We start from the raw sequence: 144,179 nt of genomic DNA on the forward strand, positions 1-144,179 counted from the left end.
GGAAACCTATGTGGTACGCTAATTCCAGTTGTATACCTTTACCGGACAATAGCAGCGGATATTGGGTGGAGAAGCAACGTGATGACATGGACAAAGAGTTTATCTCCGTGGCAGCGCCCTTGAATCACACCTGTGAGGAGATGCGCCCTGGCTGGGAACCATGTTGGAGCTGTTTGACCTTCAATTGCACGGAGGTTATAGACACGGCGAAGTATTATCGATCTGCCACATTTACAGCTGATTTGAGGACTTCACCCCCCGCTAAGGCCATCGAGGTAATGACTATGCCTCCCATTATTCGTCCCGCTAACCCCAGGACACCAAAGTCAGTAATAAATAAACGGGAAATACGCTCCTTACCTGTCAGAAACAGAACTAAAGACTGTACAAGAACCATAAACGTCCATCCTTGCTATTGGAATGTTGAAAAAACTTACCAAGAACATTACCATGTATTGGTTCATAGAGGACCCGTGACCCGCCAAGACCTGCACTCCAGGGTCCACTGGAGTGCGGCCGACCATTTTTGAGAATCAGACTGGACAATGAACATTGGCTAAATGAATCCTTTCCCTGGATATGGGAGAAGGAACTGAAAGTCTACGTCCCAGAAGAAGTTTCAAAGAACTTACATCAATTAAAACCAGCAAGAATAAGAATGTGGACACAACGGCTCCCAAATCCTGATGATCTAAAGAATGTACCACAAAGAGATTTTGGATTGATTGACCATTGTGTAATGTTAATGATATATTCTAGACTCCATTTACAAGACTGGCATGTGGGCAAGGTGCCCTTTGGAAGAAATCCAAGGTACAATCCTTACTCGGTGGATATATAATTGTTCAAGTTTGGTTGCTAACAGAACTGTTAAAGGAACACTTCAGGCCAGGAAGGAGTTTCATACAAGGGATGAAATTCGCACATGGTGGGCGTTCAACAAGGAAGAGATGAAAGAATTTATAATACCTTGTTTGAATATGACTAAAAGTTACTGGGTTAAATATCAATACATGGCAACTGTATACTCTTAAGAACAAGACACGTGGCCGTCGGGACCACCTGATATTTACGCCAACCCTAGACTGTGGGCCATGATTTGTAAAAATATGCATTCATGTCAACTCGCGAGACGGCCATGTGGAGGTGTACCTAGCTGAATAAGGATTACGCCAGTATTGAAGGGGCTGTATGGAATAGGAATGTAAACGGTAAATGGATTCAAACTTCTCCCCCTGATAGATTAGATTGTATAAAGTGGGATAGGGATTATGGGATGCAGACAACCCCTAGAGATAGCCAATATATTCCGCATAGACCCGACCCTCTAGTACAAATAATTGAGGGACACGCTTTCAGAAAAAGCTTATGTGAAGGCCGTGAAATTATAGGTTTTGATTGGGTCGGTCCAAACAGAATCTATAATAACGGAACTTGCTACTCCCCTTATGAACATTGGATGACATGTGACCATGGAATTAACCTCCATGAATGTGTGTGGTACGGGAGAGTTGGAAAAGTGATTGTCCAGACGGCGAAAATGGCTGTTTCCGCCCTGGCAGAAGTGGCAGAAGTGGCGGCTGAAGGACTTGCTGATATTGGATCCTGGCTGCTCGACCTTGTCAAGGAGGCAGGAGTATGGCTGCTCTTAGGACTTGGACTCATAATCACTGCCATGATTGCCTTTGCAGCAATCAAGAGAGGTGTGCATGGACGACCAATGCCGTGGAAATACAAGATAATGGTCTCACCCCCGAAAGCTGCAGGTGTCAGGAAACAGTCCAAAGAAAGGGCGGTGTCGAAAGAAAAGGAGGTGCCAGACCTGGAGGAGGAGCCGGGGAGTGGGGCGGGGCCAGAGCGCCTATAAGATACAGTGCCCTGGCAGCAGATGTCTCAGGCAGACTCCGGCTCACACACCATACACTCCTTGGTGGGAAGGTAACCTTTTCGAACCATGGCTTGCGAAGGTAACTCTAACGGCACTTTTGGAAGACCAGGCGCCTTAAGGAACGTGAGTAGTGAATTAGAATTTTGGATGATTTTTATCATATGGTTATGTCATTGCTGTACTGGTCAGTGGTATTTGTCGCAGTTTACACGACCTATCCTTTTGCTTGCATCCGTGACAAAGGTCCTGGTCCTCCGGTTTGTGTTTTCTACTTATACCCTTGGTCTAGGACTCTTCATGGTTTACATGCATGGCTGTATTATGATAGTCTATAAATTACCCACAGGGATTGAGGAATCGTTTTTACTTCTATGTTGGATGGTTTTGGACTTAACCTCGATGTTCGTCTTTGACATTATTTACGGAGCGGTCGTATTGGAAGGCGTTCTGGCTATTGCCCTGGACTTGTATATTATGAGTTTGGTCTTCCGCCTCCAAAAGTGCCCCGGTAGTACTGGAAAAATAATTTGGAAAATACGAACAGCCAAGCTGGTCCTATGGGGGGTTGTTTGGGGTGTCATCTCCATATTTCTCTGGACTGGCATGGTTGACCAATTGGTTTTGATGGCCTGGTTCTTCACATATTCAGCCTTTTTTACCCTCCCACCACGGAATGCTAACACTACTGACATGGGGTGGATGACGACATCCTCGAGCCCGCATTTTAAGGGTACCCCTTCGCCCGACAATTTGGATTCCGGACATAATCCCGCCGTCACCGCCGCTGTTGATCGAGAATTGATACGAATGGCTCCAGTGGAGAGTCGAGTCTAAAACTGATTATATAAATATATTGCATTGACTTTGTGTATGTTACAGGATATGTTCCAGCTGCAGTGCGTCCTCTGTGGGTCAATCTTTGTCCGATCCGCTTGGGTCGCAGGTCGAACCTTCATGGGGCACTGCTGCGTCCCGTCACCGCGTAGCTGGGTGAACGAGTCATGGCTATATCCTGAAGGTGTTTATGTGAACAATTCTGAGTACCCCTTGTTTAGGCAGGAATGGCTATGGCAGGGTTTCACCGAACTGGCAAGTACTAGGACATTAACGCAAGCAACAGTATGTATACCTCAAGTACCCCTAAGGGTCCATGATGTTGCTGGCTGGTTTTTGGGCCCAGTTCACCCATTGCTTTGCATGACCTGGCGCTTACCTGACGGCTCCTACCGGATGACTGCCCATTTGAGATGTGGCTCATGCATTTTTGTGAGCCCTAAGACGGAGCCATCACCCTTGGGACCTTCTGAACGGCTTTCACTTCCGGAGGCTGTGGGGACTGCTGTGCCGAACCGGGCTCCTGGGCCAGGGGCCTCCGCTCCCACTGCTGCCCAACGAACTCCCGTCGTCAGCATTGTTTCCCCGTCGAGGAGGCCGCTGTCTCCTGATGTCACTGTGGAAGTGGGGAGTGTGACTCCTGATACTTGGGAGACGATGTACTTGTTCTTCCTTAGATAATGAGGGGTTTGCTAAAGTTAGTCTATAATTAAGTGAGCCAAAAAGAGCCCTGTTTACAAAGAATGATCAAACCAACACAGACTTTCGGGAAGATGGTGGAAAAACACTGGTTGATTACCTCATCAAACCACTGAGAAAAACAACCTTGACGCATGCGTGGTTAACTAAAGAGACAGCGCCAAAAACATGTTTTTCTCAGTAGAAAAGCTTTAACACATGCACAGTTAATGTAAGAGCCTCCCAAAAACCAGACTATAAAAAGGGAAGTCATCAAGGCTCCATGCCCTTTTTCTTCCCTCCTGCCGCGGTTACAAGAAGATGCTTCGACCAGGAGATCATTTTGCATTTTTCTTGGGACACTTTTCTAACTCCCAAGCAAGAAGGATTATTTCTCCTTCTTTTTGGACATATCCAAATCACTGCTTCAATAAGGTAACTGAATAGAATTCACTTTATATCGCGCGCATAAGAAATTGGCCAGTCGAGCATTTGAGTTTCTTACTTCCCAATAGTTCCTTATTTTAATCAGGTTTGGGGCGATTAAGACTTGATCACTCTTGAGAGCTCACTTAAATTAAGACTACTATTTAATCATTTCTATTCCCTTTGCCTATTATCACTATTATTTCTTGTTTTATTATTTTATCCAATGTTATACTTGCCTTTAACATTAATTTTACATTTTATCCTATACTATTAAGAAAACCATTATTATTAATTTTATGACTAAATTAAATTCATATCATGTAATAAAATTTACAATCATCCAATTTTCTTGCTTATTGACTGTATCCTGCCCTTAGGGAATTGATGGTTGATAAACAATTATTGTTTGATTACTTACATTACTAAATAAAATTTTATGAATTTATTTTAACACTATTAATGCCATTCTACTGATTAATACATTCACATCACGTAACCTTTGCTGAACAAACGGCTAAGACCTTAATGATAAAAGGTCTCGTTATCATCCTATGAAATAAATTAAATAGCTTCCTCCGGCTAGATTTAAAACAAATCCATATGGTTTTAACAAAGACTGTTAAACCTCCTAGGTTAATAATAAGTGCGACAATTCAAAATGAGTAGGAAGCCGCTGTAAAAGTATAGTGGCCCAACACCTCACCACATGGATCCAGGACTACCTCACAAACCGGCCACAGTATGTGAGGACACAGGACTGTGTGTCTTACGTGCTCCTCTGTAGCACGGAGGCCCCGCAGGGAACTGTCTTGGCTCCCTTCCTGTTCACCCTCTACACCTCGGACTTTAACTACAGCACCCCTACCTGTCACCTGCAGAAGTTCTCTGATGACTCTGCGATTGTCGGCCTCATCACAGGCGGAGATGATCGGGAGTACAGAGAACCTACTCAGGGTTTTGTGGACTGGTGCCAGCAGAGAACCGCCTACTGATCAATGCGGGGAAATCCAAAGAAATGGTGGTGGATTTCGGTAGGTGGCATCACTCTTCACCTGCACCAGTGAATATCCAGGGAACAGATGCTGAGAGAATCTCAATTTACAAGTGCCTGGGTGTTCATCTGAACAATAAACTGGACTGGAGCGACAACACAGGTCTGTCAGGTTCACACCAAGTGAGACATTAGTAAACAATGCACACAATGAGGAGAGAAGACACTCGACAACAAAAATGTCTTTTTACTTGCAAGGAGAGCACAGGGAAGTGTACGATTACAGTTCCTAAAACCCTCTGCCCGGCTCCCGCGCCTCCTCTCTTTTTATTTTCTTCGGAGTCCCTGATTACAAAGGTGTTCCAGCTCTAAGGGAAAGGGGAGCGAAAGCAGCTGGAACACTATGAACTTGTTTTGTCTATGTGTGTGTGTGTGTGGGGGGTGGGGGGGGGGGTGTTTGTGTGTGTGTGTGGGGGTGTGAACAATAAACTGGACTGGAGCGACAACACAGACGCCCTCTATAGGAAGAGTCAGAGCAGACTCTTCCTACTCAGGAGACTGAGGTCTTTTGGGGTTCAGGGGACACTCCTCAGGAACTTTTATGACTCGGTGGTTGCATCGGTCATCTTCCAGGGAGTGGTCACATGGGCAGGCGGCGTCTCGGCCCAGGACAGGAAGCGGCTGGACAAACTGGTCAGGAGGGCCGGCTCTGTCCTGGGCTGCTCCCTGGACTCGGTGGGGGACAGGAGGATGTTGGCCAAGCTGTCATCAATGCTGGACAACCCGTACCACCCCCTCCAGGGCACCCTAACAGCACTCCACAGCTCCTTCAGTGACAGACTGTTACACCCTCGCTGTGCAAAGGAGAGATTCCGCCGCTCCTTCTTGCCTGCTGCTGTCAGACTCTTTAACAAGAACATTGTGTAGTCTCTACAAACTGGCGGACATTAGTGCAATTGTGCAGTCCTGCACCTGAGCTCATACCGTGCAATACTCAACATTCCCCACTACTGTTAGTCTAGTTTTATTTTTACCCAATGCTGTTCCTTACATTTCACTACAGCACTGCAGCACTGCAGCACTGTCACTTAGAGTATTTTTCCTCTGTACTATGTACAGGCTAAAATGAGTGTTCCTCATACTTTTTATGTAGATGTAAGTTGGTGTGTATATACATGTGTATATACACATGTTACTGCGTACATTTACATAGGTTTGATCCTGAATGTTTGCCGTTAATGTTATACATTAATGGCTAGATTATGCCGCCGTCCCTGTCTGACCTATATCTTTGCTGCTGTAACACTGAAAATGTCCCCACTCTGGGATCAATAAAGGCCTTCTTACCTTATCTTATCCAATTCTCAGTCATTTAATCATTCTTAATGAGTAACAGAGTTAAGAATTATTAATATGACTACTATACTTTTACAGCGGCTTCCTACTCATTTTGAATCGTCACACTTGTTACTGACTTAGGAAGTTTAACAGTCTTTGTTAAAACCGTATGGATTTGTTTTAAATCTAGCCGGAGTAAGCTATTTAATTAATTACATAGGATGGTAACGAGACCTTTTATCATTAAGGTCTTAGCCGTTTGTTCAGCAAAAGTTACTTGATGTATTTGTATTAATCAGTAGAATGACATTAGTAGTGTTAAAATAAATTCATAACATTTAATTTAATAATGTAAGTAATCAAACAATAATTTATTATCAACCATAAATTCCTTAAAGGCAGGATACAGTCAATAAGCAAGAAAATTGGATGATTGTAAGTTTTATTACATGATGGGTTTCAGTCATAAAAATAATAATAAGGATTTCCTTAATAGTATAGGATATAATGTAAAATTTAAAATTAATGTTAAAGGCAAGTATAACATTGGATAAAATAATAAAAACAAGAAATAATAGTGATAACAGGCAAAGGGAATAAAAATGATTAAATAGTAGTTTTGATTTAAGTGAGCTCTCAAGAGTGATCAAATCTTAATCGCCCCAAACCTGATAAAAATAAGGAACTATTGGGAAGTAAGAAACTCAAATGCTCGACTGGCCAATTTCTTAAGCGTGCGATATAAAGTGAATTCTATTCAGTTACCTTATTGAAGCAGTGATTTGGATATGTCCAAAAAGGAGGAGAAATAATCCTTCTTGCTTGGGAGTTAGAAAAGTGTCCCAAGAAAAATGCAAAATGATCTCCTTGTCAAAGCATCTTCTTGTAACTGCGGCAGGAGTGAAGAAAAAGGGCGTAGAGCCTTGATGACTTCCCCTACCCAGGGCTCTTTTTGGCTCACTTAATTATAGACTAACTTTAGCAAACCCCTCATTATCTAAGGATCAACAAGTACATTGTCTCCCAAGTGAATAACATGTTTGTGACAAATGGATCAACATTGTGACCGTTCAAGACAATTATTCTAAGACATACATGATAAAATAATCTGAGCACTTAACATTGTATATCCAAGCAAGCAAAATAATGGATAACATATAAATGCAATTCTTATTGCCACATTCTCTCCTATGTAGACAACAGGCTGGTTCTTGTTCCCTTTTACATCGCATGTAACATTCTTTGAGAGCCAATGCACATGGGCTATTTAATACACAAAGCACTTTCTGAGCTAGCAACATATACTGCTTCTATAAACTTGTAGCACATCTGTGCTTAGGTTATTGTGGACCAATTATATGAGCATTGACTTTGGTATGTTCATTCTTACTAGAATCTGTGCTTTTAAACCTTTTAGACCTTATATAGGGTTGTCTGAACTGGCAAGTTTATCGTAGTCAATTGAGTAATGTCGACATCTAGTATTCAAAATACGAAATTGCACATTAGGCGTTTCCCTCTTGATGGTACTAGGGCTTTAACCAACATAGATTTACATCACACATCACCCTGACGAGACGCACCACATGACAGTGTGTGTAAGCTATGCGTGTGGTTTAGGGTTGCCAACTGTGCCATATTAGCCGGGATGTCACGTATTTTGGGCTAATTTTGTTTGTCCCATACGGGACCTTAAATGTCCCGCATATTGGCTATCAACTCTTGCAAATACAGAAAAGTGCAATCTACCGATCCTGTGATATAAGATACTTTTAGTGACGCTATGGATGGCGATCGATTGTCAATAACGACGGACACAGACGGGTTGGCAGCTCAATGTCTTTTACTTGTATGATGTATACATGCTCGAACATACATTGCTGGTTCTTAAACAGTGATAGCACATGATGGCGCTCGTAATGGAGACCCTCGGTACTACACATGACAGATCCTAGATCAGATAAAGCGTCAATCTCAGAACAAGCGGCAATCACTCCACCTGTCATGTCAGGACTTCTCTCTGGCTGCGCAAAATGACAGAAGACTGCTTGAGTCAGTCAAAAGCAGCCAGAAATATCCGTGGAAAAAATACATTTGGTGAGTCGCACTCCTCTTTTACATTTCAGATTTCTTACACCCGTTTTTTGATGAAAAGAGCCAAATTGTGGTTTCATATGAGGTGACATATCGTCGCTGTCCTGTGAAAAACACTGTCCCTTTTTTCATTTTTCTTATTTTTACGTGAATTTGGTTTAAGCATTAACGTGAAAATTTGAAAATATTCAATGAATGATCCTAAATCACTTTAAGTGAAATGAAAAAAAAAAAAAAAAATTGAACCAGCCAGACACTCTGGGTGCTCAGCACCCCCAAAGCTCTGAACCTAAAATCGCCCCTGGGTTACATGTTCACTAGTGAATGCAGAAATCCAGACTACTTAACTATGTACATTCTATTTTGACCTTACAAGTTAACTAGAAAGGCTCAAAATGTTAACTAGTTAACTTGTAAATGCAAAGATATATACTAGTAACACTAGTTGGTCTAATTTATCCCTCACTTGTTAACTCGTGAAACATGTTTTTCCTTCTCGTAAACTAGTTGACTCCAGAGTGAGTCACTAGTTAACTAGTGACACTGATTTTCTTATCACTAGATAACAAGTGGAAGATATTTTGTCTCACTTGCCAGGCTCAATGATGAACTGGTCCAGACTTTGACTGAGCATGTTTAACAAAATTGCACACTAGCTGACACGTGCACACAACAAGTTAACTAGTGAAATAATACAATTTTCCTAGATGACATGTTTGCCAGTTACGGCACTGTACAAGTTCACTAGTTGTGCACACATGTAAAATAGTAAGCAATTTTGTTTAACTAGTACAATGTAAATGCCAGCTAGTATGCAAAAAACATTAGCTAGTGCAACAAAAATCCCTACATGTTAGATTTATGTTGAACAAGTTTTGCACAGTCACTGACTAGTGCTGCATAAACCTTAACTAGTAAAAAGAAAAGCCCTACATGTAGGAAAAATGCCAAACATGTTCAGCCAAATCTTGCACAAGTTCATTTCTGGGTCTGACCAGAGAGACAAAAAGCCTTACACTCGTTAACTAGTTGAATAAAAATCTGTGTCACTAGCTAACTAGTGACTCACTCTGGACTGAACTAGTTTACGAGAAGGAAACACGTTTCACTTGTTAACAAGTGAGGGAAAAATTAAACCAACGAGTGTTACTAGTGGATATCTTTGCATTTACAACTTAACTAGTAAACATTTTGAGCCTTACTAGTGAGCTAGTGATCAATTTTTAACCCAACAACTTAACTAGTAAGGTCAGAAAAAACTTAACTGGTTTAACCAGTGGACCTTTGGCACTTACTAGTTAACATGTGAACTGTAACATGTGACCATTAATATCTCTAATGCAACTCAAACACTTAACATGTTTAACCTGTGGACTGCATGCAAATGAAGCAGGCGGGACAAGAATTTTGATTGATCGATATTCAAATGATATGTCTTGAAGCTTTAACCCTTAAGAGCCTGGTCCTTAATACGAAGAAAAATAGTGATTGTATAAAAAACATTTCACAGCCTACTTATGAAACATCTTTCTCGCTTTCTCTCCCTCTCTATGTACTTTGGGGTGCAAAGGTAGGTATATTGTTATAAAAATGAGAAATACAATACAATACAATACTATTATAAATATGAAGTTATAAAGACGACGGATGTCCGACTTCCTGACAGCCGGTCGATCGAAGGAACCCGAGGAACGACTGCACTTTTTAACTTTTACCTACTTTTTGACTTCACCTCACGTTTTTATTTACACTCCGTTTTTACTATTCTTTTTTTACATTTTTACTTTTTGGACGTCAACTTACGGACTCGCTCCTGCCCGTGTACCGAATAGCTAGCATACCGCTAGCATACGCACATCGGCAATAGCCTAGCCTGGGGCTAGTGCAAAATGCTACCCCATCACAGCGACAACGGCGACAACTTGGACAGCTTGCTGGAAAAAGCAAACAAGACAATTGCTGACCCGAGAGAGGATGTTCTGCGCCTGTCAGAAGAACTCCGGAAAAGAGAGTCAATCGTCTCATCTTTTACGACCCGATTCCCCCAACTGTCCGCCGTCGTCATGAATCGCGTCATCTCTAGCGGGGCCCTGACGGCGACGGCAACGGCGACGGCAACGGCGACGACCGAGGCTCCCCTGATTGACATTGAGTTGGGATCCAGCTGCCTGCCCGGGGGCCATCCTGCACAACACTATTGCACGGTGCCACCTGGGTCGAGGTGGTGTCCCGCGGCAGGAGGCGCAGAGAAACACCCCCCCGACCCCAACTGGTACTGAAAAAACTATTTGCCCCACTGGCAAATGATTCTCCTGCTCCAACTACCGCGCTCCCGCGGTCAGAGACGTCTGCTGCTGCTTCCGACCCAGGCACTCATTCGGATCCCTCACCACCCACAGCGATGATCTCTGCCAGGAGTTCCGGAGTGGGTAAGTCCACTCGTGGTCCGGCCGCCCGCTCGCGCGTCGGGCTACTGAAGGACGCAGTGTCCCAATACACGAGTGGGCCGCCTCACCGCCGCCGAAAGTTTTTATAACTCAAACAAATCCCCCCCCCACTACACAAAAGCAAGCAAAAACATTTAACAGTTTCCACCAGGAAGAATAAATGCTGCTTCTGTTTTCAAAGCCAATCGTGATGGGAAAGCGCTTGGACGGAGACACCTCTCTCGCGTTGCGTCAGCTAACTCACTCGCGTCTCACTCGGAAGCGGGCCCGGGAGTGAGCTCCGAAGTGGCGTGGGCAGCTGCAAAGACAGCGAGAGACGAAGACCGCTTTGCAGCAAAGCTGGACATCAGAGCTTGACAGGAAGTGTTTGACTTACAAGCTGCAGTGTACTTGGATGCTAGGGAAAAAGAGGAAGAAAGTGTCCGTTTGTTTTGGTCCCAAATCGTGCACGGCGGCGGCGGCGGCAGGCACACATTGGCGTGGCTCACCTGCACCCGCTCGGCTTGTGTGCCGCTTGACAAAGAGGAGCGCGAGCAGCGGCAGAGCCAGCAGAGCGAGGAGCGCCAAGGGGACAGCGACGGCCAGCGTCGTCTTCCCGACTTCTTCCTCTGGACGAGAGCCAAGAGGAAGAGGTGAGAAGGACGACATCAGGCGAGGATTCTCACCTGCGATGATGCGCGCGTTGCTCAGGATGCTCCTTCCGTCCAGCTTGGTGACCATGTCGTCCTTGACGCCCGACAGCTGGAAGACGCATTCGTAGCGGCCCTCGTCCTCGGCCGCCAGCTGCGCTTTCAGGTGGGCCGTCGTCTGGAAGGTTCCGTCGTGGTTGGGGAGGGTCTCTCCCATCTCCACGTCCTCGTGGAGCTCCTCGCCGTCCTTCCTCCAGAAAAGGGCGGCTCTGGAGGGGTAGAACCCGCTGGCGTGGCAGGTGATGGCAGAGGACGGCGTCTTCTGCAGCAGGGACACCGCCGGGAGCTCTGCGCGGGGAGAGGCGGCCACAATGTGCCAGAGGACCAACGGCGAGAGAACGAATGATGGAGAGGATGTGTGAGAGAAGAAAAAATGACCAGAATGTGTGATAGGACAAAAGATGGAAAGAATGACAGATGGATAAAAAGTGTCAGAGAATGACCAATAGAGAGAATGTGTGAGAGGACCAAAGCAAAGCTAGTGTGAGAGGAGAATGATGGAGTGCAGGTGTGAGAGTGCAAAAGATGGATCATCTGTGTGACATGCGTAAAAATGGGGAAAGTTAAAGAGAAGGAGCGTGAAATGATTGAAGATGGAATGTGTGAGAGGAGAAAGATGGAGAATGTGTGAGGGGAAGGCAGCGAGTGCAGCTTGCAATGGCCGCCGTGTTGCTCCAGGGGGCGTGCTGCTACCTGTTCTCATCAGGACGTCCCTCCCATTGCTCACGTGCTTCTTCAAGTAAGAAGGACATTCCTTGGTATGGTAATGCTTCTTGTATTGAAGATCGAAGTCCCGTTGGTCCCAATCGAGTTTGCTGGGGAAAGCTTGCGGCTGGACTGCGATCCATCTCAGCGTCTGCAAGTCAAGCGACAGGAAGTCTTCTCCGTCGTAACTGAAGTGAGTCCAACCGTCCACCTCGTCCGTCTCATCATCCTATTCCCAGCCAGACATCATCTGGACCATGTGAACACCTGACACAATCACACACACACACACACACACACACACGTTGAAGTGACGGAGTGTGCTGAGATAAGGTTGCAGGTGTTTTTTTCACCAGCGTAATCAGGAGTCAAAGGGGAGAATTGTTCAGATGAGAAAAATGTGATGAAGAAAAAAAATGCTGAAAACGTCTCCCTTATGACCTCAGGTCACGCTTGCAAAAGAGTGTCTGAGCACATGAAATGTCTTTTTCTCGTCGAAAGTTGAAGGGAAACAAACCTCCAGTTTGGTTGAAGCGCTCTTTCCACTTTTCAACTCTGACTTTGCTGATCTGCTCATTACCAATATCGATCTGTGTGTTTCTCTCCCAGTAGTGCGGATCCTCGGCTGTGATTTTGTTCATCCAGTCCTGTTTGGCTTTCAGTTTCCTGCTCTTGCTATCGTAGTGCGTAATCGGAACGTCGTCAACACAACCAAAACTCAAGAACTCTGGAAAGTTTGGAATCTGCGAGGAGGCTGTGTCAAAATACTTGAGCGAGTGAATCACTGAAAGAGAAAACAAAAACATTTTGTTTGTTTGATGTCCAAAAATCTTGCACTCTTCATGTCTGAAATGATTCTGTCTAGAGCTGAAACAACTCTCGACACCTTTATTTTGAAAGCAATGATTATGATTGAGTATATTTTGCCTTTGCCTTCATAAATGTGCTTTTTAAACATTTATAATTTCGACTTCCTTATTAAATAGATTCTACATATATTTTGTATATTAAAAGCGATGATATGAGATGAGGCGGCACGGTGGTCGACTGGTTAACACGTCCGCCTCACAGTTCAGAGGTCGCGGGTTCGATCCCGGCTCCGGCCTCCCTGTGTGGAGTTTGCATGTTCTCCCCGTGTCTGCGTGGGTTTTCTCCGGGCACTCCGGTTTCCTCCCACATTCCAAAAACATGCATGGTAAGTTGATTGGATACTCTAAATTGCCCCTAGGTGTGATTGTGAGTGCGGATGTTTGTCTCTGTGTGCCCTGCGATTGGCTGGCAACCAGTTCAGGGTGTCCCCCGCCTACTGCCCAAAGACAGCTGGGATAGGCTCCAGCACGCCCCGCGACCCTTGTGAGGAGAAGCGGTACAGATAATGGATGGATGGATGGATATGAGATGAACTCTGATGACCAAATTCTCCAATTCTGGCAAGTGTGGAATATCGGAGATGACGCAGTTCGGAAATGAAGCACTAAATAAATCCAAAAAACAAAAACATTTTGTCTATTGGATGCCCAAAAAATCCCAAATATTCTTATTTGACATAATTGTGTTTCAAATTGAAACATTTCAAAACTTCCTCCAGGAAACAATGATTTCAAACGGCAAAATTGTTCATTTCAATGATGTTTCTGTTTGTTGAAGTTGATTCTGCCAAACTTCTCAATGGATTTGCCAACAGACGCCCACGCGTCGTTTATTTTGGCGACTTCCGCATTTGGCACGTTAATTGAACACGTTTGCTTATGTATACATATCTTCTATTTGCTTCTTGGTTCGATGGTCTTTTTTCTATCATTGCGTTGACTGTGTTTGCACATCCTCCAACGATTTCAGCAACTAGTGATGAATTTGCGAGTGTTGCGGTGAAGGAACTGTGTCCTGAGCAGTTGCAAGTGTTGCTTCCTTCGGTCAAGTCAAGCTGTGAAAAACAAGCTGATCGCGAGAGTCAAGTTGTGCACTTACCAGGCGTCACGCTGTGCATTTGCACCGCCACCACAAACACTCCAAACAAGTTCACCATCTTCCACATCTTCCGTTCCTTTCAGTCCAACCACAGCAAACTGAAAGAAGTCGCCCACCACCTCAGTTCGTGACACGGCAGCCGGGCGATGACGTCACTTACGCGTTGCGTGCGTCGCGTCGTCTTGTTCTGTGGCTCATACGAAGTCGAGTGTGCGTAAAACGAGATGAAAAGAAGCACAGGTGTGGGTTTTTTTTTGCTTGCTTGCTTGTGCTGAAACAGCGACACTTCCCTTCCTGCTGGTGGGAGACGTAAGAAGCAAGCGCTTGGTCCTTTCGGGGAAATCACATGACCAGAAACGAGTTGACGTCTACGTCTCATTCAGTGCCAATAAACACATTACACTGCATTACGAGTGGCATAAAAAAGTAGTTTTAGCTGTGTTAAAGAAAACGTAATAAAACTCCCCACCGGTGTTTATTTTGTCATTTCCGAGGCCAACTTTGCAAAATAAACAGTTTCCAGAGTCCACTGATAGTGTAGTGGTACACACGCCTGAGTTGTGTGCGGGCAGCGTGGGATCGATTCCCGCTCAGTGACAGTGTCTGTGTGTGCCCTGCGACTGGCTGGCGACCAGTTCAGGGTGTTGTCTGCCTTCGCCCATTGACGGCTGGGATAGGCTCCAGCAACTCCCCGCGACCCTGTATAGGATAAGCGGTTTGGAAGATGACATGACATGACAGTTTCCAGATTCAATTGTTCCTTTGGCTGCGGCCACGAGAGAGCCATGAAAACGACAACGTTTGAATTCAACCAAGCCGTGATTCTTCTGCCGACTACGAATGGACGCAAAAGGCTGGAAACAGACTTCTTTTCCTGGCGATCTATTTGCCAAATGGGGTGGCAATTAAGTACGCTGTGGTCCTGCAGTCACATGTGTCAAAGTCCAATTTGACACCCCGATTGCAAAGCGATTGCTCGACAATTTGACACGTCCTAACGCTATAAAAGGGAAAGTGAAAGTTGAAGTTCCTGGCGTGAGGCACAATGCTTCGACGCCACGCCAGCGAGGAGAACAGCTTGGACTGACATTCGTGCATTGATAAAAAATCCTTGTTGAATTATTTATTTTTATTTTATTTCCTCAAGTGGTTGCACAAAATAAAAACATCTGGATCCAGATACATTTTGCCGGCACATGTACAGTATTGACACCTCATTAGTATTCATTTACTCTATGACGCCATCAAGTGGTCAATAACATGTACAACAATCTAGTTTCCACCAACTTGAAAACAAGTGATCAGGGTTGGGAATAATGGCGTTTAAGTATAACGGCGTGACGAACGGCGTTAATTTTTGAGCAATAAAGTAATCGAACTCGGGTTCTTCAGGCAGCAGGAAGTATTTTCCAAAGCAAGTATTTCCTTGCCGACATTGGCTGTCCAAATTCACAGGCTGCGTCCTCCCACGGCCGCATTTTCGACCGCATGACGTCACTTGTGGGTGGTGCAACTCGACCGCACGTGGTTTCCAAATTGGAATGTAGAAAGACAACTGGACAATTCGCAGGCTGAGTCCTTCGATGTCTTCAAAGGCTCCTCCTCATGTAGCCTCCGTGGACCGCTGTTCTGCAAAATTGTCCTACCCCATGGAAACTTCCTACTAAAAGCTAAATTGACAGCAAAAATACAACCATGCAATTTCAGATTGTTTTGTTTAGATGCAGACTATCAAGAACTTCAGAAAATTCTTTAAAGTGGGAAATCAACCCAAACATATTTTTTAAGAATATGTTCTATGCAAGCCCACTGGTTGAAACACTGGATTGTGATTAATTTTTCGTTTGTAGAATATAAGTTAAGCAGCATAATGCACTCGTTTTTAGCCATCTCCGGGGGCGGCCATTTTGTCTTCTGTCGACTGAAAATGACATCACAAGTACTCACAGAGACCAATCACGGCTGACCTTTTTTCTGAATCCGAGCCGTGATTGGTTTTTGTGAGCAGCTGTGATGTAATTTTCAGTCGACAGAAGACAAAATGGCCGCCCCCGGAAATGGCTAAAAACTAGTGCATTAATGCTTATTCCACAAACGCAATATTTATCAGAATGCCCTGTTGAAACTAGTGGGCTTGCATAGAACATATTCTTTAAAATAAAGAAATGTTTGTGTTGACTTCCCTTTAAACATTAGATTACCATATGTTGAAACTGATGAATTGTCATCAAATGATGTTGATTTGTTGACATGCCCAACGCTCAGTTATTTATTTATTTTTATTCATAATTTCTTCAAATGATGTCTGCAGTGTATCATGGAGCTAATGATCTTTGCCTATGGTTCAAATATTTTGTTGCACTGGACATAATATTAACTTCATCTTAAATTGGTTTAATGAAAACAAACTCTAAGAATAGGCGACTGCATGCATGTGAAAATAAGATAAGATAAGATAAGAAGGCCTTTATTGACCCCACAGTGGGGAAATTTACAGTGTTACAGCAGCAAAGATATAGGTCACGCAGAGACGGCGGCATAATGTAGCCATTAAAGTATAACATTAACGGCAAACATTCAGGATCAAACCTATGTAAATATACGCAGTAACATGTATATATACACATGTATATACACACCAACTTACATCTACATAAAAAGTATGAGGAACACTCATTTTAGCCTGTCCATAGTACAGAGGAAAAATACTCTAAGTGACAGTGCTGCAGTGCTGCAGTGCTGTAGTGAAATGTAAGGAACAGCATTGGATAAAAATAAAACTAGACGAACAGTAGTGGGGAATGTTGAGTATTGCACGATATGAGCTCAGGTGCAGGACTGCACAATTGCACTAATGTCCGCCAGTTTGTAGAGACTACACAATGTTCTTGTTAAAGAGTCTGACAGCAGCAGGCAAGAAGGAACGGCGGAATCTCTCCTTTGCACAGCGAGGGTGTAACAGTCTGTCACTGAAGGCGCTGTGGAGTGCTGTTAGGGTGCCCTGGAGGGGGTGGTCCGGGTTGTCCAGCATTGATGACAGCTTGGCCAACATACTCCCGTCCCCCACCGAGTCCACAGAGTCCAGGGAGCAGCCCAGGACAGAGCCGGCCCTCCTGACCAGTTTGTCCAGCCGCTTCTTGTCCTGGGCCGAGACGCTGCCTGCCCATGTGACCACTCCCTGGAAGATGACAGATGCAACCACCGAGTCATAAAAGTTCCTGAGGAGTGTCCCCTGAACCCCAAAAGACCTCAGTCTCCTGAGTAGGAAGAGTCTGCTCTGACTCTTCCTATTGAGGGCGTCTGTGTTGTCGCTCCAGTCCAGTTTATTATTCAGATGAACACCCAGGTACTTGTAAGTTGAGACTCTCTCAACATCTGTTCCCCAGATATTCACTGGTGCAGGTGAGGAGTGCTGGCGCCTACCGAAATCCACCACCATTTCTTTGGATTTCCCCGCATTGATCAGGAGGCGGTTCTGCTGGCACCAGTCCACAAAACCCTGAGTAAGTTCTCTGTACTCCCGATCATCTCCGCCTGTGATGAGGCCGACAATCGCAGAGTCGTCAGAGAACTTCTGCAGGTGACAGGTAGGGGTGTTGTAGTTGAAGTCCGAGGTGTAGAAGGTGAACAGGAAGGGAGCCAAGACAGTTCCCTGTGGGGCCCCCGTGCTACAGAGGAGCACGTCAGACACACAGTCCTGTGTCCTCACATACTGTGGCCGGTTTGTGAGGTAGTCCTGGATCCGTGTGGGGAGGTGGTGGGCCACCCCCGCCCACTCCAGCTTGTCTCCCAATAGGGTGGGCTGGATGGTGTGGCAAGCAATGGAGAAATCAAAGAACATGATTCTCACAGTGCTCCCCGCCTTCAGATGGCAGAAAAAGATCCAATTTTCCGCTAGGTGGCCAGGAACGAGAACTCTGCTCTGAAAAATATGACTCGGATCAATGATCTTGAACGATACAGTCGTAGATCGAACCTGCGGCTACAAGGCCTGCCAGAAGACAGGGAGGAGGAGGTACGGGCTCGAGTGATCAACATCTGTCAAGTGATTTTACCGGTTTGGAAATCCATCCATAATCTGGGTTTGAACCCCAACCTGAAGGTACGTGGAGTGGATGTCCTATGTTCGGGTCGTGGTTTCATGGATCGTCTACAAAAGGTTGTTTTGCACAGGACTCACTTAGGTACAAATATCTCTGGGTGTTATTTTGTTAAATTCTCAGATAGAAAATTTGTGCTGGTTCATAAATAATACAGTATTTTTGAAAAGGTTCTTGTTTTTTAGGAGGAATTTTGTTGGGGTTTTTTTGTATAAAAACACAACATTGTTTATACTACTGAGGTACTGCTGCACACTTTATTGTAATACACTTTTTTGTGCTTAATTATATAGTTAATATGGTGCTGATATCGACAGATCCTTACTACTTGTTTACACTACTGTTTAAAAGCTAACCAATACTTATCTAGGTTTTGGTTTGTTTTTCTTCTATATTGTTCTTGTTCTTGTTGTTTATCAATGTTATCTATTGTTTCTCTAAATGCTAGGGGGTTACGTAATAATATTAAGAGGAAAGTTTCAACTCCCAACTCCGGCAGAACTTTTCCCATGTCCATCGAGTCCGAGTGGACCATGTTTCGTGCCTCCATTGTTGAGGCGGCCGATCGGAGCTGTGGCCGCAAGTTGGTCGGTGCCTGTCGTGGCGGCAATCCCCGAACCAGCAGGTGGACACCAGCGGTACGGGATGCTGTCCAGCTGAAGAAGGAGTTCTATCAGGCCTTTGTGGCCTGCGGGACCCCGTAGGCAGCTCACAGGTACCGGCTGGCCAAGCCGAATGCAGCTCTGGCGGTTGCTGAGGCAAAAACCCAGGTGTGGGAGGAGTTCGGGGAGGCCTTGGAAAATGACTTCCGGACGGCTTTGAGGAAATTCTGGTCCACCATCCGACGTCTCAGGAGGGGGAAGCAGTTCACCATTAACACTGTTTATAGTGGAGATGGGGTGCTGCTGACCTCAACTCGGGACGTTGTGGGTCGGTGGGGAGAGTACTTCGAAGACCTCCTCAATTCCACCGACACGCCTTCCACTGAGGAAGTAGAGCCTGGAGACTCTAAGGTGGGCTCTCCTATCTCTGGAGTTGAAGTAACCGAGGTAGTCAAAAAGCTCCTCGGTGGCAAAGCCCCAGTTGTGGATGAGATCCGCCCGGAGTTCATAAAGGCTCTGGATGTCGAGGTTCTGTCATGGTTGACACGTCTCTACAACATTGCGTGGACATCGGGGACAGTGCCTCTGGATTGGCAGACCGGGGTGGTGGTCCCCCTTTTTAAGAAGGGGGACCGGAGGGTGTGCTCCAATTACAGAGGGATCACACTCCTCAGCCGGCATGGTCTATTCAGGGGTGCTGGAGAGGAGGGTCCGTCGGAAGGTCGAATCCCGGATTCAGGAGGAGCAATGTGGTTTTCGTCCTGGCCGTGGAACAGTGGACCAGCTCTACACCCTCAGCAGGGTCCTCGAGGGTGCATGAGAGTTCGCCCAACCAGTCTACATGTGTTTTGTGGACTTGGAGAAGGCGTTCGACCGTGTCCCTCGGGGAGTTCTGTGGGGGGTGCTTCGGGAGTACGGGGTACCGAGCCCCCTGATAAGGGCTGTCCGGTCCCTGTACCACCGATGTCAGAGTTTGGTCCGCATTGCCGGCAGTAAGTCGGATTCATTTCGTGTGGGGGTTGGACTCCGCCAAGGCTGCCCTTTGTCACCGATTCTGTTCATAACCTTTATGGACAGAATTTCTAGGCGCAGCCGAGGTGTCGAGGGGGTCCGGTTTGGTGGCCTCAGTATTGCATCTCTGCTTTTTGCAGATGATGTGGTACTGTTGGCTTCTTCAAGCCGCGATCTCCAACTCTCGCTGGAGCGGTTCGCAGCCGAGTGTGAAACGGTCGGAATGAAGATCAGCACCTCCAAACCTGAGATGATGGTCCTCAGTCGGAAAAGGGTGGCGTGCCCTCTCCGGGTCGGGGATGGGATTCTGCCCCAAGTGGAGGAGTTCAAGTATCTTGGGGTCTTGTTCACGAGTGAGGGTAAGATGGAACGGGAGATCGACAGGCGGATCGGTGCAGCGTCTGCTGTGATGCGGACCCTGTATCGGTCTGTCGTGGTGAAGAAGGAGCTCAGCCGAAAGGCGAAGCTCTCAATTTAGCGGTCGATCTACGTTCCTACTCTCACCTATGGTCATGAGCTGTGGGTCATGACCAAAAGAACAAGATCTCGGATACAAGCGGCCGAAATGGGTTTCCTTCGCAGGGTGTCCGGGCTCTCCCTTAGAGATAGGGTGAGAAGTTCGGCCATCCGGGAGGGACTCAGAGTCGAGCCGCTGCTCCTCCGCGTTGAGAGGAGCCAGTTGAGGTGGCTCGGGCATCTGATTAGGATGCCTCCTGGACGCCTCCCTGGTGAGGTGTTCCGGGCATGTCCCACCGGCAGGAGACCCCGAGGACGACCCAGAACACGCTGGAGAGACTATGTCTCCCGGCTTGCCTGGGAACGCCTTGGGATCCTTCCGGAAGAGCTGGAGGATGTTGCTGGGGAGAGGGAAGTCTGGGCTTCCCTGCTGAAGCTGCTGCCTCCGCGACCTGACTTCGGATAAGCGGGAGATAATGGATGGATGGATGGTTTAATAACAACGTCATTGTTGTGGCTCAATTATTTAACAGGGATGGTCATCTTTACTCTTAGAGTGAGTTTCTTGAGGAATACAATATACCTGTGTCACCTGGAGAATATGCCAAAGTCTTTGGAGCCATTTTTCCTGGTGTTTGTATGTTATTCAGATCACAAACAGTGGAAACCCAACGTTCATCCTTGCCATCTTTGACTGACACTATAATTGGAAAGATTTGCTTGTCCAGCACTCACAGCAAGAACAATAAAGACATACGAACTTTGTTCAAAAAAGAAGTCATGACTATTCCATATGTGATTTCGTACTGGAATAAATATGTGGAACACATTGACTGGAAAAGGGTATGGCTGTTGCCCAATGCTTTTTTGTTGACCAATAAAGTTTAAAAAAACATTGATGTAAAATGCTCCTTTTGTTCTATGGATACCGAAACGGTAAGTCATTTATTTTGGCTGTGTCCTATTATTCAAAGTTTTTGGTCTGATATTTGTCATTTTATTGCTAATAATTTTGACAAAGATGTTCAGTTGTTTTGGAAAGATGTTTTGCTTGGTCTCTATGACTTGAGGAAAAACCCAACAAAACTTTTATTATCAATCTTATAATTTTTCTGGCTAAATTTTACATCCACAGATGTAAATTCATGCATAATAGCATTCATTTTGTTGCTTTCCATTGTGAGATCAAGCAATACATAAAATTTATACAGTTTTCTCATAACCAAAAGGCTATTAGAACGCTGAATATCTGTAAACATTTCAATATTTCTTTGTAAACTTTTATCCCCCTGGCATATTTTGCGTTTTAGTATTTCATTTTTATTTTATTTTGGTTTTGTATATTTTTATTTGGTTGTTAATTAAGATTGGTATTTTGACATTATTTGCACTGCTACAACTGATTGTAAGATCCTTTATAAGATGTGCAACTAATAATTTGTTAAATTGCATTGAAATGTTAATAAAAAAAAAAAAAAGATCATCATCCAGTTCACCATGCGCACTTTTCGACACAAAGTGTGGAAGGCCGCACTCAACGCTTACGTGATGAAGAAAAACAACCTTCGAATGGCAGAAGATTTAACCTACATGGAGAGACAATGCAGAAATAAACTGTGGCCACTCGTCAAACCAGCCCGTGACGAAGGAAAGAAAACTAAATGGCCCTGTCGCCATTATTGATGGCGTGAGACATACATCTGGATAATTGCATATGGCCTATAATCATCCAGTTCACCATGCGCACTTTTTGACACAAAGTTTGGAGGATCGCACTCGACGCTGACGTGTGAAGAGGGGCAGTCTTCGAATGGCAGAGGATTTGACCTACATGGAGAGAAGATGAAGGGATGGACCGTGGCCACTCGTCAGACGAAGATGGATTGGCCCTGTCGCCATTGTTGATGGCATGAGACATACTGCTGGAAACTGAGGGTTTAGTAAGATATTTTGAATTCAGTATTGTATTTTTTTTTTAAATGCCATAGTGTTAGTTATTTAGCATGTTCCCACTTAAACAGTTAAACAGTTCACTTTCAAATTAGAATAATTTAGAATAAGTCCAAGTTTGCCTTGTTTTAGGTACTCAAAATTTTGGGTTTTTTAGAAAGCGTCTTCCATTGGTGTTCTCATTCCTTATTGTCCTTAACAGACATACAATTTGCATTCTTTTTCTACTTTTTGTTGTTTTAAATGGCAGATATGCATTTCAGTTCCTTAAAAATGATATCCCTTAATGTTGGAGGTATCCGTGACAACACAAAAAGAAAAGCTATTTTTATGTTTTGCAGACGAAAAAATGCAAACTTGATTTTCTTTTACAAGAGACTCATTCAAGTGTTAATGATGGGAAATTTTGGAAAGCAGTGGGGTGATGAATGTTATTTTTGTCATGCTTCACAACAATCAGCAGGGGTAGCTGTTCTCCTAAACAAATTCAAAGCTCATATCTTTGAGACCATTCTTTCAGATGACGGCAGATGGATAATTTTGGTTTTCAAATGCGAAAACACCTTCTTTGTTTGTACAGTTACAATAATAATAATCAAGCCAAAATAATGTGCACAAAGCTTCGTGAAACATTTGAAACACTCAAATCAAAATATAAAGAGGCACAATTAATTCTTGGAGGAGATTTTAATGATGCACCTAACGACTTTATAGATCGAACTCCAATAAGAACAGACCAACACGTAAGATTTAAAAGCACTGCCTTTATCAGTGAACAACTATCAGTCATAGATGTATGGCGATTCTTAAATCCTGATAGAAAAGAGTACACTTGGACTAATGCTAGTAGATTTTTGCAGTCAAGGATTGACTTATGGTTTGTTTCACCATCGTGTTTGCAGTTTATTTCGGAATCTTCTCATGATTTTGCACCTCTATCTGATCACAAATTAGTTACTATTTTTTGGGTTGGTTCTAAACAAAAAAGTAAATTACGTGGTTTCTGGAAATTAAATAATAACTTATTGAATGACAAAATATTTTGTGATATGGTCAAGAAAATTGCAGGACAGATACTCCAGAATATTGAAATGATTCCAATACAAAGATGGGAATACTTTAAATAAAAAGTTAGAGAAATAGCATTGAGACGAAGTAAGGAAATTTAAAAAAGCTAAAGAAATTGATACCATGAACGCATAAAATTATTTATTGGAAAAAGATAATCTATCAGAGGATGAAGTGATTGAATTGAAAAAATAAAAGAGGAAATAGATGCTGCATATATTAATATGGCTAAAGGAGCCTTTATAAGGTCAAGAGCCAAATGGATGGAATTTGGCGAGAAAAATTCTAGTTATTTTTTGCTCTGGAGAAACGTAATAAAACAAAGAAACAATATTTCAGCCCTTAAAATAAAGGATAACATAACCACCAATTATTTAGACATTTCAAAATATGTTGGAGAATTGTATGCTTCTTTATACAAATCAAACTCTTGTATCAGTGATTGTGATAAATTCATTGATTTGGTTAAAGAATTTATACTGACTATCTCAGAACACTTTAAATTATGCTGTGAACAACCAATTTCCAAATTGGAAATATCTGAGGCTATTCCTGGACTGAAAAAACACAAATCCCCAGGAAATGATGGACTAACAGTATATTTCTATGTACATTTTGGGGATATCATTGAAGATCATCTATTCGCATTATTCAAAGAATACTTTGTCAAGAAAGAAATGTCCACGAGTATGAAGCAAGGTGTAATAACTAATTCCTAAACCTGATAAAGATCATCGTCTGATAGAAAATTGGAGACCTATTACGCTTTTAAACACAGATTATAAAATTCTCTCATTGGTATATGCTAAAAGATTAAAAAAAAGGTCTGGATGAAATCATAAGTGAAACCCAAACTGGATTCATGTCAAATCGCCCTATTAGCTCAAACATAAGACTTATACTTGATTTGATAGATTACTCTGATTATATTGACAAGGACTCTCTTATAATTTGTCTTGATTTCTACAAAGCTTTTGACACGGTGGAACACTATTTTTTATTCAAAGCTCTAAAATATTGATTGGACTCTCCAAATTGCCCCTAGGTGTGATTGTGAGTGCGGATGTTTGTCTCGGTGTGCCCTGCGATTGGCTGGCAACCTATTCAGGGTGTCCCCCACCTACTGCCCGAAGACAGCTGGGATAAGCTCCAGCACGCCCCGCGACCCTTGTGAGGACAAGCGGTATCGATAATGGATGGATGGAAGGTTGGACAATAGATGTTATGTGAATTTACATCTAACCCCACCTCTGATGTGATGACCCTGAAGGCAACAAGTGAACATCTCATAATTTGACAGAGTGCTAACATCACCTATAAGATGTTTGACATCACAGGTCCAGGAATGTCAGCCACACATCCAGCCATCAGATTCACTCGGTGATGGGTCCTGAGAGAAACTACATCAATGGAACTGGAAGCATACAATCCACAGTCAACAGCCCTAAAATTTGGCACACGCTGGCTGAATTAAGTAACTGCGAGCACAAAGAGCTTCAGAAAACAGGTCAGCCTTGATTGGTCGTTACCTGAGCCCCGAGGAACTGTGATGTCATTTTCAGTCGAGAAAAAGTGGCAAAATGGCCGCCCCCCGACAGGGCTAAAAACGGGTGTATTTTACTGCTTGTAACTGAATTATAAGAATGCTCTGTGAATTTTTAACCCATCGAATGGTTTATTAGTGATCTGATTTGGGTAATAGGAAAGGACTACTGGTCAATCTTCATTATTACCATAAATAATAATTTTCTCTTACACATTTATATAGGAGTAGTGCTAGGCATGTTTGTATTTTGTGGATGCTGGTGTGTTCCTTGCATTAGGGCCTTGGTCGTCAGGAGTATCGATCGTGCGGTGGGCAATCTTGGGCGGGGGCACCCGCCCTACCAGGCCCCAGTGGGAGAGGCGTTTCGTCATGCCTGTCCTGGAGGTTCCAAGGCTGAAGGACTTCAATAAGGAGAACGGCATTGAGAGAGTCTAGTTTAGGCTCACATATCGGGTACACCAATAAATAAGATACACACACAGTCCATTATACAATACAATACCATTTCATTTGTATAGCGCATTTCACAATAGCTCAAATTTTAGCTGGGTCATTCAAACAGGGAGATTGTTAAATTAGGCCTCTTTGGCGCCAATGATTAGATAGGTGACTTGATCTTGACCATTGTGTAGCTGTAACCTTTCCTCCTGGCTCGCCATCTTCTTATCTATGACACCCTTGGCATGATTATTAGTTGATTTCAGTTAAGGCCATAGAGTCACACATAGTCACATGGGCAAGGCTGGGTCGCCCCCCTTGTGGGTGGGCGGCCTAGACTTTAAGTGTAGGAATCCTGAGGGTAGGGGGGTTCGACTTTCCACAATCTCACAGAAAAGTGAGATTCCCCGTGTATCGATCTTTCTGGCATTCATTAAAGTAGAAGTCAACCCAAACATATATTTTTTAAGAATACCGGTATGTTCTATGCAAGCCCACTCGTTGAAACACGGCATTCTGATAAATATTGCGTTTGTGGAATAATAGTTCATCCACCCGTTTTTAGCCTTCTCCGGGGGGCGGCCATTTTGTCACTTCTGTCCACTGAAAATGACATCACAAATGCTCTGGGCCCCGGTAGGTCTAAGTCTACACAGCCCGTAACCCAAACTTTGTAACCTTCCGAGACAGTTCCCCAAGGACTCACCAGTTTCATCTGCCGTTGTTGGAAAAACACTCGTGGCGCATCTGTGACATTCCAACCTGTCCATTCATTGTGCGTGTGTTCACTTGTACAGTATACTGACTCATAAAGTGTCACCAGCTACGGTCCTGTCATCTTGGCTGCATAAACAAATGCACGCGGGGATCAGTCACGTGACGTCCGGAGCTCTGTCAAGGGAACTTCCTCTACATTGGCAGAAAATTGTCATAGCATATCGTACGGGCATGTGATTGGTCCGCGGATGCCATGATGACATGATTGACTGACAAAAAAACAAATGACAGAATAATGTGGACTTGAATGCCTCCTAGAGTGGGCTTCGTGTACTGCATCAGCAAGTGACCCTCTCTTCAGCCACAGAATCGCCTGCGGCTTGGTCAACTCATGGCAAGAATGTAAAGTGATTGACAGAGACATTTTTTTTTTTTTACATTCTGATAGGCCCTCGACTTCCGCAGGCCCCCTGACCCTGCCTATAACTATGTTTTTCTCTCGGAAAGGCGAGTAGACCACTACAGCCGAGCAGCATCGGCACAGTCAGAGGAAGCGTCAGATACGCGCGCGAGTCACAATTGATAATTTCTTATGTTTGCAACCTCATGTTGTTCACTAAAATGAAATTCGTTATTGCAAAAATTTTGCATTATTTGTATGAAAATATTTCCCTTTTTTTTTTCTTGAACAGATGTTTGGGTCTTTTAATTTATTAACAATGTTCATGGGTCAGTGTGATCTGCTCTAATGTTTAATCATACAAAAAAGAAAATCACATAACGCATTGCTTTTAATATTAAGAAGCAAAAATTAGGCTAGGCAAAGTCACCCTGCTAAGAATGCACAAAAACAAACAACCAATTTCCTTTCACTGCGTTTTGCATGTATGTCTGTGTGCGCAAGTTCCCAATGTTGTGAAAGTACCGCAATTGCACCATGTGACTTGTGCAGCAAGCATGCGACGTGTAATTCTGCCCTTCATGGGCGTGCTTTAAACTGTTTAATGAATAAACACACAGCAAAAAGAATTACACACATTGGATATTTAAACATGCTTCATTAAAAACAAAACGTCAGTGCTAATGCCGATGTCAATCTAAATTCCCATTGACTTGATAACAGGAAATTAGCATCAACTTCGGGGAGTGATATTCTTCAAACAAGGAATATTCACACACAAATGCTGTAGGAGCACATACAAACAATACTCAAAGGCACATATTCTTCCCCATGGCTCTAGACTTAACTTATATATATATATATATATATATATATATATATATATATATATATATATATATATATATATATATATACATATATATATACATATATATATATATATATACATATATACACATACATACATATATACATATATATACATACATACATATATACATATATATACATATATACATATATACACATATATATATATATATATATATATATATATATATATATATATATATATATATATATATATATATATATATATATATATATATATATATATATATATATATATATATATATAAGCACTAAATTCCAATATCTGGATTGCCCCCTGCATTGCAGTAACTCTCCTCCCTGTTTCAGTCAACTCTGCTGAGCGGAGCTGTTCAAAACTGAAGCTTATTGAGACTTACAGTTGCTCAGCAAAGGCACAAGAGTGCTTAAAGCAGAAGTCAACGCAAACATATTTTTTTCAAGTATATGTTCTATGCAAGCCCACTAGTTGAAACAGGGCATTCTGATCAATTTTGCGTTTGTGGAATAAGTGTTTCTGTCGACTGAAAATGACATCACAACTGCTCACAACGACCAATCACGGCTCAGATTCAGAAAACAGGTCAGCCGTGATTCGTCGTTGTGAGCAGTCGTGATGTCATTTTCAGTCGACAGAAGACAAAATGGCCGCCCCTAGAGATTGCTGAAAACGAGTACATTTTGCTGCTTAACTTATATTCCACAAACGCAAAATTAATCAGAATGCCATGTTTCAACTAGTGGGCCTACTGGGAACATATTCTTGAAAAAAATATGTTTGGGTTGACTTCCGCTTTAAAGTGGTAGTCAACCCAAACATTTTTTTTCGAATATGTTCAGTGCAGGCCGACTAGTTGAAATAATTGCTAATATAAGGCACTCTAAATAGTGCGTTTGTGGAATACCATTTTTAGCATTCTCAGGTCATTTTGCCACTTTGGCCATTTTGCCACTTTGAAAATGACATCACAGTTGATCAGGGCTCAGGTAACGACCAATCACAGCTCACCTGTTTTCTGAAGCTGAGCCATGATTGGTCATTATCTGAGCACTGAGCAACTATGATGTCATTTTCAGTCGACAGAAAGTGGCAAAATGACTGCACCCTGGGATGGCTACAAATGGGTGGATTTTGCTGCTGAATTTATATTCCACAAACGCAATGTTAAGCAGAATGCCTTGCTTAGACTAGTGGAGGCACAGAGAACATATTATTGTAAAGAAAATGTTGGGGTTGACCACCCCTTTAAGTGGCTTGGAGATCATAAGCAGCAATTACGATGTTGTCACACAATGACTTCATTGATGACTTTGCAGCCACAAAATGCAGATAAAATGGAACACATGCATGTTTACTTTAGATGTGCTCATTTATTTCAAAATGAAGTTGTTTTTATTTAATATTTAGCGATTAATTGGGGTTGGATTTTTTTTTATTTTATTGCAGCTGTGAAGTGTGTTTTATGTTAAAGATGTGAAATGTCATTGTTGTGGCATGGTCATTTTGAACCTAATAATGTGATTTGAATATCCCGTATTTGAACTAATTCACCAATTAGAAGCAAACATTGGGCATAGCTACTACTATCAATGCATGTTTAAAAAATCAATCAATCAATCAATCAATCAATCAATCAATCAATCAACCAATCTGGCCGGAGATGCCATATGGAGCTGGGAAATATCAGATTGGGAGCCAAATTTGGACTAGATTGATCATGTTGTATTACAATAATTTAATCTTCTAGAAACCAGTTCACCATTTTAGTCATTATTAATTTGTGCACAGAACCTATTTAACACCTTGAAAAGTTTTCGACATTAACATCCTTGATAACTCTTTGCATGCACTATGTCCACCATGTAAATCAAGGAATTTCATGCATATGATCTGGGAATAAACTGTAAACGGCAGAGCCGCATTCCGCCAATGTGACGGACCAGTCCACCTATCAGCCTATAACGCGCGGCCATTTTGTAGGTGATAAACAAAAGACGGGAAAATTTAAAAAATAGACTGACAAAGCATAGTCAGAAGCACATTTTTTCCGTCCGTGTAATCATCTATTTTCACGGTGAGGCTTCCACGGCCACAGCGAGGCTTCCGTTTCCCGTTTGAAGCGGCCGAGGCTTTTTGACAGCTTCTGGGTCCTAAAAGGAGATGGCCGCGGTGAGGCTTCAATGCCACGGTGAGTCTTTTTGTTTCAAATTTCGTTCAGCAGGGGGTGGGGGTGGAGTGCGAGTGGATGTTGGTCGAAGTTGTTAGACGGAAACGTGAACGGAAGCGGTCCGGCCTTTAGGCGATTACGATTTGGTCCGGCCGGACAAAAAGGTGGCTTGACGGACGCCGGAATGGTACCCCGGCTGTAGGCGGACCGGGAATTTTTAGTAAAATACCCACCTGTGGTAAACGGGTTTCAAATTTTCGGCAGCAGGTTTTAGGCAGTATTATCCTTGATAACAGCATAAAATATCCAAATAACCCTCTAAATGCTTATTCTAAGTTACTTATCTATAATTAACACAACATAAAAAAGAGTATTTCTGGGTGGCCTTTTGGCAGTAAAAAATAAATGAATGAAAGTAATTGCTGTGAACAACCGATTCATGGCGTACCCTACTGCCCAAAGACAGGCTCCAGCACGCCCGCGACCCTGAGGAGAGGAGAAACGGTTTGGATAATGCATGGATGGATAATTGCTGTGAAATGGAAATCAGCGCACACGCTCATATCTCATCCCTCATTGATATTTGAAATTTCTTGGTATTATTTAACTGGAAATGCCCATGCAGAACCACAAAATACTTCATTTTGCAATACAAAATATTTCAGTTTGAAATATGGCAGCATATCGAATTAACACATTCTAAATATCAAGGAGTCAGTCTTGAAATTTGACTTGTATGATTTGTATGATACTTTTGATTATGATTTTCATTTAATTGTTGGGGTCCAAAGTGGACATGGGAGGGTGGTGCTATTTGATTTTCATAATTGTTGATGTCACTGCTTAAAAAAAAAAAATGTAAATAAAAACACAAAATATGACACCCGTGCATAGATAGATAGATAGATAGATCTATACCCCCCCCCACACACACAATTATATTATTTGATTTTTATTTTGAAATTGAAGCTTAAAAAAAAAAATGTAAATAAAAACACAAAATATGACACCCGTGCATAGATAGATAGATAGATAGATCTATACCCCCCACACACACACAATTATATTATTTGATTTTTATTTTGAAATTGAGCCTCGTAGCGGATTATGTAACGCCCAGTTTCGACGTGTAAAAGGAAGCGAAGCGCTGGCCTAATCGCAGTAGCACCGGCACCTACCCAGCACAACCAAGTTCTACTCCTGGGAGAAGATTTGAAAGAAAAAGGTAAAGACTTCGCAACCGTAACTAATGATGCACGTGTTTTATAAGCCTTTGACTGTTTTTATAGCGTATACAGGAGAAAAAAAAAACCTTTCACGTTCACGGTGTTACACACTCAAACATCCTAAATCAGCCCTGACATGAGACACTCTTGTGATACGTATTGTCGTTTTGTTTATTTATTCCTGCGCACGTCAATATTTAGTAGACAAACGGCTGAAAAAAAAGATAGATTGTTTAGTTAAATAAATTTACGCACAAGTCAATATTTAGACAAACGGCTGATTTAAAAAATGTTTGTTTAATTAAATGTATACGCAAGTCAATATTTAGAAACGGCTAATAAAAAATAAAAAAAACTAGATTGACTTTTTTTTGGGTGCGGGGGGCGCAATTCTACAGTTCGCAACAAATGTGTGTCTACATAACCGCTTGTGTTACGCAAAAACTAACTGTACTGGAGTCATGATGGTATTCAGATGCTCACATTTTGTTCCGCTGTCATTTTTCTAAATTGTGTGTGACTGCGTGTTTGACGTTTTTCTCAGTAAATGCGTGCGCCTTTTTCACTGCGCTCAAGATGTTACACTGTCAAAGCCGTCAAACTATCGGCTCCTAAAATTTGGAGTGCGCATTTATTCTAAACCTGACGGTAAATGTTCTCCCGCAACTGTAAAAAAAAACAAAAAACAAAAAAGAAACACGCAGTTAAGTAGAAAATAATTCCAATGGACTCTTGTTGCTGGAGAGGAATAATATCATGTGACGTTTGTACTGATATTACTGTACAGTTTTTCCAAAAATTAAAGTCAAAGTCAGCACAAAATAGAGTACACCATTGATCAGTTCTCTAACATTCGAACTGCCATAAACACATTCCTCAAATAAGTAGAAAATAATTCCAGTGGATTCTTGTTCCTGGAGAAAAATATTTTCATCATGTGAAGTTTAGACTCTTATTACTGAACAGTTTTTCCAAAAATTAAAGACAAAATCTGCACAAAATACAGTACACCATTCATTATAAAAATGAATGAGAAATGAGGAATTGTTTTCTACTTATTTGAGGAATGTTTTTTTTATGGCAGCTCAAATGTGAGAGAAATTATGAATGCGTACAGTACTGTATTTTGTACAGACTTTGCCTTTATTTTTGGGAAAAAAAACTGTACAGTAATATGAGTTCAAACTTCACATGATGATAGTATTCCTGTCCAGGAATAGGAATCCCCTGGAATTATGTTCTACTTATTTGAGGATTGTTTTTCATGGCAGTTCAAATGTGAAAGGAATGATGAATTGTGTACTGTATTTTGTGCAGACTGCATTTATTTTTGGGAAAAACTGTACAGACTTTGCCTTTAATTTGTGGAAAAACTGTACTGTAATATCAGTCAAAAATTCACATGATGATAGTATTCCTCTGCAGGAACAAGAATCCACTGGATTTGAAAAAAAGAATCTTCATTCAAGTAATCTTTTTTTTTTTTTTTTTTTACAATTGTCACATGTGGGAAAGCATTTACCATCAGGTTTAGAATATGAGCGCACTCAAAATTTTAGGAGCGGATAGTTTGACTATGGAAAAAGTATGATGGCTTCACTAGAGACATTTTTCTCAGTAAAAGCGTGCACCTCAATTGAGCACGTCATACAGGCACTGTGCTAACCGAAGTACAATTTGTGATGCTGATCCAAAGTAGGACGTTTAGCTTTGACAGAGGTCTGCGCTCTGTGGTGCTATTAGAATGCAGAACGGTTAAATTCTTAAACCGAACCACGACGAACTTGGACAAGAATACCTATGAAGAACTTACCCGCACTTAATTACTCAAAAAGATAAGACTGCGTGCTTCAATTCTTAGATTTATGTTTCTCTATTCTTCTTAAACAATCTGGATAAAATTAGTCTTGCTTGGTACAGCTAAATCGATTATTGAAACGATCATGGGTTTAAGACAGAGTTTCCCAACCAGGGGTATATTAAGCACATTGCTTCCACCGTACATGGAAAGGTAATAATTCCAAGATGATGAGTAAACAATCCCAGTCATTTTAGAAGCCTGTCAATAAAATGGGAGCACTATTACAACTTGCTTGGACAAACCTGTGTCACCGCCGTGTATTTGCTCAAGTGTCTCAAGAACGTCTACAGCCCGGCCTTTGGCTTTTTGACCTTTTCAATCTGAAGGGCAGCCCGCCGGCTTGATTACTTTTGGACTAATATCCTAACTCAGCAATTAGCATTTTCTAATTTCCATTACCAAAGGGCAAACCAAGTGGTTGGACCAGTTTTTCACCACCTGTCACCATTATTCTCAGAGCTGGGCATCGACCTAACCGCCACCTTCTTCGAACGGGACATTGATTCGTGTTCTGCGCATGCTCTTGGCATCTTGGTCTTTGTAGTACAGGAAGTACATGTATGCGCGGCATCCTCGCCGTAGCGATCCTAACTTGAATACAATGATTTCTTTTTGCGGCGTTTTCACAGTATTTGCTGTCTCTACGGCAAAAATGACACAGTGTGTATATATACGTGTGTGTATAAATCCGTATATCTGGCGCGCAACTCGCCGGAAAATACACAAACAGAGGCAAACAATCATGGCTTTTGGAACGTGGAGGAAACTGACTGCTTTATTCCTGTGGTGTGTGACATGAATATAATGTGTTTTATTGACGATATAAAGTAACAAGTGGAAATGACGTCTATTTGCGTCACGACGTCCGTGCGTCACCGTTTCAATTAGGTTATTCAAATGCGGGAGTACCTCTGCCCACTCATGCATGTAAACATCTTTTTCCAAATGTTTCAGATATTGGAATTTTAACCTTAACCCGAATATTGACTGCGTCATACCTAATCCTTTGTAAACGTGGTTGTAATGGAACAAGAAAGAGGTAGAGTTATAGAAGTAGTGTACAATATAGTTTCACACCGTTATGTGTACATCAGGCTACAATTACTAATTATATTTCCCCCGTTGTTACCACAAGAGAAAATTATTTCCCCCTCCCTTCTTCCAAAAAGGTTTCAACAGCTGTTTTTTCATTTCTTGCTGAGATTTATTTCTGGTGGACAAGACTCAAACAAGACTCATTAATTCAAACAATATAATGTAATATAATAATACAACTCTTTCAGTGTCAGACATTTTCAGACCCTCTTTTACCCTAATGTTTGAAAAATTTTGAAAAAAAATATAAAAGAGTTCCTGCGATTGAATGGCTGGGCTGTAAAAAGACAATTAAATACGTTGATGGCAGTGAATGAGTTAAAAGCACAATGGCACAAAAATCTCTTTATTCTTCAATATTCTCCCTCTCTCTCTCACACGCTCTCACTCGCTCGCTCTCTCACTCTCACTCTCTCTCTCATCATGCGTCAGCAGCCTGGGTACCCGTCTGTCATCTGCCAATCTGTCCCGTCATGTTATTTTACTCGCGCTTCCGTCAGTAAACATCAAAGGTCTGTCCGCCAGTCCATCTATCGTCAATCCAACCAAAACAGTCCAACAGATGAAAAATCCATGCATCCATCCATCCATCCATCCATCCATTATCTGAACCGATTTGATTAAAATGGAAAGGATGGTATAGATTGTGGAACATTGCTTTGCTGCATATCGATGTCTATGTAGTATGTAGTATGTGACTTGTATAAACCGTAATTCATAAGGAAATGCTACTTAGTGTGTTTTATACAAGTCACACATACAAGCTTAATTATGAAAAATCCAACACATGAATAATAAAATACATTATTATTCTTACAGTAAGTGTGCTGGAGCTTAGAGGAATTTCGCTTTAGGGGGTTTGGCGGATGCCCCAACCTGTTAATCACTTGTACCAAATGCAAATGAGGTGTAGAGAGAGCGAGAGGGAACCAAATCAACAATTAGAATTTATTAACAAGTGATTATTAATGACAAACAAATTTAGTTGGCCGCCCAAATGAATACTAATAAAATGTTCTGGCCAACGTTGCCGCGGTTAATGGAGGAAAGAGGCGGGGAAACTTTTCTCTGCCCGCGAGTGAGCGAGTGCACCTGCTGCCGAACGTCGGGGAGGAGCTCCACTGTTGAGGGCGGCCGACCGTTGTGATGACGGGGGACTCCGAAGACGCTGCCCAGTACAGCTGAGGCTCACAGCCTGCCCTTACAGACCGTGACGCACCACAAACGGCTGCGGGTGTCCCTTGGTGTCCGTGTGGTGAGCTAGCTGTTTGCTAGCTCGCGATCATGTCTGGTGGCCGCCGGGAAGAGAACGAGCTTCGAACGGTGAATGCGTTCTCTCCGCTGTGGTGAACAACTCCTCAAGTTTTTTAGCTAAAGGTGGAGGCACTCGGCAGCTAGTAACCTCGCTGACTCTTAGTTTCCTTCGACTCACTCGGCTTCTCGTGGTGCTCCGTACGGTGGGGAAAAATGTCCAACCTTTTATCGCGCTCGCCGCGGGCGTACTCATACTGTACAGTACAGTCGCATGAAGTAACACTTAAACACAATCACTTAACCATCCGCAGAACAAACTAGAACCTAGTATACAAACAGGCGTAACAAACTAGAACCTATTTATACGAACACAATATGAAATATGGGAAATTATAATAAACTTCCACATAAATTGCAGGCTCTTCAGTACAGTAAGGTTTTGCTTACCTTAACCAGAATCCTGTGTCACACTGTTGCCAAAGGTACAATCCTGGTGGATTAAAATGCTTCCAATTCCTTGCAAACCGAAATAAAGCATAAATTAATGTAAATTAATGTTTTTTTTGCTTTGAATTCACCCTCTTCTTAATTTTCATCTTCTACTTCTTCTGTTTTTTAGGGGTTGGCAAACAACTTTTGGTGCATTACTGACACCTTGTGAAAAAGAGTGTGGCCTACTGGTACTTTATTATTTCTTAGATAAGCATTTTGGATCATGGATGGGTAGCCTGACGAAATCAAGAAACCTTCTTTGGTGCATACTGCCACTTGCAGAGCTGGGCAGTCCGTCCCTGGGCCGGACCGGTCGGACCCTCCGGCCCGGCCGGATGCCCATTTTTGGGGCGGAGGGGTGGGGGGGGTGACAAATTAAAAGAAATGGCTGGACTAAGCATGGCCGGAAGTGGATTTTAGTCCGGCCCACTAATCGGCTCTCATGCGTGTGACGTGCTCGCGAGGGGGCCAAAAATCATCTCAGCCTACTCGGTGAAAGGCTTCTTTTTAGGCTTCTTTCAAAAACAAATTGTGTGCGGGAGTAAAATCAAGCTGCGCGCAGCACTCAAGTATGACACTGGTACATCATGCACTTCCCTACTTCCGGAAATACGCCATAGCAAACCTGCTGTGTAGTGGTTTGCTGGCATGCTTTTATTTTGAAGGCGGGGAAGTGTGAAGGATGGGAGTGAGTTAAATAGGTAACTTGTTGCTTGCAGACTTGTCTGTTGGACCCAAATAATTATATAATACGACAAAACCAACCCCATGGCTCGCAATGGAAGTAAGTACACGCAGCTGGGTTGTTGTGTCTTTCACAACCATCGCCGGAGGGTCCGACCGGTCCGGCCCAGGGACGGACTGCCCAGCTCTGCTTAATTCAGCCAGCATGTGCCAAATTTTAAGGCTGTTGACTGTAGATTGTATGCCTCCAGATCCTGTGATGTAGTTTCTTTCAGGACCCATCACTGAGTGAATCTGATGGCTGGATATGTGGCTGACATTCCGTTGTCAGTCCTGTTGTCTAAATCGGCGACCGATCGCCACCAAAATGCAAATACACATTACTACTCTTGTCCACTTCAACCTGTGAAAGTATAAAAGTGTTCTGCACAATTGTTTGGATTTATTGACATAAAACGTGATCCCATCATGATCACCTCCACAAAATCAAAAATACTGTGGCGATTGCTCCTTCACTTTCACAAGCTGAAGCGGACAAGAGCATGAATGCGCACACGAACCCCGACTGGTTTATATTTGTGACATTTAGCGACTAAACTCGTGTCAACTCTCGGGAGGCAGACGCCGACTGGCAGTGGGCGAAGCAATCAGGCAAGCATGGATCTTTATCCCCCCCCAGATCCAAAATAACGGATCTAGCTTTCACTTGCCCGGACTTGGGTTACCGGGGCCTTCCTCTGGAGCCAGGCCTGGAGGTGGAGCTCGAAGGTGAGCATCTGGTGGCTGGGCCTGCACCCATGGGGCCCCGCTGGGCTCAGCCCGAAAAGAGAACGCGGGTCCCCCTTACCATGGGCTCACCAGCTGTGGGAGGGGCCAAAGGGGTCGGGCGCGAAGTGAGCTGGATGGTGGCCAAAGTCCAAAGGGTCCTTGGCTTTTCGATCCCCAGCTACAGAAGCTGGTTCTAGGAATGTGGAATGTCACCTCTCTGGTCGGGAAAGACCCTGAGCTGCTGTGCGAGGTAGAGTAGTTCTGACTAGTTAAAGTTGGACTCGCCTCCACGCACAGCTTGGGCTCTGGTAACTAGTCCTCTCGAGAGGGGTTGACCACTCTTCCTCTCTGGAGTTACCCATGGTGAGAGACGCACGGCAGATGTGGGCATACTTATTGCCCCTCATCTTAGCACCTGTACATTGGGTTCATTGCAGTGGACGAAAGGGTAGCCTCCGTCCGCCTTCGGGTGGGGGGACGAATTCTGACTGTTGTTTGTGCTTATGCACCAACAACCCACCCTGGAGTCCTTGGAGGGAGTGCTGGAGAGTGCTCCTTTTGGGGACTTCATTGTTTTGCTAGATGATTTCAAAGCACACGTGGGCAATTACAGTGCGACCTGGAGGGGCGTGATTGGGAAGAACGACCCCCCTGATCAGAACCCAAGCGGTGTTCTGTTACTGGACCTCTGTGCTCGTCATGGATTGTCCATAACGAACACAATGTTCAAACATAAGGGTGTCAGTACGTGCCCTTGGCACCAGGACACCCAAAGCCGCAGTTTGATGATCAACTTTGTGGTGGTGGTGATTTGCGGCTGCATGTTTTGCACACTCGGGTAAAGAGAGGGGCGGAGATGTCAATTGATCACCACCTGGTGGTGCATTGGTTCTGATGGTGGGGGACCTGGCAGACCCAAACATATTGTGAGGGTTTGCTAGGAACGTCTCGCAGAATCCGCTGTCAGAAAGAGTTTCAACTCCCACCTCTGGCAGAACTTTGCCCACATCCCGGAAGAGATAGCGGACATTGATTCTGAATGGACCATGTTCCATGCCTCCATGGGAGCTATGGCCGTAAGGTGGTCGGTGCCTGTCGTGCCGGCAACTCCCAAACCCGTTAGTGGACCCCAGTAGTGAGGGATGCTGCCAAGCTGAAGAAGGAATCCTATCGGGCCTTTTTGGCCTCTGGGACTCTGGAGGCAGCTGATGGCTACTGGCTGGCCAAGTGGAATGCAACCTTGGTGGTCACCGAGACAAATACTCGGGCAAGGGAGGAGCTCAGCTAGGCCATGGAGAGTAACTTCCAGGTGGTTTGAAGAAACTCTGGTCCAGCACCCGGTGTCTCAGGAAGGGGAAGCAGTGCACCGTCAACACTGTATATAGTTGGGATGGGGTGCTGTTGATCTCAACAGGGACGTTGTGAATCGGTGGAGAGAATATTTTGAAAACCTTTTCAATTCCACTTACATGCCTTCCCATGTGGAAGCAGGGTTTCGGGTCTCTGAGGCGGAATTTCCTATCTCTGGGGTTGAGGTCACCAAGGTGGTTAATAAGCTTCTCGGTGGCAAGGCCCCGGGGGTGGATGGGATCCGCCCAGAGTTCCTACAGCTGTCCTGGTTGACATGCCTCTGCAACATCGCATGGACTTCGGGGACAGTGCCTCTGGATTGGCAGACCGGGGTGGTAGTTCCCCTTTTTAAGAAGGTTGACCAGAAGGTGTGTTCCAACTATAGGGGCATCACACTCCTCAGCCTCCCTGGTAAGGTCTATTCACAGGTGCTGGAAAGGAGGGAAAGGAAGTTGAATCTCTGATTCAGGAGGAGCAGTGTGGTTTTCGTCCTGGCTGTGGAACTGTGGACCAGCTCTACACCCTCGGCAGGGCACTCGAAGGTACATGAGAGTTCGTTCAACCAGTCTACATGTGCTTTGTGGACTTGCAAAAGGCAATCGACCGTCATACCAGTCGAGCTCTACACTTTCGGCGTAATTTGTACAGTGGAAACACCTTTTCAAAATGTACGTCATCCATCGCTGATGTCCATTCACGTGACAGCAGCCATTCGAAAATAATGTGTATTGTGTAAGATCATATTCAGATATGTAAAGTCAAATTACACCATTCAGCACACCCCGGGGTTGACAGGTATGCAGATGCCCAAGTATGGGCAGTTCGATCCCTGTACGACCGGTGTCAGAGTTTGGTCTGCATTGTACAGTAAGTCAGATTCATTTCCTGTGAGGGTTGATCTCCCCCAAGGCTGCCCTTTGTCACAAATTCGGTTCATAACTTTTATGGATAGAATTTCTAGGCGCAGTCAAGGCATTGAGGGTGTCCGGTTTGATGGTCTTAGTATTGCATCTCTAGCCGCGATCTCCAACTCTCACTGGAGGGGTTTTTCAGCTGAGTGTGAAGCGGCTGGGATGAAAATCAGCACCTCAAAATCTGAGACCATGCCCCTCAGTCGGAAAAGGGTGGGGTGCCCTCTCCAGGTCGGGGATGAGATCCTGCCTCAAGTGGAGGAGTCCAAATATCTTGGGGTTTTGTTCAAGAGTAAGGGGAGGATGGAGCCTGCGATTGACAGGCGGATCAGTGCAGCGTCTGCTGAGATGCGGACCCTATATTGTCTGTCGCTGTGAAGAGAGAGCTGAGCCGAAAGGCGAAGCTCTCGATTTACTGGTCGATCTACCCTCATTTCTGGTCACGAGCTGTGGGTCGTGACCAAAAGAATAAGATCCCGGATACAAGCGGCCAAAATGAGTTTCTTCCGCAGGGTGTCTGGGCTCCCTCCCTTAAGGCCCTGATACATCAAACCGACGGCGGAGGTCGTTAAGCGCTGTTGCGTCTTTAAGCGCCGTCTGATTAGTGTAGTGGCCACCGTTGTAGTGTCGTAACCCATCTGTAAGCGTCTTGGGGGCGTTTACGTATGTTGAATCGGCGTCGCCAGTTGTGACAGTTGGTCACTCTCATTGACTGTTAGCTAGCAAATCAGCGCGCGGAGCCACCAACGTGAAGTGACAAAGGTGGAAAAACAGTGAGCATGCCTCCGCTGCCTTAATCTTCTTACAAGTACAAGAGCGATGGTTAACAATGTAAGTATTGTTATAATCAGCACCTGGCCAACATCTTTCCGGTTGGAGTTTTCTAACCATGAGAAATGCTGACTACCGCTGCCGATGGTATGAAAGGGTATTACATCTTATGCATGCGCAGAGGGTACTTTAATGGTCAGCGTCGATGTCTGTCGGGGTGCACACGCTGTGAAGCACACCAGCGTGACGTGCCGACAGCCGGCCGGACGCCACAGGGGGTAAGCGTCTGTCACTGTTGGTGAACGTCGTTTTGGTGTATCAGGGCCTTTAGAGATAAGGTGAGAAGCTCGGTCATCCAGGAGGGGCTCAGAGTTGAGCCACTGCTCCTCCGCATTGAGAGGAGCTAGATGAGGTGGTTCGGGCATCTTGTCAGGATTCCACCTGGACGCCTCGCTGGTGAGGTGTTCCGGGCATGCCACACTGGGAGGAGGCCATGATACCATGAGACTATGTCTCCCAGCTGGCTTGGGAATGCCTCGAGATCCCCCAGGAGGAGCTGGACGATGTGGCCGGGGAGAGGGAAGTGTGGGCTTCCCTGCTTCGGCTGTTGCCTCCGCGACCCGACCTCGGACAAGCGGAAGAGAATGAATGAATAAACATACAACAATATTTAATAGTCAAAAAAACCCCACAAAAACTGCCAGACAACTTAACCCGTGATGTGTCGACTTTTACATAATGTGACGCTCAGTGATAACTAATTGAGGCACTCTGGCTTATAGTATACTGGTGATTGAACACTTTTTACTCCGTCCTGCAATCCGTAGCTGAATATTCAGTATGATCTGGATAAAGAATCTTAGAAATTTAGTCACACTTTGTTGCTGCTGTGAAATTTAAATATGAACAATGGGTGGGTGGGAGTCTAACATCTAAAAGACTACCATCATTTTACTGGTGGTATTTGGCTCTTTCATCATGGTTGGTACCTCACCATTTATTTTTATATATGTGCTTCTTACCGCAGATCCGAGATGTGCGGTATCTGGGCTATGTTTGGCAGTGATGAGTGCCTGTCAGCTCAGTGCACCAATGCCATGAAGATAGCACACAGAGGCCCAGACGGCTTCCGCTTCGAGAATATCAATGGATACACCAACTGCTGCTTTGGCTTCCATCGTCTGGCTATTTTGGATCAGCTGCATGGCATGCAACCCTTGCATGTCAAGAAATTTCCTTTTTTGTGGCTATGCTACAATGGAGAGATTTACAACCATCTTACAGTAAGAATTTACAAGATGTTTGCTATTTGCTCTTTGTGGTTATGTTTGAACCGCCCTAACAGGTATGTGACAATAAATCTATTTACAGCTAATTGATTCTAAAATTAATTGATAATTATTTATCAAAATAAAAATAAAACCAAAAAATGTTTATTTTAAAATTGTCCAAATACTCTGAATTTCAGCCTCAGCCTCTACACACCAATCCGACGTCGGCCGTTAGAAAGTCGATACACGCCATCTGTTTTATTGTAGAGCGCAAAGTTGAAAAGTCGGAACCATTGTTGGGGTATGTGGCTAGCTAGCACATGTGTCACGTGTCATCTTCCAAACCGCTTAACCGCGGGGAGGTGCTAGAGCCTATCCCAGCTGACAATGGGCGAAGGGCAGACTACGCCCTGAACTGGACGCCAGCCAGTCGGGACGACTCATGCCAGGGTGTTCAGTTTAGCCACGTACAAAAAATCCAGACAACTGAGCAGATTTCTCTGCAGTCCCCAGAGAAAAACCACAAAAGCACAGGGATAAAATGTAAATTCCACACTGGAGGGCTTGAGCCAAGATTGTTTTACACACATTCTTTAAAAGAGAATGTGGGCATGCATGTTAAACATATGGATACAATTGTTGGCAGTGTTGGGGAAAAAAAAAATCTTTTTCAACGCAAACTACTTCAAAGTTCAGGTCACAAATTTTACAATGAACTAAATCAGTTCATAGTTCATAATACATTTTTTAAACTACGTTTATCGTCACAAAATTGAAACCATTCATTGTTCTTTTTTTTCCCCCAATGTGTTGCTGTGAGTTGTTACCCTCTGGCATTTGCCCATTGTTGCCACCCATTCAGTCCCCACGAGTATCCGAGTGCAACTATCACCCGTCAATCTAAAAGAATAAATAAATAAAAAACATTGCGTGAATTGTATCCCTCATTTTTTTATGAATTCAAACAAAAACAGGACTGTGGCCCTGAGTGTGCAAACAAACATTATCTGCTATAGGAACCAGGCTGCAGTGGGAACCTACCTACCTACCTACCTACCTACCTACCTATCTATCTTCGAGCTGCGGCTGGGAGATATGACAGCAAAGTCGCTACTGTACGTCGAGAATGGGTTTTTTTTGGGGGGTGAGAAATGATCTGTTTCGACTCGATGTGGTGTTGCCATTTCTTTAGATTTTTTTCCTCACCTGCACATAACTCGAAAGGCTCGCAGGGTGCTTTTAAATCAATGTAATTTAAGTCTGTATTTGCTTTTTGAAACCGAGGGGTAAATCTTACACAAAAATGTTAGTTTTTTTCCTCCTGAATCCTCTCTGATGCTCTCAAAAAAGTATTTATTACAATTTTTCTCAGTTGCTTTGGTACATTTCTCAGATCAGAACTTAATTTCTCAAAAGTACTTGTTCAATCTTTACATCATTGTGTCACTTGTGCAGTGTGGACATTAAAAAAAGCTTTTTCTCTTTTTTTTCAAACAAGTTTCAAATGCTTTGCTACATCCATTCAAATGAATGATTATGTGCAATTCTCTGATGTTTCCTACATTATAATTGTCATGTTGATCAAAACATATTATAATGAGTTTCTGTTGAATTCTCATACCCTAAAACATTTTGGAACAAGTTGTCAAACTATGTCAAGTATATTTGCTGGGTCACTGTGGCTCAGTTGGTAGAGCCGATCACCCAGTAACTGAAGGTTCGAATGTTTACAACATGACTAAGCAATTTTACTGTTATCCATACACAATGACACATAGACTTGTCGTTTTGATAGCATTGACATGTTTAGTGATAGATATATCCTTTTGAGAGATGTACTAAGCATTTTAGAAATAAAATGGCTCTTGCGGGGGAACCATGTTGTTTTGCTATTTGTGTTAATTGTTTTGAAAAAATGTAGCCTACATAGTGTTTAGCGAATTTCAATTCTGATTTGGGAAATGTACCAAACCGAATGAGAAAATCTGTACTATAGTAGAATACCTTTTCATTTGCAGAGATGAGGAGGGCATGAGAATTCTTCTCAGTGAACTGAGTCATTAACAAAAACATTAACAAAAAAAAAATCACGAAAAGTGGACACATTTTTATTTTTGTACCTTCTATTGTACTTCATCTATTGGATGAGCATTTCTACCTGTTGCTCTACATCGTTTTCAAATTTTACAGGTCTGTGTGAACACTGACCATTTTGACAACATTTTTGTATGTGCCTGAACTGTTCTAGTCCTTATTGGTATCGTTTGTATGAAAATGTTTGATCAATTGTAAATATTGTAATGTCTTTTCACGAATCAAATTCAAATAGTTTTATAATGGGTATTTTCCCATACTGCATTGATTAATACATCTGTCAATGTTGTGTTACACCCATTTTGCACTCCCAGCAATTGCACATTACGTAAATTCCCACCCTTACGTAACACGTTGCCAACATCTGCTGCAGATTTTTAAAGTCTGAGCACAGTAATTAATGTAGCTTCCTTCAGAATTCTGGTGTGCATGCTGAGTGCCTGGTCTAGAAAGCATTGGATTTAAGTGCTCGCAGACCTCAAACCCTAAAGTGCTTGTAAACTGAAGTTATGGTATGGATTAAACTCCAAAGAGGAGAGCATGTGGTGGAATTTTTTCCAGAGATGTAATATGAAACTCCTTGTGACAGGACACTCTGTGAGATGATCCTCACGATATGTTGAGGTCTGCCAGGTTCGATCGGCATCTTCACCCATAATTGGATTCAGGTGGCGATCGGTTCAGAGCTACACTCCTCTCTTCATCTGAATGTCCCACATATGTGGCCGTAAGTCAGAAGAAACTACCACAAAGTCGAAAAAATAGTAATCACCTATAGGCCAGTCCGCCTATGATTTTAAACAGGCTTCCGTTAGTGTTTCTGACTACAAATTTGGACAAACTGGGCGATCTTTGAAATGAAAGACTGACTCACTGCAGCATGGAAGCCTGATCAATGAGTCTCCTTTTAGCACCTTCCAGGACTTTTTGGGCGCTTCATATACCTTTAAGGACCTCAACCCAAACCTATTTTTTTTCCCAGAATATGTTCTATGCAGGCTCACTATGAAACAAGGTATTCTGATAAATATTGCCTTTGTGGAATATGAGAATCCACCCGTTTTTAGCTATCTCAGGGGGCGTCCATTTTGTTATTTCTGTCGACTGAAAACGACATCACAGCTGCTCAAGGCTCAGATGACAACCAATCATGACTCAGCTTCAGAAAACAGGTGAGCTGTGATTGGTCGTTGCCTGAGCCCTGAGCAACTGTGATGTCATTTTCAATCGACAGAAGAGACAAAATGGCCACCCCCTGAGATGGCTAAAAGCGGGTGCATTTTGCTGCTTAACTCATATCCCACAAACGCAATATTAATCAGAATGCCTTGTTTCAACTAATGGGCCTGCATAGAGCATTTTGCCGGCATTGTCTCGCGGAGCCGAGCGCTTCAGCCGCCTTTTAAACTTGAACACGTGGCTCCTACGCACTTGTGGCCACCTTGACTTTGCTTTTATTGACAATTTTAACCTATTCTGGAATCGCCCGTCTTTTTACCAGCCGGATGGTGTTCATCCGAACTCTCTTGGTAGCAAGATTTTAGCCGCTAACATCCACCATGTCGTAACCAATTCCACTCCCAGCTGACTCTTGTTTACCAATCATATTTCTTCTTCTACTCATAAACGCTGCAATGACAATGTCACTACCATCACTTACAGGCCAATACCAGCTGCTCACAGTACCACCACCCTCACTAGCTCCCCCTGCAGGCCCTCATTATCATTACCACTATCGGACAACTTTCCCATTGAAACCATCACCGGCAGACGCTTCCCTTGCACACACAAACAACGTGGTTTTAACAGTGGTAATCTAGTATATGTTAATACTGCTCATTCGTACCACCATGAGCGCACGTCCAGCACAATAATTAATCTGGCCGTGCTGAACGTGCGCTCCCTTTTAAACAAAACTTTTATCATAAACGACCTGATTTTAGACAATAATTTACATGGTATACTTTTGTCTGAGACATGGCTTGGTACAGATGCTCCAGTTGCTCTCAACGAGGCTTGCCCACCGAATTTTAACTTTTTATTTTCTACAAGGGATGGCAAAAGAGGAGGCGGGACTGCATCAATTTTTATAAGATAAGATAAGATAAGATAAGAATGCCTTTATTGATCCCACAGTGGGGAAATTTTCGTTGTTACAGTAGCAAGGATATAGGTCACACAGGGGCGGCGGCATAATGTGGCCATTAATGTATAACATTGACGGCAAACATTTAGAATCAAACCTATGTAGATATACGCAGTAACATGTGTATATACACATGTGTATACACACCAACCTACATCTACATAAAAAATATGAGGAACACTCATTTCGGCCTGTACATAGTACAGAGGAAAAAATACTCTAAGTGACAGTGCTGCAGTGCTGTAGTGAAATGTAAGGAACAGCATTGGATAAAAATAAAACTAGACTAACAGTAGTGGGGAATGTTGAGTATTGCACGGTATTACAGTAGTGGGGAATATTGGGTATTGCACGATACGAGCTCAGGTGCAGGACTGCACAGTTGCACTAATGACCGCCAGTTTGTAGAGACTACACAATGTTCTTGTTAAAGAGTCTGACAGCAGCAGGCAAGAAGGAACGGCGGAATCTCTCCTTTGCACAGCGAGGGTGTAACAGTCTGTCACTGAAGGTGCTGTGGAGTGCTGTTAGGGTGCCCTGGAGGGGGTGGTCCGGGTTGCCCAGCATTGATGACAGCTTGGCCAACATCCTCCTGTCCCCCACCGAGTCCACAGAGTCCAGGGAGCAGCCCAGGACAGAGCCGGCCCTCTTGACCAGTTTGTCCAGCCGCTTCTTGTCCCGGGCCGAGACGCCGCCTGCCCAGGTGACCACTCCCTGGAAGATGACCGATGCAACCACCGAGTCATAAAAGTTCCTGAGGAGTGTCCCCTGAACCCCAAAAGACCTCAGTCTCCTGAGTAGGAAGAGTCTGCTCTGACTCTTCCTATAGAGGGCGTCTGTGTTGTCGCACCAGTCCAGTTTATTGTTCAGATGAACACCCAGGTACTTGTAAGTTGAGACTCTCTCAACATCTGTTCCCCGGATATTCACTGGTGCAGGTGAAGAGTGCTGGCGCCTACCGAAATCCACCACCATTTCTTTGGATTTCCCCGCATTGATCAGGAGGCGGTTCTGCTGGCACCAATCCACAAAACCCTGAGTAAGTTCTCTGTACTCCCGATCATCTCCGCCTGTGATGAGGCCGACAATCGCAGAGTCGTCAGAGAACTTCTGCAGGTGACAGGTAGGGGTGTTGTAGTTGAAGTCCGAGGTGTAGAGGGTGAACAGGAAGGGAGCCAAGACAGTTCCCTGTGGGGCCCCCGTGCTGCAGAGGAGCACGTCAGACACACAGTCCTGTGTTCTCACATACTGTGGCCGGTTTGTGAGGTAGTCCTGGATCCATGTGGTGAGGTGGTGCGCCACCCCCGCCCGCTCCAGCTTGTCTCCCAGTAGGGTGGGCTGGATGGTGTTGAAAGCACTGGAGAAATCAAAGAACATGATCCTCACAGTGCTCCCCGCCTTCTCCAGGTGGGAGAGTGAAGTGTGGAGGAGGTAGATGATGGCATCATCCACACTGATGCCAGGCTGGTATGCGAACTGGAGTGGGTCCATTGAGGAGCTCACCAGGGGGCGCAGGTGGACAAGGACCAGTCTCTCCAGGGTCTTCATCAGGTGAGACGTCAGCGCCACCGGTCTGAAGCTGTTGAGCTCCTTCGGGTGGGGGGTCTTTGGCACCGGGACCAGGCAGGATGTTTTCCATAGCTGGGGGACCCTGCCCAGCTTCAGGCTCAGGTTGAACATGTGCTGGACAATTCCACACAGCTGGTCTGCGCAGGATTTGAGGAGCTGGGGGCTGATGCCATCTGGACCCGCTGCCTTCCTCGCCTTCATCTTCTTCAGCTGGTTCCTCACCTGAGATGTTGTGAAGGCCAAGGCTGGACAGGAAGGAGTGGTGGCTATCTGGTGTAGCTGGGAGCTGGAGTCTGTGGAGAAAAGAGGGGAGGGGGTGACACGCCCAGCAGGAGGAGTAGGTGGAGACTGCAGCAGGAGAGACTGAGTGGAGGCAGGCATCTGATCGAACCTATTGAAAAAGAGATTCAGCTCATTTGCCCACTGCAGGTCCCCCTCAGTCCGGGTCTTGGGTTGTCCGTGGCCTGAGATGGTCTTCAGGCCCCTCCAGACTCCCCTGGCGTTATTCTGCAGCAGCTGCTCCTCCATCCTCTTCCTGTAGGACCTTTTCCCCTCTCTGATCCTCCTCCTCAGCTGGCGCTGCACAGTCCTCCGCTCCTCTATGTTGCCTGACACAAAAGCCCTCCTCTTCTCCTTCAGGAGAGCTTTTATGTCTGGTGTGATCCAGGGTTTGTTGTTGGAGAAACACCTTACTGTCCTGGTGGGTATGGTGTTCTCCATGCAGAAATTTATATAGTCTGTAACAGTGTCCGTTAGACTACTAATGTCTTCCCCATGAGCATCGCTGAATACTTCCCACACAGTTGTGCTGAAGCAGTCCTTTAAGGCCTCCTCGGCCTCTCCAGACCATCTCTGAACCGTGCGGGTCACAGCTGGCTGCCTGCGGACCAGAGGTTTGTACACAGACTGGAGAGCCACCAGGTTGTGATCAGCTTTGCCCAGCGGGGGGAGGGGCAGTGATGTGTATGCCTCCTTGGTGTTGGCATAGAAAAGGTCCAGTGTTTTATTGTCTCTGGTGTGGCAGGTGACATACTGTGTGAATGAAGGCAGAGAGGAGGAAGGGGAGGCATGATTGAAGTCACCAGAGATGAGTACCAGGGCATTTGGGTGCTGTGTTTGTAGCCTGCTCACTGCTGCAGTCAAGACATCACAGGCTGTGTCGCAGCTGGCAGCTGGTGGGACGTAGACGGTCACCGCGATCACGTGACTAAACTCTCGCGGGATGTAGAATGGCCTCATGCCAACAGCTAGCAGCTCAATATCCCTGCTGCAAAGCTGCTCCTTAATCGTGATGTGCCCAGGATTACACCATCTATCGTTCACAAACACAGCCAGCCCTCCTCCTTTCCTCTTTCCACTCTCCAGCGTCCTGTCCGCGCGTATGATTTGGAAGCCGTCCAATTCTACGACCGCGTTCGGCGTTAGCGTTGTTAGCCACGACTCCGTGAATAGCATCAGGCTAGCCTCCCGGAAGTCCCTCTCGTGCCGGGTAAGCGCCGCTAGCTCGTCCATCTTGTTGGGGAGCGATCTAACATTCCCCATGATAACAGACGGGAGGACGGGATGGTATCGTCTCCTCCTTTCCCGGCGTTTAACCCCCGCACGAGATCCCCGTCTCTTCCTCCTCAGCTCACGGGGGATATCAGGTCTCGCCCCGGGAGCCGGCGCATGGTTAGCACGGAGTGCTAACAGCTGATTCCGGCTGTAAACAATGGGGGCTCGGCTCCGAGCCAAGTCGCCGGACACGATCGCGCAAAAAATAGCAATCAGCAGCAGCAAGAATACCGCAGTTTGGGTGTCCATTGCTACGCAAGTTACGACTATCAATTATACGAAAAAGGTATGAGGTAGAGTAATATTAAAGAACAAAAACACACGAAAAGGCTCACCGATGAGCCGGAGCTACTGTAGCGGGCTGCCACTCGCACGGCGCCGGAAGTCGTATTAATACTCTTTTATCAAAGGAGATCATTTTTAGCAGCTATTTATCGTTTGAACACCATGCCTTTGTTTTTAGCAGTCCCCCTATTCTCTGCATTACCGTCTATAGACCTCCCCATCATTCCACTTCTTTTATTACAGAATTTTCAGAATTCTTATCCATTTTATATTCCAGTTATAACAGGATATTAATAACTGGCGATTTTAATATACACATGGACAACATCTCGGACCCACTATCCAGAGATTTTTCAAACCTTTTAAACTGCTTGGATTTTAAACAGCACGTCTTGCAGCCAACTCACAACAGAGGACACACCCTGGATTTGGTTATAACCTATGGCTTGTCTGCTGGTGTGTCCTCTGTTGTTGACTTGGCAGTGTCAGACCACTACTGTGTCTATTTTAACATCGCCAGTTTTAACCATCTAGCAGTCCCGGTCAGAACAGTGAAGAAACACTACCTATCTTCTGAGGTGGCTGCAAATTTTATCGAGATCTTAAAAAGCACTCCTGCTGACATTTTACCTGCACCCTGTGATCTTATTGTTGACAATTTTAACCTACATCTTAAATCATCATTAGATTCAGTAGCTCCACTTCTAATTAAAACAACAAAAACAAAGACTGTACCCCCGTGGAGAAACAATGCTATCAAAATATCAAAGAGAAAATGCAGGAGTGCAGAGAGGAGGTGGAGAAAAAGTAAACTTACAGTACACTATGAAATTTTATGCGAACAACTGAAATCCTACAATAAAACAGTAAAACTGGCAAGATCTTCCTATTTCTCAAACCTCATTACAGTCAATAAAAACAGCCCCAGGGTTCTCTTCTCCACCTTTGAACTTTTAACTAGTTCTGATTTTAATAAGTCCCCACAGAGACCAACAGATGCTCTCTGTGAGGACTTTGCAGACCACTTCAGAAGTAAAATCGATGACATAAGATCCAGTCTTTTAGCCCGTCAAAACACAAGTTTTAATAAACCCGGACAATCATATTTACATGAGGAAACACTGGAAAGTTTTGCCCTGGTTGATGCAAGGACACTTGTTCGAGTTTTCTCCCAGGTAAACCCAACAACCTGCCTTTTGGATCCAATTCCCACATTTCTTTTTAAGACACTTTATGGATTTTTTGAAGAACAAATTTTAAATATAGTCAATTGCTCTCTTCAGACAGGCGTCTTCCCCGCTTCCTTTAAAACGGCGGTGGTGAAGCCCCTTCTGAAGAAGAGCGGTTCTGACCCGAGCAATTTTAATAATTACAGACCCGTATCCAACTTACCGTTTTTAAGTAAGATTTTAGAAAAACTGGTTTTCATCCAGTTGAATCATTTTTTAAATACAAATAATATTTTGGAGAAATATCAATCTGGTTTTAGGATGAACCACAGTACGGAGACTGCTCTTTTAAGGATTTTAAATGATATTAGGTGCACTGCAGACGTGAGAAAACTCACAGTCTTGGTGCTACTGGATCTAAGCGCTGCTTTTGATACAGTAGATCACCAAATTTTATTAAATAGACTTAAAAATCTAGTGGCATCTCGGGTACTGTTTTTGACTGGTTTTATTCCTATCTCACAGACCGATATTTCTTTGTAAGTATCGATACTTGTTCCTCCAAAACTCATGAAATTAAATGTGGGGTTCCTCAAGGTTCGATTTTAGGCCCCCTACTTTTTAATCTTTATATGCTTCCCCTCGGGGATGTCATCAGGGGACACGGCATCAGCTTTCACAGCTATGCTGATGACACGCAGCTGTATATTGCCGTGTCTCCTGATGACACAGGACCCATTGATACCCTTTTAAATTGCATTTTAGATATCAAGTCATGGATGGCAGATAATTTCCTACAGCTCAATCAGGACAAGACTGAGGTTTTAGTTATCGGTCCCGAAGGTCAGAGAGAGAAGCTTTTACCAAAACTACACATTTTTAATCCCTCACATTGTGTGAAGAACCTTGGCGTCATTTTTGACTCTGAGCTCAGTTTTATTCCTCATATTAAAAATGTAACCAAGATTGGTTTTTATCACCTTAAGAATATCGCCAGAGTCCGCCCGTTTCTCTCTCAGGCTAACACGGAAGTGCTGATGCATGCCTTTATTTCCTGTCGTTTAGATTACTGTAATGCCCTGCTCTCTGGCCTCCCGAAAAAGAGCATTTCACCACTGCAACTACTGCAGAATTCAGCCGCTCGGGTGCTGATGAGAACCAGAGGGCGGGAGCACATTACGCCAGTTTTGAAATTGCTGCATTGGCTCCCTGTGTGTTTCAGGATCGATTTTAAAGTACTTTTACTAGTTTATAAATGTGTTAATGGTCTTGGGCCATCTTATTTATCTGATTTGCTTTTATCATACCAGCCCTCGCGGATCCTGAGGTCCTCTGGCGCCGGCCTTTTATTTATTCCAAGGGTGAGGACCAAAATGCATGGCGAGGCTGCATTCAGCTGTTTTGGTCCTCACCTTTGGAATAGCCTGCCAGAGGACGTCAGGTCTGCAGAGACTGTTGATATTTTTAAGAGGAAGGTCAAGACACACCTTTTTAGTTTGGCTTTCAACAACTTTTAAATAATTTATCTTTTCTTTTGATTGAAGATAATGTTTTGCTTTGAATGTTTTAAAGCACTTTGAGTTGCATTTTTATGTATGAAAAGTGCTATATAAATAAAATGTGATTGATTGATTGATTGATTGATATCCTGGACACAAATATGTTTGGGCTAACTTTCACTTTAAAGGAGATGCATTTAGTCTGGTCCTCAGTCTTGTAACATAGGTAAAATGTCACTTCCTATCGCCTGTTACCTCACTCAAATTTTGTCCCCCACACAACAACTCAATCCAACAATACTATTGTTACAGAAACCTTGCAGCGGCCGGACTAAATGGGGTACATCTAGTGTTAAGGACATTTTTGGACCTTTATGAACTTTAAGGACCTCTACGCATTTAAAGGAGACGCATTTAGTCCGGCGCTCAGTCTTGTAACATAGGGAAAACGGCACTTCATCGCCTGTTCCCTCAATCAAATCTGTCCCCCAAACAACAACTAAATCCACCAAAACTATTGTTACAGAACCCTCGCCTGACCGCGAAAATAGACGATTAGATAGACGGAAAAAATTCATAAAATTGAGTTCCATGACCTGTTTGAAAAGTTAATTGCCCACCTCTGACTCGCAGTATGGGACCCTGTGATCAGATAGCTTACTTAGCACTGTTCTCTAGGGCAGCCGTCCTGTGTCCACTTGCAGTATGGGACCCTGTGATCAGATAGCTTACTTAGCACTGTTCTCTAGGGCAGCCGTCCAGTGTCCACTCTTTTTTTGAACCACGGACGGCTTTCACATAAAGACATATTTTGACAGATCGTGGAAGTCGCAGCGACACAGAAATAACCGTCTCATGGGCGGCCCTCCTGCCACGAGTTCGGCCACTGTCTCACGCCAAATGTAGCCGTTAGCAGGTAGCCAACCTAGTCAAGCTAGCCACCACAATGGTTGTTCATAGGCTACTATGCGAGGGTGAACGTCCTATTTGGACTGTGAAAGGAAAACAAGTAATACTGTAGATGGATATCGATGCCTTACTTAGCTTTTATTTTGCAATTGGCTCTCAGAAGCAATCGTTATGGCGGATTGTGGACTTCGAATTGTGGCTGACCTCATCTATTCTTAGTGCGCAAAAGCGTGTTGAGACTTGATATTCGATTTCCAGTCTTCATGCATACCCCTGGTTATAATTAATTAGTTAATCGATGAATAGAATAAATTAAAACATGTTAAATCTACATGTATAATTATTGTAGTAATAATTGTATTAATTGAAACTAAATCAAGCAACTAATTACTTAATTAGATATATGAAAAAAAAACTCAGAAAAAGGAATGATTGAACACACGGAAAATATTTTGTTTTATTAATAAAATAACGCCGGTCCAGTTACTGGCCGCTCAATGATTGTTATGTATGTACTATAACAATCTAATCGATATTCTCTCTCTCTCAGTCACCATCTACTTTCTTTTTCCATCTGTTCTTTCAGCTAAAGAAGCAATTTGGGTTTGAGTGCCAGACAGAAGTGGACGGTGAGGTTTTGCTCCATTTGTATGATCGCTTTGGCATTCAGAAAGCGATCTCTCTCCTGGATGGCACTTTTGCTTTTGTTCTGTTGGATACTACTAACAGAAAAGTGTTCCTCGCAAGGGACACATATGGTGTTCGCCCTTTGTTTAGACTCCTTACTGACAATGGATTACTTGGAGTCAGCTCTGAGGCCAAAGGTAATGGAATATGTATAGTGGACCCCCGCTATTAGCAGGAGATGGGAACCGAGCCGTAGCTGACACATGGATGTTTTTTAACTGCCTGTATATGCCACAAGATGGCAGTAAAGTGCTACAGTACATGAAGCTCCTTAACTCAATTCACCATAGTTCCTTGGCACCAAGATGCCACAAGATGGTGAAAAAGCACTACATGAAGTTCCTCAACTCACTTCAACGATTACTGTAGTCGACTAATCGTCAACAGTAAATCGCGGCATATCGTACCAGCAAGCAGCTGCTTTTGTATAACCGTCATGGGATTACATCTTGAATTTTTTGATAATTTTTGATAATGTTAGATGAGACGAGCAGAAAAACAGTCAATAGGTGAAGATCCTTAACATAATTCAACATAGTTCCTTGTCACCAAGATGCCACAAGATGGCGCCAAAGTAATAATGTTACATGAGCAACGGCCTGAGCAGAAAAACAGTGAATAAGTGAGTTTTCAGCAAATAATGCAGGATATGTTCCAGAAAGATCTGCGAATGTCAATTTCCAAATGTCAAACCTCTGATATGCGGGGGTTCACCAAACGTAGCAGTTGAGGGGAAGATATTATGTGTGTGTTTTCTTAAGTGAAGTTGTTAATTTTCTTACAGGCCTTATGGATGTTATCCCTGCATTGGACAATCCTGCCAAAATCACCCCTTTTCTGCCAGGACATTTTGAGGTCTTTGATTTGGAGCCCAATGGCAAAGTGAAATCCATCCAGTTGGAGAGGTTCCACGAATGCACAGATGAGCCCACTCATGCCATCTATGACACGCTGGGGAGACTGCCAGAAAGTATGAAATGGCCTTCATCACCGAGTTTGTCTCACTTTATACAAGATAAAGGCTTAAATATGATTACAATTTCTTAGGTTTTGATGAAGACATTGTGAAGGACAACATCAGAACCTTGTTTGAAAACGCAGTTAGGAAACGTCTCATGGCCACAAGGAGGATTGGTTGTCTTCTCTCAGGTACTTTTCAAGTATTTTTGTATTATTTGCAATTTGTTATATTTCACAAAATTTTACACAGGTTTGTATGTAATGAAGTTGGGATGTGTAAATACTATGATTTGCAAATCCTTTTCAACGTATATTGAATACATTACTGTACAAAGACCTTTCATGTTCAAACCCATCATTGAAATTGATACTTGCAACATATTCCCAAAAAGATGGGACAGAGGTATGTTTACCACTATGTTACATCACCTTTCCTGGTAATACGCAAAAGGCATTTGGAAACTGAGGACATTTTACGTTGAAGCCTTGTAGGTGGAATTGTTTCCATTCTTGCTCGATGTACAACTTGAGTAATTGAACTCCGTTGTATTTTCCTCGTCATAACACGTCACACATTTTCAATCGGAGGCAGGTCTGGACTAGTGATGTGAAGGTCACGAACGAATCAAGTGTTTTGCACAGAGATAGGAAGTAACAAATACTTCATTACTGTACTTTGAGTAGATTTTTCCAGTACATTGTTATCCATCCATCCATTATCCAAACTGTTTATCCTCACAAGGGTCGCTGGTGTGCTGGAGACTATCCCAGCTGTTTTTTTTAGAATACTCTTTAGTTTTATCCGTTACATTTTAACTCCAGTATCTGTGCTTTTTATTTGCTATATTTTTAAAACAGGGTCGTTACTTTTGTTTTGAACGGCTCTTCAAAGTGACACAAAAAGAAAAGGCAGTGGGGTCTGTTGCGCCATGACTGTTTTGATTTTGGATTCCCACCGCGCTTCCTCCCCGCCCCGTCACCTCGCTTTCTGATTGGCTGCACGTCACCGTCAGCCTGCTGCGTGCTCGTTTGTCCTCGAAGGCACGGCACACACGGTGTGAAGTTGGGCCAAAACAATGCAACATATTAAATATCCCCGATTTGAGGCCGGACGTCCTCCCGAGCGGCCGAGATCAGGCTGAGCACACCACACGCAGCAGGATTATCTGATGCGATTATCTTTGGAGCCATTACGAGAATTGGCACCGAGCTACGATTGTCGGGAAGGGAGATTCTGGGCTGAAATCGGGCCGATAATCCTGCCGTGTGAACTGGGCTTTAGCAAACTCATGATGAAGAAGCTGTGCATTGTTACAACCTCAGAGCCTTCAGAGAGTTTCCTCGAAAATGTAACAAATGTTCCCTTAAAGTGAAAATCAACCCAAACATCTTTTTTTCTAGAATATGTTCCCAGCATGCCTACTAGTTGAAGCACGGCATTCTGATTAACATTGCGTTTGTGCAATATGAGTTAAGCAGCAAATCCACCCGTTTTTAGCCATCTCAGGGGGCGGCCATTTTGTCACTTCGGTCGACTGAAAATGACATCACAACTGCTCAGGGCTCAGGTAATGACCAAACATAGCTCGGCTTCAGAAAACAGATGAGCCGTGATTGGTCGGTACCTGAGCTGTTGTGGTGTCATTTTCAGTCGACAGAAGTGACAAAATGGCCGCCCCCAGAGATGGCTAAAAACGGGTGGATTAACTCTTTTTTCCCCTAACGCAATATATACCTTGTTTCAACTAGTGGGCTTGCATAGAACATATTCTTGAAAAAAAATGTTTGGGTTGATTTTCACTTTAACAAATTAAAACACAGAAAAAAACCAAAACATAGTCCCGTAGAAAAGCTGAATTGATTAAAAATGATCATTTTGAGACATGTTGTGTGGATCTCAAAAAGTGCAAATATAAGCAAACAACATTGCTGATATAAATATTTACTATACTTTTGACATCGAGCTCTTCGTCATGGCTGACGTCAGCTGTTCGAGCGTGAGCTAAGTTGCTAAAGTCGTGATCTCATTTTATGTCTAGATACGTATTCATTGCAATTAGGTTTTCCCTTGAAAAACGCAATCGTCCCGTATTAAGAAATGTAAGTATGCGTCCCGTATTGAGTTGTAAAAGGACGCACTTTGTCCCGTAATATCGTGAGAGTCAAAAATAGTCCGTAAAATGTCAATGGAATTAATGAACAACAGCTCCCTGTATATGACAATTTACGGTAACGGTCGTAGGGCATCCCCTGCACTGTGACCAATGAGCTGACAGCACATTCATACAGCGGCACAAGCTCTTAGTAGCAAAAATGCAGGGAGGACCGGAAAGCAGAAAACAACACATCGGCCGAAAAAGTGTGAGAATTTGCCCCTAGACAAATTTGTTGTCCACCAGGTAATGCCAGAGCTAGATATGGTGTGTAAAGAATGATGGGTTTTTTTTTCAAACCTCTAATCAATGAATGTCAGCATAGTATGGACAAACATATAATTTTGGGGTGGAATAAATAAGTACAATTGATTGACAAGTATGTTAAATAGATATGTAATACATTGATGAATAATGAAATAATTCACACACAGCCTAACATTAATTACAAGTTCAAACACATATGCATCATTTTTACTTTAGAGGCAGTTGATATACTATTTTAACTATAAATATATATAGTAAAAACTTGTTTACATTATTCTTCTCTTTTATGAAGAATAAGTGGATAAATGTTCGAAACAGGGCGGCACGGTGGTCGACTGGTTAGCACGTCCGCCTCACAGTTCAGGGGTCGTGGGTTCGATCTCGGCTCCGGCCTCCCTGTGTGGAGTTTGCATGTTCTCCCCGTGCCTGCGTGGGTTTCCTCCGGGTACTCCGGTTTCCTCCCACATTCCACAAACATGCATGGCAAGTTGATTGGACTGTCTAAATTGCCCCTAGGTGTGATTGTCAGTGCGGATGTTTGTCTCTGTGTGCCCTGCGATTGGCTGGCAACCAATTCAGGGTGTCCCCCGCCTACTGCCCCAAGACGGCTGGGATAGGCTCCAGCACGCCCGCGACCCTTGTGAGGATAAGCGGTAGGGATAATGAATGAATGAATGTTCGAAACAAATGTTCTGATGAACTGATTAAAGGTGAGCTCATTGTGAGCTTGACATGACATGTCTTGCTCATAATTTTACTCCGCAGTAGTCAAAGACAAACCGCTCCTCGCTGCAGCAAGATCTCAGAAGAAATATAATTGGAAAAAATAGGCTGTCTCCACATAATGTGGCATTGAGCTGTTCATAAGTTATGAATGTTCTGCTTATTGTCTATTGTTTTATATTAATTTATACAGTTTTGAGTAGGAAAGGTTTCTAGAAGTTCGAGAGATATTACTTTTGATAAGTACACTTGTTAGTTTGTATTAAAGTATATTTCTGGATAATAACTTTTTCATGTGTTCATCCATCCACCCATTATCCAAAAGGAGCCCATCCCAGCTGTTTACGGCAGCAGGCGGGGTACACCCTGAACTGGTTGCCAGCCAATCACAGGGCACACACGGACAAACAACCATTCGCGCTCACAATCATACCTAGGGACAATTTAGAGCATTCAATCAACCTACCATTCATGTTTTTCGAATGTGGGAGGAAGCTGGAGTACCCGGAGAAAACCCACACAGGCAGGAGAAGAACATGCAAACTCCACACAGGAAGGCCAGGGCCGGATTCGAACCCACGACCTCTGCACTGTGAGGCAGACGTGCCGTCAACTCGGGTTTAAACAGTTAAAAATGGTTTCACCCACAAAAATAAATAAATAAATAAAGATTCCCATCCTGACAAAGAAAAAAAGGTGAAAAAGAGCTTTTTGTAAAAGCAAACGCTTCAAGCACAACTTTGACTTTCTTTGACATTAACACTACTATTTGTTTCTTTTATGACAGCTCAAACATCCAAATAATGCTTTCCTTCTATAAAATAAATAAAACGACACTACAAAAAGTGCTTTTGCTTTATTTGCACATAAAAATACTGTGAGCATGTGAAGCCCTTTGAGACTTTCTTGTGATTAAGGGCTATATAAATAAATGTGACTTAACTTGATCCCATTCATGTGTGTGTTGTACACAACAAAACATTCAGGCTTCAGAACACTGACTTTTCTCCTCTCTCCTTTTATCCACACCTCCACTTGAGCAGCAGTTTGTCCTTGTTGCAGGTGGTAATCATCCTCACAACACAAGCAGCATCATGTTGCTGTTGTGGCGGACAATTTTCCCTTCTTCCCCCAAGCTGCTCTTTGTGACCTCCTTTATCAATTCCGGTTCCCCCCTGTTTTTCATTAGAGTACCAGACACGTGAGTCTTTGCTCGCAGTAGACATGTGAAGCAGACATGTGAAAGTCACATGTCCACAGAGATACAAAAATTGTCCATGAACAATGTGTACCCATGTCCAAATAGGCAGTCCAGCAACAAAAAAACCCCCAATATTTCCCAGGGCCAAGCTTCTCCCTTGTATGGCTGCAGGTTGAAACACGGTTTCAGAATCACATTTGGTTCCATATTTTACGGGTTTCTGTGGGTTATTAACCCGAAATGAAAGGCGCCCCCCCCACTTCACCATCCCCTCGTCAATACAAGTATTTTTTTGTTTGGATGGTAGAGGGTCTTAAATTTTGTCACAATGTAGGTCAACACTTGGCTGACTCTGTACATTCGATTGTTGGCATCATATGATGCATCCATATTAAAATGAAGGAACCTAAGGATGTTTTGAAATCCATTACTTGCTGTAGTTTGGCCGAAGTGTTTTTGTGTGAAGATGACACACAGACATTGTACATGTACATTGCGAGGGTAAGTTTTTATTAACAAATCCTGTCCTAAAATTAAGTCCAAAAAATAATTGGAGTTCCTGATCAGAAACAGGTCTCCATCGTAATTTTTTGCGACTGCTGGGGTTTGCCACAAAATAACTGGAATAAACCAGTCCCTCCAGGATTTTGCGGGCACTTTTTATGATTGTTGCGGTCTAAAATGCCTGATTGTTGCTGAAAGTTGCACATTTTTTTTCCATTAAGCAAACTTTTTCTTCAAAGACTGCAGCTATTTTTTTTTTTTTTTTTAAGATGATGATAAGCCAGAATGGCTCCTACATTGATGACTTTCTCTCTCTGGGACCTTCTCATAGCTGGGTGGTCACTAGCAGGCAGTGGGATGTTGATAGCTTCACAGATCTGACAAGAAAGCTGCTGAATGCATCTGTAATTTATAAAAAAAATATATACAATTACCACCATTTTTTATTGTTGCGACAGATTGACATTTTTCCATCTCTCTCTTTCTCTCCTACACACATACACACACTGCTTGCATTGCCTTCTGAGGGCATGGGTTGAGCTTTGAAGAGGAACTTGCAAGCTAGTAGCTCTTACCTCCTCGTTCTGGGGGGGGGGTCTGGCGAAGACTCCCTGCTGCATACACTCCAGTTTGAAGGCACACACTCGTCAGATAAGGCAGGATCCAAATCCGGCTCATATTCGTTGTCCTCGTCATTGTCGGTGTAGTTTTCATCGCTCGCCCCGGCCAAATGAGCCATGAGCCGCGTGAACCACGCGGAGCGTCGCTCGGCAGCTGGTCTTTGCGTTTGTTTGACGAACGAAGCCTTTGACGCATAGCAGCTCGATCGCTGCCATCATGCTTGGACCAGGATGTTTTTTAAGTCAACTTGACCTCGGAAGAGGAAGCACATAACACCACTTCTTGCCTCAATTCACTGGCCCCCATTGCATATAGTTCATTTCAAGATACTAACATTTGTCTTCAAATCTTTAAATGGCTTCGCCCCAAGCTTACCTCTCTGAGCTCTTCTACCCTTACACACCTGCCTGGTGCCTCAGGTCTGTGGACCAGGTGCTTCTGGAGGTGCCGAGGACCAGAGATGGGGCATTCGAGTCATATGACTTGACTCGAGTCAGACTTGAGTTGCTATTTCTAGGACTTACCACTTGCTTGCCAAAAATTGGCAATGACTTGACTTGACTTGACTTGGGACTTTGTATCTAATTGACTCAACTTGACTTTAACTACACGACTTGACAAGTCATCCTGTTTGTGGTTTTAAATTTGCATTTGAACACAGTTTGCCTTTTTAGGAACGAAAGCAAGTTCATTCACGTCAACCTGGAAACCCAGCCAGTGTCACTTGCTGGTGTGAAGTAGCGACGTAAACACCAACCGCGTCGGAGCAAATCCGAGGATGACTAATTTGAATTAATGGATTATTTAGTCCGTGACGTTGACAAAAATAGGATGGAAAACGCATGGTTTGCACCTCACAGAATGAAGACACAACAACGACAATGTCGAACTTCATTTGTACATCATTCCAAAACCCACAGAGAGGTAAGACAATAACCTTACAGTTTAGCTAGCGATACGAACACTGGTATTCATATTCGTGCGGACCCTGTATCGGTCTGTCGTGGTGAAGAAGGAGCTTAGCCGAAAGACGAAGCTCTCAATTTACCGGTCGATCTACGTTGGTCATGAGCTGTGGGTCATGACCTAAAAGAACGAGATCTCGGATACAAGCGGCCGAAATGGGTTTCCTTCGCAGGGTGTCCGGGCTCTCCCTTAGAGATAGGGTGAGAAGTTCGGCCATCCGGGAGGGACTCAGAGTCGAGCCGCTGCTCCTCCGCGTCGAGAGGAGCCAGTTGAGGTGGCTCGGGCATCTGATTAGGATGCCTCCTGGACGCCTCCCTGGTGAGGTGTTCCGGGCATGTCCCACCGGCAGGAGACCCCGAGGACGACCCAGAACACGCTGGAGAGACTATGTCTCCCGGCTTGCCTGGGAACGCCTTGGGATCCTTCCGGAAGAGCTGGAGGATGTTGCTGGGGAGAGGGAAGTCTGGGCTTCCCTGCTGAAGCTGCTGCCTCCGCGACCCGACTTCGGATAAGCGGGAGATAATGGATGGATGGATGGACGAACACTGGTTTGGGACCTGTAAAAAATGTGATTGTGAACATTTAAGTACAGCTAAGTAACAGTGAACGTAATGGTGTGTGAAAACTGTCCGAACTGTTCGTTTTAACTGTGACGTTTCCGTTGGCATATGCAAAAGTTCCCCCTGCAGTCTATTTAATAACGAGGTGCAGTGCTGTGCACTTCGAAAGTAACTTCTATTCATCAAAACATACAGACCGATGTCACCGGCAAGTTGCTAGCAGTAAATTGTGAAGGGAAAAAAAAAAAGATGTGGACACATCTTGGGATTAAAAAAATGATCGTTTTGATGAAACCGGGAAAAAAGACAATAAGCAACAAGCAAGGTTTGAAACTCGAAGATGAGAGAGACAACATCTATAAATTTTTTTTCATCTGTCTGACGCATTTGATAGCACTGTGAACCTACGGACTAGCTAGCTTAGCTCGACAGTTTAGCTCACCAATTGCTGGTCAAATACTTCATGCGTTTCATTGAGAATATATTAAAGTGATAGATTAGAGACTAATCTTGAAACTATATATAAAACTATATTTAAAACAGCTGTCATTATTTAAGCTATCGATAGACATCGATACATAGAGCAATATAGAGTCTATGCTGGTCGTGAGCGTATCCACCATATTTGATGTGGCAGCGATAGCAGCATAGATGACATGCTGGGTTGTTGGGTTTTCTAAACCCATGGGTCCTCTTGTGGTCAAACATTTTTTTTATGTATTGTTGCCGCGATCGACCCTTGCAGAGTCAGGAAGCACAGAGTATAACATCAGACTGTGTCACTGGACACACAAATTTGAACGGACCCATTCGTCTATTGAATGTGATTGGCTCAGCCGCTCAGACGGCAACCGTTATTTTTCTGGAAAAGAAATGCAAATGCAATTTGCAATTGCAAAGATGCTTACAGGAACCACCACAAAAGGAGATGTGTGGTGTAGATAAACGGAGGGCAAAAAAGAAAAAAAAAATGTTAATTGAGGATGCGGCCAAATGTACAAAACTGACAGATATCTTCTGTCGTGGTGGGAGCAGCCAGGGCCAGGGACGACACGGGTATGAGCAGCAGCACGGCCACAGAAGCTAAACAAGCACCGTCCGTCTCATAAAATCCAAAACGGGACAGTTAAGATTTTCCTTTCACCAATTTTAATCAGAAGGCTTCACTCTCTCTTGTGTGCGTGTTTGAAGCCAATACGACAAACGCCCTCAGAGGAGATAATGTTTGAAAACAGGCGACTTTTTTGACACAACTTTTACTTTGAAGGGGGAATTGCAAACTTCCAGTTGAATTTAGCTGAGAATTGTCATTGCATGAAATGTAGGTTTTAGCAACTTGGTAAACAAGTCATCCTAGATTTTTATTAGGGTGCATACATGCATGCAACTTTAGAAGGAGTATTATGCTCTGCACTTAGAGTAATTCAAAGTCTGTGAACTGTTAAATTGTACCCTATACTATCAAAATGTTTTAAAGTAATATTTTTGTTCAATTTATACAACACAATACTTACCATGGTGTTTTTGAAATCCTGCACACAAGTAAAACTATTTTTTTTAAAAACGAAAACAAACTTTTAAAAAATTAAACTACAACATGAAAACGAACTAACTAACTAACTAACTAACTAACTAACTAACTGACTAACTAATTAACAAAGCCACCCTGAAAACTAATTAAAACTAAATTTAAAAAACAAGTTCAATTCAAACTAAAAACTAACTAATTAAAATTCCAAAAGTATAATAACACCTACATTAGGTTTTTGTTTCATGTGTCTATGACATTCCTACTGGGAGTTATAGACAGTTTTGTCTGTGTTTTTTTCTTAGGGGGTGCTAGAGAGCAATTTGGGGTTTTCGGTTTGGTGTTTTAGTGGTATCGCAATTTCACCCATTCCTGATGTGCGTGCAAAATTTGTTGAGTTTTGAAGCATGTTAAGGGGGCAGAGGCGTAGATGACCTAGGGTTGGTCATGGTCTATTCTTGGCTTACTTACTCCTTACGATTTTGGCTTTTTTGTGTCGGGCTCCTTTGACCTCAAAACCCTGGACAACGCTCCCCATAAAGTATGGCACGTCAACATCACTCAACTTCAGTGACGTTAAGGCCTTTCGTTCACCTATTTACACACACTAATTAGGTTTGAGGGTGGCACGGTGGACGACTGGTTAGCACGTCCGCTTCACAGCTCAGAGGTCGTGGGTTCGATCCCGGCTCCGGCCTATCTGTGTGGCGTTTGCATGTTCTCCCCGTGCCTGCGTGCAGTAGGTGGGGGACACCCTGAATTGGTTGCCAGCCTATCGCAGGGCACACAGAGACAAACAAACATCCGCACTCACGATTACACCTAGGGGCAATTTAGAGTGTCCAATCAACTTACCATGCATGTTTTTGGAATGTGGGAGGAAACCGGAGTACCCGGAGAAAACCCACGCAGGCACAGGGAGAACATGCAAACTCCACACAGGGAGGCCAGAGCTGGGATCGAACCCATGACCTCTGAACTGTGAGGCGGACTTGCTAACCAGTCGACCACCGTGCCGCCCATAGACATTCATTTTATAAGTTAATGGTTTTTCTTGTTATTTTTACAGATGTAAATGTTGATTACATTTATAGAGATTATGTAGTCTTTGTAGTAGGATCAGGGAAAAAAAGATTTTATTATTAATCCAACAGCATATGTTTTACTGTTTACAAGATTTTATTACTTGACTTAGGACTTGCTTGAACCAAGTAATGACTTGACTTGCTTGATTATTTTTTTCCACAGTGATTTGGGACTTGCTTGAGACTTGAAGGGTACGACTCGAGACTTACTTGTGACTTGAACATATGTGACTTACTCCCACCTCTGCCGAGGACTAAGTGGAGCCTCAAAGGGGATCAAGTCTTTTCTGTTGCCGGTCCTTCCCTCTGGAATGACCATCCATTAAATGTTCGGCAAGCCTGCTCTGTGTCCATTTTTAAAACTCGTTTGAAGACACATTTTTATTCTTTGGCTTTTGACCCAATGTGAGACTGACACTATTCCGCTGTTTTCCGGTGTCTACTGTACATGTTTAATATCATTAAAGGGACACTTGGATGAGCTTAACATTGGCACTTATATAATAGTTTTGCATGTAAAAATGACATCAGTACTAAAATGCCCCCCTCAAAAGACTGTAGTGATTTAAGGGCTTTTTTTTTGTGATTAAATTTACGACAAATTGCCCCGCCCCTTTTTGGGGCTGGGCTTGTTATTTTTTCGGTCACAGCGGTCTACATCACGGGAGGGAGCCAAGCGTGGTAATATTCCTCGCTTTGTCAGTTCTGCTGTCTAAAACTTTGGCCGATCGCCACCAAAATGCAAATGCACATTACTACTATTGTCCACTTAGACCTGTGAAAGTATAAAAGTGTTCTGCACAATAATTTGGATTTATTGACATAAAACGTGATCTCATCATGATCACCTCCACAAAATCAAAAATACCGTGGCGATCGCGTCTCCACTTACACAGGCTGAAGCGGACAAGAGCATGAATGCGCACACGAACCCCGACTGGTTCTATTTCGGACATTTAGCAACGCTAAACTCGTGTCAACTCTCAGGAGGGAGACGGTGACTGGCAGCGGGCAAGCAATCAGGCCAACATGGATCTTTATTTCCCCAACCCTCCTTCCCTCACAGCATAAGTAGTTCTGTCAAGCGATTAAATTTTTTAATTGTAGTTAGTCGCATTTTTTCATACTTAACTAGTAGTTAATCGCATATTTTATTTATTGTAAAAAAATCCCTTGATTTTTCTGTCCCATTATTTTTTGAATTGTAATACCCTTAACATGAATAAGAGGATTGATTTTTTTATGCAAATACTTTATTCAAGCGAAGTCAACCCAAACATATTATTCTTTAAGAATATGCTCCATGCAAGCCCACTAGTTGAAACAAGGCATTCTGATAAATATTGCGTTTGTGGAATAAGAGTTAATCCACCTGTTTTTAGTCATCACTGGGGGCGGCCATTTTGTCACGTCTTTCAACTGAAAATGATATCACAGTTACTCAGGGCTTACGTAACGACCTATCACAGCTCACCTGTTTTCTGAAACTGAGCCATGATTGGTTGTTATTTGAGCCCTTAGCGCATCTGTGATGTCATTTTCAGTCGACAGAAGTCGACCCCTGAGATGGTAAAAAATGGATGGGTTTACAACTTAACTCATATTCCACAAACACAATATTAATCAGAATGCCTTGTTTGAACTAGGGGGCCTGCATAGAACATATTCTTGAAAAAAAAAAGTTTGGGTTGACTTTCCCTTCTATTGAAAAAAAAAAAAGCATTGGATTCAACTCACGCAAACAGCCCCTCAGCCCTTTTCAAACACACACACATACACTTTCAGCTGTGACTGAAAGCATGCTACTGAACACCGATTGATTGGCTAATCTTGTCTTGCTTTAGAGAGAAAATATATATGACAAACTGTCAGGTTCACACCAAGTGAGACATTCATAAACAATGCACACAATGAGGAGAGAAGACACTCTACAACAATATTGTCTTTTTACTTGCAAGGAGAGCGCAGGGAAGTGTACGATTACAGTTCCTAAAACCCTCTGCTCCTGCGCCCCCTCTCTTTTTATTTTTCTTCGGTGTCCCTGATAACAAAGGTGTTCCAGCTCTAAGGGAAAGGGGAACGAAAGCAGCTGCAACACTATGAACTCGTTTTGTCTATGTGTGTGTGTGTGTGTGTGTGAGCAATTAACATACATATGTGAAAGCAAAGCACACCAAGCAAGTTGGCCTAATGATAAAAATCAAACACATGAGTAATAAAATGCATTATTATTCTTGCACAAACACAACTTCTAAGTAGTCTATGCAACCATTGGATGTATCTGTACGTACAGTATTTATGTATATGCTGCAGCTACATATGATCTAAGCTAAATGTTAGCTGGATATGTGCATTTGTGTGTTGAACTTGTTGGTTCAATGTTGCAATTAGACGTATTTAGCCGATTCTGATTTTGGGTCATATGCCGCATCGCGTCATTCTATGGTTGGTCGTTGGCCGAATGAGCCAGCCGGGCCGGCCCGGGCAGGATGACCGATCCCGTGAAGGGCGACTGCTGCCACCGCGGTGTCCCAGCGGCCACGCAGCTATGAAGATCTGTGGGAATTGGCCCGCCCAGAGTCGCCGCCGCTGCCTACGCTTGCTGGCCGGGACGAAGCAGGCCGAGGAGCTGAGCGCGAGCGGGGGCGAGCTAACGTCCTATTGCAACGCATCTTTGGCGGCAGGAGCCCGAGGCTGCACGCCATGCGTTGCACACATTTGTTTTTTTAATCGGTCGTACCTTGTTCGTAGCTCTTCCACGCGGCTAACTAGGAATCGAAACTTAGCACCGACATTCTAAAATCTGAACGGTTCCGGGTGAACCGCAATGATGGAACTGATTCCACTCGAATCTGGGGTTTCGGTGCCCAACCCTAAAGTGGACACAGCCGTGCATGTGTCTGCCGAGCAATTCATCCTCATCGTCAATATTTTGAAGCAGATGTAACGCCTCTTCTACTCTAAAGCTTTTTTTTTTTCAAGATACATGTATGGATCATGGTGACCAGCAGCCTTTATCAATGCAGCCGCTGGTTGCTATGGAAACCTTAATCACGCGATCAAAAACATTGACGGCGTCAAAAGGGTGTTGGATTAACTTTGAAAATAACGCGCTAAATTGACAGCCCTAGTTATAAGCAATGAAAGTACAATGATTTCCAACGGAGAGTTTGGAATCGGTTCCTCCAGTGACTCCGACCAAACAAGGATAGAACGGTAGGGGGCGTGGCCATACCCCTCATTAACAAGAAGTGTTATTCATGGAGTCACTTATTTCCTAATTTCTCCCAAATTTATTGAGAAAATAGAAAATGACAACTCTTTCCATTTTCCTGATCAAAAAATATATAAAATGAACTTGTTAGTGAAAACGTGGCCATCCCTGCCCAACTGTTCTTTATTTTGTGTTTTGATTTATTGCTTTCACTGTCTTTCTTGTTGTATTATTGCTATTTTTGTTCAATGTAAACTGCTTTGTTACAGCTGCAGCTGTTGTGAAAGCGCTATATAAATAAAGTTGTATTGTATTGGATTGTTCTCTACGCTACTCCATCACGCCCTCTTCTACACTTCTTCCTTCTCTTCTTCTGCAACATGATACTGGCTGATCTTGTACTTGCTAACACCTGCTAGCCGTTTTTTTCAAATTAACATTGCCTTCAAGCCTTATGCTTCAGTCAGAAGCTGCGTCAGACACTCCTGTACACCCTTGCGTGAAAAAACCCGCAAAAGATGTATGTATACGTCTTGGGGAGGCAGGGACTATTATTTTTTTAGACTTTTATATTTACACGTCTTGTGGGTTAAATGAGTTAATAATTTGGAAAATATATAATAATGCATTCTTGTCAATAACCACACTCACTCCCTTAGCTCCCACATCTGCTGGTATGTGTATAGGTGAATCAATGCAGAAGATATCTGAGCAGGTATATATTTGTAGTCAGATAGAATACATTGTTTCTGAGAGTTAAACTTAACTTTCTGTTATTCAGGGGGTCTGGATTCCAGTTTGGTTGCTGCTACGTTGGTGAAGCTGGCAAAAGAAGAGGGGCTGAAATATCCTATTCAAACATTTTCAATTGGGTCAGAGGACAGCCCGGACATCTTAGCTGCCCGTAAGGTAAGGGTTTCAAATTTATAGCTATTAAACAAGTAAATGTCAATTATATAAACACTTTTTCTTTTAGCTTTTCTTCATGCTTTTTTATGTACAGTATACAGTATCTTTCAGTCCAAACTGTGATTGTTTTGTGACCAAGGTTGCAGCTTATATTGGCACTGAACACCACGAGGTGAATTTCACTGCAGAAGAAGGCATTCAGGCTGTAGAAAAAGTCATTGTAAGCCTTGAGACTTATGACATCACCACCGTACGTGCCTCTGTTGGTGAGTGAAAACGGAAGAATTATTTAGGAAATATGTCAGCCCTTCTTTCAACTGGCAAGTTTTCCCCATGTTTCTTCTTCATTTTTGTACTATGTACATGTTTTTTTAATCCGGGTCGTGTATACACTTACGTTGCAGATAATGTGCATATAATGGCCTCTATCTTCTGCCAAATACTGGAGGAAGATCCATTTTCAGTTAACACTGAAACATTATCATGTCCAAGCCCAAAAGTAAGCGGAGCGACAGTGAGGGCTGTTGGAGTACAGAATGGGCTCTTTGCATGAAATCTCCCACATTGCTGAAATATCGGTCGGATGTTTCGGGTTGCCCGCTGATAGTGTAGTGGTACACACGCCTGAGTTGTGTGCTGGCAGCGTGGGATCAATTCCCGCTCAGTGACAGTGTCTATGTGTGCCCTGCGACTGGCTGGCGACCAGTTCGGGGTGTAGTCTGCCTTCGCCCATTGACGGCTGGGATAGGCTCCAGCAACTCCCCGCGACCCTGTATAGGATAAGCGGTTTGGAAGATGACATGACATGACATGTTTCGGGTTTGGAAAAATTGCATTGACGCAAAGTCCTTTGCTCCCATCCTCCTCAAAGTTGCTTAGTGCCAGTAAAAATGATACAGATCGCCTCAGGGCATGACAAAAGTTCCATTCAACTACTTGTAAGTCAATGTTTCATCAAAATAGTTGTGAACAGTTTTTATTAAGGTCGAAATCTTGCCCAGTGCTGCTTTAATCAACTCTTCAATGTCTTCTTTCCATCTACAAATTAGTATGAACAGGGCCTGCCGATTGGAATTAACCCTTTGCATGATCAGATCATCAGATTACGAAAAACTGCTTAACCCATTAATGCCTAAAGCGCCTTTCTCAACAGCTCCCCAAAACCGTCGGTCGCCTTTGGAATTACCCTTGAAAACCTGAAGTTCTCCCAGAAATTCAACACTTACAAAATGATAAATATCTCAGCCCCTGTACCAGACAGAAACATAATTCCAAAGTAATTAAAGAGCTTAGACATGTGGCTTTCACACAGGCAGAATTTATTACTATGTACTGTTTCAATCGAAGATGTAAAAATAACGTGTCAGTGCAAAAGAAGCAGTATTTTAATTAAAAAAAAAGAAAATCGAGTGGTAATTACCATCCTCTACTCTGTTACAAAGACGTCAATATCGTAATTGTCGACAAACCATATCATATCACGTTCGACTGGTTCCACTGGTTGTGCACGTCGTCTGTATAGCACTGCCATTACTTATCAGAGCTCCCAGCGATGGACGGCGTCTGCCATTAGCCTACCTACGGCTCGAAAAAATTCCACGACATCCTCAGCGGTCTCGCGACGTGCATATTCTGATGCATTAAATTGGCTAAGAGACGGAGAATTGGATTAAAAAAGGACAGCGACGTTTCCGCTCTCCCGCTTTGAAAGGTAGAAAGACGCAACAGCGCTCCCGGCTCTAGTGGTAGAAATGCGTTTATGCGCTCCCGGGCTTAATGGGTTAAGTGTCATCAGTTGATCACGGGGGTTTACATTTGTTAAATAGCGTGCTAAAATCAAACGGGCAGCCTGGATTATTAGCTCCGTGGTCAGTGCTCTGTGTGGGTTCAATCTCTGAGTTGGGTGGACATTGCGAGTAAAAGCGCCCTCCCCCTACTCATTAATAAAAAAAAAAAGTGTTCAAAATCGTCCGTTCGCACCTGGCATCTATGATGCTTTGCATGCCATTGCACCCGCCACTGCCCAGCATCCCCGCTACGTTATTAGCGTTATTAGTGTTGGTCAACCCCAAATAGTGTGTAACCTGAGGTAATTTTTCTTTTGAAATATTAGTCATAAACAAAATTGTAAACAGGGTTGTTCATAAACCAAAGTTCCACTGTACTTTTATGACCCTTTTCAGCTTCATTCGTTAATATTTCTTGATTATAGGTAGTCTACGTTGTATTAGACATGGTTCAGATCGTGCAATGCTTCTTGTGAATAGAAAACTCAAGTGTGAGGTGTTTTTTTTTAGAGAGCAGCATTAACCAACACTTGCACTCTTGTCACTCCTCGCTAACTCCTGACTCTGATTAGTTGTTGGAGAAGTCATCAGCTAAGGGTTTGCATCCTATTTTTCACCCTGCACTTGGAGTATATACAAGACGTTTCCAATAAAAACAGGAAAACACATTAACGATTGTGAGTAAATCTATTGTTGTAACTTAGAAGAATATCAAATCACATTGTGTGACCAATGCAGAAATTCAGGTACAGTAATTGCAGGGGGTTCATATACTTTTTTCTTGGAAATTAATTTTTGGTACTTACTCTCTTTGTATACAAACTGTTTTTAATGCAGCTAATACATAAAAAAAAAAATAGTACTACACTAATTACTCTAGCAGTGTCTTACATGTGCATGGGATGATGAATTTCTTACTAATGTATTCATATACAAACCCCCACCCACCCTGTCTTTTTTTTCTTCACGGTAGGAATGTACTTGGTTTCCAAATACATCTCTGAGAAGACCGATAGTGTGGTGATCTTCTCTGGTGAAGGCTCAGATGAGCTCACACAAGGCTACATTTACTTCCACAAGGCAAGTCTTGTCATTTTAAGTCATTTTTGAATGCATACATGTTTGAAATGTATTTGATTTGTTTCATATTATGCAGTAACTGAAACAATTGGATATGTTTGAGCTTTTTAAAAATCTCAAATCTCACACTTAAGGATGCAATGTATCTATTCGCTTTGCATGTACAGTCCATTACATTTCACAAAACCCATTTTTTTCACAGTGTGATGTAAGAGTGACACGGTTGCTCAACAGTTTATGTCCCTGATTGGTTTTGGAGTTTGGTGCCTTGCTCAAGGGGAAGAACACAATCCATATTTCATTGTTTTCAACTTGTGAAAATCCCCCCATATAATTTACATCGGGGTCCTCAATTAAAAGTTCAAGGGGTCCTGTTCAGGATTTTTTTATTGGCCAAGGTCTACGTTTGTCATGATTTTGGGATGGAGGATCCAAATGCAGGGAGGCAGGAGAAGCAAGGGGTACTGAAGAAAATATTTATTCACCAAAAACCAGCACAAACAAATCTTGAAAAGTCCAAAACGCAAAGTAGCAAAGAAACACTAGAGAACCAAAACAACATACCGGGAGAAACAAAAAACATGACAGAGACAATGATCCGACAAGGACAGAACAAAAACTAGGAACTTAAATACAAGCATACTGACAAGACAACGGGAAACACCTGGACGGGACACACACAAGGTAGGGGGGAGCTGATTGGCTAACACAAGGGGGTGGAATGCAGACAGGTGGACACAATCATTGAAGAGACAGACACAGAAAAACTGAAAAAGCCCAGACATAACAACGTTGTCCCACATTGGATTCTGATCATATCACTGTTATGCTCTAATTCAGGGGTGCGCAAGTCCGGTCCTCAATCCTGTTTTAGGTGTATCCCTATATCAACACACCTGATCCAAATTATCAGGATCATTATCAGGCTTTTGCAAACCTTAGGGGCTCTTGGGGATCGGACCTGGGCACCCCTGCTCTAATTGAAAAAGAACTGTTGGAAAATGTGTATACATCCATCAACATATACGGCCAGATGTCTTGAAGTCCTAAACCCTTGGTGTCTATCATCAACAAAAATGAGATGACGCATGAAATTTTGAGCGGCACACATTGAAAAGTTGCGAACAATTGCGAGTGTTTTCGAAGGTAGTGAATATTGCGTTCAGGTCAGAGTTCATCAGGGTTCTTTTAATGTCGCAAATGTTCGCAAACGTTCACCAGACATTCGCCAACAGTTTGCCAGCAGTTTTTTCATCTTGCATTGCAAACATTTTGAACATGTTTGAAATGTCCTTGCGACAAGAAAAGTACAGGCCAAAGTCTGCCGAACATTTACGACCTTGAACTAAGCCTGACATAAACGCCCATTTTTCTACCTTCGCCAACTGTCAGAAATGTTGGGATAGTGGGATAGGGGCTTAAAGTTGACTACCATCCAGTGGGAATCATGGGTCATGGGAAGCCCGTGCGATTGCCGAAAAAATGTCATCCTCTAGCGTACATACACACGATTGATAAATGAGGCTCCTGGAGAATGGACATTTTGAAGTCTCTCTTAGGTATGTTGGTCTCCAGAAGGTTATCGTTGATTATCCTTCCAAAACACATCCTAGGAGTTGGTCCAAACACTCGAGCAAGACAGGATGTAGTACAGAAATTGGCAGAGACAAAGGAATGACCTGGTGTGGATGCAAAGCTCAACACTGGTAATGATTTCTAACAAGCTTAAATGTCACCACAGAGAGGTTTGGTCTGTTTTCCAAGGCCACCCACATTGTAGTGTAGTAGTAAATTCTGCCGTGTCATTCACCTGATTTACATTAATGTACCTCAGCCGTTGTGTGAATGCAAATGACAAGGCTCACCGGAGATTTTTTTTCCTAGGAACTAAATGTTCCTGATAATGTTAGTTTAAAAGGGACTATGAATAACAATGACTGACAAAGACCAATAAAATAAACAAATCGGTGAAAGAACAAAAGAGAAAGACATTGATGACACTTAAGTCACGGTATTGGTAATACATTACCATATAATATTATGTTGATTTTATTATCATACCCCTTCTGTAGGCTCCAAGCACCAAAGCAGGAGCAGAAGAGAGCGTTCGACTGCTGAAAGAACTCTACCTGTTTGATAATCTCCGAGCTGATCGCACCACTTCTGCACATGGGTAACTTTTTACTCGGGCGCATCTGCTTGCCCATTTCTTTCTGAGATTGTACTCTCTCTCTCTCTCTCTCTCTCTCTCTCTCTATCCAATGCGACTGGTAACTCTGAAAAGTTACCAGCCAATCAGAATTTCCAACAGCCAATTTTATTTATTTTTTAATTCAGATCTGCTGTGTATATTGACTACCTTCACACTATCTCTGTTTGTTTTCCGCATGGGTTGCACTCTAGACTGTAGCATGTAGCATTGCAGCACTGTAGCATTCGAACAGCCAATGGGTGTGTGAAAGGTCATAGAGTACCAAATATCAACCGATTCCGATCCAAGTGTATTATATCGGTCACTCAGTATCCCCATAACAACATACTGCTCATCACATCATCATAATTTTCCTTAAAATGATATTAAAGGAGAAGTCAACCCAAACACGTTTTTTTTTTTTTTTTTTTTTTTTAAGAATATGTTCCCAGTAGGCCCACTAGTTGAAACAAGGCATTCTGATTAATATTGCATTTGTGGCCTATGAGTTAAGCAGCAAATCCACCCGTTTTTAGCCATCTCAGGGGGCGGCCATTTTGTCACTTCGGTCGACTGAAAATGACATCACAACTGCTCAGGGCTCAGGTAACGAACAAACATAGCTTGGCTCCAGAAAACAGATGAGCCGTGATTGGTCGGTACCTGAGCTGTTGTGATGTCATTTTCAGTCGATAGAAGTCACAAAATGGCTGCCCCCAGAGATGGCTAAAAACGGGTGGATTAGCTCTTATTCCACAAACACAATATTTATCAGAATGCCTTGTTTCAACTAGTGGTGTTGAATAGAACATATTCTTGAAAAAAATGTTTGGGTTGATTTTCGCTTTCATGGATGGATAGATGTTTAGACATTTCTCAAACATTTCTCAGCCCTTCTAAGCACATTAACTTTAAAATTGAGTTTATTTAATCTTTATATGGACCAGTTTATTTCACTCTATCATAGTTACATTGACCTCTTATTAAAGGTTAAGTATTATGTTAAAATGAAATAACCTAAATGTATTTTTCTTCGGGTCATTATTTTCAATAGTTGAAAAAAAAGAAAAAAAATCAATATATATCGATATCGACCAATATGAAACACTTATATCGTGATATACCTTTCAGTCATATCGCCCAGCCCTAAGTGCTACCTTTATTTCCATTTACATTACATTTAAGTGTACGTTTGTGTGTTTTATTTTTGCACTAAATGCAATGTGAATATTATTTATTTTCAATGAGTGCTATCAAGTGATTTACAAAATGAGATTAATTAACTATGATCTGTAATTAATTGATATAATTCTTCTATTTTTAATCTCGCTTAAAAATAGCTGAGAAAAGCCTCAAAGCCCCCTGTTGTCTATATGTATGTATCAGTATGTATGATGGATATCTTGTTTTGAATTACCCAGTCATTTGCCACCTTGAGGAACTGTTCGGCGCATTTATCAGCCGAGTGCCCGGTTTCTGTTTTCACGACGATCAGTGCAAAATAAATTGAAGTTCCACTCACCATCAATAAAGTGTCCAGTCACCCCCAAATAACCGTGGTTGGCAGTTGAGATCCAGTGATTTCCGGTTTTCCAATACCTTTGTCCGAATCCCCCACCAAAACGTCAAGTTTGCTTTTCTTTTCACCGTCATACATCTTGCTGATTTTAGTCATCACTGCAGTCCTGCATGGTGGTTTGTATGATGGGTCATTGGACACTGTTTGAAACGCCTCAATTAATCCCTTGTCTTCAAATACTATATGTTGATCGGCCTGCAGTTCATTGCTATTCACTTGGCAAGAACATTTGTCAGCCTGTCAGTCGCAGACTTGCTCATACGCGGGCTGTTCTCGAGTTTAGTTTGGCGAAAAGCTTTGCCATGATTCGCTACATTAGCGTTTTGATTGCTGTCATTAGCTGTGGCTTTATTGCGGCTGGTTGCTTTGCATTTAAGCAGCTTGAGCTGCTTCTTTAGTAAGCAAAGTCCTTCTTACAAAGAAGGCATACCACGCTACCATTATGAATAGTGGCGTCAGGGCGTTTTCTAAATTTACCATTCATCGGACCGACAACTCTCACTCCTGCTCCTCCATTTTCACCTCTTCTGTCTGCTCCTGAACTTGCCCTCCCACTTACAATAGGAGTCTTATGAGGTTATGCCAAACACAATGACAGCCAACCAGTGTCCATTTCAGGGTGTGACTGGCCATTGTTTTGCACCCCCAACAACTCAAGCATGTTCATATCGCTAAACTAAGGCTGGCTTACCTCTCTGTGTGTTTTGTAAAAATGACGAATGAAGTTAGACGTTGTCGTTTTTGTGTCTTCATCCCGTGAGGTGCAAACCATGCGTTTTGCCATCCTATTTTTGCCAACGTCATGGACAAAATAATCGATTAATTCAAATTAGTCATTCTCCGAGTTGCTCCGACGCTGTTGGTGTTTACGTTGCCACATCACACCAACAAGTGACGCTGACCGGGTTGCCTGGTTGGCGTGAAAGAACAAAAAAAACCCAATAACTATTTTTTCTTTCTTTCTTGCTTTCCTTCCTGAAAAGGCAAACTGTGTTAAAATGCAAATTTATAACTATAAACAGGATGACTTGTCGAGTCATGAGGTCCAAGTCTAAGTCAAGTCGAGTCACTTAGATACCAAGTCCCAAGTCAAGTCAAGTCATTCCCATGTTTTTGGCAAACAAGTTGCAAGTCCTAAAAATAGTAACTCGAGTTTGACTCGAGTCAAGTCATATGACTCGAGTCCCCCATCTCTGATATAACGTATTTTCCGGACTATAAGCCGCACCTTTATATAACCGGCACCCACTGTATTTTCTAAAAAATAAAGAAAAAGACATATATAAGCCGCACCTATTTATGTTGAAAAATTAGATATTTACTGCATTTACAGAACGATTTGGAACTGTAAATGTACATGTATGTGCCTGAATAGATTCTTTCCTAACAGTGCCTTTTAACACGGAAGCAACTTTGCTGCTTAAAACGGAACAGAACAAAAAGAAAATACTGTAAACAGCATTCATGTATCTTCATTTCTCATGTGTTTGAAATCACAAGTCACTTTAATGATCTTCACTGAAAACCATGAAGTCATCTTCTTTGTTGAAATATTAGATATTTACTACATTTACAGAACAATTTTGAACTTTAAATATACATGTATGTACCTGAACAGATTCTTTCCTAACAGGGCCTTTTAACGCAAAAGCAACTTTGCTGATTAAAACGGAAAAGAATCATGAGAAAATAAGCAGTACTTATCGTCATTCCACTGCCCGCTGCTCCAGTTTGTCAGTTAATGTCCACCAATTATTGTTCTACTACATACTACACGCCACCAAATGCAATAACCTAGTGCATAGCACCCACACCTGTTGAACTCTTCCACCTGCAGTCTCATCCTGTTAATAGCAAATGTATTGTATTGAATTGTACTGTAATTCCGGTTAGAGCGCCCCTAGCGGTGGAAGAAAAATCCACAGAATAACCGCTACCGTATTTTCCGGGCTATAAGCCTCACCATTATATAAGCCGCGCCCACTCAAATTTTTCTTTTTAGAACATTTTGGGAAAAAACGTAAATAAGCCGCACCTTTATATAAGCCGCATCTATCTATGTTGAAAACTTTTATATTTACTGCATTTGCAGAACGATTATGAACTGTAAATGTACATGTATGTACCTGAGCACATTCTTTCCTAACAGTGCCTTTTAACACTGCAGCAACGTTGCTGATTAAAACAGAAGAGAACCAAGAGAAAATAAACAGTACTTATCTTCATTTCACTGCTGACTGCCGCTCCAGTTTGTCAGCTAATGTCCACCAGACTCCACAATCTATTGTTCTACTACATTCTACATATGCACCTGTCTTGTTTATTGTTAATAAAGTCAGCCAATCTAACACACGACGACATGCTAAATCAACAATAGAATTTCACATCGAAATAACAGAACAGACGTAACATCAGCCAATCGCATTCATGTGCACTTCAGGCACCTCTAGGAAAACATCAAATCAAAGCATTACAGCACCTATTGCAATAACCTAGTCTATGGCGCTCTCGCCTGTTGAACTCCTCCACCTGCAGTCACATCCAGTTAATGGGAAATGTATTGTATTGAATTGTACTGTCATTCCGGTTAGAGCATCCCGAGCTGTGGAAGAAAAATCCACAGAATAGCCGCACCGGACTATAAACTGCATGGCTCAAAATCTAGGAAAAAAGTTGCATTTTATAGTTTATAGGTTTTGAAACATGCAGCTTATAGTCCGTATTTTCCGGACTATATATATATATATGTGTGTGTGGGGGGGTGGGTGTGTGGGGGTGTGTGTGTGTGTGTGTGTGTGTGCGTGCGAAAGAGAGAGATGGAGATTGAGAGAGAGAGAGCACATATATATATATATATATATATATATATATATATATATATATATATATATATATATATATATATATATATAGTCCGGAAAATATAGTGTATATATGTATATATATATATATAGTGTATATGGTGTATATATATATATGGTGTATATATATATATATATATATATATATATATATATATATATATATATATATATATATATAGTGTGTATATATATATATATATGATGTGTATATGTGTATATATATATATATATCAAAGTAACAAAGAAACAAAACATAACACTGGTAGAAACAAAAACATGACAGCGACAATGATCCGACAAGGATTGAACGAAAACTAGGAACTTAAATACAAGCATACTGACAAGACAACGAAAAACACCTGGAAGAGACACACAAGGTAGGAGGGAGCAGATTGGCTAACACTAGGGTGTGGAATGCAGACAGGTGGACACAATCATTGACGAGACAGACAAATGCTGAGAAAAAGAAACTAAAAAACCCCGATATCGCTTATCCTAACAAGGCTCGCGGGGCGTGCTGGAGCCTATCCCAGCTGTCTTTGGGCAGTAGACGGGGGACACCCTGAATTGGTTGCCAGCCAATCGCAGGGCACACAGAGACAAACATCCGCACTCAAAATCACACCTAGGGGCAATTTAGACAGTCCAATCAACTTACCATGCATGTTTTTGGAATGTGGGAGGAAACCGGATTACCCGGAGAAAACCCACGCAGGCACGGGGAGAACATGCAAACTCCACACAGGAAGGCCGTAGCCTAATTACTTCTTTAAGTAACGTGCACACTGCGTGTGTGTGTGTGTGTGTGTGTGTGGGGTGTGTGTGTGGGGGGGTGGGTGGGTGGGGGTGGGTGTGTGTGTGTGTGTGTGTGCGTGCGAAAGAGAGAGATGGAGATTGAGAGAGAGAGAGATTAGCTTGTCAACAAATGCACATCAACTGCTGTTAATTTGTGTGATTTCTCTTTCAGTTTGGAGCTCAGAGTGCCTTTCCTGGACCACAGACTGACAGCATACTACCTATCCCTGCCTGAGGAAATGAGAAATCCCAGGGTTCTGTCATTTATGCAACTCCTTTTCAATCACTATTTGCTGTGATTTGTCAAAAAGCCTTCCTAATATTAAGTATTTGATATTTGTCCGCAGCATGGAGTGGAGAAATACCTTTTGCGAGACTCATACAGAGGTCACAAATTGATCCCTGATGAGATCCTGTGGAGGAGGAAGGAAGCCTTCAGTGACGGTGTGATGTCTGTTAAGAAGTCCTGGTATATCTTTCTTGAGGAGTGCCTTGAGTCTATGGTATGTGCAAAATTTTAAGACACTAGTGAAATTGCTTTTTCAAATAAAAAGGGAACGTGCACATTAATGAACATTTGCATGTTAATATGACAGCTAGCTAGTTTTGTATCTGTAGTCCTTTGGCAAATTGATACAACATTTACTATGCTAAGTGCATTTGTGTACTGTTTATAGAGCATGGCATTTTTTGCCAATTTGGCAAACCGGTCATCTTTGCAATACATCAAGGAAGGAAAGCAGGGCAAGAAAAACAAAAAAGTGTGATTTTGATATAAGACATTCATTTAACAAACGGGCAGAACTTTATTTTTTAGTAACAATCTAACACGTTGATACTAAGGTGAAAAAAGCTGTGGAAGCAGTTGGGTTGGGAGCACTCTGTAGTGTGTGTCGCCGTTTACAGCCACCTGAAGACAAGGCGGGGTTTAGTGACAGGGTGTTACAGTGTTATGCAGATAGAGGGATAGCTGCAGTGACAGAATAGTTTAGGGCTGAATGATCTGAATGATTAATATAACTGCAATTTTGTAATCGCAGAAGCTGCGGTTTAAATAGTCATTACTTTATTGACAGTGGAGGGGAGAGGGGGAGGCGAGAAGGGGATTCACTGAACGCTAAGCTAACATTGCCGCGCTAGCTTTTCGCATTTCTAACATGTTTGATCCTTTTCACCTCGCATGGTTAAAACCTCCCGCTTGTGGAAAAAAAAAATCTATTTTTGTGATGTTTTGGCTGCCGTCGTATGTCAGAACACGTGTGTGAGTTAGTGTCTGATGGCTGTCGGATGTGTCACGCCATTAAGTTTGACTTTGTGAGGTTTAGCAGTATCGATAATGGATAGATGGATGGAAGTGCGGCTACTTGAGCCACAACAAATAAAGAGGCACCCGTGCAAAGAGGAAGTCAACCAAAACATATTTTTTCACTTTGATCTAAACTTCTGTGACAAATACAGAAATGTACATAGGTTTATGACCAACAAATAATGAATTGTTCTTGTCTTGTCTTTTGACAGGTGACTGAGGACCAGATGGCGAATGCCTCGAAGATATTTCCTCACAACACTCCCCGCACGAAAGAGGCCTACTACTTCAGACAGGTGTTTGAGAAACACTACCCTGGCCATGCCGATTTGCTGCCCCATTTCTGGATGCCACGCTGGATTGATGCCAGTGACCCATCAGCCCGCACACTGTCCATATACAAAATTAACAGTAACAACTGAGTAACTGCGTCAAGTCCCTGCAGAAATGGTCGACTCAAAACATTCAATTGAGGTTTTGCTTTACACCAAATTTACAAAGCATTTTCAGGACATCTGGGTGTCAATACTTAGTCATTGAAATACAATAAACGCAGGGCACTCAACTCATCAAACAAATTACAATAATGCAATCTCCTATATGCAGTAGGCCTATACAGACTGTATATTAGAGAGAGGATGATTCACAAAATGAATTTAGTTCATATCATGGTTTTATGGTCACGGTTTTCTAGAGAAGAGGATTAGGGCCAGTGGGGGAAAACTAGGTTGGCAAGATTCTCACTTTATTCTCTGAATTCTGACTTTAAAGTCAGAATTGTTCTTTAAAGTCAGAATTCTGACTTTAAAGTCTGTATATAAGTCTGAATTCTGGACTATATAAAGTCAGAATTCTGAAATAAAAGTGAGAATCTTACCAACCTTATTGACCCCCCCCCCCCCCCCTCGCTCCTGTAGTTCGGTTGTCACTTCGACTCATAGACCAAAAACTATGGGGGGAGATATTTGTCTAAAATGTCACTGTTTCTAGAGAGGTAAATAGTATGTCTAAATTTAAGTGTAAAATGTTGGACGTTCATTATTAGGTAAATGGTAAATGGGTTATCACTACCTTCGGTACTCAAAGCGATTTATACTGTTACCTCATTTACCTACTGATGACGCACAAACCTTCAGGCTTCTGCTAAAAAGCAAATAAATAAATGTCAGGAAAGCTTACTCAAATATCTTGACTTAATTTGCGGATAATCAGAGGCACTTTAGATGGTGGCAGTAGTGTGCTGATTCTCATTTAACATAAATCTGACTGTGAGTGGTTAATGCTGAACACAGCAACATGCCCAGTTATAAAAGGATGTGCAGCCACATTGTCTCAATTGTGTACCTTGTGAAAATATTTTCTTTTTGTGATGATGTCATGACTAGAAGACGAACTTATATGTAATGGCCTAACAATTGGCCCCTCACGGCTGAATCCATCTTACGTTGCCACTGTTTTACACCAGGATCCCTGTATGAAGTAATGAGAGCCCCTCAAAGAACAAACTTCACTGTTTGCATTGACCATTCATAGTCTACTATCTCAGCACCGTGAATTGTGACTTACAGGGGTTGAGTTTATATTTAGCAACATTTTTTTTTTCCTGATGTGCTTTGCTTTCATTTCATTATGCATGGTTCTGACAACATGATGCAGACAAATTTTAGAGTGGCACTCGAAGATGTACCCTAGAAGAGAAAATGTCAAATCACATTCTTACCGATGAAATGTGCACGGAGCTCTTCTCACAAACATCGGTAAAACGTGATATTTTCACCGTAGAGACAGAAGATAAAGTGTAAATGCCACTGAGAAATCAATGTATTCAAGTTAGGTGTGCTTAATCGAGTGGCAACATAAGATGACCACCGGTGGCGTCACTTCTCACTGGGCTACTAAGCGCCATTGTTAGTCCCTTGATATTGAATTCCCTGAAAACAGCCACAGTCTCTTAGTGAACGAGGCAGACACGGTTGTTTTTTTATTTCACTGAAAAAAACATACCAATTTCCACGTGTCCTAGAAACAATGTGTCAACTTTCTATTTCTTTGCTATATCCACTATTTAAAAAAATGGGCTTTAAAGGGCCACACAAATGTCATGCAGCGACAAGTTCACTCTGACACCTGACACAAATTTGAGAGTGGTGTGTTCAGAGAGGTACAGCATGCCACTAAATGCATGCTATTTCCAAAAGGACTCGAGAGCGCAGCCACAGGTCTGCTGCCATCTACTGGTGAAATATAAAATGGCTTTTTTTACATGTGTATTTTCGACTGAGATCAATAGCACTGACGGGCCACACATTTTTAATTTTAAGGCAGAGGCAGCGGGCCGGTAGAAATTTTAATGCGGGCGCATTTGGCATTTGCCTGCCCTAGGTGGATGTAAATTTATGAGCCGAAATGTAAGTTCTGCCCCCAAAAGTTCCCCAAGTCATGGGCAGAATGTCAAATATTACTTTTGTACACGTTTAAAGACACCATCCTAAAATAAAATTCAATGTTGCACAGGGGAAACGATAGGTGCAGTCTAGTCTGCCAAATGTATTTATTAATAAAAAATTATAATTATAATAATTATAAATAAATTATATACATTTTAAATATGTTTTAAATAAATGTATTCATAGTTAGGAAATTGTGATATGATACAAAACAGCACTACTATAGTTCTTCATTTTAACATTTTCTTCACAGATTATTGTTATGCATCCTTGGGTCTCTTGGCCTTCAATAAATATATTAAAAATATTTTATTTTTATTATTATTGTTATTATTTCACGTCAAACAACTTGAGTACACTAAAGCTTCAAAAGCTATTGTGCCATTTAGAAATGCAGTACATATTGGAAGCATAGAGTGTGGGTGGATAAATTCTTTGTTTCTTCGATTCACACTCACTTCTAAAGTTTTACATGAACCAGCTATGTACTGCTTCGTTAATTCAGTTAGGAATTGCTTTTGATCAGGGGTGTCAAACACATTTTTGTCGCGGGCCACGTCGAAGTTCTGATTTCACTCGGAGGGCCATTACGACTGTTAACCCGTGTAAATGTATGATCGCCTTATACACAACTAATTGATGGACTACTAGTTCTGAAATCAGAAGCCAGTAAATGGTTTGTTCAACTATTTTTCAATGTATTTTAAAGGAAGGATTGGTAACAAATGCTTGAAATATCAAATATGTTGTGTTAACAGTGAAGACAATTAAAAAAAACATGTCAAGTCAACGCATGATTTGTCTTTGCGGGCCACATAAAATGATGTCACGGGCCGGATCTGGCCCCCGGGCCTTGAGTTTGACACCCGCGCTTTAGATAATAAAGATCATTTCAATTTTATTAACAGTGGAACCTCCTAAGATGAATACAATTCGTTGCATGATGCATCTATTAATTAATATTCAACTTTTTATCCCTGTCCGTTTTTTGAGTTACATTTATATGAGCAGTTTTAATCTACAATTAACCTACCATGCATGTTTTTTTTAAAACTTTTTTTTCTTCTTGTTCACTACATCATTGTACATCACGTCATTGTAAAGTGCAGCCTCATTAGTAGCCGGCTAGCTGGCTTTACATGCATATTTTGTCATTCCAACTAAAATCATTCCGATTGAAGAGCTCAGGCCGCCTTTTGATATTTGACATGATCTATTCAAAACAACGGTACTTGCATACAATACAATACAATACAATTTTATTGATATAGCGCATTTCATAACAGCTAGAGCTGTAACAAAGCACTTTCCAAACAATGTTTGTTCAAAGACAGAGATATACCGCACATAACTGTTTTAACAGCTCGTCTTAGCTCCATACACATATGCATTCAGGCACGGGTATCACAGTATGTATTTCCGTGACTGTTGGAACATACCATTAATAGAACACAGAGTGGTATTCAAAACAATTTGTCCTTGTTTTTTTGAAATTTTCATGGACTTTTTAAAAAGTTACACAGTCAACCAAAATAATCAAGTCAACTACACACATCAGTAAAAAAACTGCTTTGCAAGTCAAATATTTTGGCTGCTAGGCCCCATGTAAACCCGGCTATGGTTGCCATATAACTTGCCATATATTAGCCATTATGTATTACAACTTCTGCATTTTAATGCATCAATATCTGTTTCTGTCTTTGCATTATCTCTGAGTGTTACAAAATTATTATCTGCTTCGCTTATATTCATTGTCATTGCAGTAGTAGTGCAACAAATAAAACCTTTGATAAAACAAACCACGTTGCTTGCGTTTTCATTATGCAGTATCTGGCATGGTTATGAGTAGAACACAAACGCAGTACACATGCAAGACCACAGTAATTGTTGGAGATGACTCTTAATATCATTTCTAATGTTCAGAGAACTGACAAGCAAAAATTGAGTTGAAAACAAGTGCAGACCAAGAGCCCCTGTCAACCTGGGAATGATTCGGGGTCCTGGACAGGTAAGGGAGGGATGGGGTTAGTTGACTCGCTTTTCTTTTTTTGATTGATTGAATTGATTGAGGCCGCACGGTGGTGGGCTGGTAGGCACATCCGCCTCACAATGCAGAGGTCGTGGGTTCGAATCCGCCCCCGGTCTACCTGTGTGGAGTTCCATGTTCTCCCCGTGCCTGCGTGGGTTTTCTCCGGGTACTCCGGTTTCCTCCCACATTCCAAAAAACATGCATGGTTAGTTGATTGGACACTCTAAATTGCCCCTAGGTGTGATTGTGAGTGCGGATGTTTGTTTGTCTCTGTGTGCCCTGTGATTGGCTGGCAACCGGTTCAGGTGTACCCCGCCTGCTGCCAGAAGACAGCTGGGATACGCTCCAGCATGCCCGTGACCCTTGTGAGAATGAGCGGATTGGATAATGGATGGATGGATGAATTGATTGAAATCTTTATTTCGAACAAGAGCATACAGAGTAAAATAAAAAATCATACTAATAATAATAATACCAATCAATAATAATAGCAGTCAGGATCACCGCAGAAATATAGTTACGTTTTTTTTGGGGGGGGGGGGGTAAACTCATGTTTTAATATACACTCAACAAGAATATAAACGCAACCCTTTTGTTTTTGCTCCCATTTTTATGAGAGGAGGTCTAAAACTTTGTTCACATACACAATATCACAATTTCTCTCAAATTTTTTCACAAACCAGTCTAAATCTCTGATAGTAAGCACTTCTCATTTGCCGAGATAATCCACCTCACCTCCCAATCATTATTAATAAAGGTTTGTGTGTGTGTGTGCGTGTGTGTATGTGTGGGGGAGGGGGGGCGAGGGGCAGTAATTAGGCTGCTATTATCTCAAATACATTTGGTGCATTTATAGATAGATTGATACACTTTTGAAGTCCTGTGTCGAATTATGTTGTAAAATAGTTTGAATTCCATTTTGCAGTCTTTAAATTTTTGTTCATGTACATTTACACCTGTTATTATAAAAATCTGTTGAGAATTCAAATCAGTTTTATTTTGTTGTTGTTGTTGTTATTGCACTGTTTTAACTAGTTAAAACCTATAACATATACAAATACTTGGATGCATGCTGTGCGCTAGTTTTACCGCTAGGTGTCAGTAATGCCTAAGGCATGGCGTTCCATCGCCATTGGGCGTGATGGTTTTGAAAAAAAAAACTGCCCGGAAATTGAGACGTATTGATTACGGCGCTTCGTTTTGATATGTTACTGAATGTACACTGTCCTTTCCTAAATTTGAAAGGAAGCACCTTCTCATCCCATGGTGACCCGAAGGCTTGCACCACATAGGTTCATGAAAGGTGATATAAATGTTGAGAACCGCTTAGGAGACAACACTTTTTCCGGGGATGCTTGTAGCACGTGCTCAAAAAGAAGACGCTGATCGGACAAAGAGGAGACCTGAGTTCGGCAATAGGGGTGGGCAATACTGGGAATGTTGGTATCGATCCGATACCAAGTAAATACAGGGTAATATCGGCCGATACCGATACGATACTTTTTGCTTGGAAATGTTATGATCCCCTTGAATTTTTGTGTGTGTGTGTGTATATATATATATATATATATATATATATATATATATATATATATATATATATATATATATATATATATATATATATATATGTTTTATTTTTTATTAAATAACTACAATGCAAACTTTAACAGTATAAAAAAATAAAATACTTCTACTATAACTGTTTCAGAACAAAAGTCAAGAGAGTCAAACCAAAAAAAGTAGCAATGTAATGAAAATATAGATATAACAATGTCAAGTTGACAACTATAATACCTTCCATTGCACAATAGCAAACCTTTAACACTATAAAAAATAAAATACTTCTACTACAACAACTTTTGTTGATTTTTAGGGCTAAAAAGCCTCTGCCAGAGTCTCTGTGTCCGCGGGGGTGTTCTGGCTTGGGGATCTCCCCCCTCTTCCTCCTCCCTCAACTTTGCTTGCAGCTCGTTGCTTTCTGTAGGGTGAGCTTTTTTCATATGTTTGTGTAAATGTGTGGTGTTACCACAATAGCGGAGCACTTTATTACACAAATCACACTTGGCACTGTCCTTTTCTGTTGTTGTAAAAAAAAGTCCACAAGGCGCTCCGCTTCTTGTTTGGCTCTGCCATTGCTTTAGGTTCCGGCCGCTCTCACTCTCTGGTCGCCCTCTCTGCTAGGGAGGGGCTAAAAGTGTGCCTGAGTCATTCTGCCCCTATTCTGCAATCGATTGTTCATCCTCAAGTGGCCGGATGGTTCATCACACGAACTGAATTTTTACTCGTGGAACTGAATTTTTACTCGTGAAACTGAATGGAAAGTCAAGCGAACGGAATCTGTGTGGCAAAGATTTGGATTTGTATTTAAAAAAAAAAAAATAAAAAAAAAAAAAAAAAGATTTTTTTTTTGTGAGGAATTCAAATTCAAATTGGATAATTCACATTCAGTTTTTTAAAGTAAAGATTCAAATTAAACAATAAAAATTCTATTTATGTAATTCAGATTCAGTTTTTCAATTCATTTATTCAAATTTTGCAATTGAATTATTCAAGTTTCGCTATTCAAATGACATTATTCAGATTCAGTTTCTAGTCCATCTGTCTATCTATCTATCTAGCTAGCTATCTATCCATCTAGCTATCTGTCTGAGTGATTTCCAATCTTTATTAAACCAAGGAACACATTTTAAGTTTGAAAAATATCACGGCACATTAACAAAAATGTCATTTAAGTGGATACACTGATCAATTATATATTTTCTGCCATCTAATAGAAGATTGTTCATTAGTTTTGTCTTGTCTCTATAAGTTGCTGGCATAGATGAATGAAGATACGTTATACTTTATGTTATAAATACATTTTTTGGGGGCCAATAAATTGAAATTTGATCATTTCCTGTATTTGATTACTGTAATGTTATGAACAGGTAAAATTATGTCAGGCTTCCGTGAGCCACATAAATTGATGTGGAGAGCTGGATCTGTCCCACTGGCAAGGAGTTTGACACCTGCAGTCTAAAAGATAAAGAGAGCCCACAAAAAAACAAAACACAAAACAAAAATCATACCACCTCCTACCCCTCACATTCTTCTAACTTTATTTTTACAAAAAAAAAATGACATTGTCGCTGTCGGCCGGAAGCCTATTATTTCCAAATTTGGTCCATTTAAAGGCTTAAAATAACTTTTTCTTTGAAGAGCTACTTTGCAAATCAATGACTTCTTTTGAGGATCAAATGAGTAATTTTGAGAAGCAATTTTTTTGCAGGGTGATCTGAATCTTTGACCCATGCAATGTTTACAGCTCAACAAACACACTTTTTTTTTTTTTAGAGATGTAAGGATTCTACCGACAGCAGCGATATTCGTACAGGAAAAACTGTACCACTACTAAAACATGTAAACAGAATTATTTTATTTGACAAACAGCATTGAACATCTCCAAAATAAAACAAACATAGAGGGCTCCTGTCACAGATGAGGAATGCCAAGTTGAGAAGCAGGCAGGTGAGGTGTTGACAGTTTTAGCGGCGTTTGTCGTACGTCTGTATTGTGCTCCATTCGTAGGAATCTGCAGGAGACATTTTAAACACAATTTGAAAGGCGGCCTTAACAGTAGTTACATTTGCAACCCGCATTGCAACTCATTCAACCCTTTTTTGCTTTTCCATCGTCAAACGTGGCCACTTCGGTCAACCTCTCATGAGTTAGGCCTGGTACACACAAAGATAACCGGTGTGCTATGCTCCAGACTTTACCCCTTCCCAACCGAGGACCACAAACGCCAGATTATTTTGTGTTTTAAAAGATGATCTTGTCTGATTACCTTGTGATTTGAGGTGCGTTCAGAGTGAATTTGTCTCGATAATGGGGTTTGAAACGCCAGGGCCGACAATCTTAAATATTACACAGGTTGAAATGATGTGAGCCGACGGCAGTCGGAAAAAAAACAACTTTTGATTGAAAAAAAAACACAAAAAAACCCCAATGTGTGTACCAGGCCTTTTGAGACTCTATCCACTGAGTAACTGAATTGTAATTGATTTGGCCCATCATTTGAGGATGCTACATAATAAAAACATGGAGTTGAAACAACCCAGAACTGCAGTTAATTTGACGCAAAATATAGGTAAAATACATATAATATAATATAATACATATATACTATACTATACAATACTATAATACATATTTAACTCACCTGTTGGTTTAAATCAACAAACCCATCCTGATGGGTCGAACTCATTTCTGTTGCTATAATAACGCAGCAGCTGGATTAAACCAATTTGGGTTATTTGTCAACCCCATTTGTTTTTAGTGTGACTCCTCTGAGGCTGGTGAGCACAGCAACCAACTAATTGGCCGTGAAGAATTCTGTTGACCGTGATTATGAATGAGTATTGATTAACTGTTAAAAACTACTGGACTGTTTGGGCAAGAGGAGCAAATGTGGCATATGATCAGATGTCAGCCTCTGTGATGACGTTAGCCCATATGGACTGCGACTATAATTCTGGGTGGCTCCAACCTTTTAAAGAAAACCAATAGAGCAATAGTAGTAGTAGGTGAAGTACTACCGGTAGTAGGGCTGCTCGATCAAGCGGTTTTGAACCGTAACCCAATTTTCTGGATACAACGATGTTAAAAACGTTTAAATCGGCACGTTCGATTTGGTTATTTTTGGTGTATCTAAGTGTAGCCCATTTGTACTTTCTGCATTGTGTTCTGTTTGTACATTCTCTTCGTATTTGTACTTTCTGTTACTCTTCTCTTCGTATTAAGATCTCTGTTTTCCGGTGGTTACTTCCGTGTTTGTCATGCGGTCACGTGAGTAGCGCGTGCAATCCAATTGCTGAAATGCGGAAGCGATCGTCCGCTGGCCGAGGAGAAAGTGACACACGTGGGAGATTGTTTGCCGCAGGAGCCGACTATCTGAGCCGACTGCCGATTGAGTGAGGAAGTGAAGCGGGGCGTATGCTCAACTGACGGAATTGGCCAGGTCGACGGTGAGCTAGGAGCCCAGGATTGAAACTTGGAAATTGCCTGGAATAGAACTGAACCATTCTGAATCATCCCTGCTCTGGTCGGGCTGGTAGGAGGCCGCATTTTAGCCAGCCGATCCCCTTCATCGACTGTCGTTTTGAGTTCAAAGAAAGAAAAATTACGTTGAAACGAAAGACATTCAAAATACTTCATTTTTCATTATTGTTTATTCGACAAAGAAATCGTAATCGTAAAATCGGGTTTGAGAGAAAATAATGGGGATTTTCTTATTGGGCAAAATCGAACAGCCCTAACCGGCAGTCATTTAAAAAATACTCACGACGTCATAATATTGCGTTATAAACGTGCTTTGGTATTGTCATGGTCTCATCTCTATAGAAATAATGAGCCAATGAGCCTTGTTCACTATTGGATAAACGTTCTTACTTTTTTACTTAGGTAAAGCTTGCTAAATACAGATGGTGACAACATATAATTGTGATTTCAATCATTTTGACTTAATTCCAACGTTAATTGAGTGAATGCTGCACATGAAACAGGCATAGAAAAGAATGATGAAGAGCCGAGAAGGAACAAACACTGCACAAATTGTTAAAATAGATTGTAAGGAATAAATATGGCACAGCAAAGCGGCATTTATAGTCAGCAGACTTTATGAAATGAGCGTTGGAACTGCCAACAGAAAATCTGTATGCCGGTTTAAGTTCAATTACAATCAGGCCTCCGTGTGTGTGAGTGTATGCCTTTGATCTTTTTGTCAACTGGAAATGTCGTTTTGGAGCATGCGTGCGTACTTGATCAATATGAACACTTTGAAGCCTTGAGTTGAGCAAGTAATGCGAGCAGTTGGATTTCCGGGTGCGTGATCATACTGCCGCAATCTGCTGGTTGAGTGACAACTGCAGGCACACAGACAGCTGTGGATTCAGTCGTACGTTATTTGCGCACATGCATGCAATTAAACTGCACGAGATTGAAAGTGATGAGAAGCGCCCTTCATGGTTATTTAGGGAATTAGCGAACTCATTAGCAAATGGGCGAGTCACAGATTTGGGCATCAAACGTGCGTACGAATGTTTGAAGCTCAAATTTGTGCGCACACGCAGTTAGGGAATAAAGCTCATTGTGTTTCAAATGTAGTCCTGGTTTAAAGTACATCCACTTGAACTTTAGTTCATTTATGACAAAAGTTGAGTGATGTATTTTAAGATATTTACCACCCAAGATTTTCATTAATGTGTATCATCCACCAACCATTGTAAATTTGAGAAAATTCTCCCTTTTGCTGAGCTAAATAATGTCCTTAAAATCCTTATTGTGGATTGTTATTGAGCAGTGAATCATCTGAGGACTTTTACTGCCACTGATAAGCACATTATTCAAATTTAAAGGGATGCTACACATGAAGTTGTATAGCAGCAAAAGTTAAAGCAACATTGTGTCATATGTCAGTTTTTGTTGATTACGGCGGCGCAATGTGGACAGAGGCGGTGTTTGGTGTTTTGAAAAAAGTCAACCACATTTCCGATGCGCGCCGGCGCCTAGTGTCGTGAAATCCTGAGCTCTCGCTGGCCTGCAAGTTGGACTGAATTACAGTTCTATTTCCAGTGGCTGTGTGAAAGATGAATAGCGATGAGGTAATAAATCTAATTTTGTTCAAACTATACTTTTTTCTTTTTTTGGTTTGTTTTGGGGCTTCTGCCACGACATCAGTAATAGCGCGTAGACGTTCGAATCGACTTCCGTCCTAATAAGCGAAAGGAGGAAGCGACGCATGCCGTAAAGCAATTCAGGACATTTGTACTTTTTTTGTGTGACAGGGTAGCTCCCACCTTCCTCAAAGTTGCTTAGTGCCAGTAAAAACGATGCAGACCCCCCCCCCCCCCCCCCAGGGCATGACAAAAGTCCCGTTCCACTACTTGTAAGTCCATGTTTCACCAAAAGTGACATTTTTTTTTATTACGGTCTAATTGTTGCCCGATGCGGCTTTAATATTTTGTCCATAATTAATTGTATAATTTTCCTGTACATGTAATAACTTTAAAAACAATTTTAAACATAGTAGAGCTGGCTGCCATGCTCATCAAGCACGTTACTAGATAACCGTCACGTGTGCCAACTTTGGAATACACTGCACAATGATATACACACACAGCCACAATGCATGGAATGCATCTATAGCGTTAATCCTGAAAGAACAAAGCCACATATCGTTTCCAGCCAATACGGGCATAAGTCTACCGAGTGAGAGTCCACTTTTGATGTGGACGATGCCGCGCCGGGTGGACTTTCGATGATACAAAACACACTTTGGAGAATGAGTGGGACCAGGAAGTGCAGCAGACGTGGTGCTCGTTCGCTCGCCAGCCACACTCGCATGGCGACAACGCTGGAATCAATAAAGGATGTCTTCCTACCTTCCGCGCATGATGAACAGAGAGCTGCTTTGGTCCAGTATCTCAGCGGCTTAATTTATGAGAGTGGACTGCCTGATGGCGGAGGTTAAATAAAGTCTTCTCGATAAAACTTGCATGAGCACACTTTTTGTAATTGCGGAATAATATGCCAGCGTGCACCTTGTTTGGCGTTTCTGGTTGACTCCTTTCAAACTTTTGCTCTGCGTTATGTCATTGTTTTTCTATGAGTCCTCCTCATTGTCCAATTTGTGCCTAAATTGTCCAGCAGTAAAATTGCACATTATGTCTCAAAATGGACGTGTGTTGAAAATGTGGACATAAAAGTGAAATATATCAATATAAAGGTGTAATTATAGCTCTTATTCATTTTTCCAAGATAAACTAATTCCTTACTACTAATCAAGTCCCGCATGTAAAATTAATGAATCCTTCATTTAGTATCGTTTACCCTTGCGACTGCTTATATACTCATATCTTGGTGAAGAAAAGCATCACTCAGGTAACATTCCACTTTATCATATTTATTTATTCTATAAAATATAATTTAAAAAAAAAACAAAAAAAAACATTGAAGTCATAATTTGTTAGTGACCGCAATTATTGATGAATAACTTTGTTGTGCGATCGAGAAATATGCAGAATTCGTTTTATCCTATTACATAATCTACCGCAACAAATGTCCCACAGTAATGCTCTTGACAAACTTTTAAAAATATGAAAATTATTTATGTTCTAAATTATTTATTTAACTGTTGATATAGGTTGGAAGCTCTGTTTTGGACTTTTCTCATCTTGTTCATCTTTTTAAACTGTCTTTGTTTGCATTTCTGAACTTCAGTGTATTTCTTCTTATGTCTAAATATAGGCACGGACGCACAATTGTTGGCTCAGAATCAGCCGTTAGCACTCTGCTATTGGGACAATGATTTACCTGGATCTTCTTGGTTTCTCTTCCCCATCAATCCAACAAAAGAGTTGACTTTATGCCCTTAAAAAAAAAAAAAAAAAAAAGTTGAAAACATGATCGGACACAGAACAATACACAGGTGAGATCTCATGGAGCCTAAGGGCTTTAAAAGGAATTCAAACATTTTTATAAGAGTTCTTGAAATACTTGAAAAATCTAAACTGTGACCCAAGAAAAACAATAATAACAATAATGATAATAATACCATTTCTATAGATTTATTGACATTTTATGGATTATACTTTGTACTTCAGTAACTTATTCTAAATTCCCCCAAATAATTATCACAGTACGGATATAGAATTAGATGTATTTATTGAACAAATACCATTACCTTTTGACATGGTTATACTGCCTTATAGTGAGCCACTCACACAATCAAATCTTACTTCCCTCAGAAATGCTACAATACTGACTCCAAATTGACATACGCTGGATGTGCAGTTGAAGCTACAGTACATTAAAGATATAGCTATGCCATTGCCAAATTGAAATAAAATGAAAGGATGAAACGTCCCCTTTGTAGCTTGTCTTCTATAATCGTTTGTAAACACACAAATCATTTATCAATGCATTGTTGAGGATAAGCGTGACGGAAAATTGGTGGATGTGCAACATTAACAGTTTTATAATTCCTTCTATCCATCAAGGCAAGACAATTCCAGTTTAACTCATGTCTTTGGAGCGCTGGTCTTGCATTCACTCTTGTTCATAACGAGTGATGCAATGAAGAAAAAAAAACAGACTCACTCAAAACTGTGTTAATTAATGTGGGGGTGACTAATTTTGATCAAATCACAGGGACAAATCCTTGCCTTCTCATTCGTTTTTTTTCCTCTGCACATTTCTGTTTCCTCTTTGTCACACACGCACACACACACGTGCACGCACGCACACACACGTACAAACACACACACCACTACGCAAACAGACAAATGAATGCATTCAAAGTAGGGCTTCTCGATGATGGAAAAAATATTAATCGCGATACTTTGGGTAGTAACTGAAATCACGATTATTCAAATAATCATTTATGTTTTGGTACAAAACAACGTTGAAATGTAAAAAATGTAAAGACAAATACATTTCTTTGAAACACTATAATTATGTAACTTCCTTCACAAAATTTATAAAATGAGTCATTATGAAATTTAAAAAAAAGGTGCAAAATTAATAATTGTTTTTTTTTACGATTGTCAATTTTGTAATTGTGCAGTGTAATAATCGTAATTGTAATTGAATTTCGATTAATTGCACAGCCCGAATTCATAGCATGTTTTACAGTAAAGAGAAGAAGGTGAGGCAGACTAAAAATGTGGTTGCTGTCAATCAATGCAAGCTTGTGAAGTGACCAATTACCAATTGTCATGAATATAGATGTCAACCAAAACCGACTGCTGACTGTCAAATATTTTCGATTTTTATGTGTCCAAAAATATTCATGATTAATAACTGGTAAATTAGTGGCAAAATATTTTTCACTTTACTTTCTATTTTTTTTTACTTTTATTTTGCATATGTTGTAAATATATACATACATATTTTTAAAATTCACGATATTGTGGGATGTATAAAGGCTTACTGTCCTAAATTTGCAAATGTTGAACTTTTAAGATGAGGAGCAAATGAGGCATCATTGACAGAAAAGAAAATATGATAAGACCGCTCTGACCTCATGACCTTAGTGTTAGCCCACACGGAGCATATTTGCAAATGGTCTGCAGCTGAATTTTTGGATGGGTAAACTATTGAAAGGGAAACAAAATAATAGTAGCAGAAATACTATTGCTGAGAAATGAAACAAACGATATTTCACAGCTGCGACGGATGAATTAACATTGTCGGCTGTCTGGCTCCTCCTATTTTTGCATTATGTGCATACTGCCACAAACAACTTTGAAAATACATTGACAATTCCTGTATGGAATGTCAGACTTGCTTTAACTCATTTCTACAAGCGACTTTAGTTCAGAGACCCACAGGGTAAAAAAACAAGAACCGCGCCCCCCCGCGCCCCCCCCCCCCCCCCAAAAAAAAACAATAAAAAAACAACAACTCAATACTGCGATGGGAAGAGTTTAGGATAGGACGTGCAAATATTTGACCCTGGTCTTTGACAAACCTCTGCCACTGTTGGAAATTACACTTTCCTTGTTCATTTTTGTGTTTTTGTGAATTTAAAGAGACTACTCAATTTATGTATTTATTTTGTTAATGTATACATTATTTATTTGAACTGCTTGTGTCCAGTACTTACTTTTGCGTGGAATCTCTGTCTTTGCTTTGGTAGAAAAGAGGGAAAAGTAATAAGTGTCAGGCTGCAAACAGGACTAAAAAAACGTCTGCTTGAAAATTGTTACCCATTGAGCGCCTCCCCATCAGGCCAATAAACTGATGTGGCCGTGGCTTTCTTGTCCTCCTCAAAAGTATTTCTCTGAAGGGGTCACTGGACATCCAATTGTCCTGTGGAGGGCAGAGGTACAGAGGGGGGAATTGATTCTTATTGGAAAGAAAGAGGAAAGCAGAAGATGTAATATTCATAAAATACAATATTATTTTGGGGGGGATTATGGCTCCCCTGTATGCATTAGTGTGATAGTCTGAGATGTGAGAGGGCGCTCAAATGTCTTGTAATGATTTATTGTTGGCTAATTCATTAGAAAAATGGCCTCAGCTCGGCATCGCTCCAGTTAACAATGTCAAACACAAGACGTGCAATTCATATCAATGCAGACAAGCAAGGCTGCGGCACTGACTATGCTCTCAGTGTTATTGCGTCTTCTTATTTTCTTTTACACACACACACACATATATATATATATATATACATATATATATATATATATATATACATATACTTTTTAATTGTCACTTTACTGCGATGTCTGTATATATATATATATATATATATATATATATATATATGCATGTGCACACTTCATTTCTTTTTGTTGAGGAGCAAATAAATAAATACATACATGTGGACCTCCTCAGACTATATCTTAACATAAAACTCTTGCATAAGTGTCCTTAACTCTTTCTATTTTCTCGATGCATATTCATAATCTATATACGTATTCACAGTTCACTTTATTTTGTATCCGCCATTTTTGTATGTTTTTGCTGATTGTTTCTGAACGGTTCAGTAAGTAAATGAAGCTATACTGTACGTGGAAAACATTTATCCTGACGCGAAAAACGGACTACCTGAATGTGGTTGTTGTTCGTCCAGTAGTCATCGATTTCTTGAAGGTCGTTCTCCCCGCAAAAAACTTGGTTTACGGCGATGAAAAGCATAAAAAGTGGGAAAAGACGTAAACTCATGATGCCAAACTGGCTTGGCGCTGTTAGTCTGTGAAGCGACTGTAATATCGAATTGAATGAAACTATCTGGAGGAAAAGGAGGAAGAAAAGATTCAAAGCTGCGTGGACTGCGTCTTCCTCAGTGGTCCATGATGAGTGTTCACACTCTTGCCGCACTGAAGCTTCCTTCGGGGGGTTGTCTCCTGTCTGGTGCGCCCTCTCCGCAAAGAGCAGCCTTCTATATAGCCTCGGCGCTGCTCAGTAATTCTGTGACACTTGTCGGAATACTCCCAAGCAGTCACGAGAAAGCCACGTGTTCGCTTTGGCTGTCACTCAAGCCAATTATGGTGACGGGGCTTCATTTCCATTTGCATCACGACAAACACATTTTCAGTCAAACGTGTCATGAAACACCAACTGTCTGTGGTATCGTATATCAAACGTCCACTTTTTTTCTCGAGTAATGTTTTACAGCAACATATTTAGCACAGCTGCACCTGATTTATTAGTTGGATTATGTTGTTTTTACAGTTTAACATTCTGTTAATTAGATTTTTCTTGACTGATTGACAATCGATCGATTCAATGCTTTGAGACTGAGCTTTAGTTTCCGTGTTTACATATTTTTAAATGTTGTCAGAAATCGCGTACGAGGAGGACCCAAAAGCAGGAGGCAACCATGTAGTTCAATAAATGATTTAATTTAAAGAAAACAAAAAGGCAAACAAGGTACTGGGATAATACCAAAACAACAAGGACCAAAACAAACACTAGGACTATAGTTGGATTGGATTGGATTGGACTGGACTGGACTGGACTGGACTGGACTGGACTGGACTGGACTGGACTGGACTGGACTTGACCGGACCGGACTGGACTTGACTTGACTTGACTTGGACAAATGACAAACCATAACAAACCAACCAGGACTGAAAGAAAGCGGGGACTAAATACAGACAAGTTGACGATACGAGGAACACCTGGACAGGAGGACGCTGGTTGGCTAACACAGCTGACAAGCACAGGTGGACTCAATAACTTAACGAGAGACAGACAAAGGTACACAAGGAAAAACATTAAACTAAAGTCAAAAACCAAACTCAAAAGACCGACTATGAAAATATGTTATTTTATTAAATTTTGTTAGGGCTGTGCAATTCATCGAAATTCAATTACAATTACGATTATTACACTCCACGATTACAAAATTGGCATAATCCTAAAAAAGTTTGCTTACACAATGAAATCATACTTGAATTTATACATTTGCACTGTTGTTATTTTATAATTGTCACGTGAGGATCGGGAATTGGACCCAATCGCAGATATGACACGGAAGTTGAAGAGTAAAAAGTCTTTATCAAGAAAAATACAAAGTAACAACAGATATCAGGACGGGAAGAGAGTGCATCCTCACTCCAAGAAGGTTTGACATACTGACAATGTGTCAGTGTGTAACTCAAAGATTTAAACTGTAAGACTTCAAGCCTGTATGACATCATAAAGGACAAAGCATAAAAGGACCATAGCAACTGCAGAGCAACTGATACATGTTGTAAACAACCAGTTATAACAGTACCCCCCCCCCCTCAAGTGGTACCACCTGGTGCCCAGAATCTAAAACAACAACAGAAACAAGCTTGCAAAGAAAATACAAGAAAACAAAACAAAAAAAACAATTAGAAAACATGAAACTAAATCAAAACCAAAATCAAAAACAAATCAGAGAAGGCCAGACAAGAGGTTCCCTGGCGGAACCAGTCCGGTGGGTGTCCAGAAGGCCAGACGAGAGGGTCATGGCACAAGCAGTCCGGTGGGCGACCCGGAGGTCAGACAAGACGATCGTGGCGGGAACAATCTAGTGGCCCTCCCGAAGGCCAGACACGAGGTTCTTGGCGGTGACAATCTAGTGGCCCTCCCGAAGGACAGACACGAGGTTCTTGGCGGGGCCAGTCCGGTGGGCGTCCAGGAGGCCAGACGAGAGGGTCTTGGCAGGAACAATCTGGTGGGCGACCCGGAGGCCAGACGAGAGGGTCATGGCAGGGACAATCTAGTGGCCCTCCTGAAGGCCAGACAAGAGGTTCTTGGTGGGGCCAGTCCGGTGAGCGTCCAGGAGGCCAGACGAGAGGGTCTTGGCAGGAACAACGAGGCCAGACGAGAGGGTCTTGGCAGGAACAATCTGGTGGGCGACCCGGAGGCCAGACGAGAGGGTCTTGGCAGGGCCAGTCCTGTGGGCGTCCAGGGGGCCACACAGGGGATGAAGGCAGCCTCAGGCCTTGCGCCGCTGTAGGAGAATCCAAGAGCAGCCGCAGAGGTTGCGCCACCAGAGCTGAGTCAGAGGGCAGCCGACAGTCTTGTGCCGTCGTAGGAGAATCTTAGGGCAGCTGCAGATGTTGCGAAGCCAGAGCCATTGTAGCATAATCCAAGGGCAGCCGCAGAGGTTGCACTGCCGGAGCCGTCGTAGCAGAATCCAAGGGCAGCCGCAGAGGTTGCGCCGCCGGAACAGATTCAAAGGGCAGTCGAAGGCCTTGCGCCATCGTTGCAGAATTCAAGGGCAGCCGTAACAGCGTCAGAGTCTGGTGGTGCTGAGGAACTAGGATAGGGGCCTGCATTTGCTGAGGTGCCGGGAAGAGGGCCTGGCACTGCAGAGGAACTGCCATGGGAGCCTGTAGTTACCGAGGTGCTGGGAAGAGGGCTTGGCACTGCAGAGGAGCGGGCATGAGAGCCTGTCGTTACCGAGGTGCCGGGAAGAGGGCAGGGCACTGCTGAGGCATCGGGATGGGGGCCCGCATTTGCTGAGGCGCCGGGAAGGGGCCCTGCCTCATCAGCCTGCCACCATAGAGGTTGGGACGCACACGAGACACGAGGGATTGGGAGTACAGATAGTGAGGAATGTAAACTAGAAGATACGGGATGAACGGGAGTAGGTGAAGAAGTACGCAGTGAACGAGGTGTTGAAAAAGGTGGGGAGTGTAGTGGCTTGGGTAAAGGTTCATAATGATGTGACTTGGAAAAAGCTGTGGAGGAACCAGAACCTCTACTACTACGTTGGCCACCCGGCCCCGTGTAAATGGCCAACCGGGCGCCCAAGCTAGGGTCTGATGGAAAGTGTTCTGGAGGGGACACTAAGGAATCATCATCAGAAAAACGTGACAAAAATTGGCAAGGGCTTGAAGAGTGACTTGGGAAGGGACTTGGAAAACCAAAATCAGTGTCAAAATTTGAATCTGAAACTAAGGGATCATCATCGTACAAAAACTGAGGAGGACTTGAAAAAGCAGGAAGCCCAAAATCAATGTCAGACTCAGAATCAGAAAAGAGATAAACCAAATCATGGCCATCTTCACAGACAGAAAAATCTGAGTCTAAAAACAAAATATCGGCTGTTGAACTAGAAAGGGACCGTACAAAATTAGGACAAGTAGGTGGCAAAGATAAGAGAGACATGGGACACCATTTGCTTACACGAAGGGTTTGGGGGTGGTCAGCAGGCTGAGGGCAGTTGGAGGCAGACCGTGACTTGCGACGGCTTGAGCGACCCATCGTGAAGGAGCGACACGAGAGGTTCCCAGTGAAAAGGCAAAGCAGCACCCGGTGAGACAATCACTACCTGATTGGAGGTGGAGGGATGTTTTGGAGCAGGTGGTGATGTCTTTGGCTTGAGGGATTGTGTCTGAGTCTGCTGGGTCCATGACGGGTCAGTACGCTTTGTCATGTGTGGATCGGGATTTGGACCCATTCGCAGATATGACACGGAAGTTGAAGAGTAAAAAGTCTTTATCAAGGAAAATACAAAGTAACAACAGAGATCAGGACGGGAAGAGAGTTCGCATCCTCACTCCAATAAGGTTTGACGTACTGACAATGTGTCAGTGTGTAACTCAAAGATTTAAACTGTAAGACTTCAAGCCTATATGACATCATAAAGGACAAAGAATAAAAGGACAATAGCAACTGCAGCGCAATCGATACATCACGTAAACAGCCAGTTGTAACAATAATAACTAATTTGATCATTTTTGTTTGGTCCAAAGGAGCTTACTAGTGTTTCAAAAAAAAAAAAAGAAATGTCTTTATATTTTTGTTGTTTAAACATTTTCTCATGTTGTACCCCCAAAAAATCAATGATTGTTTTGAATTATCGTGATTTCAATTATTACCAAAATAATCGGGATTTAAAAAAATTTTTCATAATCGAGCAACGCTAGATTTTGTTGGATCTTGTGTCACTTGTCCCCCCCTTTATTAATTTTGCCTGTGTGTGCTTTGTCCTGATTTTCCTTCATCTACCTTTCTTTGCACGTATTCTCAACATATGCTGTATGATAAAGCATTTAAAATACAAAAACTAAGCAAGTGTACTTTAAAAACCCACAATAAAACGATCGTTAAAAAGTCAATATAGGACAGTATCGATCTTTGGTTGTATTTTTACCATGGGACAATGGCTTTACTGTCATAATACATCTAGATGGGGGGAAAAAATGACACATGGGAGGTAGTTTAAAAAAATTTAAGTAATCTTTCAAATCCATTTACAGTTGAACCTGAAAGTCTTGGATTTAAACCAGCAACCTCTGGAACACATGGCAGACTTGCTAACCAGTCAGCCACCATGCCACTGATCCAACATTCAATTATTTTTCACAGAAAATTGCTTTCACCAGTGTGATTGAAGCATTTTTCTCGACAAATTAAAACACTGTGTTAAAGCATTGAGGGTGCAAAAAAACAAATCCCCCAAAAACCTCTTAGTTGTTTCAGGTTACACTGAGTGAATTATTGACATTCATTCAAGCTAAAATATTGGATGTGACCGATTACTTCTGTTTTTTTTTTAGTGTAGAAGCTGTTTTAGGGAAAAATGCATAGTATGTCTTACATAATGTTTTGATTTGATCAAGAGGAAAAAAATAATAAAAATGAAGTGATATGATGAGTCATGTAAGTTCATCTCAGCTTGTGACAATGCGAAGCTACATGTAAAGAAGAAAAATCATATTTATTGAAATGAACACATGAATACTAATTTGAAAAAATGTCCTCTCCATTTAACGCAACACAGTAGTAAACACAGCAAACACACACACTGTTTAGTGGCACACACACCGGAGCGGTTAAGGGAAATGCATCGTACATCCTCTCCAACTTTGTCTGTCCATGCTAGCCAAAGCTGATGTTCTTTTTGCCCACATTCTGCCGGTGGCCAATGGCTTGATCCCCATGGTGGCAGGAGGTGATGTTTACCACTTATCCACAGCTGCCCATAGCAGCTACATATGGTCACCCAAAAATTAGAAGTATGTCTCACAGCTCCAGCAATCAAATGATGAAAACAATTGCGAAGAGGGAGAACTTGAAAATACCATCACTGGTTATGTGTACTTGAATTATCTGAATAAGTACACTAAAACGGTAAGGTGCTACTGAGTAAATGAATAAAATGAAGCTAAATAAGCTATCGCATAAACTAATGGGATACAATTAGGGATGTTACGATTAATCGATTTAAAATCGATTCACCCCGATCAATCGATTAATCGATTCGATTAATCAGAAGCCGCTTTCACACAGTCCACTGAAGTCACCTTTTTTTGTCCTGCTCACTCTGCCGTGAGGTACCAGGATGTTGAGCATCTAATTTCTTTCCTGGCCACAATCTTCTCTTACTTCACAGCACACCGGACTGTTGGTGTAAATTATTTCTCAGCATTCATTCAATTATAACAATAGCAAATTCACGTCACCAGCATACTATAAATTAAAAGAAGAAATCTTTTGATTAAATTTACTATTGAGTCACTGCTGGTGTAATGAGTCACTTGCCTGACGTTGGTGCTGGCGTGGGTTCAATTCCCACTCAATGTGTGCCCTGTAATTGACTGGTGACCAGTTCAGGGAGTAGTCTGCCTTTTACCCAAAGTCAGCTGAGCTCATCAAGACCATGAACAGAACAGAGTATAAAATGGATGGATGAATAGATTTTCCACAGTATAGGCTTCGCCACAGATGATATTTCAAGGGACAACTTGTAATCGTTTTTTGTTGGACCTCATTGTTTTTTCAAGTGATTGTTCATTTCTCTCCCAAAAACCTACAAAGGGCTGTCATACTATTCTGTCAACTCTCATACAATTTTGACAAACTTGACTCGATTAATTTCACATCTAGAAATCTGCAACGATGGACTGATGAACCGGTCCGTCAGTCTGACGGAATGCCCGTTTTGCTGACGATTGACGAATGACGGGACACCTTTCGAAATAGACGCACGAATAACAGAAGTGGGTTTTCATCTGTCCATGTAATCATCACTAAGTGCGTCCGCCAGTGACGCTCCGTCAGTTCGTCACAGACAGACAGCTAGACCGTCACTGGCGGATGCCCGTTTTCAGACGTTTATTTGGGGGGAACCGACTGACGGACCAACAGACTTCTAAATTAAAATCTCCACAATATATCATTGTCGTCATGTCACGATATTAATAGCAGCAAATCTGCTTAAAAGCCCATTTGTGCAGTTCCAGCACCCTCTGGTGGTTAATTTATTAGTGCAGTTTAATTTGATGTTGTTGTTTTTTTTACAATAATGTGAACTTTTATACAGTTACGTTAGCTTTCTATATATAGCCAACCTCCCCACAATATCGTGATAATTAGCGTATTGTGAGGTTCATATTGTGATATTGCCGTTTCATGATATTTGGATATCGTGACATCCCTAATATTTATACATCGGCCTATGGTTTTCAAACATTGTTTCTGTAACTGAAAGAAAAATTAGGTCGAACCTCTCAAATGATGAGGACAAGGTCTAATTACAAAGAGTGCCACTAATTTGCATCAGAAAAGTATTTTAAAGAGTAGTGTGTTCAGGATGAATAGATGGCCACAGCACACTATACAAGTTGAATGTGCACACAACTCAGTGAGTGCTTGATTGGCTCAAGTGGCTTTTATTCCATCAACAATGCGTTTGTGTTATTTACCTATGTGCTAGGCAAATGCAAATGTTTCATCTGGGACGATCTGTCTTTGGTGAGTGCTGCTCGCCAATGTGAGTATTCATTAATTAAGACAAAATACCAATTATTTACATGAGCAATTTCATTGTTGCAGTATTCCCTCTCAATGGCTTTGTTTGATTTACATTTCTCAGTCTAACTATTTTGTATTTTGTGTTTACCTTTGGAATTTATAAATGTATTCAATGATCACCCCAAAACTTGGAATGTTTTCATTTTAAAATGATTTATGCCGTGGTCTTAGAATGCACTGTAAATAATCCAGCTGAAGCATGCGTTTAGACTCTGAACATTTGCAGAAGAAAAAGCGAGGTGAGGAGAGGGTTAGAGCGAGCTGCCGAGAGGGGTGATGAACTGTTGGAAGCATAGTAAGGAGTCACCACGGGAGAGATACAACATGTAAAAGAAAGATGCAACGGTTTAAAAGTAAGGACGGCAATCGAAAACCGCTTCCTATTGAGAAACGGTTTCAATTCATTCGATTGTGAGAATTGTCCGTTTGCTTAGTATTAGTTATTTTGGTTCTAACCTTTCCACATGGTGTCTAGGCAGAAGCAATTTGCAACACTTGCATTTTGTTTATTTCAAAAAGGGGGGGAATACTTCCAATAGGCAGAAATTCAGATCTACCGTAGAATATAACCCTCTATCATATGTCGCTAGTTTAAATTGTGGGGTATTGGGTTAGCTGTGTTGCTACACTAATCTCAATCCAACTAATGTAACAGTTGGATTAATCATGGGTTGATTGTCTATGCCTGTAGAGCAGATGCGGGGCTGATGAGCGATTTATGTTTTGCAGTACAATAAATGGAGTCTGTGCAGTGTGCATGCACTCCAAGATAATATACGTGTGAATTCTGTGCGATAACAGCGACTTCAGACGCCACACTAACATTGTATGAACAATCAATTAAGATTTACATCACTTGCAAATACTTATTTCGAGCCCCGCTAGTGTGGCATGGATGTAAACAACATTGTGCATTCCACTACATTACAACATACACATGAGCAGTCCTTGAAAACTGGTTGTATTACCAGATATTTTGAATGCTGCTTTTGCACTGGATTGATGTGGGTGTCATTGTGCTTTGTTTTTATCTATTTAAATTTTTTTTTTTTTTTTTATATATAAAATAGGTGTATTAAAACAAAATGAGAAAAGATAATAGAACATTTTCATTAATTTACAGAGGAAGTCAACCCAGACATATTTTTTTCAAGAATATGAGGCCCACTAGTTGAAACAAGGCATTCTGATAAACACTGCGTTTTTCGAATAAGAGTTAATCCACCTGTTTTTAGCCAACTCTGGGGTGGCCATTTTGTCATTTGCTGTCAACTGAAAATGACATCACAGTTGCTGAGAGCTCAGGTAACGTCCAATCACAGCTCTCCTGTTTTCTGAAGCTGAGCCATTAATAGTCGTTATCTGAGCCCAGAGCATCTGTGATGTCATTTTCAGTCAACGAAAGTGACAAAATGGCCGCCCCCTGAGATGGCTAAAAACGGGTGGATTTTGCTGCTCATATTCCACAAACGCAATATTAATCAGAATGGCGTGTTTCAATCAGTGGGGCTGCTGGGAACATATTCTTGAAAAAATATGTTTGGGTTGACTTCTCCTTTAATGTAATTTTTAAGGAAAATTATGATGATCTGATAAGCAGTATATTGTTATGGGGATACTGAGTGACCGATATAGTAGACTTTACATTGGATCGGAATCGGTTGATATTTTGTTGATTTTTCCATGCAAAATCGAATCGAATGTAATGTCATAATTTGCGTGATCTATTAATGGTGTCATTGATCGGCTCCGCAAAATAAGACGTTACGGCAGACACGACAAGATATTTCTTTGAAGGAAATGCCACATTTACAGTACTGTACAGTACAGTTCGTCATTATCCAGGTTTGAGTGGCTGGGGCGGCAGTTTAAGGAGGGAATCCCAGACTTTTCTTTCCCCAGCCACTTCGTCCAGCTCTTTCGCGGTTACCCCGAAGCATTCCCATTTCCCATGGTTGTGCCTGTTTAGTGCATGTTTCATTTGCTGCTTTTCTTTGTTCTTAAATTTGAACTGTTTTGAGAGTGAAGATGTGTGTCTCAAAAGTTTTTTGTATTTCTGTGTTTTGGGGAATACATTTCTTCATGTTCATGCATTGTTGTGCTTTAGCAGGATCGAAATAGTTCCATTTATGGTAAAGACAGATTCCGTTTTGTTCAGGGAAAACAAATTGTAACACTGCATTGGCAAAACCACAAATAAATATTGTGAAAAGGAAATGCACTATTTTTTTGACAGGTTGGCTACTCAAATCAAAACATCTTGAGGTCCAGACCTTTTCCCTGATAAATCCCTTGCGGTAGGACTCTGCCAAATTTTTATTGAAAATTCTTGGTCTGGCGTGTACACTGCCAAAGTCAGCTGACGTAGGCTCCAGCTCATCCTTGACACAGTATCTAAAATAGATGGATGGATCTCAAATACACATTCTTACATACACTTCTTTGTGTCATTTCCAGACACATTCACCAAAGGAAAATGAACTTTAACTCACAATAAATAAATAATGTTTGGCTTAACCGTGTGTTTGGTTTTGGCTCAATTTCATTAGTTCCCCTGCATGCTTTTATTCGATCAATAATGAGGCGTTTTATTCCTGCGGTTCACACAATGATGTCAAGCGCCACAAGGGACCAATGATATCACTCAGAGCTCAAATCTAATTAAATTGACCACTACTTGAATCCCTAGATATATGATTATATTACATCCCAAGGTGCAGGAGCATGAAATGGAAATGTGTGGGGTTTTTTTCCCTGGCTGTCTCTGATCAAATTTGCACACTTCCACAGTAGCCTAAAAAACAATCCTCCCCTTGCCCCCATCCAAACAGAAGCCAAGATTTCTTCCTCTTTAACATGGTATTCCTTACCAGTAATGGAAAATGTACTCATATTTTGTACTTCAAGAGGAAGTCAACCCAAACATATTTTTTTTAAGAATATGTTAGGCCCACTAGTTGAAACAAGGCATCCTGATAAATATTGCATTTGTGGAATAACAGTTAATCCACCTGTTTTTAACTATCTCTGGGGGGGCGGCCATTTTGTCACTTTTGTCAACTGAAAATGACATCAGAGTTGTTCAGGGCTCAGGTAATGACCAATCATGGCTCAGCTTCAGAAAACAGGTGAGCTGTGAGTTGGACGTTACATGTGTTAACGCAGATAAATTAGACCAATGTTCGTGGCTACGCCAATCACGTGAATGGTGACAGCCAGTCCCGGACTTCCCAGCTCCCAGTGTGGAAGAATCTGCAGTCACTAATTCTGCTTTACTATCGCCACTCAAAATGAGCTCTTTCCAACAGTTTGGGCGCACAGAACTGAATTGAGCACCAAGCGTGGACAAAGTATAAAACCATGAAAACACCATTAAATTTGATGCATTGTTATTATTATTAATATTGTTATTATTCTTATTATCATTCTTCTTCTTATTATTACAAGAATAGACAAGCACAGAATTGCAACCAGTGACTTACAATGCCACTCGCTAAGCCCGCCCATCTTGAATAGATTGATTTGTCTGCGGCGTTTTCATGTGTGAAAACGCCTCCGTGTATGGCATATGGTTGTACCAAGAAGTCTTGGAGAAGCGCTACATGCACATTTCATCGGCAAGAATCCCACTTTAAATTTTCTCTCAAAAGGTATATTGTCGAGTGCTACCCAAAGATTCATCGCCATCGTGTTGTCAGAACCATCAACAATGAAATGAAAGCCCATTTGGACAAAAGTCGCTAAGAAATATAAACCTAGCCTCTGTCAGTCACAATTCGGTATAGTGGGATAGTATACTCAAAATGGTCGATGTAAACAGTTAAGTTTGTTCAGTGAGAGGCTCTCATGACTCCATACAGGGATTCTAGCGTAAAGCACGTACCGACAACGTTTTCAGCGAAAAAAAATAACAGAAGTTGTGAGTAAGCCGCGAGGGCTTATTGATAGTCCATTCATATGTAAGTCCGATCCTGCAAACAATTCTCTATTTGTCACTTGGGTTACAGAAAATCCCCAAGTATTTGTGAATTATAAACACATTCTAGTGTTTGAATTTCCAAAACACACGGCCATGACCTTTGTCAGTGTGAACTGATGAAAAGTGGCCACCGTGCACACAACAGTCCCCCCGCAATTGTTCGGTTTTGCTTATGTACAGGTTCATTTGTTGTCCCTCGTACTTCACATATCAGTTATTGTTCGTAAAATGTCAAGGACGCTTAATGCTCATTGAAGTGTGGGAGGAATGCAAGAGCATGCCAGTGACGAAGGTGCAAAAAAAAACAAAAAACATCTGAAGTATTTGTGGGAAATGTGCTCTTTTTTTATTCATTTTATTTTTCAAGGTTGAGGACAACATGCAAGATATGAGTCACTCAAACGCAGGCACACATACACAAACCACCACACGCACACACACACACACACACACACACACACACACCCATACACTAAACAAAACACGCACACACACATTTTAAGAGAACTAAAATGGGGAGGATCATAAAAATAGGGTCTAAGGCAGGAATTTGGAATGGGAGTAGTAAGGCCAAGATGACTGTGTTACTTTAGGAACATAGATGCTTGTCTTCCATTTGGACTGGTTTTGTTACTGGATTGATGGTTGTTGTGGTGGTGGTGGTGGCAAAAAGGTGTACCCAAGTGCAGGGAAACAGCGAGGCAAGGCAGGAATGCAGGATGTATGCGAAACAAAATGTATATACTTTCCAAAAATAAAACAATAAGCAAACAAGGCATGTCAAATCAAAAAATAAGAAATTCCAACAGTGGAGGAAAACCTCTTCCAGGGTGCTCAGGACCTCAGACTGGGCCGAAGGTCACCTTTCATTAGGACAATGACCCAAAGCAAACAGCTCAAATAACAAAGGAGTGGCTTCAGAACAAATCTGTGACCGTTGTTGACTGGCCCAGCCAAAGCCCTGACCTAAACCCAATTGAGCATCTCTGGTGGGACCTTAAAATGGCTGTCCACCAACGTTCACCATGCACGAGGATACCCAAATCTGTCACGATCTGGCATGATGCGGAAGCGTGGTGGACCCAAATGCAGGACTATGAGACATGGGATAGGTTTAGGTGCTTTTAATAAGTGACAGATGACGTGTTTGCTGGAGACACAGGGCTGGACGTAGCGGAAGACAGGGCTGGACGTGGCAGGAGTCACATGGCTGGATGTGGCCAGAGACACATGGCTGGATGTGACCGGTGAAGCAGTGCTGGAGGTGGCTGGAGAAGCTGTTATTGACAATATAGGGGAAGTTGGACTTGACGAGATCGTGGCAAAAACATAATTGTCCTAACAAAACTTCAGACCCGCGAAGACACAGACAGACTAGGACAGCGGACACTGACATAGACAACCCAGGACAGCAAAGACTCTGACATCAACAATGACCCGACAAGGACTGTACAAAAACTAGCAACTTAAATACAAGCACACTGACGAGACAACAAGAAACACCTGGACAAGAGACACAAGGTAGGAGGGAGCTGATTGGCCAAAACTAGGGAGTGAAATGCACACAGGTGGACACAATAATCACTGACGAGACAGACACAGAAACACTGAGAACACAAAACCCCAAACCAACACAGACCAAACATGAGAAAATCCAGGTGTGAAAAACTTGTTGCATCATTCCCAAGAACACTCACAGCCGTCCGAGCTCAAAAGGGTACTTCTACTCAATAAAATGCGCCAGGGTCTGAATACTTACGACCATATGATATCTCAGTTTTTTTTTTTTTAATAAAAACAAATTCTATAATATATAATAAAATAATTTAAAAAATGTCTAGATTTCAGGGTTTTTTTCTGCCAAGATGGTCAACCATCTCAAGGAGGATATATATGGATGGATGGATGGATGGATGGATGGATGGATGGATAGCCATGTAGGTATATTTCCAGGAAGTCATAATCACTGTCGAGTGCTTGGAATCACTTTGTTATTGCAGGGAGCAATGACGAAGACAACGTTGCCCAGACATTTCAATTACACTCAGGCAGGGAAATACAAGGGTGCTCCCCCTTGTACAAGAGGGAGTGTGTGCCCATACTGCACCACTCAGCTGCTGACTAAATGAATAAAACTTCCTACGTCACAATCTCTAAATGGACCTAAAAGTGTGTTTATGATAAAAAAAAATAAATAAATAAATAAAAAGACAAAGCCAAAGCATTTTGCTTTACCTTCTAATGCCTTCACATTATGGAGTTCCATCAGGTCAAGATAGAATACAGGCTGCATACTAAGAGGACTAACGTATCCAATCATGATAATGGATTCACAGATATTGCTGCTTTTGGCTTTGAGCTTTTTCCTGAATGGATGGACTTCCTCTCTAATACCAGTGCTTTACAAAAAATGTGGCCTATAGATATTAACTTAGAAGCACCATTTTAGGCATTCATTAATTCATTCATTATAGTGTAACAACAAAATTGCTATCCATTGCTGCATTGTGTGGTTAGCCACTAATAATTTAACAGAGCCTCCTAGGACGTGGCATCCACATATGCAGCCCAACAGCAACACAAGGGAGTGTGTGATCTGGCATTGTCATGATCCGAACGATATCCTTCATATTCATCATGGTGATGTTTCTGTCCCGTAATAAGCTGAGAGGGCTGTGGAATGGGGTCCTCACACCACTACTGTCCTCCTCAATGCTGCAGTTTCCCTCCCACAGTATCATCGATGTCTGACAAATTTAACCCCAGCAACTCAAGTACTTGTGACACAGAATAACTCTCTGGGGGAAAAAAAAACAACATAATGAGAAAAATCGAATGCAAGTCTATGTAGATTCATTTATAAAACATGCCATATCTGCTTGTACTGTCGTAAACTATTTTTTTCTGCCAAAATCATACCAAAATACAATTTCAAAGCTAACTTCATCCGTCCACATTTGTGACTATCTATTCAATATTGAACACTGAATCAGCCATGAAATTTGATAGATTTTTTTTTATCATTTTATTTTTTTACCTGGTCTACGTTTGGATCGGGAGCAAGGGCGGAGCCAGTAAATGGCTAATGGGCCTGGAAATATCGGGGTGGGCCTGAATATTTCTCTCACTTCGCACAATCCTCCTGTCCCGACACATCGTATTTTAATGCCCCTCGAAGTGGTCAAAGATGCACACAGTGGCTGATGCAGTCTGATCGTCGTTTTAATAACAGATCGACAAGGAAAAAAGAACACATTCACACAAGAGCTGCTGGTGGCCACAACTCACGCCCATGCGCTCAGTCATACCACACGCTCTTTCAGCCCAACTTCCCTCCTAACCTCCTCGTCTCCTCGCTATGACGTCACTCACTACTCATAGGCCCAGCCAGCACATGCACAAAACAAGGAACCGATATTACAGTATATTCAAATAAAATGGCAATAATATGAAGTTCAGATTTTCCTTAGACAACCACAATTATGCCATTCTTAATATTCAATAAAATAAAAACACAAATAATCTGGCTGTGTTGGGAGCCATCTTGAATCCATCCTGTAATGTATTATACTCTTTTTTTCACCACTAATTTGGAGTATAATGTCCTTGTAAGTTGAGAAAATGCAGTATTGTGGTCTGGACAACCAAACATGTGAAGTCCACAGAGATGTGCACTTTACCCTATTTTGACGCTCCGTCCTCTGTCAGCAACCTGGGGAGCCTTCCGTCCTTAGTCATAAAATGATCGTCCTCTGTCCCCATCCGTCCTCGTCCTCTTAAAGAACGTCTGTCCTTACATTTTACCAGTCCCCCCGCAAAAAAAAGAAATCGTCCGAGCATGACATTATTAGCTGGCTAATTTTCCTTTGCACATCCACTTACCGGCTGGGAGTATCTGTTTAACTAAGATTTTCATTGCCAGCAACCACCGTCACGATGGAAAGATGATGATGATGACGATGCGGACGGGAGCAAACCAGGGGACTTCACGAGAATATTTAAGATTGCATAATAACACAATACTATTGGATTTTGTTGCACTTTTTATTGTATTATTTTAAAATAATTATTTCAAAACAAGGTAATGCTACTTACACTATAAAAAATAAAATAATTCTACTACAACAACCATTGTTGATTTTTTGAGCTGAAAAGCCTCTGCCAGAGTACGTTGTCTCTGTGTCCGCGGGGGTGTTCTGGCTTGGGGATCTCCCCCCTCCTCCTCATCCCTCAACTTAGCTTGCAGCTCGTTGTTTTCTGTAGGGTGAGCTTTTTTCATATGTTTGTGTAAACTCGTGGTGTTACCACAGTAGCGGAGCACTTTATTACACAAATCACTCTTGGCACTGACCTTTTCTGTCGTTGTAAAAAAAAGTCCACACTGCGCTCCGCTTCTTGTTTGGCTCTATATTGCTTTAGGCCGCTCTCTCACTCTCCCGTCGCCCTCTCTGCCAGGGAGGGGCGAAAGGTGTGCCTGAGTCACTCAGGCAGAGACTCAGAGAGTAGCAGGAAGCGCGAGAAGCGGCGCTTTGAGCGAAGTATCGATCCCAGGACAATAGTATCGATCCGATCCAAGTACTTTCTTAGTATCGATAATATCGCTATTTGGATCGATCCGCCCACCCCTAGTGACAATAAGGAAATACAAACACGCGACGGATCTGCGACACATGCCACGCACACATCAGGAATTGTTGCTGCACTGATCCGTCCATTATGTCACATGTTGCGATGACATACAGTTTACCAACCGGAGAAGGATGCCCCATGCAGCTCGTTGCTGCTGCTGCAAAGCAAACTTGTTTGGCAGCGGCGTTGGTGTCATGTCAAGAAGCAACTCACCCACGTTCCCAGTTCCAGATCGTTTTCGCAATAAAATTAAATGCATCGTTTAGTCATCTCGGTCTCTTTATGGTTGTAGCAGGCACGATATCCATTGTTGTCGCTGTGTTTTTGAAGCGACGCCCCCCGACTTGGAATGCAACTGTTTCAAAACAACTTGTGTCCACGAGTATAGTCAAGCTGCGCACAGCACTCAAGCATGGAGTCAGGAAAATAAATAAGTGACTGGTTGACTGCGACTTGGCCGTCTGTTGGACCCAAATAATTCTAAAATACGACAAATCCAACCCCGGGGCTCGCAATGGAAGTCAGCAAACGCACTTGGGTTAGCATCTCTCCCACGGATGCTTTTTTTTGGGGGGGGGGGGGGGGGGGGGATGGAACGACAATGTTTATGAATATGGCCGGGGGGTTGCGGCCGGAAGGGTACCCAGGTCAAGGGTGGAGGGTTGCGGCCGGACCATCAAAAAAGGGTCAAGTGCCCAGCTCAGGATGTTTCTATTCGCACAGTCATACAAAACTACAGTACATGTAATGTCTTAGTTTTTTGTTTTTAATACATTTGCAAAAGTTTCAAATATTTTTCATGTTATCATTATGGGGTGTTGTGTTTAGAATTATGAGGGGGAAAAATAATTGATTTCTTTTTGGGATGAAGCTGTCACACAAAATGTGGAAAAAGTGAAACCCTATGAATACTTTACGGACGAACTGTAGATTTCTTTATAATCCTGCTAACCACCCAACTGACCAAAGCAGCAGTAAACTTAAAAAAATGTACCTTTTACACAGCACGTAGGAAGAGGGAAATTGACAACTTTACTCTGCTGTAGCAAACCAGGAGAACACAAGCAGGCGCGCATGCACACACACGCACACACACATCCTAGCCACTGTGCTCTTGTGTGTTTAGTCTGAAGAAGATCATATGTTGCTTTGCTGGTTACAGCAACCACAACATAGCATCAATTAGCCAAATACAAAATCATGACTTTATGATGTAGTCTGGAACTGGCAGAATGGTTCCCAAGAGACGGTGGATTAAATACGTTTACGAGTAAAAATGAATTCAATTACTGTATCTCAATAAGCATATGACATAACAACGGAAATTACTGCCCAGTTTAATTACCTTCATGTGTGGTGAGCTGTTAAAGTGTGTCAATAAGTCCGAGATAGGCTATACAATCCATGAAGAGTAAACCCTCATGAGGTCTGTAAGATTTGAGGCTCCATTTTGTATGTATTTAAAAAATGGAATTAATATTTTATTTTTCAACGTATCGCTAATTTCATTGAGCTTTTGTAGGATATGTACCAGTAATTACTCAGATATTCATATTTCAACTAAAGCACATTTTTGGGGAGATTTTTAAAAACTGCATGTGAAAGAGATATATGATGCATTTTTTTTGTACAATTTAAAACAGTTCCCAGGTGTCTTAGCATACAGGTATTTTTGTATGTAACTGTATATTAATATATCTTTATCATTTCAAATTGACTATTAATTACTTAAAAAATGAATGTATCAACTAAAAGATACTTTGTACAACAATATTTGCACCAGGGGCGGAGCACACTCAGGCCCACCCAGATTGACAGACTGCCCACCCAGTGGGATTCATGGAAAAATAAATAAATATATATATATATATACTTTTAAATTGTTAATAAATTATTAATGAATTATTTTAGAATTAGTGTTCTGTTGTGTTTTCTATTTTATTGAATGTTAAAAATGGCATAATTGTGGTTGTCGAAGGAATATTCGAACTTCATATTATTCAGTTTGTGGTTTTATTTGAATATGCGATGTATTCTGGCTCCAACCCTGATTTGCACAAAGGTAAAAAAAAAAAAGGGTCCATTCTCATGTTAACAAGAGTATTAAAAAATGTAAACATCATTTTCTTTCACATCTAGTTAATGAAAACTAATGAATACAATTTCTGGAGGGATCGCGGATGAAGGCTGAGAGGCTGAAGTAAAATTTGTGTAATGCTTTGGAATGATATCGAGTGATGTGCAACTGGGGTGAGCAGAACATGTCGAAGGTGGAATGGTTTCAATTAATCAAAAATGTAGAAAGTAGACGATAAAGCCAAAAATGATTAATTTGTCTTTTGTTTTGGAATTTCCCAAAAATATGTAGTGGTAGGAATAAGTTGAACAGTTGCAACACCTGGAAATCAGGTTTTGAGGAAGACAGAGTTCTCCGAATGTGTCTAACTGCATTGATTTCGCTTCATAAATGGACTTTCACACTGTTCTAGATAACATCGTATAGCACCACGTTTTGTGTTAAATGTTGCCCACTCGCATCCATTGCAGCCTGGTCATCCTGGAAGGGTGAATCACCCCATCTGTGGTCCCTCTCAAGGTTTGCACTTTTTTCCCTGTATTGTAATCTTTATGTAGTGAACATTGTCATTATTCCACAATTCCTTTTTTAAAAATTATAAATAAATATTCATAAATGCAGTTGTTATTAAACATTGAATGGATGACAGCAATCACATTTCGACAATGGGGTACGATTACTTTACTTTGATAATAGATTCGGTGCATAGGATACTATAATTTCTGCTGTCCTTCACTTGAATGTACAGTATTACAATTGCAGACCTTGTGGCATACTGTATTGTGTACTGACAGTAAAAGAGACATTAAAAGTGGTCTGCTCTCTCCACAAGGTAATTACTGAGACAAGGAAACACAAAGGAGTCCAATGCTATTTTTGCGCCTTCTTGACACACTCACGTCATGACACCCACGTCTATACAAATGCACATTGTAGTCACCTTTCCATTAAAGTCAGTGTAAAGTGAAAATAAGTATGTCATGTCAATTTTACACAACACAGAGAAGAGCGTTGTTCACAATCCTGCCAAATTGACAAAAAAAAATTATATATATATATATATATATATATATATATATATATATCCATCCATTATCTGTACCGCTTCTCCTCACAAGGGTCGCGGGGCGTGCTGGAGCCTATCCCAGCTGTCTTTGGGCAGTAGGCGGGGGACACCCTGAACTGGTTGCCAGCCAATCGCAGGGCACACAGAGACAAACATCCGCACTCACAATCACACCTAGGGGCAATTTAGACAGTCCAATCAACTTACCATGCATGTTTTTGGAATGTGGGAGGAAACCCGAGTGCCCGGAGAAAACCCACGCAGGCACGGGGAGAACAATATATATATATATATATATATATATATATATATATATATATATATATATATATATATATACACGAGAGAAAGAAATATTATTGATACAAATATTAATCATTTGCATTTCATATCGATAAAGCATGTAAAAATGTAAAAATGAATCATGCAACTCTTTGGTCGCTCCATAATGAAATGTTGACTAATACGGCGAAAGGGTTCTTGCATTCAATGCTTTTCAGTCATTTAAATTATAGCATAACAACTTGGTCACAGGCTACAAAGAGTGCAAAAAGATAATTGGAAGTACTGTACAAACAAGCTATTAAAATCATGGACAAAAAAAATGTGGCACTATCTTCATTGTGCAATACTTAAAAAGTACAATCTTTGAAACTGGGACAGGTTTCATAATGTTGCGGATCTGAGGCTCATGTATAAGGTTCTGAATGGTCTAACCCCAATTCCCCTGGCTGAATTCATAAGCCAGAGACAATAGTGAGCGCGAGCACCTCACTCTTGCCTCTCTCGGGGGTGACTCTGTGCAAAAGTGCTTTTCGTCTGTCACTGTGGTCAGTAAGAGGTACTAAGGTAGGACAAGAATAGCAGAGGAGGTCAAAACACAAACCACCTAAAAGGCCTTAGGAAAAAATTTGAGCTGATGATACATAAATAACTATGACTGGCAGTACTAAAACATAAACCTGTGTTGTCATTGTCTTTGTTTTTTTAATAGTAATTGTGTGAAGGCGAAGGCGAATCCTACACCATTCAACTTTATTATTCTTCTTCTATTTTATTCCTCACACTTTTTTGGCATTCTTCTACTTCCACATTTTTCAACCGGTTCTCGCCATTCCAACTTCAATATATTCCAAAAATTCACGCCAGCATGGATTCCATTTTTTTCGCCGAGAAAATTTACGGTTACCCCAAAAATCCCATTCATTTCCAATGGCACAGTCAACATTTCCCATTTCCAGGATTCCAATTTCAAATTCACAAGATTCAACTCATTCAAGTCACATTGGTAAAGCTATTCAACACACCCACAATTCCTATTTCCCCAAAATTCAACTTATTCACCCGTAAAAAAAACATAAAATTCCACCATTCGTTCCCATCGCCATATTCAACAATTTACATTTACATCATTCCAATTTGAAATTCACAACATTCATCTCATTCAACTCATATTGGTCAAGCTTTTCAACACACCCAAAATTCGATTCAACTCATTCACCCTTAAAAACCGTACAAAAATCAAAAAATTCCCCATTCATTTCCATCGGCACATTCAACTTTTCAGTTACACCATTCCAATTCCCACAAATTCAAGTCATTCAACTCATATTCAGCCTTTCAACATCTCCCAAATTCCTACTTCCCACACATTCAACTCATTCACCCTTAAAAAAAAAACACAAAAATTCAACTATTCACCATTCATTTCCACTGGCAGATTTAACTTTTCGCACTTACACCATTCCAATTTCCACAAATTCAAGTCATTCAACTCATTCAGCTCACATTCAGCTTTTCAACACCCCCAAAATTCTAACTTTCCTCATATTCAACTCATTCACACTTAAAAACCCACAAAAATTCAACAATTCACACCATTCATTTCCATTGGAACGTTCAACTTTTCACATTTACAACTTCCCAATTTCCACTAATTCAAGTCATTCAACTCACATTCAGCTTTTCAACACCCCCAAAATCCCTACTTCCCACACATAAAACTTATTCACACCTAAAAAACCCACAAAAATTCAACTATTCACCATTCATTTGCATTGGCAGATTTACCTTTTCGCATTTACACCATTCCAATTTCCACAAATTCAAGTCATTCAACTCATTCAACTCACATTCAGCTTTTCAACACCCCCAAAATTCCTACTTCCCACACATAAAACTAATTCACACCTTAAAAAAACACAACAATTCAACTATTCACCATTCATTTCCATTGGCAGATTTACCTTTTCGCATTTACACCATTCCAATTTCCACAAATTCAAGTCAATCAACTCATTCAACTCACATTCAGCTTTTCAACACCCCCAAAATTTCTACTTTCCACACATTCAACTCATTCACACTTAAAAACCCCACAAAAATTCACCATTCGTTGCCAGTGGACCAGTGGACCAGGAACTTTTATGACTCGGTGGTTGCATCGGTCATCTTCCAGGGAGTGGTCACCTGGGCAGGCGGCGTCTCGGCCCGGGACAAGAAGCGGCTGGACAAACTGGTCAAGAGGGCCGGCTCTGTCCTGGGCTGCTCCCTGGACTCTGTGGACTCGGTGGGGGACAGGAGGATGTTGGCCAAGCTGTCATCAATGCTGGGCAACCCGGACGACCCCCTCCAGGGCACCCTAACAGCACTCCACAGCACCTTCAGTGACAGACTGTTACACCCTCGCTGTGCAAAGGAGAGATTCCGCCGTTCCTTCTTGCCTGCTGCTGTCAGACTCTTTAACAAGAACATTGTGTAGTCTCTACAAACTGGCGGTCATTAGTGCAATTGTGCAGTCCTGCACCTGAGCTCATATCGTGCAATACCCAATATTCCCCACTACTGTAATACCGTGCAATACTCAACATTCCCCACTACTGTTAGTCTAGTTTTATTTTTATCCAATGCTGTTCCTTACATTTCACTACAGCACTGCAGCACTGTCACTTAGAGTATTTTTTCCTCTGTACTATGTACAGGCCGAAATGAGTGTTCCTCATATTTTTTATGTAGATGTAGGTTGGTGTGTATACACATGTGTATATACACATGTTACTGCGTATATCTACATAGGTTTGATTCTAAATGTTTGCCGTCAATGTTATACATTAATGGCCACATTATGCCGCTGTCCCTGTGTGACCTATATCTTTGCTACTGTAACAATGAAAATTTCCCCACTGTGGGATCAATAAAGGCATTCTTATCTTATCTTATGTTATTGCCCCGGCCATCTTGGAAAGAGAAATTAGCTAGACTGGGGATACTCACCCCGACGTATCCCCAGTGCGGCGGCCATCTTGGACAGGGACATTAGCTAGACTGGGGATACTCACCCCGAGGTCTCCACAGTACGGCGGCCATCTTGGACAGGGACATTAGCTAGACTGGGGATACTCATCCCAAGGTCTCCCCAGTGCGACGGCCATCTTGGGCAGGCACATTAGCTAGACTGGGGATACTCACCCCGAGTTCTCCCCAGTGCGGCGGCCACCTTGGGCATGTTGTTCAAAAGTATTGGGACACCCAGAGTTTTCATCCCCAGGTGTCCCTAATGAAGCTTCCATGTTGTTCAAATGTCTTGGGACACCCATAATTTTCATCCCCAGGTGTCCCTAATGAAGCGGCCATGTTGTTCAAAAGTACTCTTGAGCACTTTCATCAATGCCCTCTTGGTGTTGCAAATGAGTCAAAAGAATACTGTGGTCTACCGTATCGAATGCTACAGTCTAATCCAATAAAATAAGACATACATAGTCTCCAGTGTCATTTGCCAGGAAGATGTCATTAAAAATAGGTAACAGGGCTGGCTCTGTGCTATGCATCTTCTTGAAATCTGACTGGAAAACCTGCATGACATTATGTTCATCCAAGAAATATTTTATTTAATATTTTAAAGAATTTTAGAAACAAAAGGCAGCTTGGAAATGGGTCTAAAATTTGACAGCACAGCTTGATCAAGGCCAGGTTTCTTAAGCAGGGGTTGCACAACAGCATGTTTAAAATGTTGGGGGACTACACCAGAAGAAGGGCTGCTTTTATAATTGCCAGAGCTGGGCAGTCCGTCCCTGGGCCGGACCGGATGCCCATTTTTGGGGTGGAGGGGTGGGGGGTTGACAAATTAAAAAAAATGGCCGGACTAAGCATGGCCGGAAGTGGATTTTAGTCCGGCCCACTAATCGGCCCTCATGCGTGTGACGTGCTCGCGAGGCGGCCAAATTTAATCTCAGCCTACTACGGTGAAAGGCTTCTTTTTAGGCTTCTTTCAAAAACTAATTGTGTCCAGGAGGAAAATCAAGCTGCGCGCAGCACTCAAGTATGACACTGGCACATCATGCACTTCCCTACTTCCGGAAATACGCCGTTGCAAGCCTACTGTGTAGTGGTTTGCTGGTATGCTTTTATTTTGAAGGCAGGGAAGTGTGAAGGAGGAGAGTGTGGAAAATAGGTAACTTGTTGCTTGCAGACTTGTCGTCTGTTGGACAAATAAATTATACAATACGACAAAAACTAACCCCATGGCTCGCAATGGAAGTAAGTAGACGCAGCTGGGTTGTTGTGTCTTTGTGTCTAAACGGCATTCATTCACAGACGAGTTGAATCACTGATAACACTTGAAATTATATCACTCCGCGTACGTCGCGGTGCACTGAGGATATCACAGGGCGAATAACTACGCCTGGAAAAGTAGGTCCATACACTACATGGGTAAGTACGTGAGTAGGTGGCGCGTTTGAAGCGTGTCCGCAGTGGGTTTGAATAGTAAGTTAACAAGCTAATTGTCTTTAAATAAACCTCTTCCGTTAGCATTTCTCCCGCGGGGGCATCGCGCACGTTTTTTTTTGTTTTTTTTTAGGGGGGGGGCGGAGGTCGGAACGGGGCGGGGGCCGACAATGTTTACGAATATGACCGGGGGGTCGCGGCCGGAAGGGAACCCAGGTCAAGGGTGGAGGGTCGCGGCAAAAAAGGGTCAGGTGCCCAGCTCTGATAATTGCCAAAACCGATTCACCAATACTTTGGAGAATCTCCTTAAAAAAGTGAGGAGGAACAGAGTCATAAGGGAAGCCAGATGGCGTAATTTGGCAAACCCCATCCTCCGAAAATGTGAAGGAAACCGCCTCAAAGAAATTGAACACTGCAAAACAAGGGACGTGGACAGAGGGGTCAATTGATTCAGTAAACCCCGGGGTTGACAGGTATGGCACTTTGTGACAAAAAGTGTTTGCATCTCTCTGAAGCGCTTCAACCGTCCGATTCCATATCGCGATATGCAGAGCTGGGTAGTCTGTCCCTGGGCCGGACCGGTCGGACCCTCCGGCCCGGCCAGATGCCCATTTTTGGGGCGGAGGGCGGGGGGTGACAAATTTTTTAAAAATGGCTGGACTAAGCATGGCCGGAAGTGGATTTTAGTCCGGCCCACTAATCTACCCTCATGCGTGTGACGTGCTCGCGAGGCGGCCAAATCTTATCTCAGCCTACTCGGTGAAATCCTTTTTTTTAGGCTTCTTTCAAAACAACTTGTGTCCGGGAGTATATTCAAGCTACGCGCAGCACTCAAGTATGGCACATCATGCACTTTCCTACATCCGGAAATACGCCGTAGCAAAACTGCTGTGTAGTGGTTTGCCGGCATGCTTTTATTTTGAAGGCCGGGAAGTGTGAAGGAGGGGAAGTGTGGAAAATAAGTAACTTGTCGAATGCTTGCAGACTTGTCGTCTGTTGGACCCAAATAATCATACAATATGACAAAACCAACCCCAGGGCTCGCAATGGAAGTTAGTACACGCAGCTGGGTAAGTACGTGAGTAAGTGGCGCGTTTGAAGCATGTCCACAGCGGGTTTGAATAGTAAGTTAGCCAGCTAATTGTCTTTAAATAAACCTCTTCCGTTAGCATCTCTCCCGCGGGGACATCATGCAGTTTTTTTTTTTTGGGGGGGGGCGACAATGTTTATGAATATGACCGGGGGGTCGCGGCCGGAAGGGTACCGAGGTCAAGGGTGGAGGGTCGCGGCCGGACGGGCAAAAAAGGGTCAAGCTGCCCAGCTCTGGCAATATGACATACCTCTTTGAGCTGCATGCGCAACCTGGGAACTGAGAATTGTGAAGCACCTTTCATTGGTAAGATCATTTTTTTGTCTTGTTTTTCAAATGTTATTGAATAATAGCAGATGCTGTAACGTTAGCCCAAAAAGTAAATGCATTTTCTTCCAGAGTTAAAACGCCTGTGTCTATTATTTTATTCAGTTGTCCACAAATTTGAATAAAAAGGTTTGTTTTTCAGGACAAATAACATTATATGATCAAAATGTGATTAACAAAGATGAATTAAAAAGCCTGTAATTAGATTGTTTTTTTTTCAAATCAAGTCTTAATCTATTAGCCTCTTTTAATTACTTTCTACTAACCATTGTGATTGGTTTCTGTATGGACAAATAACAGATTTTAAGTCATTTTGAAAACATGCAGCCAACCTAGAGTAGCACTTTTGTGCAAAAAGCTTTTCTTCCAGATATGACGACCTTTTCAATTGCAAAAGGAAAGCTCAAGGTTGCGTTGACTTTGTGGGAAAGAAATGGGGAGGAGTTTTTTTTTTACTCTGCATGTGTGGGGTTGACATTGCAAGCGTGGAAATGGAACATGCTTCATGGTTATGCTGATAAAAGGTTCTAAGCCTTGACCATGTACAAACAAATATCACGGTTTAAATGGAGAGGTGTGGGAGGCTTGACTGAAGAAAATTAACAAATCACTTCACGATGCTGACATGTTTTCCATTTGCTCAGAGATGAAATTCCAGGTTAGTAGGGTTGAATCAGAGTTGTGTCTGTTTAAACTTCACAGTGTCAAGATTTGGAAATGAAAATAGAATGAATGTAAACCATAAAGACTACTGTATATTAATTCTGTCTTATTATGACAAAGGCTACATAAAGTTGAAAGTAGTCTAGGCCTGTATTTCGAGGTTTCAATGATTTTATTTTTTGCTGTATACCAGCCAATGATATCTGTTCATTTCATGGCGGGGTCACTCTGACTTCAATTACATTAAAGAGGACATCCATCCATCCATTTTTCATCAACCTTATTCCTACCCTTATGCAACAAAAATATATTTCTCAATATATGAACTGATGATCTATTTAATGTGTATTTATGTATTGTGAAAAGTATGTATTAATATATTCAGATTCAGACGCAGACACTTTATTGATCCCTAAAAGGGCAATTCATTTGCAGTTCACCAGAACACAATCACACAGACATCGCACAGCACAGCAAATTACACATAGGAATAAGAAAAACAGAGGTCGGTAAGATCATAGATGTAAAAAAAAAATATTTTTTTTTATATCATGCTGACCAGCAGTGTTTATCAATGCAGCCGCTGGTTGCTATGGAAACCCGGAGTACGCGCAAGAGATTAAGTGCGTTTGTACGTCAGATGTTTGTGCTAGGCTAAGCTAACATGTGACAAGATGGCGGAACGAGCAAAACGTCATACGAGCACAGCGAAGTCAAAGTGTGAAATCCAAATGATTGCTCATCCTTGACTTTTTGGGTTTTTAAAAACGTACCAGTGTTTTGCATGGACTATAAAATGTAAGACAATGTCGTGATGCATCAGAATCGGATCGAATCATAGGCCTCTGAATCGGAATTGAATCTAATTGTGGGCCTTTGAATCAGAACCGGATGGAATCGTGAAGTACCCATAGATTCCCACCCCTAATACATATACAGGGGTACCTCTACTTACGGAATTAATTGGTTCTGCAAGAAATTTCTTAAGTAGAACATTTTGTAAGTAGGGACGCGTTTTCCATGTAAATGTCCCAATCCGTTCCAAACCCCCCAATGTTCAGACATAAATGTTTTATAAAGCATACAAATGCATAAAAACATGTAACAAATACAAACATGTTCCAATTAGATTATTGCACAATAAATGAGAGTTGTGCATAATGTAAAAAAAACAAACTATAGAGTAAAGCATAAACATGATGGTCGTTTATCTTTTAATTGTTGTCCTCATCGCTTTTTGCCCTCTTTGGTTCATTTCCTCTCTCAGAAGTGGTTTTTGCCTGGCGTTTTGTAAAGAACGAAACATGGCGACTGTCGATACATTACGGTCATAGTCTTTGGCGAGATCAACCAAATGCATCCCTTTTTCATACTTTTCTATTACCTCTTGCTTTGTTTGTATGGACAAAAAAAACGATTTTCTCCTTTTTGTCTTTTCCTCGTTTCTAATTCACGTAAAACTATTGGAGCACCTCATGGCCCGAGGGGCGAATGACGAGGACGCTGCATAGATCTATCTATCACATATCTAGCTATCTACCTGTCTATCTGCACACATAGACATATACGGTAGAGGTCCCTCTTAGCCAATGGGATGCCAGATAGATGCTAGGCTAGCCAATGGCACAGCAGCTATGCGTACATTGCGTTCAGGAAACTCCGGAGCTGCGAGTGGCAGCCCATACTGTATTTTTACCTTTCGTATCTTGAAATTTCTTTCGTAACAAGAGGCAATATTTTCCTGTTGATGGATTTCGTAACTTGAAAATTTCGTATGAAGAGATGGTCGTAAGTAATATATATATATATATATATATATATATATATATATATATATATATATATATATATATATATATATATATATATATATATATATATATATATATATATATATATATATATATATATATATGGTGGTGTGAAAAAGTGTTTGCCCGATTCCTGAGTTCATTTTCACACAGGGCCATGTAGGGTTTGGATTGTTTTTTTTCTCCTTTAATAATAAAGACCTTCCTTTAAAAACTGCATTTTGTGTTAACTTGTGTTATCTTTGACTAATATTTAAGTTTGTTGGATGATCTGAAACATTTAAGTGTCACAAACATGCCAAAAAACCTTTCATTCATTCATTCATTCATTATCCATACCGCTTATCCTCACAAGGGTCGCGGGCGTGCTGGAGCCTATCCCGGCTGTCTTGGGGCAGTAGGCGGGGGACACCCTGAATTGGTTGCCAGCCAATCGCAGGGCACACAGAGACAAACATCCGCACTCACGATCACACCTAGGGGCAATTTAGACAGTCCAATCAACTTACCATGCATGTTTTTGGAATGCGGGAGGAAACCGGAGTACCCGGAGGGAACCCACGCAGGCACGGGGAGAACATGCAAACTCCACACAGGGAGGCCGGAGCCGGATTTGTGACCGACTTGAATGTGTTGGCAGCTAAATACTGTCTTGCTTAAACGGTTGTAAAAATCCACTCATGATACTCCTAGCCGGTAAGTGGATGTGAATAGGAAATTGGCCAGCTAATGTGATTTAAATAATACTTATGAATCATGAAACTTCTGATAGATAGCTAGATCGATCGATCACAACTGCACATCTACAAGTGCAATAGACATTCAAGTGTTCCAATAGACTGATGTTTTTTGATTCATCACTCTTTATAGCATGTTCAAAATGAATGCAGCTGCCATGTAGCTCTTGTTTGTGTTTCCTAGCTACAGTACATGTCTGATTGCTGTTTGACTTACTGTTCCAACAATGGGCTGTATACCGCCAATATGATCCAGTACATTTGCCTTACTTATTAAAACTCATTCACTGCCAGACATTTTCAGACCCTCTTTTATGCTAACATTTGAAAAAAAAGATCTAAATAAATTCCTGGGATTGAATGGCTGGACTATGAAAAGACAAGAACATTCATCAATGGCAGTGAATGAGTTAAGTGCACTGGAATCCCAACAGAGATTTTCCAGCCAGTGTAAGAACATTTAAACTGCCCTTTTAGCAATGTTTCAGATATTTGCTGATACCTTGTGGATTTAGGAAATCTCATGTGATCTTTGTATGCATATCATTCTGCTTCATATGTTAATCCATTGTATAAAACTATAGTACTGGTGGGAATTGGGTAGTTATCATCGCAAGAGAGGGACTTTTTCCTGTCGCAGATCTGCATGCGTTACCTGAAATATAGCACACCAGGGATCAACCAGGGGAGTCCTTTCTGTCATTTATTACAATTAAAACACAGTTAGGCACTCGCTTTAGAAAAGATTTTATCAAATGAATATTACATTTACATGGTCATTATAAATGTGAGGACACGCAAATATTAACTGTTAGAAATGAGAAAATTGTACAAATGATTATAGGGAATGTATATATTTTTATTTGAATACTTCAATTCCAGACAGCGAAAAGTATGGCTAATTATCTTCAGAAACAAAGAAGACTTTCTTTACTATGGGGTCCGCTTATGTCAGAAATGCGTGCTTCCCAGATTCCTCCATTGCTTTGGCTCATTTCTTGAAGCACAAATCACATTCTCAATCTACAGTAAGATCATTTGACAAAACACAGTCTCACAGTTTACTGCACTATGGCTTTCTTGCAAAAGCTCCTACCTCTCCCAAAACATTTCAATCATCCTTTCTTATTCTATGAACTAGTAATTCCTTTCTTATTATCAGGGTTTGTTGGGGGAGGAGAGGACCCAAATGCAGGAATGGGAAAGGCATGTTAGCGTTAAAAAAAAAAAAAATGTATTTGTATATCCAGTGTGACCGGGGTGGAGTACAGGCAGGCGGTAAGGGTTCACGAGAACGACGATGACAACGATTAATCGGTGGTCAGCGAAAAGACAACTAAATATACAGTTTGTATAGGCAAGGTAGAGCTCAGTAAAAGGCGCTAGTTTGTTTTCGAGTAATTCAAGATCAGAGTCGAAAAGGGTACCAGTCGAAACTACGACAAGGTGACCGGTAATGAATGCCGTAAAAAATTAAAGCAAATCAAATCTGAATGCTCGGTCGGTCCCCCCACATTTGCACCTCACCAAATCTGGCCCGCTTTGCAAAACCTTTGGACACCCCTGCTTTTGAGGTAAATTCATATCACAGCAGCTACTTTTTGATCATACATGTTAGCAACATTGTTACAGGAGCAACGTCTTATTCTCCAGCTTTCCAGATAAATAGTCATCCATCTGCATCCAGAGTGGGACAAAACCTAGTGGCAAACACATTCAAACACAACTTTTGTTTCCACCGCCCCAATGTTGCTTTCGTTGCTGGTTCCTATTTTCCTATGTTCTTCTGCTCACGTTTCGGTGAGTTTGCTTACTGTGGGGTTTCAGTGTCACAGTTGTTTTAAGGGACCCCGCCTTTTACGTCCTTCTTTCACCAATTACGGCTCAGATTCAGAAAACAGCTCAGCCGTGGTTGGTCGTTGTGAGCAGTTGTGATGTCATTTTTAGTCGACAGAAGACAAAATGGCCGCCCCCGGAGATGGCTGAAAACCAGTGCATTTTTCCTGCTTAGCTGGGAACATATTCTTGAAAAAAATATGCTTGGGTTGACTTCCGCTTTAACCGAATAAAATAAAACAAAGATTCCTTCCCAAAATATAGACTAATTAACTGAAGCTATACAGTACATTACATTTATAAAATGAATATCATACAAGAGCTCTCAGGGTCCATTCATTCATCATCCGAACCACTTATCCTGACTAGGGTGGCGGGTGTGTTGCAGCCTATCCCAGCTGACTATGGGCGAGAGGCGGGGTACATCCTGAACTGGTCACCAGCCAATCGCAGGACAAATACAGACAACCAACCAGTCACGCTCACATTCACATCTAAAGCCTGGTTCACACGGATAATCGGCCCAATTTCATCCCCGAACCCCCCCCCCCCGACAATCGTAGGTTGGGGCTGACTCTTGTAATCAGGGCTGTGCAATTAATCGAAATTCCATTCCAACTATGATTATTACGCTCCATGATTACAAAATTGTTATAATCGTAAAAAAAGATTATTAATATGGATTTATATCCAACGCACTATGTTTGTTTACACAAGTAAATCATACTTGAATTGATTATCATTTGCTCCTTTTTTTATTGTATAATAAACACATTTTGTATATTTGGTTTGGTCCAAAAGGAATTTACATAAATATAGTGTTTCAAACAAATGTTTCCTTCTATATTTTTTTTACCTTTACACATTTTCTTGCTTTGTAGCCAAAAAGTAGATCGTTTTAATAATCGGGATTTCATCCATCCATCCATTATCGATACCGCTCATCCTCACAAGGGTCGCGGGGCGTGCTGGAGCCTATCCCAGCTGTCTTTGGGCAGTAGGCGGGGGACACCCTGAATTGGTTGCCAGCCAATCGCAGGGCACACAGAGACAAACCAACATCCGCACTCACAATCACACCTAGTGGCAATTTAGACAGTCCAATCAACTTACCATGCATGTTTTTGAATGTGGGAGGACACCGGAGTACCCGGAGAAAACCCACGCAGGCACGGGGAGAACATGCAAACTCCACACAGGGAGGCCGGGGCCGGGATCGAACCCACGACCTCTGAACTGTGAGGCGGACGTGCTAACCAGTCGACCACCGTGCCGCCCTCATGATTTCAATTATTACCAAAATAATTGTGATTAATAGTTTTTTCATATTCGAGCAGCCCTACTTGCCGTGTGCTGTGTGCTAAGCCTGATCTCGGTCGCTCGGAAGTACGCCCGAACTCAAATCATATATATCCAACATGTTGGATTGTTTTGGCCCGACTTCGCACCGTGTGTGCTGTGCCCCGAGGACAAAGGAGCACGCACTATCCACAAACAGACCAACACCTCCACTCCTTTTATCTGCTCTGTTTTGTCTAAATAATCCATCATCCTCGAGATCAGCGTCACAGTGTTTATCATCACGTAACCATGTCTCCGAGATTGCCACAACATCAAATCTTAACGTTCTTAACAAACAACAAATCTTAACTGTTATTGACCATCCTTGACTCTAGCAGTGTTCCTACTGGTGAAATGAATGAACTTTTCCGTCTCCTGTTGATGCCTCGCTCGTTTTTTTTTTTCTTTTCTCCAGAACAGCATCCACAATCAACATTTAGATTTCCACTTTTGTCCAAATAACTATGAAGTTCAATGTGCTCCTCAAAGACACTCACTGGCACCCGGCATTCTCCGAATAGTTCAAGCCATTCAGTCAAAAAAAATATACATATTATTATATACTAGAGTTGTAACGATTCACTCAAGCCCCGATTTGATTCGATTTTCGATTTTCAGTTCTCGATTTTCGATTTGATTTATTTTTAAAATTGCTTCCATGCTTGTCTCACTAGTGTGATTCTGCAGCCATCCACAAATGCAATACGCGATGATGTTTGGCGCAAAAGCATAGTTTGATCTACACATTCAAAATGTGCTATGCATCTGTAATGAAAAAACGAGACATCATTTTCTAGATGAATTTAATAAACTTGATTTTTCGATGAATTGAATCGATTAATCGGGGCGACTCGATTTAAATCGATTCTCAATTAATCGTTCCATCCCTATTATAGACTTAATAATTTAGTTTTTGTTGTTTGAAATTTGAATTCGTATTGAGCTTTTCTTGTGCACAGCTATTGGTCCATGAACAAACAAAAACATACCTTTGGTGCTATATCTACAAGTATAATGTTTGCTGTGTGACAACACGACCTGCTTTCTGTGATGATTTGCTATGAAACCTCCTCCATCTTCATTAGAAGTTCCCGTCAAGGGTGTCAGCGAGTAATAGCTGTGAGAAACAATCATATCAAAGCAATCATTTTGACTCAAGTAGGAAGTGTCAGTTTTGAGAATCTAACATTTGAAATGGTGTGAGGCTTTATCTGTATGCGGATTGAGAGTGGGTTGCTGCCGAGTGAACTATGGCGTAAGCACCATAGCAAGCTTGTGGCGACATGTTGAGATGAAATGTCATTCCTTTTTATGAAGTTGTCACTCAGCGTATACACGCTGCTGCCTCTTCAAATTAGGCTTATTCTGATCAATCTCACTTACCTTGTCTTCAGATTTCAAAAACACAAATATACTGCGATTAGATGAAGATGGCTGCATAAATCAATCTGAATGAAACGTCATAACCAGACGAATATGTCTCAATATCAAAAACGTGACCGATGCCACCATTTTACAGTTGTCTGTTGTATCAAGGTTGAATCACAATCTGTTCCGTGACGCTGGTAGACCTCTCAGTTTGTTGGCATATCAAAACAAATATTCCAATTAGAAATAAGTGCATCCCACTGATGGAAACCTTGAGTAGTCCAATGATTTATAGTGCTGCTTGACACTGCCACTGAAAGTGTATGTGCAAGAACACAAATCACTATTTGGATTCCATCTCAAATTATTTTTGTTGTTGTGTTTTTTGTTTTGTTTTCCTTTTTACAGTATTTGACATCTGGGGGCAGCATGGCTCAGTGGTAGAGTGGTTGTCTCCATCCCGGGCCATTGTGACCATGTCGAAGTATCCTTGAGCAAGACACCGAACCCCCGGTTTTCGTGATGCTGCGTCATCAGTAGGTGAAGGAGGTACAGTGTGAAGCGCTTTGAGTACGTAAGTGTAAGTAAGTGACAGCCCATTTATTATTTCCAGATCTCGTTTTACGACTTTAATTAAGCTATGGCTTTGTTTCTCTTCCGTTTACGTGAATGAAAACATGATTAAATTTGAATTTAATTTGAACTACAGGTGGCAGTAGTCTGCCTTTGGAGGTGAGATAGGGACAACAGTCTCCTCTTTCGCCAGTGACATTTTGCTCTGTCTGCAAACTATTTTAAGTGATTAATTGACACAGTATTACACTCAACACTCACCAACAGACCTTCGTCCTTTGGAATATGAAATTTAAGTAGTCCACCTTAATTCTGTCTGACTCCACTCAGTTTATTCAATTCAGGAAGAAAAAGTCATTCACATTGCACCCTTCCCCCCATCCTTGGTCCTATTCTGATTGTAAAATGTATCTACATTGTTAAACTTTTCACTGTAGAAATTACAGTAATTTACTGGCTGCAGTTATCCAATAAATTACTGTAATTTTCTACAGTATGTTACTATATCTGTAATTTACAGTATGATACTGTAAATTTACATCCAGTTAATTACTGTATTTTTGACAGCTCATTACAGTATTTTACTGCTGCTGCCAATAAATTACTGTAATCTATGATGATATAGTAAAATGCTGGAATATTATTATTATGATGTTATTTTTTTATTAAACTTTACCATTTTTATTCAGAATTTCAAAATAAAAGCCAAATTATGATTTTTTTGTTTGTTTGTTTTTCCCCTGCAATTTAGATTTTTTGACCGATTATCTATCTGGAAACTGTTCAGCTTATACTCCCCAGCAACTCCCCTGGCCCCAAATTTCAAAATAAAAGCCCCAAATTGTTTTGTTTTTTTAAATTCTCCTCTAATTTCTGAATTTTCTGACCAATTCAAACTTCACCACCATCACGATCATTGACAATAAAGACAAAGGACAACATATTAGTTCTTTTTCAACATTTCTTGCTATAATGTCAACAACAATGGTTAACATGCAGGGCCAATGTTTTAAAAAAAAAAACATTGCGGGAACCCTTCATACTTATCACATATCTTATCACATATCACATGTGCCTGTTAACAGTAAGAAAAAAACAAGAACCACAATGTGTGTACATGTGCGTGTATGAGTAACATTACATGAAGTCATTACATTACATGAAGTCCCACTTAAAATCACAGAATCTTCTTGATCAGCGTGAAGACAAGTGGATTCAGGCTTTTTTTTTTTTTTTAACCCATCTTGTCGGTCTTCTTCCTTTGTGTTCTGTCATTGATAACTTTGCTTCCTCTCTCTGGATTGATGTTGGTGCAGCATCTAGAAAAACAAAGTAAAACAAAAACAAAATCAGCCTTTCAGGTGACAATCTATGAATATATACAAGTTGAGTGGCAATGAGGTTAACAAGCATGCTGTTTCAGCCCAAAGTGACTGTTAGACAATTAGCTGCATAATTACACCACTTTTTGTTTTTCATAATATGAAAAGTGCAGAACGTCACACAACCAAAAAATATTTGGGCATTGTTTTGAAAATACTTTTTTTTACATTGAGCAACAATAATGACGTAACACAGATTAACATTTGCGTAGCAACGCGTATATTGTTACAACAATGAATAACAATTGGTATGAAAAATAATAAATTGAAAAAAAATGTGCTCACAAAAAATGATAGTTCAGTCTTTTAAACTTAATCGTTGGGTCCCTTGGTAGGTCCTCAAAGTTCTCTTGTCCTGGGTGATTGTCTATCACGTCTGAGAATAACCCACAAAATATAAAGAATGTTCGTCCTACCACGACCAGCCGTCCAGCAGGGAAAGTGCAGTTGTGTATGTGTGTGTGTGTGTTTCTCTTTGAAGGTTCTTGGGTTAGCTCGCCATCCAAACTTGATCCGTGTAAGAATAATAATGTATTTTATTATTCATGTGTTGGATTCTTGTGGACAAGGCCTGTTAGCTTTATTAGCTTGTGGGTTTATCTTTAGCTTTTTCCAAATCTACGGCCAACTTGCTTGATGTGCTTGGCTTCCACATATGTATGCTAATGGCTCACACACACACAACCCCCCCCCCCCCCCACACACACACACACACATAGACAAAACAAGTTCATAGTGTTCCAGCTGCTTTCGCTCCCCTTTTCCTTAGAGTTGGAACACCTTTGTAATCAGGGACTCCGGAGAAAATAAAAAGAGAAGAGGCGCGGGAGCCGGGCAGAGGGTTTTAGGAACTGTAATCGTACACTTCCCTGCGCTCTCCTTGCAAGTAAAAAGACAATATTGCTGTAGAGTGTCTTCTCTCCTCATTGTGTGCATTGTTTACGAATGTCTCACTTGGTGTGAACCTGACATTTAATTGGTCCTTCGAGCCGGATTCCTATATGCCGGAAGGTTTCCAGCTGTCGAGTCAACCTCCAGGTAAAATCCGTGGGCACGGCTCTGAGACCCTTTGTGAGACTGGTCTTTGGCTCCACTTCTGGGAACTGAAGGCTGACGGGAAGCCGGAGGAGTGAAGACATCTCTGGGTGAGTAGGAAACTCACGACACTCATGGATGAGTGAATTGCGCGCTGGTAAAAAAAACCTTGACAATACTAGTCCCTGGTCAAGTAGTAAGACAGAGTGAGTCTATAAAACTGTAAGACAGAGTTAGTCTATAAAACTGTAAGACAGAGTTAGTCTATAAAACTGTGAGACAGAGTAAGTCTATAAAACTGTAAGACAGAGTTAGTCTATAAAACTTTGAGACAGAGTAAGTCTATAAAACTGTGAGACAGAGTAAGTCGATAAAACTGTGAGACAGAGTAAGTCTATAAAACTGTAAGACAGAGTTAGTCTATAAAACTGTGAGACAGAGTAAGTCTTTAAAACTGTGTAAGCCTTGAGAATACTAGTCAATGTCAAGGTAAAAGACAGAGCAAGTCTATAAAACTGTAAGGGCGACGGTGTCCTGTACATACTTAAACTCCGTGAAAAACGCTGCTAAAAGTGTGACTGTGTAAACTGTGTGAGTGGATATAAACAGGATTGTAAGTGACAACTTTGTGTGGACGCAATAGGCAAGAATCCTCCGCCACTTGTGGTAGAAGCTTGAGGATTTCCACACACTGTGTTGATTGTCACCCTGTTTTAAGGTAAAAGTCAGTGTAGGACACCTTAAGTGTCATAAAACTGACTCTTCATCAAAAGAATGGGGGAAAACTAACAGTAAAATCGGTGATAAAAGTGATCCTAAACAAAACCTCGCATGCAAAGATTGGACATTTGTGGAGCGTCACTGTCCTTCCAAAATACAACACTTAAACCTTTGGATAACAAAATATGACTTTGCTGGCCAGCTTAAAAAAACGAAAATAACAATAATAATAATAATAATAATAATAATAATAATAATAATAATAATGATAATAAAGGATGGCGAAGGACTTGAATTCTGGGTGTGTGTATGTTTGTGCAAATCGGTTGTGAAACCCTGTGTGAAGTGTGTAAGTGAACAGAGTGATTGCGAATTGAAATACCACTAGGTATTTTCCATCCATCCATTATCTGTACCGCTTCTCCTCACAAGGGTCGCGGGGCGTGCCGGAGCCTATCCCAGCTGTCTTTGGGCAGTAGGCGGGGGACACCCTGAACTGGTTGCCAGCCAATCGCAGGGCACGCAGAGACAAACATCCGCACTCACAATCACATCTAGGGCCAATTTTAGAGTATCCAATCAACTTACCATGCATGTTTTTGGAATGTGGGAGGAAACCGGAGTGCCCGGAGAAAACCCACGCAGGCACGGGGAGAACATGCAAACTCCACACAGGGAGGCCGGAGCCGGGATCGAACCCACGACCTCTGAACTGTGAGGCGGACGTGCTAACAAGTCGACCACCGTGCCGCCTCATATAATAATTAGTATAGTATAATTAGTAGTATATGTAGTAGGATAATGAACAGCAGACTGGTGTGGATGCAGAAGCAAGAATTCTCCACCTGAAAAGGTTGTAGTGAGAATGACCACAACAGGAAATTTGAATTGCTGTCCTACTGATAAAAATCCAGTTTTTAGAACACCCTAGGTGTTAGCAAGCTGGACCAAATTCCTATACAATTGGGGAAAATAGGTAGTAAATTTAAATCATAAAATGCAATGTAAAGATTGGATGTTTGTTGTGGAAATTTGAAATTTGAATTGCTGTCCTACTGATAAAAATCCAGTTTTTAGAACACCCTAGGTGTTAGCAAGCTGGACCAAATTCCTAAACAATTGAGAAAAATGGGTAGTAAATTTAAATAATAAAATGCAATGTAAGGATTGGAAGTTTGTTGAAAAACAGGATCTTGATAAGATCCAATATTTAGACGCATGGATAGCTGAACATGTTTTTAATGGTTAAGTTAATTACACATAAAGTAGCCGTGTTACAGGAATCAATCATATAGCAGAAGCGTTTAATGGGCAAAAAGTAAGAAACGAAGATAATGTGACTTGAGCGGCGAGGCAGACATCAGTGAGGGGCACTTGGGCCCTCTGCTCCTCTCTTGTCTGACCCTGCGACAAGGCGGAACAATTCTTGTTCATTATTATAACATTTGGCTGAAGAAGAGCACAAAGTAAGCAAAAATAAACTACGGATGTAGAAACAACAAGTCAAATATTTGGGACGCAATCTTAGTGTTGGAAGTATAATTGTAGTGGGGAATAGAAAAAAAACAAAATGCAATTCTCCAGGCTCCAAAACATCAAACGAAGGGGTGGATGATGTCATTTTTTAGGTCTAACAAATTGTTGCTGAATCTGGGTGCCAAATTATGCAGGAATCATTGGTGAAAAAATGTAATAGTGAAGACCTCAAATGACATCACCTTTAAGGTAGACCAATGAAGCAGGAAAGTTTTTTGTGAAATAAAGCAAATTTTAGTGTTAAGCACAGCATTATCTTAAATTATGGCGACCAGTTCATCTATCAGTTGATCGATTGTAAAGGTCATTTTTCGACCTCAGTTTTGGTGCGGCAAGTTAGAGACAAAATTAAACTAATGGCATATTTTTCTTTCGAATTGGACGGTGCATTGCCGCACTGTGGAAGAGCAGTTATTGCAACATCCATTGCTGTACAAACAAATGCAGCAATGGATGGGTGCCTCAGTTTCCAGTTGTTGTTTCCTAAGTTCAACCATAGTTTTTGTTCTATCCCCTGATTTTGAGAGTGCCACGTGCAGTCTCTGCATTGTTTTAACAAAGGACCATGATCTTTTTATCACTAGCGAGACATTTACCTTGTATGTATTGAGACAACATGTAACTAAAGAGGCACACGATGTTAAACACAGCCACATTGTTACTACTTCCTGAGGATGGAGGAAGACATGATTGCCACACTGTAAACGCAAACATTCATATTATTCAGAAGTATTGTGTTGAGCTAACTCACTTTTTGATCATTTGTTCTAAACACTCTTTTTAATTATGTTGTTAGTAATTCCTGATGAAGAAATTAATTTACTCAGTTGCCTTGAGTTTACATGTCTTAAACAAATTAAATATTTAGAACTTCTGGATTTTTTTTATGGTGAAATGCTATCTATCCCATTGGAACTTCACATTTTTATTGTTTTCCTGTTACAAAAACATTTATTGCATGCAAAAGCTGATATATCCTTGTTAGCATACCGGTTTTTAAATATAAAATCCATCCATCCATTCATTATCATGAAGTAAATGAGGTACACTGTGTGAAGCACTTTGATTACCAAAGGTAGATGTGCGCTATACAAGTGTTAGCCCTTGTAACCATTTCGCACTAAAAGCTCAAAATAATTAAGCTGGTGGTAGTACTGTGCACTCAGAATTGATAGCTTGTTTAAACGTAAAGAGTTCAAGTTACATTTACTTATCATTTCTAAGGCAACGAGTTTCCATATTTTTTTTCTTTTTTTGATAAACTAAACTCCTTGATTTTTACAGTGCATGAGTTGGCAGAAATAACTCCAGTTCTCGCGTTTGCCACAATGGCGATAACCTTTGCATGGTATTGGAAGTATTGGAAGCTTTGGTAACATCAACGGGCAAGCCAGTTATGCGTGCAGAACTCTTATCAAAGCTTTTAGACACAATACAGCTGGCACACACACTCTGGCCGTCTGCAAGTGTGCAACACACACATCAGGGAACGCATTTGAGGTTAAGACAGCTACAGACCCAGCTACAGGATAAACTCATGTGTTAGCAGTGAAAGACATACGAATTTACACAAGGGCATATTAAATGGCATGCAACAACAAAGTCCTGAAGCAGAACAAGAACTTTGAATAAAAAAAAAGAATGAATAAATAAGATAAAATAAAACACTGGTGCGACATTAACAGGTGACATCTATGTATGGCCAAACAGATGACTTATTTTACCTAAATATCCATACAAATGGGCTGCTGAGTTGAATGATCCTAATGTCCTAATGAGTCAACATTATACGACTTATGACTTTGATTCGGATTCCAATACTTTCTGTAGGGCATGCTCGTAGGGCATGCTTGTCATGTGCAAGACACAGTATACTAGGTAACTTGAGACCATGTAACACTTTACCACAAAATCCATTTCATCTTATTCATATGTTCATTTATTTTTATTATTATTATCCATCCATCCATTATCTGTACCGCTTCTCCTCACAAGGGTCGCGGGGCGTGCTGGAGCCTATCCCAGCTGTCTTTGGGCAGTAGGCGGGGGACACCCTGAACTGGTTGCCAGCCAATCGCAGGGCACACAGAGACAAACCAACATCCGCACTCACAATCACACCTAGGGGCAATTTAGAGAGTCCAATCAACTCACCATGCATGTTTTTGGAATGTGGGAGGAAACCGGAGTGCCCGGAGAAAACCCACGCAGGCACGGGGAGAACATGCAAACTCCACACAGGGAGGCCGGAGCCGGGATCGAACCCACGACCTCTGAACTGTGAGGCGGACGTGCTAACCAGTCGACCACCGTGCCGCCCTTTATTATTATTATTATTATTTTTTTAATTGAACCGAAGTAAGGAGAAAACTATTGTTTGGTCATCATAGATGCTTTTTCAAAATGGCTAGAACTATTCCCTATACCAAACATTCAGACGCGTTGACAGTGGCAAAAGCATTTTGCAGGGATATCATCCCCAGATATGGTATTTTTAAAAAACGTTCAATGATGGTGGTACCCGTTTTGTTGACCAAATTGTGGAGAAAATAGGAGTGATGGTTCACATTGATCTGAGAATCTTGGTGCTTACCACCCTCAAAGTGATATAATTAATGGGACAGCAGAAAATAGACAGCGATAATGCATTAATATAACGGGAAGTACTTTTCATAATAAGATAACGCTTAGACAATGTGTACGCGTGAAGATGTACGCAAACGTGATAGTAAGAGAAGGTTACGTTTACATTTACAATAAAAGACTGTCCGTTTGAAATTCTGTATCGAAGACTATTTATGTTACCCATTATAAATAACCCATTAGGTCCTGGGCGAATGGAAGACATTGACTGAAGTAACTATATGAGGAAAATGTTTATGCTTTACGACGAGGAAGTGAAACTGTCTCATGAAATGCCAGATGAATCTCTACCCCTGCAAGAAGGCCAGCCTCCCATCAGACCTTGTGAAACCCCAAGTGTTGGTCCAGGCCGCAATGGGAAGGCCATTCCAAGTGGTGTTGACAACCTTGATTGCTGTGAGGACTTGGGACTCCCCCAGCTGTTTTGGAGTTGTGGAGTCACAAGGCCTGGCCATTGCACAGTCACTGACTATCCAGGCTCCCTCTTTCTTCGACGGGAGTATGAGATACGATCTGAACCAAAGGTGGACTGTCCTTCCCTTGCCTTTCCTGAAGGGGCAGGAGAGGGAACTGGCACAAGAGCATTGTGCGACACACACATTTGATCAAGTACAGGAAGAGAACACTTTTAGTTGCACCACATAGAGAGGTGAAGTGCTGGTAACCTCTCCCTCTTGGAGATAGAAAGATGATTGGAGCCAAGACGGGACAGCTGGTGGTGGTGTCGAGATGCTCGACTGTTTGAAAAGTTTTTTACCCATGAATGTAACAGACCTTTGTGCTCTGGTGACTTTGCTATTACTTGTGTCTGTACATCCCATGCCTGTACAAAAGTTAACAACTAAATGATCCACGGCCATGGCAAAACATTGGCAACATCAGAAAAGAGCCGTAAATTGGCAAAACCAAGATGATCCAACATGCATTGATGCCATCGGTGCTCCCCGTGGGGTTCAGAGTGCGTACAAATTACTAGTGGATCAGATAATAGCAGGATTTGAGTCCTTCCTTTTGTTGGTGGTGTTAAAAACATAGCAAGAACGTAGACAGGATCAACTACATCCATTGCAATGTACAAAAATTGGGCAATTGGACACAGAGTGGGTTTGAAGCTGTGCATGATCAGCCACCTCGCTTATGATGTGTTTGTTGTATTCCTTGTCTGCGCTCTCTCCTTAACAGATTGATGACAACAGCACTCCCCCCCATTTGGAACCGAATGGCTCAATTGTATCCTTTACTGGATCGTGACATTAAAGGTGATGATGATGATGATGATGGCGTACATTGTTACATGGCTTATTCGTTTCCAGATTTAGGTGGCTATGAATACAGATTAACGGTGCTTCTGAGGGTAAATATTTTGTATTCATAAGAAGTAAGAGGGGTAAATATATTTGTTTTCATAATAATGGGTGAATGAAATTGGACGAAGGGTTTGAGCAAATATGTGATAAACAGGAGGGAATGATAGAATAATTGTTTGTAGGTTATACCATATTTACTCTTATAATTATTCTAAGGTATTTTTTTTAGCATTATAAACTTTTTTTAACCGTGTAAGTCGAAGTTGCTTGTGAAGAAAGTGGAATGTGAGTAGGACGCAGCCGCAAAACAGGAACGATGCTCTTGTGGTAAGACGCTGAGTCCTTAGGACAGAATAAAACAATAACAATGGACTGCAAATGTAAGAAAAACAGAGGGGAATGTAAGAAGAATGATGTATATACTGATTCATGAGTTAGATTTTTCATGATTAGGATTGTTAGCTTTGTAGGTTTACCTTTATATTATATAAAAAACAGGGTGGTATGTAAGAATAATAATGTATTTTATTATTCATGTGTTGGATTCTTGTGGACAAGGCCTGTTAGCTTTATTAGCTTGTGGGTTTAGTTTTAGCTTTTTCCAAATCTACGCCCAACTTGCTTGATGTGCTTTGCTTCCACATATGTATACTCACACACACACAAACACCCCCCCGACCCTCCCACACCCCCACACCCCCACACACCCACACACCCACACACACCCGCACACACACACACACACACACACACACACACAGAGACAAAACAAGTTTATAGTGTCCCAGCTGCTTTCGCTCCCCTTTTCCTTAGAGCTGGAACACCTTTGTAATCAGGGACTCCGAAGAAAATAAAAAGAGAGGAGGCGCGGGGGCCGGGCAGAGGGTTTTAGGAACTGTAATCGTACACTTCCCTGCGCTCTCCTTGCAAGTAAAAAGACAATATTGTTGTAGAGTGTCTTCTCTCCTCATTGTGTGCATTGTTTAAGATAAGATAAGATAAGAATGCCTTTATTGATCCCACAGTGGGGAAATTTTCATTGTTACAGTAGCAAAGATATAGGTCACGGCGGCATAATGTGGCCATTAATGTATAACATTGACGGCAAACATTTAGGATCAAACCTATGTAGATATACGCAGTAACATGTGTATATACACATGTATATACACACCAACCTACATCTACATAAAAAATATGAGGAACACTCATTTCGGCCTGTACATAGTACAGAGGAAAAAAATACTCTAAGTAAGTGACAGTGCTGCAGTGCTGTAGTGAAATATAAGGAACAGCATTGAATAAGAGTAAAAATACAGTAGTGGGGAATGTTGAGTATTGCACAGTATTACAGTAGTGGGGAATATTGGGTATTGCACGATATGAGCTCAGGTGCAGGACTGCACAATTGCACTAATGTCCGCCAGTTTGTAGAGACTACACAATGTTCTTGTTAAAGAGTCTGACAGCAGCAGGCAAGAAGGAACGGCGGAATCTCTCCTTTGCACAGCGAGGGTGTAACAGTCTGTCACTGAAGGTGCTGTGGAGTGCTGTTAGGGTGCCCTGGAGGGGGTGGTCCGGGTTGCCCAGCATTGATGACAGCTTGGCCAACATCCTCCTGTCCCCCACCGAGTCCACAGAGTCCAGGGAGCAGCCCAGGACAGAGCCGGCCCTCCTGACCAGTTTGTCCAGCCGCTTCTTGTCCCGGGCCGAGACGCCGCCTGCCCAGGTGACCACTCCCTGGAAGATGACCGATGCAACCACCGAGTCATAAAAGTTCCTGAGGAGTGTCCCCTGAACCCCAAAAGACCTCAGTCTCCTGAGTAGGAAGAGTCTGCTCTGACTCTTCCTATAGAGGGCGTCTGTGTTGTCGCACCAGTCCAGTTTATTGTTCAGATGAACACCCAGGTACTTGTAAGTTGAGACTCTCTCAACATCTGTTCCCCGGATATTCACTGGTGCAGGTGAAGAGTGCTGGCGCCTACCGAAATCCACCACCATTTCTTTGGATTTGCCCGCATTGATCAGGAGGCGGTTCTGCTGGCACCAGTCCACAAAACCCTGAGTAAGTTCTCTGTACTCCCGATCATCTCCGCCTGTGATGAGGCCGACAATCGCAGAGTCGTCAGAGAACTTCTGCAGGTGACAGGTAGGGGTGTTGTAGTTGAAGTCCGAGGTGTTGAGGGTGAACAGGAAGGGAGCCAAGACAGTTCCCTGTGGGGCCCCCGTGCTGCAGAGGAGCACGTCAGACACACAGTCCTGTGTCTTCACATATTGTGGCCGGTTTGTGAGGTAGTCCTGGATCCATGTGGTGAAGTGGTGCGCCACCCCCGCCCGCTCCAGCTTGTCTCCCAGTAGGGTGGGCTGGATGGTGTTGAAAGCACTGGAGAAATCAAAGAACATGATCCTCACAGTGCTCCCCGCCTTCTCCAGGTGGGAGAGTGAAGTGTGGAGGAGGTAGATGATGGCATCATCCACACTGATGCCAGGCTGATATGCGAACTGGAGTGGGTCCATTGAGGAGCTCACCAGGGGGCGCAGGTGGACAAGGACCAGTCTCTCCGGGGTCTTCATCAGGTGAGACGTCAGCGCCACTGGTCTGAAGCTGTTGAGCTCCTTCGGGTGGGGGGTCTTTGTCACCGGGACCAGGCAGGATGTTTTCCATAGCTGGGGAACCCTGCCCAGCTTCAGGCTCAGGTTGAACATGTGCTGGACAATTCCACACAGCTGGTCTGCGCAGGATTTGAGGAGCTGGGGGCTGATGCCATCTGGACTCGCTGCCTTCCTCGCCTTCATCTTCTTCAGCTGGTTCCTCACCTGAGATGTTGTGAAGGCCAAGGCTGGACAGGAGGGAGTGGTGGCTATCTGGTGTAGCTGGGAGCTGGAGACTGTGGAGAAAAGAGGGGAGGGGGTGACACGCCCAGCAGGAGGAGTAGGTGGAGGCTGCAGCAGGACAGATTGAGTGGAGGCAGGCATCTGATCGAAGCTATTGAAAAAGAGATTCAGCTCATTTGCCCACTGCAGGTCCCCCCCAGTCCGGGTCTTGGGTTGTCCGTGGCCTGAGATGGTCTTCAGGCCCCTCCAGACTCCCCTGGCGTTATTCTGCAGCAGCTGCTCCTCCATCCTCTTCCTGTAGGACCTTTTCCCCTCTCTTATCCTCCTCCTCAGCTGGCGCTGCACAGTCTTCCGCTTCTCTATGTTGCCTGACGCAAAAGCCCTCCTCTTCTCCTTCAGGAGAGCTTTTATGTCTGGTTTGATCCAGGGTTTGTTGTTGGAGAAACACCTTACTGTCCTGGTGGGTATGGTGTTCTCCATGCAGAAATTTATATAGTCTGTAACAGTGTCCGTTAGACTACTAATGTCTTCCCCGTGAGCATTGCTGAATACTTCCCACACAGTTGTGCTGAAGCAGTCCTTTAAGGCCTCCTCGGCCTCTCCAGACCATCTCTGAACTGTGCGGGTCACAGCTGGCTGCCTGCGGACCAGAGGTTTGTACACAGACTGGAGAGCCAACAGGTTGTGATCAGCTTTGCCCAGCGGGGGGAGGGGCAGTGATGTGTATGCCTCCTTGGTGTTGGCATAGAAAAGGTCCAGTGTTTTCTTGTCTCTGGTGTGGCAGGTGACATACTGTGTGAATGAAGGCAGAGAGGAGGAAGGGGAGGCATGATTGAAGTCACCAGAGATGAGTACCAGGGCATTTGGGTGCTGTGTTTTTAGCCTGCTCACTGCTGCAGTCAAGACATCACAGGCTGTGTCGCTGCTGGCAGCTGGTGGGACGTAGACGGTCACCGCGATCAAATGACTAAACTCTCGCGGGATGTAGAATGGCCTCATGCCAACAGCTAGCAGCTCAATATCCCTGCTGCAAAGCTGCTCCTTAATCGTGATGTGCCCAGGATTACACCATCTATCGTTCACAAACACAGCCAGCCCTCCTCCTTTCCTCTTTCCACTCTCCAGCGTCCTGTCCGCGCGTATGATTTGGAAGCCGTCCAATTCTACAACCGCGTTTGGCGTTAGCGTTGTTAGCCACGACTCCGTGAATAGCATCAGGCTAGCCTCCCGGAAGTCCCTCTTGTGCCGGGTAAGCGCCGCTAGCTCGTCCATCTTGTTGGGGAGCGATCTAACATTCCCCATGATAACAGACGGGAGGACGGGATGGTATTGTCTCCTCCTTTCCCGGCGTTTAACCCCCGCACGAGATCACCGTCTCTTCCTCCTCAGCTCACGGGGGATATCGGGTCTCGCCCCGGGAGCCGGCGCATGGTTAGCACGGAGTGCTAACAGCTGATTCCGGCTGTAAACAATGGGGGCTCGGCTCCGAGCCAAGTCGCCGGACACGATCGCGCAAAAAATAGCCATCAGCAGCAGCAAGAATACCGCAGTTTGGGTGTCTATTGCTACGCAAGTTACGACTATCAACTATATGAAAAAGGTATGAGGTAGAGTAATATTAAAGAACAAAAACACACGAAAAGGCTCACCGATGAGCCGGAGCTACTGTAGCGGGCTGCCACTCGCGCGGCGCCGGAAACGGTAAAGTGCGCGGCGCCGGAAACGGTAAAGTTTACGAATGTCTAATTTGGTGTGAACCTGACAATCCAGAATTCTGGACTGGTCCTGAGATTCGTCCTACACCAAAAACCTGACCGTTGCAGTATGCTTCGAAGGCTTGGCGCCGTCGAATACTCTCCACGTGTACAAAAAAAAGAGAAAAAAACGTTCTCCGATATACATCAACTCCTGTCCAACCAGCATTTGGACTAACTTCGGCTCAAAACAGTATCCGTCAACAATAAGTAATAGTAAGAATGTTCAACTATATTTTAGCATACAAATGACTCCAAAATTTTCTGCTCGTCTTGCTCGCTACTTGACCTCCGCATAACTGCGTCATACAACTCCGTGAAAGAGGAAGCAGTCGGGCAAGAGCCCGCTTAATCTGACCTCTCAACCCATCGGCTGGAACGTGACCTAAGGTGCTTCTGATTGGTTGAAAAAAAATTACGCCTTCAAGTGCACTCATGACAATTGTATTTTACAAAACCAGTGCAAATAATATAATTATCTTTGTCTTATTCTGTATGTTTCAAATGTAGATTTATTTCTTAGATAACATTGATTTGTATCTTGGTTACAAACTGATCTGAAATCTATTGTGTAAGTAAAATGTTGTCAGTCCCAATGGGTTTTTCTGTGTGTATTGAGTTAAATTGACTGGCGTTTTGAGTTCAAAGAAAGAAAAATTAAGTTTTAATAAAAGACATTCAAAATATTTCATTTTTCATTAATTTTTTATTTTACAAAGAAATCATAATCGTAAAATTGGATTTGAGAGAAAATAATCGGGATTTTCTTGTTAGGCAAAATCAAACAGCTCTACCTTGCATCAAGCACTGATTGGATGATCATTTCCCAGCCACGGGCCACCAATCAGAAAGAAGCGCTGGCGCAGCGCAGCTGGCTATATATAAGGCAGCGTTTGACTGAGAGGGTACCAGTCGCACAAGTGGTTGGAAGGCAGAAAGAGTTACATTTACAAAAGTTGAGTGAAAGTTTACTCGGACTCGCCAACGGACGGCCATTTAAAGGGGAAGTCAACGCAAACATTTTGTTTTCAAGAATATGTTCCATGCAAGCCCACGAGTTGAAACAGGGCATTCTGATTTGTTAATCCACTCGTTTTTAGCCATCTCTGGGGGCGGCCATTTTCTCTTCTGTCGACTGAAAATGACTTCACAACTGCTCACAACGACCAATCACGGCTCAAATTCAGAAAACAGGTCAGCCGTGATTGGTCGTTGTGAGCAGTTGTGATGTCATTTTGAGGCGACAGAAGACAAAATGGCCGCCCCCAGAGATGGCTAAAAACGAGTGCATTTTGCTGCTTAATTTATATTCCACAAACGCAAAATCAATCAGAATGCCGTGTTTGAACTAGTGGGCCTGCTGGAACATATTCTTGAAAAAAATATCTTTGGGTCGACTTCTACTTTAAAAGTAGAGGTGGACCTGCCTATAGACGGGTACTATTTTTTCCCCCCGGGAAAAATGACGGACAACGGAAGGGGACCCTCGCTGATGACGGACGCTCAATGTTTAGTAAAATGCCCAGATCTGCCTCTCATCATTGTCTGTCACAGGCAAGAGGCCAGAGACAATTACTAAATGCCAGAGCTGGGTACTTGACCTTTTTTTGCCGGTCAGTCCCTTGACCTGGGTACCCTTCCGGCTTCGCTCCCTAAGACTAGCTACAATGTTGGTGCTCTGTCTCCAGGAGTACACATTACTGTGGCAGGGTTTTTAAACTTAATCTTAGTGTTAGTGAGTGATGGAGTCACCTATAACTCAAGTGCAGGATCCAGTAGACAGAGGTAGTGCTAACCAGATGAATAAGTCAGCAACAACCTACACTACTGGTGTGGTCGCCACACCTACAGTTACCAAATTATTTTGCCCTAGCGTGCCTCTAACGGGGAAAGCCTTTCAATAAGAAAGATGCAAGTGGCACACAACTCCATACTCACATTTATTTGGCTGAAGATTTGGAGCAAAGGTGGTCGAAAAGCCAAGCAGTTGCTCCAAGCTTTGCCTCAAAATCAACGATCCTCCACTATTAAAATTAAAAATAGTGTCCAAAAACAACAAAGGTAAAACTCAAGCATCAAATGTAGGTAGAGACAAGAAAAAGCTGTAGAGTTTATCTCCACGACGTACACAGCGTAGTGTGGCTTGAGCTGAAATTGAGCTGCTTCTCAAGAAAGCACCTCTTGTGTATTTTGAGAAAA

General features: G+C 42.0%; 3 protein-coding genes and 2 pseudogenes across 5 annotated transcripts; 2 read left to right on the top strand and 3 right to left on the bottom strand.

Annotated features, from left to right (window-relative positions):
* Positions 1 to 658: 658 nt before the first annotated feature.
* On the top strand, positions 659 to 1,867 carry LOC147132636 (uncharacterized; annotated as a pseudogene).
* A 6,116-nt stretch (positions 1,868 to 7,983) lies between these two features.
* LOC147132637 (uncharacterized) lies at positions 7,984 to 14,542 on the bottom strand. Of its 2 annotated transcripts, XR_015082120.1 has the most exons (7): positions 14,062 to 14,542; positions 12,611 to 12,877; positions 12,082 to 12,360; positions 11,365 to 11,676; positions 11,188 to 11,307; positions 11,076 to 11,096; positions 7,984 to 10,997 (listed from the first exon to the last, which is right to left on the bottom strand). XR_015082120.1 is itself a non-coding variant. In XM_086014745.1 (5 exons), the coding sequence occupies exons 1-5, from the start codon at positions 12,234 to 12,236 to the stop codon at positions 10,940 to 10,942; spliced, it is 666 nt and encodes a 221-aa protein (XP_085870871.1). In that variant the 5' UTR covers positions 12,237 to 12,306; the 3' UTR covers positions 7,984 to 10,939. The 2 variants fall into 2 exon arrangements, 1 of the variants encoding a protein (XP_085870871.1); XM_086014745.1 differs by lacking the exons at positions 12,611 to 12,877; positions 14,062 to 14,542 and having other exon boundaries at positions 12,082 to 12,306.
* A 15,998-nt stretch (positions 14,543 to 30,540) lies between these two features.
* asns (asparagine synthetase) lies at positions 30,541 to 83,518 on the top strand. The gene is made up of 12 exons (XM_086014104.1): positions 30,541 to 30,615; positions 40,830 to 41,085; positions 52,885 to 53,122; positions 53,770 to 53,955; positions 54,033 to 54,134; positions 67,549 to 67,676; positions 67,816 to 67,942; positions 70,437 to 70,543; positions 72,616 to 72,716; positions 78,145 to 78,226; positions 78,320 to 78,475; positions 79,491 to 83,518. Exons 2-12 carry the CDS (start codon positions 40,837 to 40,839, stop codon positions 79,698 to 79,700), a joined length of 1,686 nt encoding a protein of 561 aa, XP_085870230.1. The 5' UTR covers positions 30,541 to 30,615; positions 40,830 to 40,836; the 3' UTR covers positions 79,701 to 83,518.
* On the bottom strand, positions 37,708 to 40,297 carry LOC147132639 (uncharacterized; annotated as a pseudogene).
* Positions 83,519 to 87,155: 3,637 nt separating the features above from the next.
* Positions 87,156 to 95,805, bottom strand: tac1 (tachykinin precursor 1). Of its 2 annotated transcripts, XM_086015375.1 has the most exons (5): positions 95,353 to 95,796; positions 94,506 to 94,608; positions 94,403 to 94,426; positions 92,110 to 92,166; positions 87,156 to 87,328 (listed from the first exon to the last, which is right to left on the bottom strand). In XM_086015375.1, exons 1-5 carry the CDS (start codon positions 95,467 to 95,469, stop codon positions 87,282 to 87,284), a joined length of 348 nt encoding a protein of 115 aa, XP_085871501.1. In that variant the 5' UTR covers positions 95,470 to 95,796; the 3' UTR covers positions 87,156 to 87,281. The 2 variants fall into 2 exon arrangements, with proteins under 2 accessions (XP_085871501.1, XP_085871503.1); XM_086015377.1 differs by lacking the exon at positions 94,403 to 94,426 and having other exon boundaries at positions 95,353 to 95,805.
* Between the last annotated feature and the right edge of the window lie 48,374 nt (positions 95,806 to 144,179).

The sequence above is a fragment of the Filicampus tigris genome, chromosome 18 (genome assembly GCF_054856515.1).
Source record: "Filicampus tigris isolate MCC_2025a chromosome 18, RoL_Ftig_1.0, whole genome shotgun sequence".
NCBI lineage: Eukaryota > Metazoa > Chordata > Actinopteri > Syngnathiformes > Syngnathidae > Filicampus > Filicampus tigris.

Bases quoted from the DNA above. Each gene is read 5' to 3' on its own strand.
- LOC147132637 (XM_086014745.1), bottom strand. From the start codon at position 12,236: ATGGATCGCAGTCCAGCCGCAAGCTTTCCCCAGCAAACTCGATTGGGA. The intron at 11,097-11,187 runs GTGAGCCACGCC...CTTTTTCCCTAG, and splicing joins CACAAGCCGAGCGGGTGCAG to CATCCAAGTACACTGCAGCT. The intron at 10,998-11,075 runs GTAAGTCAAACA...CTGTCTTTGCAG, and splicing joins ATCCAAGTACACTGCAGCTT to CTGCCCACGCCACTTCGGAG.
- asns (XM_086014104.1), top strand. From the start codon at position 40,837: ATGTGCGGTATCTGGGCTATGTTTGGCAGTGATGAGTGCCTGTCAGCT. The intron at 53,956-54,032 runs GTATGAAATGGC...ACAATTTCTTAG, and splicing joins GCTGGGGAGACTGCCAGAAA to GTTTTGATGAAGACATTGTG. The intron at 70,544-72,615 runs GCAAGTCTTGTC...CCCCTTCTGTAG, and splicing joins GCTACATTTACTTCCACAAG to GCTCCAAGCACCAAAGCAGG.
- tac1 (XM_086015375.1), bottom strand. From the start codon at position 95,469: ATGAGTTTACGTCTTTTCCCACTTTTTATGCTTTTCATCGCCGTAAAC. The intron at 92,167-94,402 runs GTAAGTACTGGA...TTTTTTTTTAAG, and splicing joins GACAGAGATTCCACGCAAAA to GGCATAAAGTCAACTCTTTT. The intron at 87,329-92,109 runs GTAAATCATTGT...TGTCTCCTGCAG, and splicing joins GAGAAACCAAGAAGATCCAG to ATTCCTACGAATGGAGCACA.